The 144,179-nt window shown below is 34.0% G+C and overlaps 1 protein-coding gene across 5 annotated transcripts; it reads left to right on the forward strand.

The window, feature by feature from the left end:
• The first annotated feature begins 8,353 nt into the window (after positions 1 to 8,353).
• Positions 8,354 to 104,504, forward strand: Ube3a (ubiquitin protein ligase E3A). 5 transcript variants are annotated; one of them, XM_026402605.2, is made up of 13 exons: positions 8,354 to 8,924; positions 33,329 to 33,393; positions 35,834 to 35,953; positions 38,684 to 38,728; positions 73,864 to 74,165; positions 76,881 to 78,127; positions 84,709 to 84,853; positions 87,809 to 88,014; positions 88,837 to 89,001; positions 90,200 to 90,355; positions 90,462 to 90,535; positions 102,694 to 102,837; positions 103,820 to 104,504. In XM_026402605.2, the coding sequence occupies exons 3-13, from the start codon at positions 35,934 to 35,936 to the stop codon at positions 103,938 to 103,940; spliced, it is 2,625 nt and encodes an 874-aa protein (XP_026258390.1). In that variant the 5' UTR covers positions 8,354 to 8,924; positions 33,329 to 33,393; positions 35,834 to 35,933; the 3' UTR covers positions 103,941 to 104,504. The 5 variants fall into 5 exon arrangements, with proteins under 5 accessions (XP_026258390.1, XP_026258392.1, XP_077656081.1 ...); XM_077799955.1 differs by having other exon boundaries at positions 8,355 to 8,924; positions 74,060 to 74,165; XM_026402607.2 differs by lacking the exons at positions 33,329 to 33,393; positions 35,834 to 35,953.
• Positions 104,505 to 144,179: the final 39,675 nt, after the last annotated feature.

Consider the following 144,179-nt stretch of genomic DNA (forward strand, 5'->3'; position numbering starts at 1 on the left):
TTTCTCAGCAGAAGTAAATTCCAGTTATTTACAGTGGGCACTTGATTGGTAAGACACTTGTTTGTTGTTGTCTCTCTGCCCCAAATCACTTTTTTTACTAATTTTTTGAGGGGGGCTATTTCCCAAATAATCTTGTGTTAAAGCATTATCTCAAGATTTGTTGTGGAACATGAACAAAAGACAATCTCATTCATTTATTCATCAAAATTTATTGGGCATCTATTATGTTCCAGGCACTGAGTTAAGTCCTTAGCAATGCATTATCTCTTTAACAGTTATATTGTCTACTTAATCATCACAAAATCATCCTCTTGTTGAAGAAATCAAGGTTTAAAGAAGTCAAGCAGCTGTTCTAACATTATATGATTAAGGCAGGGTACTGGAAAGGGGTTATGGCAGATCAGGCAGGTTAGGTGTCCCAAATGCCACTGAACTGAACAGTATGAAAAAAAGAGCAATTTGAAAGTATTATTATGGTATAGTACATGAAGCAATGAAAAAGATAATATTCAATGATTAATAAAATATTTCAGTGGTGGTGTACACCTGTAATTCCATTGGCTCTGGAGATGGAGGCAGGAAAATTGTAAGTTCGAAATCAGCCTCAGCAACTTAGCAAGGCCCTAAGGAACTTAGTGAGACCCTGTCTCTAAACATATTTTAAAAAGAGCTGGGGATGTGGTTCAGTGGTTAAACATCCTTGGGTTCTATCCCCAGTATGAGAGAAGAAAGAAAAAAACATTTAATTTCATTGAAACATTTTTGAAATTAAAAAAATTATCTTAATTAAATTTATTCAAGAAACTTTTAGGTGAAGCAACATGCTACAACAAGAACACATATGTATATATGTAAACATGAGTACACATATGAACATACACAGGTATTTGTAGGCTTAAATTCTAGCCCTATTAGTTTTTAGCTGTGAGACAGGTATGTTACTTACCTATTATTCTAAGCTCAGTTTTTTTTTTTTTTTTTGAGAGAGAGAGAGAGATAGAGAGAGAGGAGGGAGAGAGGGAGGGAGGGAGGGAGGGAGGGAGAGAGGGAGGGAGAGAGAGAGAGAGAGAGAGAGAGAGAGAAAGAGAAACTTTAATATTTATTTATTTTTTTAGTTTTCGGCGGACACAACATCTTTGTTTGTATGTGGTGTTGAGGATTGAACCCGGGCCACAGGCCTGCCAGGCGAGCGTGCTACTGCTTGAGCCACATCCCCAGCCCTAAGCTCAGTTTTCTAATCCATAAAATTTATAATAGCCAAGATTGTTGTAATAATTAATTAAACTTATTCAAGAAACTGGCACTTAATGAGTACACAAATTTAATCTGTGGAAATATACTATAATTTCAGGAACTTTGTGTTAAATACTGACAGGTAGATGCAGTGATTATTATGCTTTAGCAGGAACTTAAAAACAAAGAGGTAACAAAATATTTTGTTATAAATAATATCCATATCATTATCTTTAAAGATCTTGGTCTTTAAAATTTAAAAGCAAGGTTGTTCTTAAAATTCTGTTTGAAGCAGTGTCAAAGAATCTTCATCGTAAAATTTATTCTGATAACAGAATTTTGTATTTTATATGTCATCGTCAAGCAAGACTAAAAAAATTTATTAAATAAAATGATATTCATTATTCTTCCATAGCTAGATGTCATTTTTAGTTGAGAGACCATGAAAAAATCCCAATAATAATAGTTGTTGCACTATCTTTAATACCAAGATTTTATTAAATCAGTGCCCGTCCTTAGGTTAAAAAATATTTTGTTACAATCCTGTTAGAATCAACAAATGCATTTAAAATATTATTAGACATATGGATACAGCATGAATGAATTTAAAAATCTCAAATGATGCACTTGTCAAAAGGAAAACTATTTCTAAGTGTTGCTTCATCTATTTGAGTGGAACTTTTGTATCCAGAAAGCTCAGAAAACTGTAGCAACAACTGATGTTCAATGAAATGCTTCCTTTTTCACCTTTTCTCCAGCTGACTTAAGGCAGGCACAAAGAGAGAGAGAGAGGAGGGAGAGATTTGATAGAAAGCAAATCAAAGCATGATTTGATAGAACTTCCAGGTTTTTGCTTCAATAACTTTGTATGTAGTCTGGGATGTAGGAGCAATTAGTGGTTGAATTCATTATAGGTGAATTGGTAGTTGAGTAAATCATAGATTCACAAGTACTTTATCTTAATTTTATACACGATATACTAAGGTTCCAAAAGATTATTCATTGTTGTTTACTTTGTTACTGGAATTCATGAGAATTTTTTACAGTAAATTAATTTGCCTGATTTTTCTGTCCCCAACTGAATTCCGTAAGCAAGCACCTCTTCACCTTATATAACTTGACATAAATGAAATGTGAAATATCTAAAGATACACTACTTTATCACATGGTAGCTTAGTAAAGGGTCCTTTGTTTGACATGCTGGTCTTAGTTCTTAACTTCCTCCTTTTCTTTTACCCCTTTTACATTCACAAGGGCTGATTCACTCATTCATTTGAACATTTTTTGAGGAGCTACCCACTTTCATCCATTTGCATGCAGAATGACTCAAGTGTGTAAGTACTGCTTGGGCAATGAGTTCATGTTGATATGGGGAGATGGAACTGGAAGGGAGGCAGGAGCCACATTTAATAAGCCTTGTTCTTGGATTTTAGACCATATTCAGAAGCCATGGAGAGCCATTGATAAAGAAAAGAAGTAACATAGTCATAGTTGTTTCTTTAAAAAAGATTCTGTGTTAAGAACATACAGTAGTAAAGTAGTATAATATAGACAAGAATTTGCTGAGTGTTGAGTATAAAACAGTGAATGAAATATTATGGCCTTGCCCTTGTAGATCTTACAGTCTAGTTCTGAAACATTAAGGGTCTAAATTAAGAGAGTAACAAAGCCATTATAGAGGAGAAAATGAATGTTACAATAATGGTGATAAAAATAATGATAAAATCAGGAATCGTCATGATAGTGCTTATTACCATTTACCGGATACTTCCCATTTGTCAGATATCAAACACTTTATATGCTCTATTTTTGATTCTTCACACTGTAGCTATGTAATTTCTACAGTCTATATTTTTTAAAACTTTCTCAAACTCTTCCAGAGTCTTCCCACATCATTTAGTGGCTATACCCACGTTCTTAGAATAATCAACAAAGCGCTCCAGGCTGTGACCCAAGGTGACTTCTTTAACTTCTGCTTTCTCTGCTCCAGCCATAGTGTATTCCTATGTTGTCTGAGGTGGCTCTAGGCACCTTTTTGTCTCAGTGCTCTTTATGTCCAGAATGTTATTTTTCCCATTATATTCCCCACAGCTCATTCTCTCACTTATGTCAAGCCTCTGCTTGAATGTCATATTTTCAATGACACTTTCACTGGCCACCCTTCATGATATAACTCCTATAACGGTCTCTATTCCCTTTTTATTGCTTTATGGTTGTCCTTGACATTTATCATATTCTGACACACCACATATATGTTGATTTTCTTTCTCTGTTAGATCATAAACTTCATGAAGGTAGTCTCTTTGTCCTGTTGATTGCTCTATTCTTGGCACCTAGAATAGTGTTACTACATAAGATGTGCTCAAAACTAATAATGAATGGAAGAACAAACTAATAATGAATGGAAGAACAAAGGCCTATAGTAGCCTTATGAAATCATTACTATTATTTTTTCCTACTTTATTGGTAAGGAAACATATCAATTGAAATACTAAAGATTCTGTATTTGGAAGAACTGAGATTTGGGATTTAAAAAAATTCACATTTGTTGTACTATGCGCTGGGCATTCTTCTGAGTGCTTTATGTACATTAATATCTAATCCTCAAAACAACTCTTTTTATACATGAGGAAACTAAACTGAGGGATTATAATCTTGCTTGGCATCTTGTCACTTGCAGGTAAATTGGGGGCCTGTGCTCTTAACTATTTTGCTACATTACCTGACATGAATTCTGGAAGAAATATGTGACTTTGCCTCTTGGAAGAAAGAACTCTAGAATTTCTAAGATTTATTTTGATTGGGAACTTCCACAGATGGTAGAGTAACCAAGTAAGTCAAGGATGGTAGGATGATTTGGTTTCATTCTCCCCTAACTCCAGACTCTTATATTAGGATACAAGTTCAGCTGCAGTAAAAGGGATCTAAAATAATCATGTCAGATTACAAATGTTAGCAGCTGATTCAAATCGAAGTTCAAATTGATACACAGACTTTGCCTAATGAAGGCCTCAGAACCCTCCTTATTGCTCTGTGATAATGGGAGTGCCTTCCCCATCTTAATTTGTGCTGCTATAACAAAACACCTGATATTGGGTAATTTACAAAGAATAGAAATTTATTTTCTCACAGTTCTAAAAAGTCTAAGATCAAGATACTAGCAGGTCCAGTGTCCAATGAAGGCTTCTCTCTGCTTCCAAGAGGATACCTTGTTGCATTCTCTGCAAGAGATGAATGCTATTCACATGATGGAAGTGAGGAAGGGCAAAGGAGGGTCTAAAGTAGTTTTTTCCAGGACTTTCATAGGCGCAGTAATCCACATGCATAAGGGCGGAGCTCTCATGACTTAATCACTTCTCCATAAGGTTTTACCTCTTAATACCACCATAATGGGTGGTAAGTTTCAACATAAATTTTGGTGAGAATACCATCATTCAAACCTTCCAACAAAACAGCTCACCACATTTCAATCCTCAGAAAGGGATGAAGGGAAACAGCATGTGAAATTCCTTCTTCTTCTTCTTTTTTAAACAGAGGGTTTCATTATGTTTCGAAGGCAGGCCTTGGAATCCTGGGCTCAAGTGATTCTCTTCCCTCAATTTCCTGTGTAGCTGGGATTACATGCATGCACCACTGCAGTCTAGCATCATTTCTTTCAATAGTGTAATCCAGAAGGTACAAATATCATTTTTATTCACAGTCTATTGGCCAGAATTTAGTGACATGACACACTAAGGGGTCAGTATGTGTAAACTGATATGCACATTAGGGATCAACGAGCAAGCAGTCTCTACTACAGCTGTCCAATAAGCTTTTCAAATTTATCATTGTCAAAACCGAATTCCTTTTTGTTATTCTAAAATCTACTCCTCTGCACAGATATCCCCATCTCAGTTAATGGTGGAAAATGGGACAGTGCTTGGGGTGTTATAGAAATCTAGCTCAAATTCCCTACAAAGGGTTGAAAACTTAAGTGTCTTATATTTCCAAGTGAGGTCTATGTTCAATATTCAGACTTGAACTCTGACCAAAGTGACAGAGAAAGAGTACATGTAAATTGTAATATGGAGGGCAAAGAGAACCAAGGATGGAGAGGAAGAGTGGCCCAAAACACTCGGAAAAAAAGCCAGAGAACTTAAGGTGATGGAGCCAAAGAGCAGTTTCCAGGAGGCATTGGTTAGCATGTTGAAGGTTGCAGAAAGATAAGATACTATGAAAAGTGAGAAGCAACCTTTGATTTAGCTATTATGTTATAGTGACATTGATACAAGGAATGTATAAAGTAAAATGGAGGTAGGTGCTAAATTTTAGTAGTTGAAGAAGGTTTTGGAAGGAAATGGTAATCTGAGTATAGATACCTTTTAAAACAGAAGAGACAAAGTCAATAGAGGGAGAATTTATGAACAGGAGAGGGAAAAACAGAGGGAGTTAATTTTTTTAAAGGGGTCTTGAGGTGACCCCTTTTAAAAAATGTCTGTATAAAGGAGGAAGGATGATTCATACTTGACAGGTCAGGAAGAAGGCAAATTTAGCTCTGTATGAATGAAAGCAGGGCACTAAGGAGTTCATACTGGATATATGTAACAGTAAATAACAATATTAATAATACTAATATTACTATTGCTAGTAAGCACTAACATTTATTGTGTTCTTTATTTATTGAAACTAACATTTATTGGGTACTTATCACATGCTTCTTGGAGTTAATTTTGCTTCAGAAGTACTTGTTAAATATTGGGACCTACTCATACACCAAAATCTTAGAATCTTTCAAGAGATGAGTGTGTTATATTTTGATGCAGCCTAAAAATAGCAATTGTGAATATCACCACATCTGAACTTTCTCCTTCATGCTCTCAGATTATTTCTGATTGTGGGGCATGCTGTATAATAAAAAATTGTGGTTTTGTTTTTTAATTCATCTGTTGTAATTCACATCAATAAGAAATTTTGAGCACTGAAATAGACCTGTCAAAAACTCCCACTTCACTGGCAGATTAGGGAAAAATATTTCATTTTCAAAAAGTATATTAGTATTAGTACATATTAATAGACAACTCTACTCCACAATTACACAACCAGTGTTGTGTTACTATGAAAAAGTGTTCAGTTTTTACAGGTATGATATCCTCCTGAACTGCCTTCTAGAGGGGAGGATAGAGATTGTTGATCTTTTATTGATTCCCAAGGCCTGGCACAGTTCTGGGTATACACAAGTTCAAAGTTTGCACATAGCATTGATGTATACACTTATAAAATTATACTGCTTTTTACTTTTTACCTGAAATAGGAAAATTATTAGAAACTACTGTTTCTCATTTGGACTAGAATAGTCTAAAGAATTTACTGCAGACTTAGATATGAAGTTTTTTCTGAGAAAACATACTTGTAGAGAAATAAGGGTCTGGTTTCAGATAAACATTTTCTTTTTCATCAAAACTCATATGTATGGAAATGGAACACTACTGGTAAACTGAGGACTCCTGATAATATTCATTGCTGACAATTTTTATCAATCAACAATTCTTAACTTAAAAATGGGTAAACCAAAAACTACAGAGAGTTCCTGTGTCAAGTTTAACACTGTAGTAACACACAAGAATATATATATCTAACTTGAAGAATTAAAAGGATAAGGGTAATTTTTTCAGATTCCCAGGAAGAATTAGGTTTTTGTTGGTCTTACTTAAAACCAGAATAGTCATTTCAACCTCTAAAAGTAGATTTACTTCCCTCAGTCTTGAAACTCTTTTAGAACTCATGGATTTCAGCCACATTTGAAACTTCAGTCTATTATAAAATTAATTTCACTTACTCAGACAATTCCTATTTAAGAGAAAATAAAATAGCTAAAAGTATCTTCATATGATAAATCTAGTAGTAAAATTTTGCTTTATTTATTCTAATAAAGTATTCAAAGATTTTCATTCTCAGTTGCCAATAGCTTCCAAATGTGAATCTGTAATGGGGGAGAAATGGAAAATGAATAAAGATATTTTAAAAATATCTTACAATCAGACATAGCTTAATACTTTCATTTACCATCAACTGTCCTAGAATATTACTCTTGTTTATTTTTTATAGTTAATTTAATAATTGATTATAGGTGGGAGGTGGATTATTTCTATCCATATATACACATTTATGTATAAAAATGTCAATTACCTGATTTTTTATAAAAAAGATGATGTTAAGAATTGCAATGTAAAAATTCACTGCTGATTAATGACATTAACATTTTCTGAATACTGGATGACTGGTGTATCACATAGTACTTAAAGGCTTATCCAAAAAGTGGAAAACCTTAAGACTGAATTAGTGATTTTTAAAATAACTTCGCTAGCAAAATCCCCCTTAAACAAAAAAACAACAAACAACAACAAAAAAACCCCAATCCTTTTTAAGTCGCCCTAGTACCAAGTATGACACATGGATTTAAAAAGGCTAGGCTGTTATACGGATTAAAATTACCCTCTACCCCCATGGAGTTAACTAAGAGACCACTTACTTTGACAACCCACTAAATGTCAACACTATGGGAGGTGGGCTTTTACCTTCTAATCACATCCTGTGTTGTCAAGTGGCCTAAGCAGGTGACCTTGGCCCTTGAACACTGGCCCACACTCTTCGGGACACCCCTGAAATGTTTACAAGGGCAGCTCTGGGGGAAAGGATTTCGGGTCAGAACCTAGTATCTGTCGGTTCTGCCTTGCCTCGGGCCTGGGGGCTATCAACACTGCCCAAGCTGACATACGGAATCAATTCATTCCCCAATAAAATCGGAGGCGTTTCTTGGTTGGGTAGGCCCGGGGCTCCAACCCTTCTGGGGATCGCTGGGGTTTCCAGAGTGTATCCAATTCTATTAGACGACAGAGAGCAGGGGCTTAAAAGGAAGATTATTCTTTTTGCCCAGTCTCAAGATGGCGACCAACCCTAAAGAGACTCCGCGGGACCGCGGGCCATCTCCCCTTCCCACGGGCCCCTGCGCCGGCGGCGACGGTAAGCGGGAGGTGAGGGCAGAGTCTCACGGCATTTCGCCCCGCCCTCCCGCGCTCATCCTAGCACCGCCCCGCGTCCCCGCGTCCGGCTTGGAGTCCTCGCCTGGCTGGGAGGCGCGCGCTGCCTGCCGGGATACTCGGCCCGCCCAGCCAGTCCTCCCGTCTTGCGCCGCGGTCGCGAGATCCGCGTTTCTCCCAAGATGGTGGCGCTGGGCTCGGGGTGACTACAGGAGACGACAGGGCCTTTTACCCATCGCCAGGATCCCGACGCATCACACTTCGCTCGCTCGCGCACCCTGCCACCGCGTAGTTATCTGCCGACCCGGGCGCCTGCCACCCGCTCCGACTTACGCTTCACCTCTACCGACCCCGGTCGCGGGCAGCGGCGCCACCCTCAGCTCCTCCTCTCAGTAGCTCGCGGCCTGTAGCCCCTGCCAGGAGGGCCTCGCAGCCCCCCAGTGTGGACAGACAGCGGCGGCTAGCGACGAGTGCCGGGTTTTCGGCGGCCTAGGCTCCCCGTTTCCCGGCCTCGGTTTCCAGAGAAGGAAGCGCGGGTCCCGCATGAGCCCCGGCGGTGGCGGCAGCGAAAGGGAACGAGGCGGTGGCGGGCGGAGGCGGTGGGCGAGGGCGACGACGACCAGTGAAGCGGCCGCAGCTGCGAGGGCCGCAGCCCAGGCGCGGGGGCGACGACAGGTTAGTGTTGCTGCGGACGCGGTCTGGGCCCGGAGGCGCGTTCTCCCCTCGGTCTCCTTTTTTGCTCTCGCCATCCTTCGGGACCCTTCTGGCAAGGATAGGCATCCCTTCCCCCACCCCCACCTCTGCCGGATAGAGTGTTTGGGGGCGCGTGGTGTTGAGGGGCCGGTGCCAGGAGTAGGCCCCTGGTGGCCCTGACTGCTGCAGCCTTAACTGTCAGTCCTGGATATACGCTGGTTTTGTCGTCCAAGGGGACTCGAGAGGGCCCGGGGCGGGGCGGACGTGCTGGGCGTCGAGATGGGGCCCTATTGGAGCTAGGATCGCAGAGCCGGCCAGGGCCTCTAGGCTAGCAAAGGATGCCTTTTCATTCAAAGGGGAGCTCTTTCTCGGCGTTTTCGGCTCTCTTGGGGAAGACATATTTAATCGTGTGCATAGTGGGTTGGGGTTTTGGGGGTGGATTGATAGTGAGGGAGGGCGGATGAAGTGGTATGTCAATCCCAAGGATTGTGCTCACAGATTACTCATGTCTTGTTGATCGCCAGATTTCTGGATTTGAACGTGAGTTCTTGGGTTTGTTAGAGCTGACTTAAATATAAATGCAAACCTTAAAGCGGGTGGCTTTTTTGTTTTTTTAACCTTTCTAGTTAAAGAATGAAAAGGATGTTTTCCTCATCTTGGGGTAGAGGCTTTTGTTGGTAAAGCCAGAATTAAGTGTGCCAGATATTTTTTTAATATGTAAAATATAAAATATGATTTTAATGCAGACACTGGTTAATCTTAGAATTCTAGAAAGATAATCTAGTCTATTATTTTTGGTTTCCCGTGGTCGTATTAAAATAGAAACACCGCAAAATCTGTTTGAGATTATATTTATTTACTGGCTAGGGTGCTGTTGGAAATGTAAACTGAATAGCATATGGAATTTACTGGCCAAATATAGATATGGCCCATAATTTTTGGTCATTCCATTCATGCAGTATTGGGGAAAAAAACCCAAATGGTTTATTCTATAGTGTTTTTTGTTTCTGTTTTTTTGGAAAGGGAAGGGAATTTGAAATAAAGACGACCTAAAGTTTAAGGTTTAAGAAATAAAAATATTAAAAGTTATGTCAAAGACACGTCGGTACCCAGTAAATCTTGGTGGCTAAATTGAACAAGTGGCATCAGAAGTGTTTTTCTTACACATCTGACTACACTTAAATACACTTACTTAAGAAATTATTTGGTAAATCGTGTAAAATTTAGAATTTGGGAGAGAGAAAAAAAATTTGGTCTTGGTATGTGTAGTGGGAATAGTTTTGGAATTAGATTTTAAATATAAGCTACTTATCATGTTTTTAATGAATTGAATACAGATTAATGCTGCTGTTAATAAGCTTTAAGGATGACTCCTAAACATTAAAAAGCACCACAAAAACCGACTTAAAAAAAAAAAAACACCCCAAAACAACATTCACAACAGCAAAAAAAAAAAAAAACTTCAAGAAATAATTTATAATTTTTACATATTTGTGATATGCACAGAAGGATGTAAAAATATGATAGAAATAATTTGTAATCTTTATTTATAAAAATAGAATGTATAAGCTATGAAAATAAGCTGTGAAAGTCTTATTTTGTCAATATTTAACTAGCATTAGTGTGCTAAGTAGTGTACACACCATCTTTTGGACATTGCCCTCATCCCTGAGGAGTTTAATCTATGCAGAGATACAACATACTGTGTTTTGATTTCAGAGGTTTTGTAGTCTGCTTTTGTTTTATATCTCTTAAAATATACCCTTATTATTTTTTTTTTCATAGCTTAAAAAGTAACTTTGTAAGTAAGGGTACTTATTAGACATCCCGCTTGTCCAGTACATTTAACAGGATTCTTTGGGTGCCTACAGTGTCTTTGGCATGTAACCTTTAATCACTTGTATTTCTTAAACTTTGGGTAATTTCTGTGTCAGTCTCCTTTCTCAAAAAAATTGTAATAATTTATTATTTCAATATTGGAATCAGTGGTATGACCCAAAACTATAGATGAATCATATCTCAGTTTTTCTTCCTGAGCACTTAATGTTTCCAAATTTCTATTTTTTAAAATGAATATTGGTTATATTATCCAATCATGTTGTATACTTTTTATTTAGACTTAATAAATTGTACAGGCTTAAATGCAGGTGCATTTAAGGTGCATATACAGCTATTAAAAGGTACAGTTTTCTGATGTTCATGGGTGAAGAGAAATCAAAAAGTGATCATTCAAGTAAGTAATGCATGTACCACAAGGTTGTATTTTTTTTTAAAAAAAGTCTTAAATGCTCTTTTCATCATAATTCAGGATGATAATTTTGAATAGCTTTGAAAATTCCCCTCTCAGACAAGTGTAAAGATAATGTAATCAGAGATATCTTGGTACATATAGTGGAAATAGCTTTGCCATTAGAACCTGTTTTTAGTTTTGGTGAATCACAGTTTTGTTATCTGTAAGACAGGATGGTGAAACTAACTCAGATTTGCAAGCATGTTAAATGCTTATTAATCCATGGGCACTCAATAAATGTTACCTTATAGTCTTCCTCTTCAGTTTTTTTTGAAAGGTCTGAAGTACATCGTGACCTATAGCATTTTATGCTTTATACTACTTGTTTTCTTTCACAGTGTGAACTCAACTTTTAGAGGGCAAGGACTCAGAGGATTCCTAGTGTTTACCTGAGAGTATGTTACTAGATGTCTTAGTCTCTTCAGGCTGTTATTATAAAATATTGGAGACAAACAATTATTCTTAAAAAATTTATTTTTCACAGTTTTGGAGGATGAGAAGTCCAAGATCAAGGTGCTGGCAAATTCCTGTATGTTTGGTGAGGGTTTTCTTCCTGGTTCTTAAGAGAGCTACCTTTTCACTGTAACCTTTTGTAGTGAAAATGGTAAAGTGTTTTCCTTTGGGCCTCTTCAGTATGCGCATTAATCCATTCATGGGGGCAGATCTTCCCCAAAGTCCTGCCTCCTAAGAAGTAACTTTGTAAGTAAGGGTACTTATTAGTCATCCCGCTTGTCTAGTCCATTTAACAGGATTCTTTGGGTGCCTACAGTGTCTTTGGCATGTAACCTTTAATCACTTGTATTTCTTTAGGTAATTTCTGCATCATTTAGGCTATCAGCATAGGAATTTGTAGGGGACACAAATATTGAGACTGTAGTTTTAGAGTATGCTTCAGTTAGTTACCAGTGAATTAGCAGGGGGTCCACTAACATCTCTTAGGTACCTACTGTGGCTACTATGAGCCAAGATACATTACAGAGGCCACAAAGACATTTGGAAATTGATGAGTCTAGTGATTTTCTCCATAAAACACATTAAAAAAATTTAGTAAAGCCCTGTTAAATATGGAACTTCATTCTCCATTCTCTGCCCTTTTAGCTTTAGGGCAGATTTCTATAGATTTAACACCTCCCATCCCCCACCTTCTACTCTACCTGTTTTACTTTTTACATCCCTTCGGCATGTTTTTTATTTCAGGTTTTGGTCCTAGCGCACCATTCAATTTTTGGGCATATGTGTGTTAGTGTTTCTAGATCTGTGTGTGTGTGTGTGTGTGTGTGTGTGTGTGTGTGTGTGTGTAATTTAAAGAATTTAGTACTTGCCTATCAATATTCCTTCTTTTCGGGGATAGTGATTATCATTATGTTTTCTAGTAATAGATTCTTAGATGTTGTAAACCTGAGTAGGATTATCCTACTCTGTTTCATTTTATACATAATTGAAGTGTAAAGATGGTTTTCTTAATGTCTCACAGGTGGTGGGGCCATAACCAGTATCTCTGGACTATAGTTCAGATTCTAGTTATGACTTTGCATGTAGTTAGGTCTTTGCATGCTCTTTACATGTTTTGTCTTACCGTTGTGAAGAGTAGTTAACACTTTGTAATTATCCATCAACTTGTGGAGTTATTTTCTACACCATTAATAGAAGCAAATGAAGTACCACCAGTAGACCTTTTCTTTTACTAAAGGAAACAAAATTTAATAGAAATAATTAGTACTAATCTTGTAGAAACTTATATTCTATATCCAAATGTGAGATGTTTGAAATACTTAAAAGATGCTGTATATATTTCTTTAATAAAGGGACCTATTAAAATATAGTGAATATCTTTGCCAACTTTCATTTAATTTAATCTCAAAAATGTTACTAATAGTGCTTTGATGTAAGTTATCTTTATCAAGTAAATTCCAATATGGATAATAATTTGGAAAGGTTATTAATAAGTATTAGTAACCTGAGAATGAAATAAGATTATTTTTTAATATTGCTCTTTGTGCTTGATATTTAGCTAGAAGTCAGCTATTACTGTTTGCTTCTAAGATTTAGGATTTACCCCTCCAAAATTATATAAGATTTTAAGTGCTTCAGCATTTCAACAGGTTCAATGAACAGAAGCCACCCTGGACCATTGAAATGGAGAAAGGAGCGCTTTGATATCAGAAGATCTTGGGCTCTTTTGTTTTCTCTAGCTTCTCAACTGGTTACAAGCAGGTCATTTAGTTTTCTAAAAGCCTTTGTTCCTTGAAGTTCCTTAATTGTTTTGTTTCTGAGGACTTTTATGTATGTATGTATAATATATATTATATATGTGATTGTTGAAAAGTGAATTAATAATTGACGTAGTCATTTGCCTAAGAAGATTGGTTTGTGGTAGACAGGTAGGTGACTAGAATCTTGGTACATACATTTTCATGTTTCTTTTTGTTTGTTTGTTTATTTGTTTTAAACAGTTAACCTGTATTTAGAAATATTATTTGGAGAAATATATAGTATGTCAATTTACTTTAAATATGGTAAGTACATTTGAAATGAACAATAGATCCTAGTAATACATCTATTGTAGAAAAGTTATTAATACATCATTTAGTGTGACTGATTTGAAGTCAGATTCCTTTTGTGATTTTCTCTATTTGATCTGTAGTTTTAATTTGATAAATGGCAAGTGAGTGGATTGACCTGAGAAGAAGAGAGGTTTTAGGGGACATAGAATCCTATGGAATCAGATTATTCATAAAGTTCAGTTCCAGGAAATCTGAACAGGAATCTCATGTAAGGTTTTGCCTCTAGATCATAGAACAGAATCCTATGTAAGACTTTATTATATTCAGCATCTGTATCTCAAGCAAAAGCATACAGGTGCTATATAAGTTCTGAAGACTTACTAATACAATTGGGATAAAATCTTTTCATGAAACTCTTGGCTAGTCAGTAGAGTCTAATGCTGTTAACTCTTGGCAGCTCAGAGTGTTCCAGAAGTTGGTCTTCTATACTTGTCAGGACAGTTGAGTAGTGTAGCATAGATTCCATTAAGCTACAGAAATCAAACATGAAAAATTTTTTTTGTTCTCTTTGTAGGCATCATTCACTATAGACAAACCTCATATTTGCTACTTCCTTATACACTCTAGTTCTCCCTATAAAACAGATTCTTTATTTTCTTCTTATTTATTGCCTTTATTACTGTAGCTCTTTTCTAGTTTTTAATGTGTACCCTATGTATGTATGTATGTATACATTCATACATACATATTTTGAGAAATTGATGTTCTTTTTCATGTTTGAGATAAGCATTGTTGCACAAAACTACATAAATGTGGACTAAATGAAGACAATGTCAGTGTATGCTTCCACACATATTCTGTTCATACATGACTATTTCCTTGCCTCAAAAGGGATGACTTATCCATTTCAAGCTTCTAATGGACTTCTACAATCAGCATTATCTTCTCAAATATGAAGAAGTAGTCTTAGAATTGCCCTTGTAGACTGTAGCCACCATCATGGCTTATATATTTGTATATTCTTTGTGATAATAGAATTAATTTTGAACCCCCTCTCCCAATTAAATATACAGACAACACAGAGAACAATAACAACCAGCCAGGTGTGCATCATTCACTATAGACAAACCTCATTTGTTACTTCCTTACACACTCTAGTTCTCCCTATAAAACAGATTCTTTATTTTCTTCTTATTACCTTTAGCACTGTAGATACCACTAAAGGAATTTCCTACCTATTATCAAATACTTTCCTATCTATTATCAAATGTCATGCTTTGGAAAATTAATGATGAAATGGCCAGTAGTATTTTCTATGTAAAGCTAATATATCATGGGGGGAAATATGGGTTATTTCTACCTTATTAATTATCTTAAGAATCTTAAAATATTGTTCCTCTCTCTGTGTATAGAGCAGTTTTGTTAACCATACAGTGAGCCATGAATAAGGAAGTTTAATTTTCCTTTGTTAAATATTTAAATTTTTTTTGGGTGGAATTAAACATTAGTCTTTTGAGCACCTATTGTATGCAACATTTATGCTAATAGATAAATCTTATTTCATACAAAGATTAATGGGAGTAATATTTTTCTTTCCTTGTTTTTTCAAGTGTGCTGACAGTGTTCTGTGATAGAAAATAACGCTGTTTAAGATAATCCAAATGCAGTTTATGAGAGATGAAAGTGTTCCTAATTACTTAATCTGCTTCATTCTCACTCGGTCTTAAGCATTTTGCTGTCATTGTAATATATTAAACAGATTTAAAGAACAGAGAGGGAAATTGGGGAATTAAATGGATAAAGTTGGATAACTAATGAATCCACTGGGCTCGATTGGAAGTATTTCTTAAAAGTAGACTACAGTATTGAAATAAAATTCAAATATAATAATGTATTTGAATAACTTGTTAATTTTAGTGGGTTTTTTTGGGGGGGTGGATACAGGGATTGAACTCGGGCACTCCACCACTGAGCCACATCCCCAGCCCTGTTCTGTATTTTATTTAGAAACAGGGTCTCACTGAGTTGCATGGTGCCTCTCTTGGCTTTGAACTTGGGATCCTCCTGCCTCAGTCTTCTGACCCTTGGGATCACAGGTGTGCACTGCTATGCCCAGCTAATTTTAGTTTTTTACACACAAGAAACTAGATTTCAGAATTTCAAATTATGTTGTGTAATTATTGCTCAGTGTATCATATTTCAAATTATTTTAGAAATGATGGTCTTGTTTTATTTAATTCAGTATAGGATCATCCTCATCACCAATCCTGAAAATTACATCTTTTGGCATAAATTGAAGATAAGGGATGCATCTCAGACTGGTTATATAGCTCAGTGGTAGAGCACTTACTAGCATGCATGGGGCTCTGGATTCAATCCCCAAAACCTCAAAACAAAACAGATGGATGGATCTCAACTGGAGAATAGAATCACTTATCTCAATTGACATTAAGTAATTTTTTTTTTTTTTTTACTCCTGAATGGAAGAGTCTATGAGACCAATAAATGTTTGTGCACAAACTCTTTTTTCCATATGCAGATTTAGGAATTTGTGAATGCTGGAATGAGTGAACTGCTTTTCTAGTTTGTTCAAGCTTGCTTTATTGCTATGGGCTCATGAACTATGTGTGAATGATCAGGAACAATCAGCACTCCAGGCTTGAGAAAATAAAGGAGTTTTAAGTGCAAATAGGCAAGTGATCTTATTGTACAATGTATCACTTTATTCTTGTGCCTGTGCTGAATTTCAGCACAGGCACAAGAATAAATGGAGGTGTTGATGTGTGTATGCATGTGTTCTTATTGCTAGTTAAGTCCAGATTTTCAGAAATGGGTGTATCTCTTCAGTGATGAAGATGTAAAGTATCTATACTTAATGCTAGGATGCATCTAAATTGCCATGTTTCAATAGTATTTATATTAATTATGTTTTTAGTAGTGTATCTTTTCTTAGTTATAAGAAGTTTGATGATCTCCAAGACTGTGACATTTTAAGCTAGGACATTATATACTAATGCATTTTTAAAATATATGTAGATATTTTAATTCCCAAATATTTAAAACATAGAAAATAATGAATATCCATTTACATACCACCCCCAAATGGAAATTATGTCAGATTTGATCTTTTGGAGAAAAAATGAGTAACCCTATAGTGACTCACTTGTAGCAACTCCACTCCTCCAAGTGTTAGTGCCCTCTCTTCTTACCCAGAATAACAACTGTCTTGAGATTCTTGAATACATTTTATAGTTTTGCTTTGTACATGTGTCATAAGTGATATAAGGTGTTTAAATTCTTGCAGATATGTTTTGTATATCTTTCAGTAGATTATTAGTATTAGTATTTGAGATTGAACCCAGGGCCACTTAACTACTGAGCCACATCCCTAGCCCATTTTTAATTTTGATACAGCCTCCCAAGAGGCTGAGACATTGGGATTGTAGGCAAGACCTACCACGCCTTCCTTTCATCAGGTTTTTAAAGTCAATATTGGGCTAGAGATGTAGCTTAGTGGCAGAGCACTTGTTTAGCATACACAGGTCCTGGGTTCAATCCCTAGTACTTCCCAAAAAGCGGCGGGGGGGGGGGGTGTAGGTGTCAATATTAAGTTTTGAGATAACATATGTTGGTACAGGTGGAGCTAATTTGGTTTTATTGCTTTATGGTCCTCCATTGTATACAGATATAAAATGTTTATATCTCACTATTGATGAGTATTTTTAGTTGTTTCCTATTTTGCTTTTATAAATAATGCTTATGCATTTTTTTATACATGTGTCTGCCTCTGCAGATGTTTCTCTTGGGAAGATCCATAAAAGAGATTGGTGGGAAATAGGATCTGAGTATTTTTAATTTTATGATATTGTTGAATTCTGTTAAAATGGATTATCCAAATATACTTTGTTAGCAGTGTGTGGGCATTTTTGTTTTTAGAATCCTTCCCTGGTTCTTGAGATTGTCAGATTTTAAAATATTTGCTAAAAATGATGGATATGAAATGCTATATAGTTTGCATTTACTTCATTATGTGGAGTGCTTGGTAAAAAGATGTGAATTTTATTATTTTCTGTATGTTTTAAATATTTCATAAGTTAAAAAGTACTTTTCTTCTAAGAAAAGAGACACCATTGTACATTTATATTGAAAAAGATCTTAAAGGTCATCTCATCCAACCTTTTTACTTTACAATGTAGCAAAGGAAAGTTTTCAGAAAAATATAAAATATAAAATCTGGTCCTTGTATTCTTTTTTATCCTATGGAATTTCAGCGTTTTAAAAAATATTTATTTTTTAGTTTTAGGTGGACACAGTATCTTTATTTTATCTTTATGTGGTGTTGAGGATCTAACCTTGTGCCTCCAGCATGCCAAGTGAGTGCGACCACTTGAGCCACATCCCCAGCCAGGAATTTCAGTTTTTGATGTCAAAATAAGGAGTTGTTCTTAGGATTTGTGCCTTTTGTTTTAAGGAATTACTGTAATAGGACTTTTTATTCCTAATTATTTACTTGTTTTTTTTTTGCATTTAGGTCCATCTTAAGGAAGTTAGGATTTTTTTTTTTAATGTGTGAAAAACTAGTAGTTCCAACATTATTAATTCTTCCCCCATATATTTTTTAAAATGTCACTTGAATCATCTCCCATATGCTTGGGTATGATTTTAACTTCTTCATTCTTTTTTGTTTGATTAATTATTTCCACAAAATGGTCCCACTATACTACTATTGTTTTATTTATAATAGCTTTATATAAAGCTTTGAAATTTGGGAGTTTTCTCAGCTTCCGCCTGTATTATTTTCCAAATTCTTGGCTCTTCTTGAACCTTTACTATTCCATAATAATTTAAAACTAGTTTTTCAAGTTCCTTTGTGGAATTCATACACTAGGTGTCCTTTTGTGTGGCTTCATTACTTAGCATGGGGTTATTGAGGTTCATTCTGTTGTATCATATTATTGCATTTAATTTCTTTATGAATGAGTAACATTTTGTAGATATACTCCATATTGTTTATTCCATCAGTTGGTTATTATGAATACTGTTGCTGTGAACAAGCTTTTGGGCTGTTTAATTCCCTTGAGTATACATCTCCAGTGAAACTGCTGGGTCATATGGTAACTCAAAGTTTAACACTTGAGGAATTGCTAACCAATTTTATAGTTGTACCAGCAATATGAGGATTCTGATTATTCTATTTTCTTGTCAGTCGTCTCTGTCCTTTGTTTTTGTATTCATTCTTGTAGGTTTGAAAGTGTCTTAGTGACTGTTATTTGCAGATTCTTGATGACTTAATGAGCATCATTTTATGTGCTCATTGCCTATTTCTTTTGGGGAAATATCTGTTTAAATCCTTTAGAATTTTTTTATTGATGGGTTATAAGAGTTCCTTATATATTCTGTACATAAGACTCTTATCAGAGATGTGAGATTGTAAATATTTCCCTCCATATTCTGTGGATTGCCTTTTTACTTCATGAGTTTCACTGGAAATACATATTTTTAATTTTGGTGAAGTCTAGTTAGTGTTTTTTTTTTGTTGCTTGTGCTTTTGGTGTCATTATCTGGGAAGCCACTGGCTAATTTGAGTTACAAAGGTATATACTTGCTTTCTCTAAGTTGTGTAGTTTTAATTATTATATTTAGGTCTATATCTGTTTTAAGTTAATTTGCGTATGAATGTGTGCTCCAGCTTTAGGCTTTATTCTTTTCCTTGTAGATATTCATTTGTCCCAGCACCATTTGTTGAAAAGACTATTCTGACCCCATGAATCAACCATAAATATAAGGATTTACATTTTGAATCCAAGTTATATTCCATTGGTCTGTATGGTCTTATGCCAATTTTAATTATTATATCTTTTATTATATCTTTTAGTAAGGTTTGAAATCAGAAAATGTAAACATTCAATCTATTGTTCTTATATTGTTTTGACTATGGGTTTTAAAATTTTCCTTATGAATTTTAGAGTTATTTTGCAAAATATGTCCCTGGTATTTTGATAGTTCCCCAACTTGTATTATAAATTTCTAGAGATACTTATGACATTTATTTTTACATATGCCTGGTGAAGTTGTTTTTTAAATAGCTATAAAACTATTCTTTAGTCAGAAATACCACCTTCACCATTTAAGAGAGAATTTTTTTAAAAAAATATTTTTTTAGTTGTAGATGGACACAATCCCTTTATTTATTTATTTATTTTTATGCAATTCTGAGGATCGAACCCACCCATGCCAGAACTAAAGTACCAACAAGAATACCCTACTTACTGCATGGCTTTTCTGTTAGCCCTAAAATAAATGTAATGATTTTTATTCTGTCCATAGGCTTACTTTACCAGGAAATCAGTTGTCTAATTCCTATAAACCAAAAAATTTACCATCCAGATTTTGTAGAAATATATTTTGATGAAACAAATCAGAATTAATTCTATAACTGGTATCAGTTTAAATGCAGTTCTCTTTCTCAGACTGAATCATCTTCTTTTCGATCCCTATTTTTTTTGTCTTCTAATATTGTTATTACTGGTGTGTGTGTGTGTGTGTGTGTGTGTGTATATGTGTATATATATATATATATATATATATAGAGAGAGAGAGAGAGAGAGAGAGAGAGAGAGAGAGAGAGAGAGATAGAGATAGATAGATACATATCTATACATGCCCCTGAGAAATTATTAAATACAGGTAAAATGTCAATAATGATTTCTTTTTTGGAGGAATATACTTGCAGGTTTCTTTGATAGGGTTTTTATTGTCTGTAAATCTGTTTTATGTGTATATGTATGTCTATGTGTATATAGAGCTATATAAATATGCAAATATTTATGCATTCAATATATATGATTTATATACAACATATATACATAAATGTATTTACATGAGGGGTATTGGTGGTTTACTATTATATCTTTTGATCTCTGGGTATGAGATATCTTTCCATTTATTTCTATTGATGATTTATTTTGTGGTGCTCAGGAATACATGTAGGGTTTGTGCATGCTGGGTAAGCATTTTACCACAGAGTTTATAATATATATCCCCAACCCTCTTATGTTTTGTAGTTTTCAGTGTCCAGGGTTTTCTTTTACTTATTTAGTACCTTTTTATGCTTATTCCTAAGAATTTTGTTCTTGCTGTGACTGCAGGTGGAATTGTTCTCTTAATTTCATTTTCAGATTGTTCATTACTTATACATAGATTTTTGTATACTACACCTGTGTTCTATATAACTTATTTTTTCTTTTAACAATATTATAGAAATAAACAGTTATATGTACGTCTGTTTCGTTTATTTATAGTTCATTGAACACTGGTGTGGCTGGTATTTTTCTAGATTTTGATGGTGGCAGCAGTGTCCAGAATCCATATAAACCCCTGCCAAAGGCACTTGTATGCTAGAAATGGAAAGATAATAAATAAAATATATAAAAAGTGGAAAGAAATCACAAACAAGATATGCAAAATAATGGTACATGATACATGGTCCTAAAGAGGAAAAAAAAATAAAGGAAGTGGGATATAAAGTTTTTGGAAATGGGAAGAATGAGGGGAAATTTTAGATAGGGTTATCAGGGAAAACCTCACTGGAATGGTAATTTGGGCAAAAAATTGAAGGAGATAGCCATGTGGATTTTGGGGGGAAGAACATTCAGGCAAAGGTTGTGGTGAATAGGAGACCCTAAAGTGGAAGAGTATTTATTGTGTTTGAGAACAGGGAGATGGCCAGTGTGGCTTTAGAAAAATAAATGATGGAAAATTAAGAGTCAGATAGTGGAGGGTATAGGTCCTTTGGTTATAATTAGGAGTTTGTTTTTAATCTTCGAATGATAGGGAAATTCATTGGAAGTTTTTGAATGGGAGAGAAAGATATGACTTAGGGCTTTAGTAAGATCACTTTGTTTTTTTTTAATATTTGTTTTTTAGTTGTAGTTGGACACAATACCTTTATTTATTTACTTTTATGTGGTGCTGAGGATCAAACTCAGGGCCTCACATGTGCTAGGCGAGCACTCTACCGCTGAGCCACAACTGCAGCCCCTGGTTGCTGTTTTGATCGTGGACTGAAAGAGGTCTAGGGCAGAACCAGTTAGTATGTGATTACAGTTTCATTGGACAGGTGATGCCAATGAGGGTGGTGAGAAGTGGTTGAAAATTGAGTGCATAGGATAAAAGTGAACTAAAAGATAGCACAAAGGTTTTGACCAGAAACAACCAAAGAATAGAATTGAATAATTCTTTTTAATTACTTCATTAAATATGTATATAACATCACATGCCTACATGATTGGAGGGGGGATTTAAACTGTGGGAAATCGTGTTAATGAACATTTATCCTGAAGTAAATTTGAGATGGAAAGACTTTAACCTGTGTTCCATCAATCTTGAGAACTGAACTAGGAACCCTGAGAGGTCATATATTTTGAAACACTTTCCCATTATGGAAGTTAGATTACTTTCAATTTTGCCTTTACAAATAATGGTGCCTGTTATTTCTGTAAGGTAGAGTCCCACAAACAGCATTGTTAGGCCATTAAGCTATGTCAATTTAAAGATTTGGTAGATTTTGCCAATTACAGTTACTTTTTAAAAAGCATTTTTAGCAAGTTTCATACCCTCAAATGATGCATGAAGCCACTTACTTAGCTCATTGCTGTTTTATTTTATGTGCATATAAAAGTCTTTAAAATATTTATAAGTAGCTTTATTTATTTGATATTTATAGGTAGTCCCTCTTTTGGTCCATTTTTTTATAATGATTTTATTTATTATTTTAAAGCACTCTTATTTAATCCTTTACTATTATTTGCAAGTATTGTTTCAGCATCCATCATTTACCTTTAATGGTATTTAATCAAGTGAAGCTTTAAATTCTTTATGTAAGTAAATCTGTGTTTCATGGTGTTGTTTTAGCATGCTTACAAAGATTATGTATTAAAATATTGTTATGTTTTCTTTCATACTTTTATGATTGTACTTTGTTGGTTTAGATTTATAAATGTAGATCTGAAAATTCATAATTTTGTATATGGAATGCTATGGTTTAGATAGGAATTGCAGGTGACATTTTTGGATATGGTATAAGAGCAATGTCTACCTTTTATTTTCTTTCACTTGGGTATCTGAGTGTCTTGATCACTTAAAGGATCTTTCTTTCTTTTTTTTTTTTTTTTAAAGAGAGAGTGAGAGAGGAGAGAGAGAGAGAGAATTTTTAATATTCATTTTTTAGTTCTCGGCGGACACAACATCCCCGTTGGTATGTGGTGCTGAGGATCGAACCCGGGCCGCACGCATGCCAGGCATGGCGCGCTACCGCTTGAGCCACATCCCCAGCCCCAGGATCTTTCTATAATAAGTTTTCACAAACTTTGAAAAAAATCAAAGTTTTCTTGAATAATTTATATACCCCTATTATCTGTACAGTTGGATGTATTTTGACAAATGTGAATACTAATTGCCACCATGACCATAAGATAGAATATTTGATTCCCCTTCAAAAGTTCCCTTGTGTCTTATTGAAGTTGTTCCTCTCTTGGCTCCGGGCAACTATCTAGTGTATTAGTTTAGTTTGTTCTAGAATTGCAAATAAGTGGAACAGTGCATTTTTACTCTTCTGGCATCTTTCACTTAGTTTTTGAGATTCCTCTATTTTGTGTGTATCACTAATTTTTTTTAGGATAGTGTATTTATTCATTCATTTTTTTTTGATGAAACTTTAGATTGTTTCTAGTTTTAAGCCTTTTTGAATGAAGGTATATTTTGTGTACATTGTCTTTATAACATTTTCATTTTTCTAAAGTAAATCCCTTAATTTGGAATTAATAGATCACAAGGTAGGTCACTAGTTTCGGTTTAAATGTGTAGGGAACTGTACAATTATTTTCCACATGGTTATACAAGTTTATATTTCATCCAATGGGTGAGAGTTCCATTTTCTCCAAATCCTTGTCAACATTTTTATATTCTGTGTCTTTAATTGCAGATAGGCATGTTTGATATTCCTTGGCAGTTTCTTGTTTTAATTGTGGTAAAATATGCATAACATAAAGTTTACCATTTTAACCAACTTTAAATATACAGTTAGATAGCATAAAATTCATTCATGTTAATTGTGCAACTATCACCACATAGTTGGTGATGGATAATGGTGATAGTTGCACAATTTTTCTTTCTCCCAAATTAAAACTCTGTACTCATTAAACAATAACTCCCCATTACCTCTTTTCCCTAGCCCCTGATTATTACTATTCTGATTTCTCTCTCTAAATTTCGACTATTCCAGGCACTTCCTGATATTGGAAGTAGTGATACTTGGACTGTGTCTGGCTCATTTCACATAGCACAGTACCCTCAAGGTTCATCCAGGTTGTAACGTGTCAGAATTTGACTCTTGAAGGTTGAATGAATTCCATTGTGCATACCACATTTTATCTATTCATCTGTATTTGGTTGTTTGCACTCTTTGGCAGTGTGAATAGTGCTGCTATGAACAATGTACAAATATATTTGACTCTGTCAATTCTTTGGGCTATGTATCCACATATTTTGGGTGATAATATTATACTTTTAAATTTTTTGATGGACCAACCCACTGTATTTGAAAGTGGTTGCACCATTTTAACAGGGTTCTAGTTTTTCCACAGCCTTGTTAAGACTTGTTAGTTTGTTGTTTTTAAAAAATAATTGCCATTATTGTGAGTGTGAAGTGTCATTATCATTTTAATTTATATTTTCCTAATAACTAAATTTTCTTCTTTTGTGAATGTCTGTTCACATGTTTTACACATTCTATTCTTTTTCAGAACATAAGCCCTTTGTCAAATGTATGTATGTATACTGCATCTTTACTGATTTTTCTGGCTATTTATTTTATTAATCACTAAGGGATTAGTATTGAATTTTCCCAACTGTGATTTGGAGTTTGCTGTCTTTCCTTTTGTCTGTTTTTACTTTAAATATTTTAAAGCTGTGTTAATAGCTAAATTCATATTTGGAACTATTAGATCTATTTGATGAATTGATCCCTGTTATCTTTATAAAATGTCCTAGACGTTCCTTGTCCTAAAATCACTTTTGTCTAGTATTAACATAGGCACTCCTCCTTTCTTAGGTTTGGTTTTTGTATCTTATACCTTTTGCCTATCCCTTTACTTTTAACTTATCTATCATAATTAATATGCCTTTCTTTTAGACAACATAGTTGAATCTTGCTTTTTGATTGGTTTTTAAACTCTACCTTTTGAGTGTTGTGTTCATTTACATTTATTATATTATTGTAGTTAAGACACTACTTGTTTTCTATTTGTCCTATCTAAATTTTTTTTTTAAAGAGAGAGAGTATTTTTTTTAATATTTATTTATTTTTTTTAGTTTTCGGCGGACACAACATCTTTGTTTGTATGTGGTGCTGAGGATGGAACCTGGGCCGCACGCATGCCAGGCGAGTGCGCTACCGCTTGAGCCACATCCCCAGCTCCCTATCTAAATTTTTAAAAAACAAATTTCTTCCTTTCTTTTGGATTGAGTTTTTTTTGGGGGGGATGAGGTGGGGGGTTTGTTTTGTTGTCATATGGGGAATTTAACCCAGGACCACCTCATTGTATGCTAGGCAAGTTCTCTACTACTGAACTACATCCCCAGTTCTTTTCATTTTATTCTGAGACAGGGTCTTACTGCATTACCCAGTCTGGCCTTGAACTTGTGATTTTCTTCCCTCCACCTCCTGAGTATCTTGGAATACAGGTGTGTGCTACTATGACCAGCTGGATTGAGCATTTTTTTTAAAGAATTTTGTTTTGTCTCTATTTTGAGCTTATAACTCTGCTCTTGCTGCTCTAGGGTCAACTCTAGAATTTATAAAATACATATTTAACTTATTTCTATCTATCTTGAAAAACATTATATCTCTTAGTGTATAGTATAAGAACAGTAGACTAGTATACATTTGTTAATCCTTCATGGTTTGTTTTGCTGTTGTGATTTTACTGCTTCGTTTTATAAATTCCATAGTAGAGTTTATAAATATTTCTTAAAAAGGAATTTTAAAACTAAGAATAACAATTTTTTCTTATTTGTCATTTTCATTTCTGTTGTAGATTTATGCAGATTTCTTTTTTTAAAATTTTGATCCAAGTTTCTGTTGTCACTTTCCTCCTATTTGAACAACTAACATTCTAAAGTATAGCTTTACTGGCTACAGATATTCAGATTTTTTTTCTTTTTTGGTATGGAGATAACTTTATTTCACACATAAATATCAAATTACAAAAGTTTTCAAACTTACGTAGACTTTAAAATAATTGTGGCATGTAATTGTACAATTAACATTGTTATATTTCCTTTGTTTCATATTTATTCATACCTATCCTTCTATTAGTTAGTCTTTTTTGTGCTTTTCAAGGTAAGTTACAGATGTTACACATGTTTTTGTACCACTCCCTTAATTTCATCATGTATATTAACTGGAATCAAGTGTATTGTTCCATTTATTTTCTTCTGTATAACAGATCACCTTAAGGGGACAGTTAAACATCAGCATTCATTTACTTTACCTCTGAAACTGAATTTGTGCAGGAATTGGCAAGAAGAGCTTGTCTTGGCTTTAAGCATATTAGCTGGGTAACTTGAAGACCAGAGGCTAGCATTACCTTAAGGTTTGTTCAGTCATACATCTGCAGATTGATGCAAACTGTCAGGACTTTAGCTGGAGCTCTGGTCTGGAATGCTTCATTTTGGTTTGACATGTAGCTATTTGGCTCCCTTGCAGTGTGGCTGTTTTCCTCATAGCATGTTTGACTAGATCCCAAGAGTGCAATGTAGATGTCCATGGCATTTTTATAGGTAGATGTCCATGGCATTTTTATGACTTACTATCAAAAGTCATAGAGCTCATATGTCTACTTCATTGAAAGTTTATAGGGAACTTGAGCAAATTTGTAATACTGTTTCAAAGTCCTTATTTGCTGATTCCTTCAGTCCTTTCACTTTATCTGCTGATTTTTTTTTCCTCTTAGTTATGTGTTGTATTTTCCTGTTTGTTTGTGTAGTAGCAGTTTCTTACAAATTCTGGATATAGTAATATTTTGTTGAATTTTATTTTGGCAGTCAGCTAAATAACTTGCTGGTCAGTTTGATCCCTTTAAGGCTTTATTAGGGTGTATCTAGAGGAAGCCTTTACTTTTATGAATAGTAGCTACTGCTAAGTCAGGACCTGTTTTGAATCTCTACTGAATGCTCCAGTGTCCATTTATTTTCTTTTCACTATGGTTGGAAAAAACACAGGAGTTTGCCAGTCCTTTCTAAGCACTGGGGATATTTCAGCTCATAATTCCTCTTTTTTCAGCTTCATGGAGTATTTCAATTATGCAATGATTATACTGCAACAGACTCTCAAGTGGCCCGTATTTTGTAGCTTTTTCTCTGCATAGCTCCCTTCCTCTCTATTATTCTATCATAAATTTTACCCACTTTTGGCCCCCTCAACTGTGATATCCTGCCTCTCACCTCAGATTGCTGTCTTATGATTGGACTTTCCCGATATTGACTATTGGTTGAAAAGTGCCTCCAGGTAGAATTCCAAGAATTAGATAGGTAATTTCATTCCATTTCCTTTTCTCTTGCTTGGGTTACAGTCTTGTGCTGCCTATTATCCAGGTTTGAACATTCGTGTGTGTGTGTGTGTGTGTGTGTGTGTGTGTGTGTGTGTGTGTGAGAGAGAGAGAGAGAGAGAGAGAGAGAATGTGTATTTGTAGATGGACACAATGCCTTCATTTTATTTATTTATTTGTTTTTATGCCGTTCTGAGGATTGAATGGCATAAGTGCTCTTATCACTGAGCTACAACCACAGCCCCACATTCTTATTTTTGGCAAGAAGTACCTGTAATATATTTTTGAAATTTTCTCTAGAATTAATTTCTTGTTCATGTATCTGTTTGTCTACTGCTTATGCCACCCTAGTTTTTAAAATAAACTCTTTGATTGTAGTGTAGTATACATACGGAAGAGTGAGCTTATAAGTATATATAGCTTGTTAAACTTTTATATATTAAGCATGCATATTCAGCCAGGCCAACAAGCATTAGCATATTCTCTTTACTCCGTCACTACCCATTTTCCCCCAAGGGTAACCACTGTCCTATTTCTAAAAGCATAGATCAGATTTGCCTGTTTTATTATATATATAAACTGGAATCAATCATGTTTATAGATAGTCCCCAACTGTGTTTCAACTTACAATTTTTTGCCTTGCATATGATGGTGCAGAAGCCATATGCATTCAGTAGAAACTGCTTTGAATTTTGATACCCCCCCACCCCCAGGCTGGTGATACACTTGTGATACTCTCTCATGGTCTCATGGTGCTGGGCAGTGGCATTGACACAGCTCCCTGTTGGCCATGAAATTGAAGGTAACTTATATTTTACAGTCTCTCTTGTTGAAGTTTTAGTTATCCGCAGTCAGCTGAGATCTGAAAATATTAAATAGAAAATTCTAGAAACAATTATAAGTTTTAAATTACACCTCATTCTGAGTATCGTGGCCATTGGCTCCTTGGGATGTGAATCATCTCTTTGTCCAGCATACCCACCATATCATATGTCCAGCCTACTACCCACCCCATTGGTCACTTAGTAGCAGTCCTGGTTATCACGTCAACGTTTGCAGTTTCATATTGCTTTTATTCAAATAACCCTTATTTAATTTAAAATGACCCCAAAGTGGTGATGCTGGCAATTTGGGTATTATAAAGAGGCATAAATGGTTTCTTTAAGTGTTGTTTAATATCAAAAAAGTACAATAAGATATTTTGAGAGAACTTCACATAATTTTTATTATAGCATATTGTTATAATTGTTGTTTATTAGTGTTGTTAGTTTCTCATTGTACCCAACTTATAAATTAAACTTTCTAGGTATGTGTGTAGAAAAAAAATAAAGTATATATAAAGTTTTGTATTATGTGTGGTTTCAGGGATCCAACTGGGAGTGTTGGATCCTCTGAGAATGAGGAGACTGCTGTTCTGCATTGCTTAGGCATTTTTTACTTACCATATGTTCAACTTATAGGTTTTATCCTTCATCACAAGTTGAGGAACATCTGTAGTTGTGTCTGGTTTCTTCCATTTAATATATTTTTGAGAGTTATTGTTGGTTTTAGTAATTGGTTATTGTCATTGCTGTATAGTGATTTTTTTTTTTTTTTTTTTTTTTAAGGAACGTACCTCATTTTGTTCTGCCATTGATGGACATTTTTAGTCATTTTTGATTTGGGGCTATGAAGAATAATGCTCCTGTAAACATTTCAATGGATGTCTTGTCAAAATATGTATTCATATCTCTTATACATAGTGAAATTTAGTTATTAGCTATACATATATTTAGTTTTAGTGTATACTGTTCAAGTTTTTTGAAAAAGGTGTACTGATTTAATACTATTTAAATGAATATAGTATGCTTTAATATCCAGCAAAGCAAGTTCCCTGAAAGACAGGGAACTTTTCTGTTAGGAACAAACTTTTTTTTTTTTTAAACATAATCTTTGAAATAAACTTTGGTAAATTGACATTAGATTAAAGTTATGTTAATTTGAAATGAATTGTTTATCCATGAATGCATTTGGAACTAACTTAACATATTTTTTTTTTAGTCTGTAGATCCTGTTTCCACCCCCCGCTTTTTTTTTTTTGGAGGGGGGAAGCATGGTATTAAAACATAGTTACCATAACTGTGAAAATAATATGGAAGAGATGATCCCTGCCATCAACCATATAATAACCAGAGGCACTGAGAGATGTATACAGATAACTATAGGGCATAGAATAATAAATATAGGGTAGCATTAATAAATTATTTTATGGTATTGGGAACATGTAAATAAGAATCAAAGGAGACAGTGGTTGTGTATGGAGAAAAGTTTAGAAGGCTGTATTTTTGTGCCATAAACCTTTAGAATGAGTAGGGTGTTTTATAGGGTTGGAGAAATGAATGGGAGATGGAAGTTGCAGAGCATAGGGAAATATTTCTAAGTGAAGTTTCCCTGAGAAGCAAAACCAGTGAAATCAGAAATTTAGATGGCTAATATGCGATAGCCAGTAATTCAGTGATAGGACTAAAATCTGGGAGTTGGTGATGGTGTAATATAAGGAGCAATAATGCTTAGGTGATCATGTAGGGGCCTTATGGCAATAGCTTCATATTATATGTAAAGGAGTTTGAAATTTATTCTATTGGTATTTGGAAGACAAAGAATTTTCTGAATGTGGAAGTATAGGACCAAGTTCTAATTTTGAGGAGGCTAATTCTAGCAATTGAATTGAAGGTAAAAATAAAATAAAATAGAAACCAAATAATGAGGCTATGTGGTAAGACAGTGTTAATAAGCATGGGGAAAAAAAGAAATGAGATTTTAAAGACAAAATTTATAGGGTTTGAGTATAAATTGGAATGGGGTTCAAAGGAATGAGTGTGGCCTTTAGAGACAAATTTGATTTTGAATTTTAACCTTACATTTACTGTGGACCCTAAAGCAAGTAACCTAATTTGTTCCTCCTTTGTGAGATGTTTATTCCACGAACATTTTAAAGCACTGGAATTATAAAACTGAATGATACAAATATTGTCTCAAAGCTTTGTCTAGTCTGGAAGAAGAGGCTGGACTAGTATGTTTTGGCCAAGTTGAGTATAGTGTCATGTGACATGATTTTGGGGATTTGGTTTATTCTGGATGCAGCTAAAAACCATTAAAAGAACTGGGGAGAGTTTTGGAATATGGGTAATTCCTGACATGGAATTGGTGGCACCTGGTGAGTGATTTGTTATACCAGGAGAGAACTTAGACTATGACTTTTCTAATTGGAGTGACTGTACCTATAGTGCTACCATTACCTCACAGGATTTACTTATTGTGTCTGTAAATATTGCTTATTCCTCTTGAAGGATGTCTTTTTCCCAAATTAAGTCAGGATTATAAAACAGTACTTCCTGTTGTTCTCTTGTAAAACACTTAGTTATGCATTGTATTACATAATTTACTCTAGTTTTTATTATCTGTGCCCATCTCCCCCCACCCCAATGCAGACGAGTAATTGTGTCTAGTTTTTTACCACTGCATTTTCATCTACCTCATAAGCACTCAAAATCTTGTTGACAACGAATGAATAACTTTTAAGAATTTGCATACTGACAAGTGCTGGTTAGGCTAAATAAAAATGAGAGAAAATAGGGAATGGTCCCTGATTTTTTGTCTGTAACTATGATAGTAAAATTAGGACTATATAGAATAGAATGAAATGAGTCTTGGGGAAAATAACTGAGTTTGATTTTAAAAACATTTATTTTAGATGTTAACAAGACATTTAAGTGGTTGTGTGCTTTTGGTTATTGAAAATTGTAGGCTTATAACAAGAGACGAGGGTTCAAATATATAGAGTTAGGGTTTGTAAGTATAGAGGTGTAATGGGAATAGATGGCATTGTACTGAGATTAATTTAAGTTAATTGACTATTGACAGAAATTTCCAAGAGTGGCTATGTGTGAGAAATAGGAAGATGAACTAGCAGAAGACCTAATTGCTATTCCAGGAGTACAAAACAGATGGGCAGGAGTACAGCATTAGGGAAGCCAGGGGAGTTAAGGGCTAGTTAGCAGTGTGAAATGCTGCAGATATTAAACAGGATTAAAGGGACATAGGATTTGGAATATATCATCATCATCATCATCATCATTACTGATGATGACTTTTGTGAGAAAAATTATAGTTGGTGGAAGATTTTATCCATCAGCATAGGCTAAGCTAATGTTTATTAGATCTTTCTGGTAGTTAAGGGAGAGTAAGGTAAAGATATGTTAAGGGATTAAATGGAGTTGATAGAATTGTGTTGTGAATACTATATGAAAGATATATTTAAAACTTTAATCTTAGCTGTAGATAGATAAGAATAAAAGCCTAAAGATGTTAGTAGGAAAGTTGTTGGAGCAGTCTTTGATCAGTTGTGAAATTTGTAAATGAACAAAACTTAACAAGAGTTTTGATAAGTAATTGTACCTGTAAACATGGTACAAAAGAAGGACAAGAATGGTAGATGTGAAAATAAAATGTGAAATTTTATCTGAGGATGGAGCCTAATATAACTGCATTTTGACATAGGTTTTGGATGGAGGTAAAGGAAACAGGCTTTTGGAAAAGAGATTGGGGATGTATTCTATTAATTATGTATTACATATGTGTATATATATATATATATCCATATATATCACCAGGGGAGGAGTGAGGGGTGGAGATTGTTGGCAGATGGGACTATTTTTAAATATAAAATATAAAATGAAGAAAATAGAAATGAGTAAAATGAAAAGTTTTGGAGGAGATGTTGATTGACACAGGCATTTTAAATTTAGATTACATTTATTAGTTTAATTTATAGACTGAGCTCCCTCTTGGACAGACATAGGAATAAATGAAATGAGGGCACCATGTTCCAGACTATAGGGTTCTAATGGTTACATTTGCTAAGTAAATGCACCTAACATTTCTGGTGCTTACACTTTTTGTTTCTTTTCTGGTATAATGTAGATTTTAGATTTTGTATATTTCCTCTGTGATATGTGTTCCTAATCTATAATTAGGAAGACAAGTTTTCTCACATTAGGCTCTGAGCACCACCTGAAATATATGTTAAAATACCAATTCATGAGTCCTAACCTCATAAACTGAATTAGAATCTCTGAGGGTGGAGCCTAAGTAACTGCATTTTAAAATTCTCCAGGTGATTCTGTTACAAAGTTGAAGACTGTTCTCTAAAGTTTTAAAATTGGTTAATTTGATAAAAAATATTTAATGCATTGTATTCATTTGCTGCCTTTAGCCGGTAGAACACCAAGTGGATTTCTTAAACCTTTGGGTTTGCCTTTTTTCATTATCATAAAATGACACGTATTAAAAGATTTTAATTGCAGTTCCACTAGAAATGCTCAGATTGTTTACAGAGGAGTTATGCATTTACAGAGGTCTCGCTTTAAGCTTCAGAATAAGATTTTTTAAATAAGAGTTAAATTTTGATAGATTAAATAGTTTAAGACATAATGTCACAGAATATGAAGGCCCTGTTATGTGCCAGACAGGCATTATCTTACATCCTTTTAGTACACTTTCTCTAATCAAATAGTTTGACTCTTGAGACTCAGAGGTCAAAGGACCTGCCTGTACCCTTATTTTTACATGGCAGATGCTCAGCACATAGAATTTAGTTAAAAGGAAAATTATTAAAGGTATCTGAAGGCATGTAGTCAGAAATTTTTATAAATTTCCAGCCTATTTGTAGAGAGGGTGATGAAATGGAAAGCACTAAGCTTTGTGGTTGAAAATGAGAAAGCACAGTTTTGCCAGCTGAAAGCATTCAGGCTACAAGGGCCTGCCTGACTACCCTGCCACTTGTCTTGGCAACAACAGTAGGGTAATTTGATATTTTTTGTATATTCATAAACATTACAGAAAATTGATTCACTTTTATTTTATAATTAGTTTTAGTAAATTTTTTTTGCAAGTTTATCCAGCTGTCTATATAAAAGGAATTGAGTGAGGTGTTTTATATTTTAGGTTAAAAAATCTGTAAGAGCCTGATTTTAGAATTCACCAGCTCCTCAGAAGTTTGGCAAGATATGGTATGTTTCTGTTTTATTTTTTGAAATTCATATTGCATGAATTATCTTAGTGTCATGATTAGAATGACAAATGTGTTCCACAAATTTGGGCACCTGTCATTTTTAAAGCAGTTTGCTAGGTACTACAGGTGGACTGTATGAGAGACCCAAGTGGGGTGCTGAAAGAATTTGCAAGAAATTAGATGCTGTGGGATGGAAAATAATACACACAAGAAGATTAAGGGGATAGGTTTGGCTGTTAGGCTGTGAATATTTATTAATCACTCCCTTTTGTGAGCACATTATATACAGGCACTGTTCTCAGTTGTCCAGGTGTTAGCTTGCTCATCCTCATAACAGCCCTTGATATTGAAATTCTACCTGTAAGAATTAAGCTTCAGAGGTTAAGTGACTTGCCCAAGATTTCCTACTTCTAAGTGACCAAAGGGATACCTGTTTGTGTTTTGTTGAGCATCAGAATTCACAAAAAAAGGGACTGGAGGGCTGGAGTTGTGGCTCAGCGGTAGAGTGCTCGACTAGCAGGTGCGAGGTGCTGGGTTTGGTCCTCATCACCACATAAAAATAAATAAGTAAAGGTATTGTGTCTACTAAAAAGAGTGGGGGGGGCGACTGGAAGGGAGTATTTAACTTAGTAATTTTCAAAATACATCTAGTTCGTTATTTGATTAATTGATGTTGATTAAGTCCATTAAAAAGATACTTCGCATTTTTGTGTTTACAAGTTGGAAAGTTAGACTTATTTTGGACCTTTTAAATCCATATACACTGAGAACCCAAGAAGAATTGTATCATGATCAGTCAGTGTTTTTTATTTCCAGGGCGCAATTGTCTCTTTCCATATTACATCAGCAGTACCTAGGTTCTTAACAGGAGACATATAGTTAGGATAGGGAAACTGAAAAATTGACTTATTTTCTTAAAGGAATTATAATTCCTGTTTATCGGAATCCCAGGTTACTTATGTATCTCAGGCTAACCTTAATTCTCTCCTAGATTTGAAGCTCTTTGTTTATAACTGTAGTGGTGTTCCATTGATGTTTCAGCTCTTTCCTTGGGGTTCTCGGATACTTTGCTGTTTTATATTGGATTCTGGGTCCATGCTGTTAACCACTTTCCATGCTTTTCTGTTGTTCTCCCTCTTCATTTTATCATCTTTCTTTAGTTCCCTCCTTAGATTTGACCTGGATATACAGTTCATTAGGGCATCATTGAGGGGGAAAAACTAATAGAATGAAATGATCTCTTGATACTGGATGTTTCATATGTTTGATATCTTTGCCAGAATTATAATATGGCTTAAAAAAAAGGCCTGCTAAATTTGAATTATAATAGTCAGGAAAATTTGGTTAAGACCATATATGGGAGTAAAAAGATAATAGGTTGAGGGAAGAAAGATGGACTTTCTTATCTTGCTATAATTCTTTCATGAAATTGAATCTAATGGGTTGATGACAGAGAGTAGAATACATTTTCATGTAGAAACCAAGGAGATCTGGCTAATGTTAGATGACTCAAGGAAGGAATAAGTAGAACTAGACTTTGGAGTATGTGTTTGTGTGTGTGTGTACCCGTGCATGCACATGTACGCTCACGCTTAGGCATGCATGTGTACCTGCATGCACATATATAGGTAGAGCTATTTTATTAAGTATTTGTCTACTTGGTGACTTATTTCTCCATCTGTGATTAAATTAGTCCCATTTAAACTCCTGCTATAATTGTGAGCTAATGGTCCATGTTCTAAGTCCTTGCTCCTTTATATATATTTAAATCATGAAATTCTATGACAAAAACTAACCCATCTCCCCAAAATATTCCCACCCTTGATAGAAAGTCTATAGGTCATTGTTTTAGTTCTGATTTCAACACTAATTCTAAAATCTTGGGCAAATCAATTAATTACTCTGAGGCCAATTATTATTATTATTTCTTATAGTATCTGCCTTATTTAGGTAGGTAGAGCCAAAACTGTCCTGATATTTAAGGCACCATTGTCCAAAGTACTTTATAAACTCTAATACTACATAAAAAGTACAGATAGCGTCTGTTATCCAAAATGCTTGGGACGACATATGTTTCAGATTTTTTAGAGTTTTTTTTTTAGATTTTTGGAATATTTGCATAAACTTTACTGGTTGAGCATACCTAATCTGAAAATCCAAAATCTGAAATACCCCCGAATTTAAAACTGTTTGAGTTGATGACATGAAACTTAAATTGTTTTAGATTTTAGAGCATTTTAGGTTTTTGGAGAAAGATATTTGAAGAAAAAAAAAAGTGCTGGGAAATATTCCTTGAAAACTTTCCTATAAGTATTTTTCTGATAAATTTTGTATTGAAACCTATAAATTTTGTATTGAAGCTTTGCAGATTTCTTTTAAACATTGAATTGAGTTTATATACTAAAGTGTTCTAACCAAAGGTTTGTTTAATTTGTTAGAATTATTAAACCTACGCTCAGATCAAGTTAGCAGCTAGACTGGTGTGACAACCTGTTTTTAATCAGTGACTCAAAGCTGTGATCACCCTGATGTCACCGAATGGCCACAGCTTGTAAAAGGTAATTTTAAATGTTATTTTACAGCCTTTAAGAGGCTGTCATCATAAAGTGAAATACATACTGTAAAAATGAAGAAAATGTCTAGTTGGCAGGAATACTGTTAAGAACAGAGTACCCAAGAGTTGACCTATTTCTCCATTTAATCTCCTTTCTAATGTATTTCAGTTCATTTCCTACCCGCTTTATAATGTCAATAGCCACCACCAGAGACTTATCTATATGGATAAACAAGAAAGTATTATTTCATGGTTTTAAATAAACATTTTAAAGAAATGCAGAAAGTTTTTTCATGTGCTTTTTAAAGTATGTTTTTTATGTGGTGGAAGTTTACTTTTCTAGAAGTTTTGGCAACTTTAATAAAATTAGTTTACTTTTTTGTCCTAGAGCGTTATAGTGGAGGCAAAAGAGTAGCTTACAGGATAGAGAAGCTGCACCCATTGGAAATGATCCATCATTTGAATTTGCTAAGTCTTGTTGCAGTATTTAGATTAGTGGGCATTTTTGTGTTTGTTATTTTCTGCAATTCATATCAAGACCTAAAATTGAGAATCTCCTAGGATTTATTTTTAATTTTCTAATGTTACTTGCCTATTATGTAGTTTTAAAATTATCTAATTTGTTATTCTCACAAACTTTAGGTTAACTAAAATCAGTAGTTTTAAAAGAAATTTTTTCCCCCTTGTGTTATATGTTGTGAATTAGGTAAAATTAGGAGTGTGTTCTGAATTTTGTTTCTAACATTTTGGCAGTAAAAGTGAATGAGCTTTTTAGGAGCCAAAATAATGTTGGGAACTGTTACTAGATGTTTTACACACACACACACACACACACACACACACACACACACACTATAGTTTTGAATCCTCACTTGAAGATATTTTTCGGTAACTTATTTAGAATATTATAGAAATATACTACAAGGGGGATAATAGAAATTTATTCAGATATTCATTGTTACTCAGAAACTATTCTGCTAATTCTGTATATTCACTTTTCTGTGGATTAAAAAAGTTTGCAATTTGAATGAAAAGCAAACTATTATGTTTAAGAGACCCAGCAGAGATATTTATTTTAGGATAATAATATTTCAGTCTTTTCTTACTCTCATCCTTCTGGACTGGATTATTTTAGAATTATTTGGTTTGACTTACAAATGATTTTTAGTAGCTTACTTTAATATTTGTAAATATTAAGTATGATCTTGTATATTTATAGTAACTTAGTAACATTTTGATACTAATGTTTACATATTCTTGCTAAGGGAACAGAACAGAAATTGGGAAAATAGATGTAGTTACCATTTGATGATATATTTAATTTCTATACCATTTTTAGGGTTTCAAAGCTTCTCAACATGTTATACTTCCATGTTATACTTCCAAGATTTGGTTTTGTTTTCCTTCTCCTTGTAGCTTACCTTTCTGAAGTAATTTTTTAAAAAAAATTTTGTCATCATGTTCTTGCTTTTTTCCCCTTCTTTTTTTTTTTTTTTATTCCCTGTTAATTTTTGAAAATTTTGCTGCTTAACTGTTTAAAAGCTTCTAATCTGCCTTTCTTCCTTCAGTGCCAGCAGGTTTATTTTTTTGTTTTGCAAGCCAGCTCTGTCTCTTTACAGTATGACATCTGATGTTGGAGGGTCGAAGTTTCAAAAATGAGTCAGCTGGTACATGGGGTTATCATCAGTTTTTAGCTCTTCTGTCTGGGAGACACACATTTGGAAGCATTCTTGGGGTACTTACCCACAAGGCTGGTGGAGATCAGGTGTGTCACAGATGATTTGCTTGCTCCCTGGGGGAGAGGTTGGAGAAAATTTTTGGATTTATGGTGCTGCCAAATCACTACCTCCCCCAGCATGTCCCAGTTTTTAGTTCTTAAATAATTTTGTACAAAATTGAAAGTTTAAATAAACTGCAGATGATCTGACAAATATTTGAGCTGCTGGAGTCTTTTTAAAATATTTCTTTATTTATTCTTGCATTCTTGTCTTGGAATTTGAATGAACAGCAATGTGTGTAAATTTGAAAGCCTGATAACAAAGTGAGATTTTTTTTTTTTTAAGTTAAGGAATTTAACAAACACTTTTTTCCCCCTTTCTGGTGACTCTGATTTTCAGATTTTTTGTTAGTAAATTGTTTGAAATTGGAAATTAAAGTCAATGATAAATTCACAAATCAAAGTTCTTGAATGGCAATTTGAAATTTTAACTTTTGATGTTAATTTTTTAAACTATTTTGGGAATCTGAAAGTGTTAGATATGAATGAATGTGATCATGTTCCTCTAAAACATTACATATAAAATTATGTGGTTGGCCCAAGCTTTAGTTTTGTCTGCTCAGGTTGCAGTTTGCTGAACCTTGATCCAGAATTTGAGACCATGAATACCACTTTCTTAATATGGATAAGCAATATTGAGATATAAAAAGTTTCACAGTTGTATTGTTGTATTACATGTATTTGACTTGATTTGTCTGTTGGTATCTAACTATAGTGTTTACAGTTTCCTTTCCTTAAAAACATTGTGTTGAGATTTTTATTAGTCCACCCCTTCAAATAAATGTTTTGTATGCAATCTGATTGGACTGCTTTTTTTCTCATGTTGAAATCTTGATTTTTTTAAACCCTTATTCAGTGCTTAAATCTTGTTTTCAAATCTTGCTTTCCCAAGTTAAGTTTTATTCCTTTTTTGAATATGGAATATTTTGCTAACTTTTCTTCAATTGCATTTTACAGATCACCAGGAGAACCTCAGTCTGACAACATTGAAGCTAGCCGAATGTAAGTATAATTTGGTTGAGGCTGTGGTATATTTTATGTAGTCCTAGACTGTTTTCAGTGGTATCACATTATTTGAAAATGATTTCCAGGTAAAAGTAAGTAATGATTTAAAAGTATATATGAAAATGTCTACTTTTCCCTCTACCAAACACGTGTAAACTTTTGATAAGAAATCACTAGATGTTTACTATTAAATAGATAATTGCTTATTCCTGAATTCTTTTGTCATTTGCTCTCCTAGAAGTTGTGAGAAATAGGGAGACAGGGCAGATGAGTTTGACATTCTTAATCCCTACTATGTGAAAGGCATTGGGTTTTGTCATGGATACAAAGATTCAGAGTTAGTTCCTACCCTGGAATAACTTAAATTGAAAGATGCAGAAGCAAAGTTTTCCAGTTACTGAGGTAAAATGGTACTCTGGATGCAGTGGGAACACAGAAGAGTACCAGAGTACCCAGGTGTGCAGCAGGAACCGAATCCAGATGGCAGGAAAATTGAGTGACTAAGTAAGGCTAGGATCAATCTTGAAATATGACTGGAGTTAGGCAGCTGAAAGCATGAACAGATTTCTTCTAGGTAGAAGCATAAGCAAAGTTATGAAGCAGCATATTGAGTGTAGATAACAGTAGTCAGTTAAGGACTTTCATATCATAGATTGATCAAAAGACAAGAAAGTAAACATAAGACTTGGTAAAAAGGACTAAGTCCTTGCATGCCCCATGAAAGGTCTTGATTTGTATTTCATAGATATTTGGGAATTGTAAGGAATTTGCTTAACAGGCAGTAGCATACCTGTAAGACATATTTTCAGTAACTTTAGTAGCAGAGAAACAGGTTTGAAGACAGACACGTGGACATGGTAACCAGGGATTCAGTAGTTCAGTCAATGGGAGCCTTAAAAGGAACAATGGTGTAATAATGAATTCAGAATCAGTTTTTCTGGACTTAAGACAAATACTTAAAAAGTGAAATAATGAAGTCTTCAGTGATTTGTTGTATGAATTTAAGAATTTTAAGACAGTAGAAGTGCACTATAGTAATTATCCAAGCAAGGTTTTCAAGACAGTAAATTGAAATGAAAAATGTTAGTGCATAATTTGATCTTAAATAAGAGAAAAGATCCCCATCTTCTGAAGATAGGAGGAGATAAAGATAAACATGTGATTTTAAACTTTTAAACGTGCATATGGGTAAGATTGAGAAAGTCAAGGTTTTCTTTCCTGAAAATAGAGTAAATCCTTTCACATGATATGTACACTGTGAAACTTCAAGAGGGAACTGTAAAGTGTATTTCTCAGACTTATGTGACCATGTAATTTTTCTGTTAACTTAAAACAAAACAAAAAAAACCCTCAATGTTTTCTTATTGAATGGAGGAAATCTTTTTAAATACTTGATGTATATGTGACCATGTAATTTTTCTGTTAATTATATGTATACAATATATTAACTATATTATATAACTATGTAACTATAATAAAATAATATAAAAATTGACCATCTTGGGGTTGGGGGTATAGCTCAGTGGTAGAGCGCTTTCCTAGCATGTGTGAGATGCTGGGTTTGATCCTGAGTACCACATAAAAATAAATAAAATTGATGTATTGTGTCCTTTTACAACTAGAAATGAAAAAAATCTTAATTAACCTTTTTAAAGTGTGCGTTTCAGTAGTGTTATGAGTGTTAACATCGTTACATAGTCATAATCAGAATTCTCTTCATTTTGCAAAACAAGACTCTATACCCATTAAACAGTAACTCCCCATTCCTACTGCCCCTGGCAACCACCATTTCACTTTCTGTCTGATTTTTGGCTACTCTAAATACCCCATATAAGTATAATTATACAGTTGTCTTTTGAGATTATTTTATTGTACTTTGTACAATATCCTCAGGTTCATCTATATTGTAGCATATATCAGAATTTCCTTCTTTTTTTCAGGCTGAATAATATCCCATTGCATGTATGTACTATAATTTGCTTATTCATTCATCTGAATGGGCACTTGGGTTGTATCTATATTTTAGCAATTGTGAATAATGTTGCTATGAGCATTGGTATACTTTTTCAGACCCTGCTTTAAATTTTTTCAGTATATATGGTAATTTTGTTGTTAATTTTTTGGGAAACTGCCATACTGTTTCCACACCATTTTAGATTCCAAACAAAAGTGTATAGAGGTTCCAGTTTTTCTACCTCTTTACTAGCATTTGTTTTTATTTAATTTTTTTATATTTGTCATCCTGTTGGATGTGAAATGATATTTTATTATAGTTTAGTGACCATGTAAAGTTTTTTTATTAACAGTATTTTGTGGAACATTATACTTAACACAGGTTAGTTAGGGGATTTGGAAATATTGAAAACTTAGAAAATTATTGAGGGTTATTGGTGAAGAACTAAAGATCATTGAAAATCATCAATTGAATGGCTCAAGGTTAGAAACATTATCACATTTGGAACTTAAAGACTTTTCTCCAATAGCCAGAAGATTATTCATGGTATTCACATTGAATATTAGCAGTGTAGAGGGGATAATACTAAAGCATTATAATAGTTAAATTTTTATGCTATTTATGATGGCCAATAGAACCGTGTGTTCTAAGGTTCAGATGTGATGGTGGGTTAGAATTTTGCAGCACTCATTCTACTTTAAAAACATCAATTTGAACAATTATTCATGGACAAAAATACCTTCACAAGTGCTAAGGAAACCAGGTAATGCACTGGGTGTGGCACAGAAATGAATAAATGTATTGAGGGTAGGCAAGACAGTTTTACATTATTTGTGTCAAGTCTCCATCAACCCTGGACAGGACAGTATGTAAAGAGATAATCTCCTTGCAGGAAGGAGAAGTAAGTATGCACCAGACTTCGTAGAACTCAATACTGGGCCTGCCCCGATAAAACCCAAGGCTGAGCCATGTCCTTGGTTGTAGACCCTAGGCTGGTACCAATACACTGAGTTTCCAGGTGCACCTCAATGCCAAACCACATCCAAAAGTCCCAGGTTCCAGGCTTGCCCAGTGCTAAGCTGGCAGCTAGAATCCTACCCTCCAGCTTGGCCCCTGGGGTCCCACACTCCAGCAGGTTAAGTGTTTAGGCCTTGTTCTCCCGGTTTCAGTAGACTACAGTGCTTAGCCATACCCCTTGGATTCAGGTTGCATGATCGTCCTTGTGAATCCAGGTACTAGGTTAGCCTCTGTGGCCTCAGGACCTATTGTATCTCCTGTGGACCTAGCTTTCAGGCCAGTACTCTCACACTTGGCCTCCAGACTGACTCCTCTGGACTCTGGCTACATACTTACTTCAGAACCAATCAAGCCCTAAACTTCAGATTGTTCCCTGTGACTCTAGGCTTCAATGGACTCAAGAGTGTAGACCCACCCCAGTGGACTCTGTTATCTACATACTAACGCTACACTTCCTCCCTGTAGACTTAGGCTCTAGGCATACCCACCCCAGTGGACTCTGTTACCTATATACTAAGGCTACAGTTCCTCCCCTTAGACCTAAGCTCTAGGCTAACCTTTGTGAGCTCCATCTTCAGGTTTATCCCAGTGAATGCAGATGCCAGGCCCATCCTAGCACTTGATTGTCTTCTGCAGTCAGATTCTAGGCCCAACTCAGCATCAGGTCAGCCAGTGTGGATATAGGGTCTAGATCCACCTTCACAAACCCCATCAATAGGTTTACCACAGTGGATCCAGGCTTCATGAAATTCAGCTTTACAGATACAGGCTCCAGTCCTGCTTTCTTGTTGACTTAGGGACTCCCACCACCTTGCTCGTGGACTACAGCTGCAAGTCCTCCCATGGGCTACAACAAATGGAGGCTCAAAACCTGTAGATAGGCAGACTGTTCAAGGGCTTTTAAAACAAAGCCAGTCTGAAAAGACAGGAATAAGTCCGCACTTTTTTCAAATGTGCAGATACCAACACATGGCCATTGTGGATCAAGAACAGTTAGAAGTAATTAAAACACCAATAATCAGTCCTAAAAAAGTAGAGATTTATGAGCTGCCTAACAAAGAATTCAAAGTAATTGTTCTAAGGAAACTTGGTGAATTAAAAATAAAACACAAAGAAGTAATTCAGTGAAATCAGTAAACAGTAAACAATCATAATGAGAAATTCAACCAACAGATTGAAAATATTTTCTTAAAGAAAAATTCTTTAGTTGAAAAATAAAGTGAATGAAATGAAAATGAATACAAGAGCATAAGCAGCAGAATTGATCAAGCAGAAGACTTTGAATCTGAGGACAAGTTATTTGAAAATATACAGTTAGAGGATAAAAAAGGAAAATGATTGAAAAGGAATGAAGAAATCTTGCAAGGGAAGCTCCAATAAGGTTCAGTCCATGGGTTAGGGTTGTGGCTCAGTGGTAGAGAGCTTGCCTAGCATGTGTGAAGCACTGGGTTTGATTCTCGGTACCACATATAAATAAAATAATGGTGCCTTAACAACTTATAAAAATATTTTTAAAAATTCAGTCCAGACCACATTACTTCAGGGTATGAATGAATAATCAAAGTCAAAAAGGATATAGAAAACAGGAAGTACTTTACACCTTAGGGAGTTCTAATAAGTCTAGGAACAAAAACCTTATATGCCAGGAGAGAATGTGATAGTGCATTTAACCTGTTGAAAGAAAACACAACAACAGGAATATGTCACCTGGCAAAACTATTCTTCAGAAATGAAGGGAGTTTATTACCACCAGACCTGTCTTATGAGAAATATTACAGAAAATTCTTAAAGTTAAAAGAAAATGATGCTAATTAGTAACATGAAAACATAAACACAGTCCAATTCTTCCAATTTTGTATCAATGGCATATAAATTACTTACATTAAGTATGAAAACTAAAAGACAAAACTGTTCAAAATTGTAATAGGTACAATATTTTGTTGAACTGTATGGTATGAATTGTGGCATCAAGAATGTGAAATGTGAGCTGGGTGTGGTGGTGCATGTCTGTAATACCAGTGGCTCTGGAGGCTGAGATAGGAGGATGGCGAGTTAAAAGCCAACCTCAGCAACTTAGCGAGGCACTAAGCAACTCAGTGAGACCTGTCTCTAAGTAAACTACAGTCTAGGGCTGGGATGTTGCTCAGTGCCCTGAGTTCAATTCCTGGTACCTCCACCCCTTAAAGCGTGGGGGATGATAGAGAAAAAGTGATTAAAAAAATTCGACCACAGTTGTTAATCTTAATATAGCCTGTTATAACTATAAATGTTTTGTCAGCCTCATGGTAAGCATAAAAGTGAAACCTTATAGTGGTTACACTGAAGATGAAGAGTAATAAGGAGTCAAAAGCCCAGCAGTAGAGAAAGTAATGTAATCACAAGTAAGACAATAAAAAAGGAAGAAAAGGATAAAAGGTTTATAGGACAGCTAGAAAACAATTAACAAATTATAGTAGTACCTGCTAGTTATTACTTGGAATATAAATGAATTCAGTTTCACCAGTCAAAACACATAGAGTGGTTGGATGGATAATTAAACAAGAACTAACTGTATGTTGCCTATAGGAGACTCGCTTCACTGTTAAGAACACAAATTAAAAGTGTTCTTAACTTTTAATTCCATGTGTATGGAAATCAAAAGAGATCTGGGATAGCTGTACCTATATCAGATAATACCAGATAAGTCAAAACTAAAACAAGAGAAAGAAGGTCATTGTATTATGGTAAAGTGGCCATTTCATCAGGAGGATATTATAATTGTAAATATTTATGCACTTAGCATTAGAGTATCTAAATATATAAAGCAGATAATAAGTGCCCCCCCCCTTTGTGGTGGGATTGAGCTTAGGGCCTCACATATGCTAAGTATACATTTTTTTTTGAGAGAGAGAAAGAGAATTTTTATTTATGTTTTTAGTTTTCAGTGGACACAACATCTTTGTTTATATGTGGTGCTGAGGATCGAACCCGGGCCACACGCATGCCAGGCAAGCGCGCTACCGTTTGAGCCACATCCCCAGCCCACTAAATATACATTTTAACATTGAGCTACAACCCTAGCCCCAATAGATCTTATAGACTGTGATAATGATAATAGTTGGAGACTTCAGTACCCCATTCTCAGCAATGTACAGACATCATAATTAAATTATACTTTAGTCCAGATGATATTTAACTGTACAACAGTAGTAGAATACCTTCTTTTAAATACAGGATGGGTCATGTGCAAGAATTATTAAATGTGTTGTTTGAAATTGTATCAGATATCTTTTCTGATCACAGTCGTATGAAACTAGATATCAGTAATAGCAAGAATTTTAGAAAATTCACATACATGGGAATTTAACATAATACTGTCTGAACAACTACAGGCCAAAGATAAAATTAAAACTAAAAAATACCTTTAGACAAAAATGGAAACAGAAGGTATCCAAACTCATGTAAGGCAGCAAAAATAAATTTTAAGAGGGAAATTTACAGCAATAAACACCTGCATTAAAAATAAAAAATAGCTCAAATGAATGAGCTAATGTTACATCTGAAGGAATTAGGAAAAAATAACTTAAAAGTTAGTTGATGTAAGAAGGAGTAAGATCAGAGTAGATATAAATGAAAGGGAATGACAAGATTCTTAAAACTAAGAGTTTTTTTTTGTTTGTTTTTAAAGATAATATTAAGAAAGCTTTAGGTAGATCATGAATAAGTTGGCTTAATCAAATCAGAAAAAAAGAAGAGCCATTACAACTGAAATAGGTAAATAGAAAGGATCACAAGATACTACAATGAACAGTTATGCATCAACAAATTATTCAACCTAAAATATATTTGGTTTTTCTTTAACCTAGAAGAAAAAAATAGATAAATTCTTGCATGCATACTGTCTGCCAAGACTTAATGTTGAACAATAACAACAACAAAAAAATCTGAACAGATCAATAAGGAGTGAAGACATTGAGTCAGTAGTAAAATCCTCCACCAGATAAAAGCTAAGGACCTGATGGTTTCACTGCTGAATTTATTGAATATTTGAACAGAAGTAATATCATTTTTTTCTTTTTCAAAGAACTGAAGAAGAGGGAATATCTCCAAATTTATTTTATGAGGCCAGCATTAAATTGATAACAGAGTCAGACGGAAACTCTTAAAAAAACAAAAAACTAAAGCCCAATATCTCCGATGAAGTAGATGCAAAAATTGTGAAGAAATTACTAGCAAATTGAACTAAATAGCATACTAGAACTGTTCATCATGATTACAAATTTATCTTAAGGATGCAATGAATGTGTAACATAACTAGATATATAAATGTAACATCATTAATAGAGTGAGGGGAAAACATTTAAAAAAAATTCAACATCTCTGATAAAAAGCCTCAATAAATAAGGCATACAAGGAATGTATCTCAACACAATGAAGGCATATGTGACAAACCTACTGCTGAAGTCATACTTAATGGTGAAAAGTTGAAAGCTTGAACAAGGCAAGGGAACCTGCTCTCACCATTTTTATTCAACATTGTGCTTCAAGTCCTTATCAGAGTAATTAAATGAAATAAATAGAAGGTATCCAAATAGGAAAGGAAGAAGTTTAACTCACTTAGTTTGTAGATGGCATGGTTATTAGAATTACTAAAGAGATATGGTAAAGTTGTAAGATTCAAAATCAAGGTATAACAATCGTCATTGTTTCTATACACTTAAAGAGTAGACTAACTAAAAAAAGAAATCAAGAAAATGTTTCATTTAAAATAGCTACAGAAAAATAAAAGCATTTAAGAAATTTAACCAAGGAGGTGAAAGATGTCCATAGTAAAAACAAGAAAACATTGATGAAAGAACTTGAAGAGGCTCCAAGTAAGTGAAAAGTTAGCCCATATTTATGGATTGGAAGAATCAATATTGTTACAGATTTCCATACTATTCAGAGTACTCTTAAGATTCTGTGTAATCCCTAGGAAAATGTCAATGACCTTTTTCACAGAAATTGAAAAAAATTATACTGAGATTGATATAGAACCATAAAAGACTAGTTAGCCAAAGCAGTCTTGAGTAAAAAGAACAAAGCTGAAGGTATGGTATCATACTACCTAACTTGAAAATATACCTAATCAGTAAGACATAAAAACAAACACATGTACAAATAGAACACAATAAAGAGCATAGAATCTTGACAAATTTGATGAAAGCAAATGTGATCTGACAGTCTGTTCAGTAGTTGATGTTGGGAAAACTGGATGTCCACATGCAGAAGAATGAACTTGGAACATTAGCTTATACCATATAAAGAACTCAACTGAAAATGTTTTTTGAAATCGTAAAAGTACTAAAAGAAGACAAAGGAATACATGTCGTTTGTTGTTGTTTTTTTTTTAATCCAGGGAAGGGCAACAAAAACAAAAGTAGACAAATGAGATACACCAAACTGAAAAGCTCTGCACAAAGGGTAAAGTCAACAGTAAAAAGAACACCTATGAAATGATTACAGAAAACATTTGTAAACCACACCTGAGAAGGGGTTAATAAATGAAATATATAAGGAACTTAGTAGCAAGAAAAAAATAACCCAGTTAAGAAATGAGCAAAGGACCCCAATAACCATGACATGCATGTGCATGCACACGCACCCCCACACATTCAAACACAAGCAAATACCCAAAGGTAGATGAAAAAAGTACTCAGAATTGTTATTAATCCAGGAAATGCAAATATAGACTATAATAAGATGCCCCATTAAAATAGTTAATATAAAAAATGAGATCTTTCTTGTTGGTAAGGATGTGGAAAAAAGGGAACCTCTGTATTCAAGACAATAGGAATGTAAATAAGTACAGCTATTAGGGAAAATAGGAGGACTTATTTAAAAAATAAAAAATGGGACTGCCAAGATTTAGCAATTCCACTGCTGAGTACATATTCAAAGGAAATGAAATCACTATGTCAAAGAGATAGGAAGGGCAGCAGAATAGAATAGACATTATGGTTGCTGTATGTATATAGGTGACTGTATGACCAGTGTGATTCTGCAATCTGTACAATCAGAAAAATGAGAAATTATACCCCAATTGATTCAGATGTATGAATTGCCAAGATCATTGTAATGTCATGTGTAGCTAAAAAAAAAGAGATATGTGCATTGTCATGTTCACTGTATCATTATTCACAGTAGCCAAGATTTAGCGTTAAACTGAGTATCTCATTCAATTTAATGAATAAATTAAAGAATATGGTGTATATTGCAAATGGAGTACTATTCAGCCACAATGAAGGATGAAATTCTCTTTTTGGGGCACAGGGAAACAATATGGATGACACTCAAGTCATTATTTAAGTGAAATAAGCCAGACACAGAAAAACAAATATTGCATGATGTCAGTTATATAGGAAAAGTGAAAAAGTTTATCTCATTGAAGTATGGAGTAGAATGGTTGTCACCAAGGGCTGCACACATGATACTTAGAGGATGCAAATCGTCGACATTTATTCAACTTGTTAACAGGTATTATCTTCTTGGAAATTGATCAGAAAATTTTAAGTGTTCTTACCACAAAAATTTTATGTATATGAGGTATTGCATATATTAGCTGGATCTAGCCATTCCACAATGTATTCATATTTCAAAACATGTTGTGCATGTGATAAATATATCCAATTCTCATTTGTCAACAAAATAAATGAATACAAAATTTTAAAAATGTCTCGTGTCTTTATGTCAATGATCATTCTATATGAGTGCAAATGAGGGTAGATGATAATGATCAGAGGTGGGTGTTTAACATGTCTGGAATGAAAAAAGAGTTTAAAAAAGCTGTTTCAACTTAAGGCAGATATTTTAAGGGACTATAATATTGGAATAGAACAGAGACACAGACCTTGACATTGAAGTCACTTTGCTAATGACTTAATATACATCAAATAGAACCTATCATCTGAGTTTAACAGCAGAACAGAGGAAAGTCATAAAGAATTCAGGTAGATTATATTAGTTTCAAGTTAGAAGTTTTTTGTTTTCTTTGCGGTGGGGGCATTGTTTGTTTTTAACAAGGGTATTAGAAGAATAATGGGGGACTTAGGGGCTTTAGGAGTCTTTTCAAGTTCATATAAAAGTGTTGCAGGATAAGTGCCTTTGGGAGGAAGCCAGGCTTTAGCGCGATGTAATATGTTGAAATGCCATTATATAAAGCATTTGAAGATGATGGACACCTTATAAATGGGTTTTTAGAGATCTTGGTGGAATTTAGGAGAATGAATCAAGATTAAAGAATGGAGAGTATAGATGAAACTTCATTGGTAGTAAAAATCAAGGATGATGACATTGTGAGGCATGGTAAGCTGTTTGTTACAAGTTTCTGTATAAATCTCTGGTGTAAGTCCAGATTGTGTTAAGAAAGCTCTCATGCTTTTTAACTTGACCATGTTAAAATAGAGTTAACAGAAAATTAGACCTACCATGATGTCTCAACAGAGCTATGGTCCTAGCCATAATATCATGGGAAAATAGCTCTTAAGCCTTCACATCTGCCACCATTTCTCAAGTTCCTATACCTGTAAAAACCATAACAGGCAGCACTTTAGTAAGGTGAGTAGGTCCAGTTTTGTTGTACCATAATATTGTATGTCTTAATTTACAAAATAACTAATGAAGGATTCTTGCTTCCCCCTAAGAATTAATGAGGGCAATTTATAAAAGACAACATTCCATTTATATTGAAGCATGATTTTTAAATTTTTGTGGTACTTGGGTATACAAGTTGGATTTTGGTGTAACTCAATTATGTTTTAAATATACATTTAGAGAAGACTTCGAGTACATTTTAAATAGTAATTATTATATACATAGAGACCATGCCTGTTAAGGAATTCTTAATATTTCCTTGGAAGCAGAAAAGCATAGCAAAGATTTTTAACAGCTGGATACTATTTTGTAATTCAACCTAAAATTAGAATAGTAACCGAGATCTTTTTTGATCATATGTTATTCTGAGTTTTGTTTAAACTTTGTAAGTATCTTGTGGTAGAGTCTTTTTATATGTATTTAGGCTTCTTGATATCTTAATGATTTCAAAGCAGTTTCTTAGTAACTTCAGATTTCTCATATTTGGTAATTACTCCCTATACCCCATCTCTAACATTAAGGCTATATTTTCAGGTGTATTACTATAAATGGAGCAAGGGTAAATGTATCAAGTGATTTATGGCTCATTAAAGCAAGATTGTTTAAATAAATCCTCAGTTTACTCTAAATGTTGGAATGCCCCAGACCAGTCCTAAGGCCATCTTTATCCTTTCTCTCCAGGTAAGAGATTTATTATCTGTACTCTTACAACTTGCATATTTCCATTCCAACTCTGACTTACCCTCTGAACTGTAGATTTATTTATCCAGTAATTGGATGATTACTTCTTAATGTTAACAACTAAAATACAAGTTTAGCAATCTTTTACTTAAATAGATAGAGCTCTTTATTTTCATCCTCTCAAATCTAATTCTTTTACATTCTTCTGCCATCTCATTCAGTAGCAGTCTGCCCTCCATCCCTACTCCCTTTAGTTAAAACCTTTGAAGTCTCTAGATTTCTGTCTCACATAGTTCAAAGGATTTACGAATACTGTTGTTTCTACCTTGAAGCATCTGTACTTTAACCCCTTGTTATCATTTCTACTTCTATTATCCTGATTAAAGCCCTTGTCTTTTGCCAAAAAAAAAAAAAATGCCCCTTACATTGTATTCTTAATACCCAGACTGGTCTTTTTGAAATCTTAATCTGTTAAGTTCCAAGTTTTCATTTCTATGAACATAATAAATATATAAATATTATTTCAGAGTTAACTCAAATGGTATGAATATTGATTAATTGAAGTTTTTATTGCTGTTATACATCCGGAAGAATGGGACAAAATGGGTTAAAACCCTTCAAAGTCTCCCCCCCCTTAAAGTAATACTTAGAAATCTATGTTGCTGTATTATTGGCTCCTTTTTACTTCTGTGACCTCTGTACTTCCGTTTTTCATCTCTATCTATACTAGCTTTATGCTCTTGCCCACATCTTTGTGTTCTCAAGGGTTATTTCTATTGTCTATGACCCTTCTCTTTGATGTCCACATGGTTTCCTTGTTTACTTCTTTCAGAGGTCTCTGTTTGAATGATGCTATATCAGAGAGCCCATGTTGTGGCTTCTGTAGTCCTCTTACATCTATTTTTCTTCACACAATTTAATGTCATTTGACAACTTTCATGTTGACTTTTTTGGTGTCTTTCTTCTTCATCATTAGAATGGAAGCCAAATAGACAATAAATAGGTACTCAATATTTATTACATGAAAGAATGAAGATGCTAATTTTATGTAAAAGGTTTCTGTCTTTTTAATTTCCTTGTGAAAACATAGGAAGAATTTTTTAACATCAGTTTATATGCTAATAAACTGACTTATATTTTCATAGCTGTTGAATGTGGGGAATGCCACCTGACGTCTTGAACATTTGCCACATGGCAAATTACTGTGTTCCATGCTACTCATGAATTCTCTCAAAGTAGATTTGAAGAGCTGAACCTTTTAATCGAGTTGACTGTGAAGATAGAGTGTGGATGCTTTTAGTTTTTCCATGAATTATAGGTGTATTTTCGTATATGTAAGCACTTATGGATTGGACTAACTAATATCAAAATATTTTCTGAAATAAAGATAGAAATCTCTAATCATGTACGTGGTTCTTCTGTTGCCATGATTTTTCTCATGTGGAGAAAATTTCCTGTGGAAAAAATCTCCTTGTCATATTCTTGTTCTGCAGATTGAGACTTTGTAGGTTCTTTTGTATACTTACAGTATACCACAGAAACTGGGAGATATTCTGACTTTTCTCTTCCCTTCAAGGTCATATAACTGGAAAAGATATGGTTGATACTATTATCCATCTAGACAGCATCAGAAGAGAACCTGAAGAATCTTTATTGAGGTTCTGTAATTTGCTAAGAACACAATAATAAATTACTGGGTTATGTGACTTAGGGTGCTTACGGTTTAATAAATGGCAGTTATAAGAAAAATGTAGTTTAGTGATAGAGTAAATATAGGTTGCTATGGGGAGCATACAAGAGGAATACCTAATTATCTTAGAAGTGATTATCTAAGCTGAAACCTCCAGCTTGATTGGGGATAACTAAGACTATAGTCCTCAAGGCAGGAGGAATAACTTCTAAGATCTGGAATCAAGGAAGACATCAGAAGAGGTACACTGAAAGGCCTTTTGGCAGGAGGAGGTGTGAAAAATGTAGCCATAAGTAGAAAGCCATGATTAGATTGTGAAAGATCTTGCAGCAGTAAAGTCCTTGGTTCTCTGCTGACACACAGGGAGTCACTGAAATGTACTGGGCATATTAATGACATGAGTCATAGTCTATCCACTTTTCTACTGTATAATGCATCATATTGACTGGTACCATCTGCTATAAATAAAGGAAAACACTCTTAGTAGGGATGGTTGAGGGAATGACTACCTTGCTCTATTCTCCCCAAAATAATAAGAGCAGAACTTAGGATTCATGAAGTATCTAACGGACATACATTGTTAATTAAATCTTGATGAATGTTCTTTTTGTTAGCATATAAGCTTTGAACCCTGCTGCACACACCAGAAGCCTGGGCGTTATCTTTAGTTCCCTTATTGTGGATTACCTTGTTTGGCATAGCATAATCTCTACAGACTATGTCTTTTAATTATTTCTTATGTGATTTTCTTCATCCTCATTCTTGTTGGTACTTCCTTCTTGGCCTGTAACATTTTCAGTATTCACTACCTAACTGGATTGCCTATATTCAGTTTTGTGCATTTTGGTCTTAGTTTAGATTATGGAATTATTGTAAAAGCAAATTCTTTAGACACTTATCTGCTTAAAATCTGTTAGTGACCAACTTATTCGTTCGTATATAGTGATTTATGAATCCTGGGAATTTCTGGCAATATGAAACATGCATTTTTTTTCTTATCTGTGTCCATACTTTTATTTTTGTGTTTATTTTATAACAAAGTTAATTTACATAGAGAAAACAGAAGTTATATAAGCTGTTGAAGTGTTTAGGATACCATCATGTTTTTCTCTTTTTTAAAAATTTTTTTATTAGTGTGAAACATGCCTTTTTATGGGGGGAATGTCATTAAATTTTACTCTTTTTTTTTAAGAGAGAGTGAGAGAAGAGAGAGAGAGAGAGAGAGAGAGAGAGTGTTTTTAATATTTATTTTTTAGTTCTCGGCAGACACAACATCTTTGTTGGTATGTGGTGCTGAGGATCGAACCCGGGCCACACGCATGCGAGGCAAGTGTGCTACCGCTTGAGCCACATCCCCAGCCCCTAAATTTTACTCTTGATGTTGGCTAAAATTAGAATTTTGTATCATGAATATGAGATTTTCCTTGAACTCTCTAGGTTTTTCCTGTAATACCATTTTTTTCAGGTCCCTCTTAACACATTTTTTTTTTTCTGTCTTAAGCATTCTTTGTACCTTTTAATCATGGCTTTCCAGTCACCGTTAGAATTTGTTTCTACTAAATTGCCTCTTTATATTGTCATACCTCTCTCTGTAGGCATCTTAATGATCTCTAGAACTTTCTCCTCTTATAAAGCAACTGAAACTATATCCGTTGAGTAACTACTTCCATTTTTCCCCTTCTCCTAATCCATTGGCAAATGCTATTTTACTTTCTGTAAATAAATTTCTTTGAGATACTTCATGGAGTATTTGTCTTGTTGTGGATTACCTTGTTTGGCATAGCATAATGTCCCCAAACTTCATTCAAGTTATAGAAAGAATATTACAGAATTTCCATTTTAAAAGCTGAATAAATTGCATTGTATGTATATTCTACACTTTCTTTCTAACAACCATTTATTGATAGACATTCCATTTCTTGGCCATTATAAATAATACTACAATAAATATGAGTGTACAGATATCTTTCTGGGATCCTATTTTAAATTTATTTTAAAATTATATATATAACCAGCAGTAGGACTACTGGATCATATGGTAATTCTATCTCTTTTTAAGACTTTTTTTTAAAAAAAACAGTTTTAGGTTCATAGCAAAATTGAGCAAACTTTCCCACATATCCACTTTCCCCTAAACGTGTAAGTTTCCCCACTATCCAGTTTTCCAACAGAGTGATATACATGTTAAAATGCATGAACTTCAATTGACATAGTATTCACTCAAAATCTATAATTTAGGATTTGTTCTTGATGTGCATTCTATGAGTTAGCACTAAGAGTAATGGCTCATACCCATCATTATAGTATCGTACATAATATATTTATTGTCCTAAAAATCCTGTATTCAGTTTATTAATCCCTCTCCCAAAATCCTGGCAACAACTGATTTTTTTGCTCTTTTCTTAGTTTTATCTTTCCCAGAATGTTATATACTTAGAATCTTAAATTATATGCAGCCTTTTCAGTTTTGTTTCTTTTACTTTCGTGCACTTAAGTTTCTCCTAGGACTCTCGATGACTTTTTAGTACTAGGTAATATTCTGGGTTTTGGTTGTATCACAGTTTAGTCATTGACTTAGTGAAGGACATCTCACTTGTTTCCAAGTTTTAGCAATTAAAATAAAACTCCTAGTTTCATTCAATATATGGATATCCAATTTTCCCAGCACCATTTGTTTAAAAGACTATTTTTTCACCAACTGTATCTGGGTTTGTGTCTGTGTCTTCTAGTCTATGATATTGGTCAACATGTGAGTTTATGCTAGTACCACACAGTTTTTGTTACTATAGCTCTAAAGTATAATTTGAAGATTGGAATTATGATGCTTTCGTCATTGCTTTTACAACTCAAAATTGCTTTGGCTATTCTGGTTCTTCTTTCAAATTAATTTTAGCCCCCCCCCCTTAAGAATGTTATTGGGCACTACATTGAGTCTATGTATTGCCGTTTGACAGTATTAATTCTGTCTATCCCTAATATGGGAAATATTTCTATCTTCTAGTATACTCTGTAATTCTTCTTCAATATTTTATAATTTTTATTGTAGAGTCTATCACCTTTTTTTTAGATTTATTCATTCATATATATAAATATGCAGACATTTATTCCTGCATTTATTTATTAAAACTACTGTGAAGGAGTTTTTCTGATTTTTTTTTCCAGCAGTTTCATTATTGCTGTATTTAAAAGGTGTTGTTTTTTTATGATGATTTTATGGTCTAATGCTTTGCTGTATTTATTTCCAAAATTGAGAAGTCTTCAGGTATTGGATCATAATCTATGAACAGTGCCAAACTGACTTCTTCCTTTCCTCTTTATATACGTTGTATTACTTTCTCATGTAATTGCTGTGGCAATTACATGAGACCTCCTTGTTTGTGATTTTAGAGGAAATGCTTTCAGTTTTCCCCCATTTAGTATGATGTTTATTTTGGGTTTATCGTTTATGTCCTTCAAGATGTTAAGTTCCTTCTGTCCTTAATTTCTTCAATGCTTCTAAAATGAATTGGTGCTGAATTTTGTCAAAGGCCTTTTCTGTATCTAATTAGGTGATCATGTGATTTTTGTCCTTCCTTCCATTTATGTAATGAAGTTTATTGTTTTGCCTGTGCTGACTTGATCATGAAATATAAGCTTCTTAATGTGTTTTTGAAGAAGAATTACTCCTATTTTATTGTGGACTTTTGTTCAGCAGGGATATTGTTCTGTAGTTCTCTTTCCGTCATGTGCCTTTATCTGGTTTGGGTAGAAGGTTGATATCTTCATACAATGATTTGAAAATGTTTTCCCTTATCTATTTTTGTGTCCCCTAATTTGAGGATCACTGACATTGTTTGTTCTTTAAAGGACTGGTAGAATTCAGCTAGGCATTTTTTAATATTTATATTTTACTTGTAATTGAACACAATATCTCTATTTTATTTATTTATGTGGTGCTGAGAATGGAATCCAGGGCCTGTCACATGCAAGGCGAGAGCTCTACTGCTGAGCCACAACCCCACCCCCTAGTCTCATTGTTTTTTGCTGTCCTGTTCAGGCTTTCTTTATCTTTTTGGTTCAGTTTTGATAGGACATAAGTATATAAGAATCGGTCTACTCCTTCTAGATTTTCTAGCTTTCAGAGTAGTCCTAATGATCCTCTGGAATTCAGAGATGTTTATGGTAATATCTTTTTTGCATTTCTAATGTCATTAATTTGGGTCTTTGTTTCTGGGGTTAGTTGGTTTATCATTCTTTTGAAAGAACTATTTCATTAATTTTGGCTCTGATCTTAATTATTTTCTTTATTCTACTGGTTTTGGAAAGGTTTTATTGTTGTTTTTCAAGAATCTTGAAATGTCTAATTGTTGTTGGGGATTTATTTATTTATTTATTCCTTCCTTCATTCATTCATTTTATTTTAATGTAGGCACTCATAGCTGTAAGTTTACCTGAGAGCTGCCTTCATTGTGTCCCAGAGATTCTAATATGTTATATCTCCATTATATTTTGAGTCTAAGAATTTTTAATTATCCCTTTCATTTTATTATTATCCATTCATTGTAAAAACCATATTGTTCATTCTCATTTATTTCCTATGTAATTTCTATGATTTTTCTTGATTTTAATTTCCAGTTTCATTCGAGTGTGATCTGATAAGATGGCTGAGATAATATCAGGGTTTTTATTGTTTTTGTTTTTTGTACTTACTATGATTTACTTTCTTTCCTAAAATATGATCTGTTTTAGAGATGATACCATGTGCAGTTGAGAAGAAAGTGAATTTTGGATTATTCTATAGATGTCTTTAGATCCATTTGATTTATAATATTTTTTAGGTTTGAGACTCGTTTGTGTCTAGATGACCTATCTTGGTAAGAGTTAGCAAGCAGCATATATTTGGGTCTTGTTTTTTAATCCATTCTGGTTCTTTTTTTAATTAGATTTGGGGCAGTTTATATTCAGTGTTATTATAGAGAGGTTTTTATTATCTGCCATTTTTGTTTATTTCTGAACTTAAATTTGATCTTAATTCTTATTTGGTAGCTACTCTTCTCATGAAATTGATCCATTTGTAGGCTCTGAAGTTTGTTTTTAATTTCTTATGCATGTAGTGTTCTTCTAAGTATTTTCTTTAGTGTTGACTTAATAATCATGAATTCTTTTAGTTTTTGAGTATCTTGGAAGACTTATTTTTCCTTCTAATTTGTTGAGTTTGTGGTCATGAAGGCATTTTTTTTTTGTCTTGTTTCCCAAGTAGTGGAAATATATAACCCAGGACTTCATATATGGTGAGCAAGCAGTCTACCACTGAGGTACATCCCTAGCCCTTTTAAATTTTATTTTGAGAGAGTGTCTAAGTTTTTCCCAGTCTGTCCTTGAACTTGTAGGCCTCTTGCCTCAGTCTCTCAAGTAACTGGAATTATATGCATGTGTTATTGCACCAGGCTGGAATATTGAATTTCATTGAAGCTTTTTCTGCATCTGTGGAGATGGTTTTATCCTTTTTTCTGGATATGTGGAGATGGTTTTATCCTTCATTCTGCAAATGTATTATGTTTGTTGATTTGCATATGTTGAACTTTTCATGCAGCTCTGGGGTTAATCTCATTTTATCATGATACCTTTTTGATGTGCTTTGATTCCACTGTAATTGATATTGGCCTATGATTTTTTTCTTTTAAATTGATCTTGTCTGCTATTGTTATCAGAGTAATTTTGTAGAATGAATTTGGAAGATTTCCCTGCTCATAAATTTTTTGGAATAGTTTGATTAGGATTAATTTTTAGAAAATGCATTCAGCAATAAAGCCATTTTAGTCATGGGCTTTTGTTTTTTGGTCAACTTTTTATTTCTGATTTAGTTTCTTTGCTTGTTATTGATATGTTTAGGTGTTCTGTTTTTTGTAGTTCAGACTTCATAGCTTGTGTCTGTAGAAATTTATCTATTTCTTCTTGATTTTCCAATTTGCTGATTTACATTAGTTAACAATAAGCCTAATAATCTTTCTGTGGTATTAGTTATGTCTTTTTTCTTCTGATTTATTTGATTCTTTGTTTTCACCAAACTAGCTGAAAGTTTCTTGATTTTATTTGTCTTTTGAAAAAGCTACTTTTGGTTTCCTTAATTTTTTATTGTGTTGCCTGCCTTTGTTTTATTTATTTCTGCTCTGATCCTTATTTCTTTGTTTCATGGATTTTGCTTCATTTATTTTTGCTTTTCTTGTTTTTTTAATTGATTGTCGAAGGTTTGAAATCTTCTATTCAGATGTAGGCCCTTATTATGAGAAATCCCCCTCCTAGAATTTTTTTTGCTGTATCCCATAGATTTTGGTATGATTGTTTTCATTTTTAAGAATTCTTTTATTTTCCCTTTTAATTTCTTCATTGACCCATTGGTCAGGAGTATGTTGTTTAATTTACATGTATTTTTATCATTCTCACAGTTCCTGTTGGTGATTTCTAGTTTTATTTCAATGTGGTTAGAGAAGATATATGCTTTAATTTCATTTTTTTTCATTTATTGAGATCTGTTTTGTGGACTAATGTATGGACTTATCTTGGTATATGTCTCATATGCTGATGAGAAGAATGCATATTCTGCAGCTGTTGTAGCAGTCTGTAAATTATCTTTTTTAGGATAATTTAAGTCTGATGTTTCCTTGTTGAATTTATGTGTGCATAATCTGTATGTGGATAAAAGTGTCATATGAAAATCTCTAACCGTTATGGTAGTATGGTCTGTCTTCCCCTTTAGATATGATATTTGCTTTATATATTGAGTGGTCTGAGAATTACTACATAAATGTTCATAGTAGTTATATTCTCTTGATGAGTTTATCCCCCTTATATCCTTATATAATGACTTTATCTTTTTAAAATTTTTAATTGACATGTAAAAATTGTACATATTTATGGGTATCATGTAATTTTTCAGTATATGTATACACTGTGTAATGTTCAAATCAAGGTAAATATATGTATCTCCTCAAACATTTATTATTTGTATATGGTGAAAACATTTTAAATTCTTCTTTCAAAAAGTATATCTACTGGTATCCTAAAGTGTAGTACACCACTGGAAATTATTTTTCTAACCTTTTGATCAACTTTCCTCCATTCCTCCCTCTACTCCCCCCCCCCCCCAGCCTCTGAGAACTACTATTCTATTGTCAATTTCTAGATCAACTTCTTTGTATTTCATAGGTGAGTGAGATCATGTGATATTTGTCTTTCTTTGCCTGGCTTATTCACTTCACATAATGATTCCATATATGTTGTTGGAATGACAGGATTTCATTCTTTTTGTAGTTTATAATATTCTATTTTATATATGTACTACATTTTCTTTATCTGTTCATTCATAGATGAAAACTTAGTTTAACCCCATATTCGTAGCTATTGGGAATAGCCCTGGAATAAACATGGGATGTTTCTTCAATAGTCTAATTTTGATTCCTTTGCATATATATCTAGGAATGAGATTAATGGATTGTATGATAATCCAATTTCATAGTTTGAGGAACTTCCTTAATACTTTTCATGATTCCTGTACTAATTTCCACCACTAGTATGTAAGGGTTCTCTTTCTTCCACATTCTTTCTAGCATTTGTAATCTGTTTTCTATTTGTTAGTCATAGTTCTAACTGTAGTGAGTTGATGATATCTCATTGTAGTTTTGATTTGTATTCCCTTATAATTAGTGATACTGAACAGTTTAAAAAATGTACTTATTGGCTATTTGTTTCCTTTGTCTATTATTGTGTCTAGTTTGGTCTGTTGATCATTAAAAACATTTTTAGGGGGTTATTGATTTATTTGAATTCCTTATAATGTCTGGATCTTAGCCCCTTCACAGGTACTGACTTACAAATATTTTCCACCATCATGCAGGTCATTTTTTCACACTGTTGTTTCCTTTGTTATACAGAAGATCTTCAGTTTATGTAATTCTGTTTGTGTTTGCTTTTGTTTTCTGTGCTTTTGGGTTCTTATCCAAAAAATTCTCTCCCATTCCAATGTTTGAAACTTTTTAACTTATTTTTCTTTGAGTAGTTTTATGGCTTGTAGTTGTTTTTAATTCAGTGAGTTGATTTTTATATATGATAATAAAGTTAGCATCTAATTTCATTCTTCTTTATGTGAATATCCTGTTTTCTTAGTAGTACCATTTATTATAAACAATGTCCTCTCAAATACATGTTCTTAGCACTTTAACAGAAGTTTAGTTGGCTGTAGGTGTGTGGGTTTACTTTTAGGCTCCTTTTTCCGTTCTCTTGTTCTATGTATTTGTTTTTATGCCTATATCATGCCCTTTTGATTTCTGTTGCGTTGTAGTCTTGGTAAGGACTTTCAGTACAATGTTGACTACAAGTAGTGAGAGGGCATTCTTGTATTGTTCTTGGTTCTAAAAGAAAAGCTTTCAGTTTTTCACTATTAAGTATGAAGATAAGCAGTTGATTTTTCATATAAAGTCTTTATTTTTTTGAGGTACATTCCTTAGATACTGAATTTGTTGAATTTGTATTATAAAAGGATATTGATGTTTCATAATATTTTTCTGTATCTGTTGACATGATCGCATGGTTTTTATCCTTTATTCTGTTGATATGGTATATCACATTTATTGATGGGCACATGTTAGATTATTCTTACATCCTGGGGTGAATCTCTTATATTGAATAATCTTTTAAATGTGATTTTGGATTTGGTTTGCTAGTGTGATGTTAAGGAGTTGTATGTGAAGGATATTGGCCTCTAGCCTTTTTCTTGTGTCCTTCTCTGATTTTGGCATCAAGGTAACTCTGGCTTCATAGAAGAGCTTGAATGAATTTCTTTCTCCCTCTTGCATTTTTTCTGAATAATTTCAGCATTGGTATTAATTATTTTAAAAATGATAATATTCAGCCATGGCTCTTGTTTGGTAGGAGGCTTTTTTTTTTTTTTAAACACTACTGATTGTCTCATTATTTGTCTATTTACGTATTCTGTTTCTTCATGATTCAGTCATTGTAAGATGATGTGTCCACATACTTGCCTATTCTTCATTAAAGTTTTGAAGTGCTACTCATCATAATCTAATGAATAAGCCTTTGTATTTCTGTGGTTTCAATGTTAAAGTCTCATTTTTCTGATTTTATTTACTTTAGATTTCTCTTAGTGTAACTAAAGATTTATCCTTTACATACCTATGGGTTTTTTTTTAAAAAAACAATTTTCATTATACTGATACAGTGTTTTATGTCTGGATTTCCTTTATTTATATTCTTTATATTTTTACTTCTAGTTTTGGGTTTAGAACTTGTTTTTGTCATTCTTCGAGGTGCAGTAGTATGTTATTTTATTTGAGATCTTTCCGGTTTCTTTCTCTATATCTTGTTTTAATATTAGTGCATTGTAGTTGTACATAATAAATTTTATTTTGACATAATTGTACATGCATGAAATACTTCAATAAATCCTCTTTCCCTCCCCTTCTTTCTACTTCTGTTCTTTTTCTATACTCTACTGGTCTTCCTTTTGTTTATCATTTTTTAAATTGATAGTTGATACACATAGAGACATGCACACACACACACAGAGTCTCTCTCTCTCTCTCTCTCTCTCTCTCTCTCTCTCTCTCTCTCTCTCTCACACACACACACACACACACACACACACACACACACACAGAGGCGGGAAATTCACCATGGCATATTTATATATGCTCATAGCATTCTGTAGCTCTTCCTTTTTTCTCCGCCCTTCTCAATAAGCCCCGTTTTCTACTCTCTTCTATTTTCATGAGCTATGCTCCCTTTTATTCCCTATTTCACTCTAGCTTCTGCATATGAAAGAAAACATTTAACCCTTGATTTTTCTGAGTCTGGCTTATTTCACTTCATGAAGTTCTCCAGTTGCATCCATTTATGAGAAAATGCATAATTTCAGTCTTCTTTATGGCAGAGTAAAACTTTCTTAAACCATGTATATGTTGACAGGCACCTGGGATGATTCCATAACTTGACTGTTGTGACTTGTATTACTGTAAATATTGTTACATGCCTATATCACTATGGTACCCTGATTTTTAGTTCCTTTGGATAAATATCAAGGGGTGGAATACCTGGTCATTTGGTAGTTTTATTACTAATCTTTTGAAGAATCTCCATACTGCTTTCCAAAGTGGTTGTAGTTATTTGCGGTCTTACCAATAGTGTGTGATTGTATCTTTTTCCCTACATCACTGTCTGCGTTTATTATTTGTATTCTTGATGATTGCCATTCTAGCTGAAATGAGATAAAATCTCAGTGTGGTTCTGATTTGTATTTTCCTGATTGCTTGGGATATTGAAAATTTTTTTCATATATTTGTTGGCCATTTGTATTTCAGTAAATGTCCATTTATTTCTTTTACCCATTTATTGATTGAGTTTTTTGTTTTGTTTTTTGAGTTCTTCATGTATATTCTGGGTATTAATCTTCCTATCAGAGGAGTAGCTGGCAAAGATTTTTTTCCCCACTATATAGTCACTCTCTTCACTCTCTCCTTTTTCTGTGCAGAAGCTTTTTAATTTGATGTCATCCCATTTATTTTTCTTGGTTTTATTTCTTGCACTTAGGGATCTTGTTAAGGAAGTTGTTGTTAGTGTCAATATTTTGAAGTGTTTAGCCTATGTTCTCTTCTAGCAGTTGTTAAAGTTTCTGGTTTAATTCCTAGGTCTTTGATTCACTTTGAGTTGACTTTTGTGCAGGGAGAGAGAGAGGGATCTAGTTTCATTCTTTTACATGTGGATATCCAGTTTTCCCAGTACTATTTGCTAAAAAGACAATTTTCTCCAATATACGTTTTTGACACATTTGTTGACTATCAGATGACTGTATCTATGTGGTTTTGTCTCTTTGTCATATGCTCTGTTTTGATGTCAATACCATGTTGTTTTTGTTACTACAGTTACATAGTACAATTTTAATGCCTGCAGCGTCTTGATCAGGCTTGCTCTGGCTATTCTGGGATCTTTTATTCTTTCAAATGAATTTTAGGATTCCTTTTTTCCCCCTTTCTGTAAAGGATGTCATTGGTATTTTCATGGGAATTGCATTGAATTTGAATAATGCTTATTTTAGTGTGTCCATTTTGACAGTATTAATTCTGCCTATGCAAGAACATTGGAAGTCTTTTCATCTTCTAAGATCTTCAATTTCTTTTTTCAGTTTTCATTGTAGCAGTCTTTAATCTCCTTGGTTAGGTTTATTCCTAGGTTTGGATGTGTGTGTGTGTGTGTGTGTGTGTGTATTGTGAACAGGATAATTTTCCTGGTTTCATTCTCAGTAGGTTCATTATTGGAATATAGGAAAGCTATTCTTTTTTATGTTGCTCTTGCACCCTGCTGCTTTGCTGAATTATCAGGTCTAGAAGTCTTCTGGGGTAGTCTTTTGGGTCTTTTATAAAGAATTATGTTATCAACAAATGGATCATTTTATAAAGAATCATGTCATCAGCAAATGGATCATTTGCTTCTTTTCCTACTTAATATCCCTTTAATTTTCTTCTTTTCCCTGATTGCTCTAGCTAGAATTTCAAGAACTAAATTGAATGAAAGTGGTGGGAGGGTATATCCTGTCTTGCTCCTGATTTTAGAAGAAATGCTTTCAATTGTTCTTGGTTCAGTATTATATAGTCCTTAGATTTGTCATATGTATCTTTTATAATGATGTGTTAAGTTCCTTTTATACCTACTTTCTCCAGCATTTTAAACTTGAATGGATGCTAGATTATTGTCAACTCTTTTTTCTGCATCTATTGACATGATCATGTGATTCTTGTGTTTAACTCTATGTGGTGAATTATGTTTATTAATTTGTATAACGTGAACCAACCTTACATCCCTGGATGAAACCCACTTAATCAGGATGTATTATTTTCTTTTTTTTAATGATCATATTTTTTTAATTCTAATTAGTTACACATGACAGCAGAATGCATTTTGACTCATTGAACACTAATGGAGCACAACTTTTCACACCGTTTGTGTAATCATACCCATACATAGGGTAACAATGTCCATCTCATTTCACCATCTTTCCTATACCCATTCCCTTCCTCTTCCCCTACACTGGCTCTCCTCTGTCCAAAGTTCCTTCACCCCCCCCCCCCCCATTATGGATCAGTATCCATTTATCAGAGAAAACATTTGGCCTTTGTTTTTTTGGGATTGGCTTACTTCACTTAGCATGATGTTCTTCAGCTCCATCCATTTACCTGCAAATGCCATAATTTCATTCATCTTTGAGGCTGAGTAATATTCCATTGTGTATATATGCCAGTTTCTTTTTTCCATTCATCTAATGAAGGGCATCTAGGTTGATTCCATGGTTAAGCTATTGTGAATTGAGCTGCTGTAAACATTGTTGTGGCTGTGTCACTGTAGTGTGCTGATTTTAAGTCCTTTGGGTATAGACTGAGGTGTGGGATAGCTGGGTCAAATGGGGGTTTCATTCCAAGGAATCTCCATACTGCTTTTTTTTTAAAGTATTTATTTTTTAGTTGTAGTTGGACACAACACCTTTATTTCACTTGTTTATTTATTTTTTTTATGTGTGTTTTTTTTTTTTATTTTATCAAACCCAGGGTCTTGCATGTGCGAGATGAGAACTCCACCCCTTTCCAGAGTGTTCACACCAGTTTGCTTAATGTTTTTTTTTTTTTGGGGGGGGGTGAGGGTGGGGTGGGTGGGTACCAGGGATTAAACTCAGGGACACTTGACCACTGAGCCACATGCCTAGCCCTATTTTGCTTTTTATCTAGAGACAGGGTCTCACCTAGATCTTGCTGAGGATGGATTTGAATATAAGATTCTCCAGCCCCGCCCTCTCAAGCTGCTGGGAGATGGTGTCTGCCACCGCACCTGGCCTTAATGTACTTTTGAATGTGGTTTGCCAGTACCTTATTAAGGATTTTTGCATGGGTTCATCAGGGATATTGGTATGAAATTTTCTTTCCTTGATGTGTCTGTCTGGTTTTAGTATCAGGTTGATACTGAATTCATAGAATAAATTTGACCATCTTCACTCCCTTTCTGTTTCATGTGCTAATAATGAGGAGGATTAGTATCATTTATTTAAAGGACTAGTAGAATTTGACTGAGAATCCATCTAGTTTTGAACTTTCCTTTGTTGGAAGCCTTAACTACTACTTCAGTCTCATTGCTTGATATTGGCCTGTTTAGGTTTTCTATATCCCCATGGTTCAATTTGAATAGGTCATATATAGAATTTCAAAGGAGTTTCTAATGATCCTTTGGATTTTTTAGTGTCTGTGGTGGTATCTCCTTATTTTACTGGTAATGTTTTTGATTTGGGTCTTTTATTTTTTGGATAGTTTGGGTTAGGGTCTAACAGTCTTGTTTATCTTTTCAAAAAACCAACTCTCTTGTTTCACAGATCTTTCTATTATTATTTTATTCTTGATGTCATTCGTTGTGGCTCTGTTCTTAATTATTTCCCATTTCCACTGGTCTTGGAATTACTCTTTTCTAAGGACTTGAGGTGTAACATTATATTATTTCTTTCTGCTTTTTATACTGATTAGTACACATTTCTCTCATAGTACTGCTTTTGAATAGTTTTTTTTTTCCAGAATTGATTTGTTTATTGGTTCTTTTTAGTTATACATGACAGTAGAATTCATTTTGATATATTGTATAAGCATGGAATATATCTTATTGTAGTTGGGAACCCATTCTTATGGATGTACATGATGGTGGGATTCACTATGGTGTAGTCCTATAAGTACATAGGAAAATTATTTGGGACTCATTCCAGTGTGTTTCCTTTTTCTATCTCCTTCCCTTCCCTTTATTTCCTTTAGTCTGATTACTGAACACCTATTCTTCCCCTCTCCCCACTTATTGTGGGTTAAGCTTCCACATCATCGAAAACATTTTACCTTTGGTTTTGGGGAGTGGCTTATTTGACTTAGCATGATGGTCTTCAGGTCCGTCCATTTTGTAAATGTCATAAAGTGATTCTTCTTCATGGCTGAGTGATTCCATTGTGTATGTATAGCACAGTTCTTTATCCACCATATTTATCCACTATATTTTTTCTTCATGGTTATAGTGAGACATATTTTTTAATTATAACAAGCTATTTTGAAATTATTTTAATTTAACATTCATCATATAAAAATGAGAAAAACTACTGATAAACTCTACTTACTTAATTCCTCCTTACATTTTGAAGTTTTTTTGGGGGGGGTACCAAGGATTGAACTCAGGGGCACCCTATCATTGAGCCACATCCCCAGCCCTATGTTTTCTGTATTTTATTTAGAAACAGAGTCTCGAGGAGTTACTTAGCACCTCACTTTTGCTGAGGCTGACTTTGAACTCGCAATCCCTCTGCCTCAACCTCCTGAGCCACTGGGATTATAGGCATGCACTGCCATGCCTGGCACATTTTGAATTTTTGATGTACCATTTTAGGTCTTCCTTTTTCCCATCTCTTAATATATTAATATTGTTCTTGTTTTTAATCATTTTGTTTTGTAGTATTTAATCTGAAGATTTTTGAAAGGTTTATGATTTTTTTCTGTTCAGATATTTACAAATGGGTTCTATACCTTCCAGTGTTTTCTTTCTTATTGGTTAGCATCTCTTTCAGTTTGAAGAACTCCCTTTAGCAGGGAGTAGGGCAGGTCTGCTGGTGAGAAATTCTCACAGCTTTTGTTCATCTTAGAGTACCCTTTTTTCTAATTCATTTCTGAAGTGTAGCTTTGGTCTGGATGCAGTATTCTCTGTTGGTAGTTTTAAACGGTTTTTCTTTAGCAGTGTTAAAATATCAAACAATCACAGCCACTTCATTTCCCCCACTTTGTGTAAATTTTTTTCTGAGAAATTTGTTCTCAATTAATTTTGGAATATGCTTATATGTTTCTTCTGATTTCTTGCTCCTTTGAAAATACTCTTAAACTTTATCCTTTGAGAGCTTAATTTAACATGTTAGATTTATTTTGAGTTGAATTTGGTGACTTGTGACCTTCTTGTATCTGGTTATTTGTATTTGTATCCTGTAGATTTGGGAAGTTGTCTCTTATTATCTCCTTGAATAAACTTTGTACTCCTTTGGCATTCCCAAATTCCTCTTGAATGTCAGTAAGTTTAATATTTGCTGTCTTAATGCTGCTCCAGGTTTCCCATAAACTTTCTTGATTATTCTTCATTCTTTTCCTTTTTCCTACTCTATTTTCAAATAGCCCACTTTTAAGCTTACAGATTTTTTTCTTTCTTTTGATTTCTTCTTCTATTAATGCCTTTGATCATGTTTTAAGTTTGTACTTTTTAGCTTGAGGATTTCTCTGACTTTTTTAAAAAACTGCTCAACCTCAGGTTTGTCTGATAGACTATTGAACTCTTTGTTTTGCAAAAAAAGCAATTTTAAAAAAAATGAGTCTCCTCATTATAACTTTTGAATTCTGTTAGGCATTTGCATATGTCAGCTGCTTTATGGTTGGTTCCTGTTACTTTGTTAGGTTAGGTCAAGGTCCCTTAGAGTTCTCAGGGCTTGTTGGCTTCTAATGTCATATGCTCATTGAAGGATTAAGATTACATTCCATTCTTTATAATCTGTTTTTTGTGCCTGTCCTTCTAGAAATATTAAGCAGGGCGCTTATTTTCCCTGTGCCTGTTGTTACTTTTACAATTTTAATACAAGATTACATCCAAGTCCAGGTTTGCTGCAAACCTGTTTTTCCAACCTTCCCAGCACTAGTGGGTGCTCTAAACCCAAATTTGTCCCAAATCCATAGTTGGTGTGTTATTTAGAATTAACTGGTAGAATACCCAAAAATGGTAGTCTGTCCCCTCAGGCTTCTGCCTATGGTTGGAATGGGCCCAGAATCCTCATCTATAGCCAGTGGCTTGTGGACAGGCATTACAGAATTCTGCTTGCCTCTGGACCTCACCAGGAGGAGATTGGCCTCTGCCTCCTTCTCTTGCCCCACATGGACAGTTACTCTTTCCATATTGTGCTTTCAGTTATTGGGAAAGGGATGGGGGTGGGAAATAAAATGTTAATTCTGTATCATACTGGAGCCCACAGTCCACCCAGACCAGTGCAATACACAGGCAAGACCAAGCTAGCTTTGTGCATAAATAGCTGTTTAAATTGATACTTCTGTGAGAGACAATGCTGGAGGGCCTTATATGCCTTTTCTTTATCTTCCTTTGTCTTTAGAGTTTTTTACTTAATGTCTTTTTTTTATATGAGTATGGCTACTTATGCATGCTTATGGCTTATATTTACATTGAATGTCTTTTTATCACTTCACTTTCAGTTTGTATGTATTTTCCAGTGAAGTTAATTTCTTGAAGGCAGCATGAAGTTGAGTAGTGTTTGGTTTTTTACCCATTCAGCTAGTCCATTTGTTTTGATGGAGAATTTAATCTGTTTATAGTCAAGGTTTTTATTGATGAGTAACAACCTACTCTTGTACTTTTGAGCAATATTTTTTTCATTTTTTGTGTATCCTTTGTTCTTATCTAACTCTTATTAGTCTTTGTCATTTGTTAGTTTTCTATACTGATTCTCTTTCATTTTCATATCTCTTCTAGTAGTGAGTTTTATACTTGTATGTGTGTTCATAATAAGAGCAATGGTAAGATTCTAACTCCTTAATTAGTCTCATTTTAATTTTTTTCTTCTATGTGCTGGACTATTACAAAAACTAAATTAGAAGTCAAAAAACATGATATTGGTGGGTGCCATAGATGACACTGAGGTTGTATTTCCTTTTTTTGCCACTTGTGGATGATATCATTCTGCAAATTAACGTACTTTCTTGAAAATTGGAATATGGCGACAGCATTTTCCTGTCAACATTTTATTATAAAAATTTCCAAGCATGTAGCAGAGTTGGAAGAATTTAACAGCTGTATCTACAAGTCTGTTACCCAGAAGCTGTTATTAATATTGACTTTGCTTTGCCACACATCCTTTTATTATCAGCTCATCTTAACTGTTTTTATACTTCACAGTTAATTACCGACATCAGCACACTTACCAAGAAGAAACCAGTTTTAAAAGACTTGTTGTCCAGATCTCTAGAGTAAACTCTGACCTTCCAGATATGATTTAGTCCATAGAATTTTTTATTTTTAGGACTGTCTAAATAATTCAGTCATAGAAATAAAGTATTACCTGTTTTAATTGGATAAATATTTTCAGGTGTCTGCATTAACTTTTCGAGATCTGTTACTGGAAATTCTCACTTGATCTTTATTATTGACTAAATAAGAAAGGTATACCTTTTTTTGTGGGGGTGGGGGGATGTACCAGGGATTGAATTCAGGGGCACTCGACCACTGAGCCATGTCCCCAGTTTTGTTTTGTATTTTATTTAGAAACAGGGTCTCACTGAGTTGCTTAACACCTTGGTTTTGGTGAGGCTGGCTTTGAACTCGCAATCCTCCTTGCCTCAACTTCCCAAGCCTCTGAGAGTATAGACTTGTGCCACTGTGCCTGGTGAAAGGTATACCTTTATTTAACAAATATTATTATTATTGGAGGACTCTGTCTTTTGACACAGTAAGAGCAATGTGTGAAAGCTGTAGAAAGTAAACTATAGATCCTATTTTGGCCATTTTGATTATGAACAGTAGGTGTTACTAAAGGAATCTAATCAGGGCAAATGCTTTACTCCATTTTTTTCCCTTTCTTTTCCCTTTTTCCTTTACACCCTTTTTCCTTCTGAACTTTCTTCTTCCCTTTCTCCTTTAGTAATACTGGAAGAAATTTACACATTATATATAAATATATATAATAATGGACACAATACATTTATCTATTTATTTATCTACCTATCCACTTATTTATTTCTGTGTGGTGCTGAGGATCAAACCCCAGTACTTCACAGGTGCCCTTTAAGCGCTCTGCCACTGAGCCACAACCTTAGCCCAAAGATACACATGTTATTACATTTATTTGCTCAGGAGAAAGAGAGGAAGGAAGACAAATGATTAGATGAAATTGTCAGGGGAGAGAGGATAGATCCTAAGGGTTGGCAATTTTTTGTGTGTGGTGTTTCAAGGTAGTATTTATTTTAGGCTTTGCAGGCCAACCATAAGTCTGTTCAACTCTGCTGTTGGAGTGTAAAAATAGTCATAGCTAATAGATAAATAAATGAGCTTGGGTATGTTCTAATAAACTTTATGAATACAAAAATTTGAATTTTGTATTATTTTTATGTGTCTGAACACCAAATATTCTGTTCACATTCTTTTAAACCATTTAAGAATGTAAAATATTCTAAGTTTGTAAACTCTAAAAAATAGGTGATGGGTTAGGTTTGGCCCTATGATTTGATGACTGCTGCTGTACAGATGTTAACTGTGGACAGGAAATTTATTAAAACATTATGAGTAGTATTTACCTTTATATTATTAATATGTTAGCTTTTCTGTGCTCTATAATTTGTATGCTTTTTTTTAGTCTACTGAGGAAAGTTTCTTTTTTAAAATTTTTTGCTTTTTAAAAAATTATACATGATGGTAGAATTTGTTTTGACATAGTTATAAAAACGTAAAATATATCGGTTCTAGTTCAATCCCCAATACCTCTTCCCCCCTTCTTTCTATTGATTGTTCTGCCATTTGCCCAGTTTTGTTTTTTAAATTAATTTCTTATACACAATGGTGAGATTGACCATGGTGTATTTGTATGTGTACATAGGAAAATAATGTAAGAATGATTATACTGTCTTTCCTTTTCCCATCCCCTCCTTCCCTTCATTCCCTTTACCTACTCCACTGAATTTTGGTGGTTCTCCTTTTTTTATGCCCTAAATTAGATGGGATACAAATGTACTCAGATAATTCAAGGCATTATTGGGGTGAAGAAAAAATAATGCTTAATATGGTTGATTTCACCAGTAACCTAGAGTTTTGGGGCATGACCTCTTTTTAGTCCTGTTTTATCAGTGCGCTTTGTATCTGTTACCTGGTGACAGAGAACCAGATCAATTTGAGGTAGTAACTTACTCTTTATTCTCCTCTTAGTAGGTGTAATAAAAAGCTCAAGTTCTGCAGTCAAACCTGGATTCAAATCTCTTATTAGATGTGTGATTTGTTAGATAATTCTTCAGAGCATCAGGAACATGATGGTTAAGGTAGCTAATCATCTCAATGTATACTTAGGAGGGTAATAACAATAGCACAATAATAACTGCAGCTAATGCTTATATAGTGCTTAGTATGTGCCAGATAATATTATAAGCACTTTATATACATATTAACACATTTAATTCTCACAGTCATGGTAATTCTTACACATATGACCATCTTAATAAAGAGGAAACTGAGGCAATGGAAAGGCCAAATAATTTATTCAGGTTCACACAGTCAATAAGGGGTAGAGCCAGCGTGTAAACAGGGGCAGTCTAGCCTCAGTTCTAGCTTTGAAATATTAGGGATTACTGTTTTCTAAAATGGCACTGTCTATGAAGTGCCTTAGCATGTACATCTTAAACAAATTAGCTATATTTTAGCATTAAAGAATACATTGGTACCATTTCCTCAGGAAACTCGGTCTCTATATATGGTACCAGATAACCTGCACATTCAAATAACGATGTTTTTTTCTTTTTTAAATTTTCTGTCAGTTACACATTATTAATGGGATCTTTTTTTCCCATAAGATTTTTTAGGACCATTAATGTTAGCAATTAGTTATGAGGAAATGAATCACCTTCTGTAAAATTACATTGTTCAGTGAATGACTTAGACTCTGAAGCTGGAAGACTTTTGGACTCTTTACAGTCCTGGTTATATACTTTTCCCTTGTGTGATCTTAGGAACAAGGTTCAACTCCTCATTCTTTCATTGACAGTAGACTGAAGAGGATCTTTGGATTCATAGGTTTTACATGCAATAATCTTTATAAAAGTTCCTGGCAATGTGTTGAGTTTGTTACTAGGCATTCAGTAAGTGCAAGTTTATTGCTCACTTTTCCTATTCCATAGAATAACTCAAAATTGAGAACTGAAAACACTCTTAAAAATGGGAAAATGGAGATCTAAAGAATCATCTGGTCAGTATCATACAGCTCCTGAGATAAAAGGAGCTAACACTTAATGAGGGTCTTGTGATTTCTCAGAGTTATTTCATTGTTCACATTCCTTCTTTATTCAGTACTTACAGAAGTATTATATATATGAAGAGTTTTTTGTTTTTGGTTACTTTAAGACAAAACCTGACATTTTCACTAAGAAAAAACAACTAGATCATTTTGGCATTTTGAATTTGATAAATAATTGTTAAAAAGTTTATGGATACTCTAGTATAAACTCTGGGGCTATTCAGGTCGTGTACATAAAATTTTGAAACTGCTAATGTTCTCCCCATTCATATTTATTAATTTTTAATAACAAGTAGCATACTTAATATAGAAAAGAAAATATTAGAAATAAAAAGATGGAGATATTTTAGAAAACCCATTCAGTCATATCACACAGTGAAAATTACTATTAACACTTTGAAACAAAAATGGGTTCATCCTAAACCTACTGTGTCATAGCTGACTTGTGAGTTGGTGTTGTATTAGGAAGATGGTCGCCATGTTCATATTATGGGAATTATATAAGTGGAATCTCTAATTGGTAGGATATTTTTATTTTTAAGACTTTTGATAAATGTTCATAATTGCCCTCCAGAATGGAAATACCTATTTCATGTTCTTGTTAGAGAAATCTACTTCCGTTTGAGAGAGCAGGTCTTATACCTCCCATTCTTTACTGAAGAATAGCAACATATGCTTTAAGTCTTCTGTATTCTGTTATTCCTTTTACATGTTTTAATTTTCATATTTTGAATTTTGATATCTGGAATAATAACTTTTAGTATCCAAAAGTGGGATTGTATGTACCTACATTTAAATGGTTCATGCATTTTTAAGTGTGTTCTGTGGGTTTTTCTTCTTTCTCTGTTTGCATGCCATGAATGGTAAATTTGCATGGAATATTTTGAAATTGAAAAAAGCACTAGAATGAATTGGATGTGTTGAATTATCACTCTTTTTGTCTTTCTTGATAGTTTAGAATCCTACCTTTTAAGACAAAATTAGACTTAATTAGTGTGCCTTATCTCCTTGTTTGCCACTTTTCTTGAGTCTCTCATGATGAACAAACTGTAAACTCCAGTGCCATTTGACTCTTAGTCCTACGTGTTAATAAGATAATTGCAGGAATGTTTTTAGATTTAAATTATTTGAATTCCTTTTTCTTATAGGTTTGATTCTTTATAGTTATCCCATACATAAAATTTAGGACCAGAGAGAAAAGCTTCGAATTATGTTTCTTTGGATCCAGTAGACTGTTTCTACTTAACCTCATATTATCACTGGAAGCATAGAATTGAGTTGAATAAACCATAGAAATAGATTCTATTTGCTTAATGAAATATTCCTTCCTCAACATTCTCGGTTCCTTTGCTGGAACAGCCATAATGGAAAAGTAACCTGTGTTTAAGTTTATCAAAATAGGAGGAATATAATATTTTGTCCTTATGGAACTTAAAATATTCCATGTTATTTTGATAAGGAATTAATGAGGAGGTTTAGTGATAAGTTCTGGTTTCAAGATTGTGTGCTCTGGAACCACTTTCTTGTAGAAACACTACCTTTCAATATTTTCATTTGTAAAGTTACTCTTTATTTTTTTATTCTCTCACTTAGTTGATAACTAGGGAAAATGTTTTTTAAATTTCAGATAGAGATTCTGTGAAAACTAAAAATTAAGTATTTATAAACTTGATTTGGTGATTATATAAAGGAAAACTGGGTTGATACTCTAAATAGACTCTCTTTTTAAAATTTAAAGTGATAAAATGATAAAACTCTTAGCTTTCATCCTTGTGGTTTTCCGGCTGTTGTGCTGAACAATACAGCAACAAGAGATTTTCCCCCCCCTCTTTAACCAAAAGAAAACTGTGTATTAAGATGCTTTCAGAAAGCATTGACATTTTTTATATTAGTATCTTAGAAAATATCAAATATTTCACTAGTCAAAAGCTATGGGTAAACAGTGGATTTCCTGGTTTTACATCTCATCTTAATATGCAAGTTTATTACTTCAATGCTTGACTAACTTTTGCCTTGATGATCTGTTGAGCTTTGTTCCTGAGCTGTACTAATCACTGTGCTTATTACTGTTTGAATGTTTGGTACAGGAAGCGAGCAGCTGCAAAGCATCTAATAGAACGCTACTACCACCAGTTAACTGAGGGCTGTGGAAATGAGGCCTGCACGAATGAGTTTTGTGCTTCCTGTCCAACTTTTCTCCGTATGGATAACAATGCAGCAGCTATTAAAGCCCTCGAGCTTTATAAGATTAATGCAAAACTCTGTGATCCTCATCCCTCCAAGAAAGGAGCAAGCTCAGCTTACCTTGAGAACTCGAAAGGTGCCCCTAACAACTCTGAGATAAAAATGAACAAGAAGGAAGGAAAAGGAGCTAGGATTGATTTTAAAGGTAAGATATTTTCTTTTTAATTGAGAATTGTGATTGATTACCATATTAGAGATTTAAATATATGAATTTATTATTTTGTCATATTGTGTGAGCTTAGGACATTAAGTTTCTAATAGGAAAAATGTTTTAAGTTGTAGTTAATCTCTTAAATTAGGCTACAAACTTGTAAAATTATAATATAACTGGACTAATTATCTGGTTTGAGCTCTGAAACCCCATGACCGTGTGGTAAAAGAAGCAGAAAAATGTTGGGCCTGGTGGCATATTCCTGTAATCCCAGTGGCTTGGGAGGCTGAGGCAGGATGATTGCAAGTTTGAGGCCATCCTCAACAATTTATTGAGGCCCTAAGCAACTTAGCAAGACCCTGTCTCAAAATAAAGACTAAAACTTGCTGGGGATGTTGCTCAGTAAAGCACCTCTGAGATCAATCCCCATTACCCCCCCCCCCCCCAAGAGAGAGAAATGAAGCAATGTTTTTTTTTTTTTTTTTTTTTTTTTCCCTTCTGTTTTAGAAGGGAAAGCAAATTTAGTAAAACTTGTTTCAGGAATAATTCTACTTTTCCTTCTGATGTATTCTCCCTTTATCCTATCTACTCTCCTTAGTGGCAGTTTTCACTTAAGTCTATTGTTTTTTAAATGGCTCTAAATTCTAAAGATTGTTAAAACTTTTCCCTCAGAAAAGATAATTAATATTAGCAATAAGAAAATAAAATTTTTAGATGACTGACAGGGCTTACACCAGTAGAGGCAATTATATTTTCAAAGAGAAATCTTTTTGTTTAAGGCATGTGTTAGAGAATGCTTCCAAAATTTCCAATAACTCACTTGAAACAAGTTTAAATTAATTAGTGAAATGGAGTTGTGTTGTTTTCTACAATAAAACATTTCATAACTATAAACAGTTTTGTTACTCAAAATTTATAGTTCTATATCATTAATTAGTTCACCTACGAGGAATAAATAGGTAAATGTTGTCAATATGTATAATGTGAAAACTGCAATCACTTTGTTATACACATTTCTCCAGCAAGTGTGCATTACAAAGTAGCATTCAGTGAAGTAGAGTGTGCCACCACAGTTGCATTCAACCACCTATAGGAAATATGGTGCATGATAGATACACTCATTGTGTTTTTGACCATATACTCCTTTTTAGAGGTGCTTATCCTGTGTTTGCCCCAGTCTTTAAGCACCCCTCATCCTTTTTTTTTTTGTTTTTTTTGCTGAAGTCTAAATCATGTAGCAGTTTTAATCTTTCCTTATTCTAGAATATGCCACTATCCCCTTCTTTTTCATTTTTTATTTTTGTAATGTTCTGCATTTTTCTGTTAGGGATTATAAATATTTTAATCATACCAATACTTCGATGTGTACAGACATAAATCTGAAAAAAAATCTGTTCATTTAATGTTTTCTCAGTAGAATACCTCTTTTTATTGATATCCCAGCTTAATAATTTGTATTTCTATAGTTTTACTTTTTATATATATGCATATATATGCATGTGTTTGCATATATGTTTAGAACTTACTTGAATATTTTAAGCAAAACACTAAGTGGAAAAGTATTGATACATTTCAGGTAGTTTCTGAAAACTTGGCATATCAGCAGAGGATGTGTGAGTCTAGAATGTTGCTCTTCTACAGACATATCCCCTTACTGCACACAAAGCAAGACTCTGTCAATAACCTTATAAATAGGACATTTATTTATGTTAGGTATCTTCTGTGTTTTGATTACGTTTTAGGAAATTGCATATGGGTTTGTACTGTCTTATAAGAAGGTACTATTATATTTTCCAATTAGAATAAAGAGAAATGGTCTCCCAGTTAGTGGTTTCAGACTTTTCAGGAAGAGATTGACAATATTGAGTAAAAGATACTCAATAGAACAAACCTGAGAATTATTTCTTAAATAATTTGAGTTCATAAAGGAAACTGTAGGTGTAGACATTTTTAACTGGGCCACAGATTGGTTTTGTGGTATGATAAAATTTGGTATTTTTGTGGTTTAACTTTTGGAAGCCATTTATTCTTTCAGTGATGACTTGCATTTCATAGCGTCTTTTACTATGGAGCAAATACGTTAAGGCAGAGTTAGAAATCATATCAAAGTGTTTTTTTTGTTTGTTTTTTAAACACATGTTGTACTGTCTGTGTATAAGGATGCAGTTTTAACATCAGAGTTTATGAGATATGGTATATTCTCAATCACAGAATGCCACCCTGAAACAAACTAGAAATGCCTCAAATGAACCAGTTTGGTTTTAATACATACAAAAGTAGGAAAAGAGGTGTTTCCAGAAGATTATGCTGAAGAAAACCTTTCAGAAAAATGTTTTTCTGCCCTATAGTGAGGTTGTAATAGGGTATTGTCATGAAACAGCATTGGATATGTTGGTTCATATTTACAGTTTAAGCTATTGATTGCTGAATCTGTGTATTAGATACTTTTTAAAAAAATCTAACTCATAAATGAGACTGAGTCCAAAATATTTGACAAACAAAAAGAGAAATCTTTTTGTTTAAGGCATGTGTTAGAGAATGCTTCCAAAATTTTCAATAACTCATTTGAAACAAGTTTAAATTAATTAGTGAAATAGAGTTGTGTTGTTTTCTACAATAAAACATTTCATAACTAAGTTCATGAGAACTTACTACAATAAAGTGCATGTTTTGAAATTAAATATTCTCTTTTTTCTTCTAACTTTCTAGATGTGACTTACCTAACCGAAGAAATAGTGTATGAAATTCTTGAATTATGTAGAGAGAGAGAGGATTATTCCCCTTTAATCCGTGTCATTGGAAGAGTTTTCTCTAGTGCTGAGGCATTGGTACAGAGCTTTCGGAAAATGAAACAGCACACCAAGGAAGAACTGAAATCTCTTCAAGGAAAGGATGAAGACAAAGATGAAGATGAAAAAGAAAAAGCTGCATGCTCTGCTGCTGCTATGGAAGAAGATTCAGAAGCATCTTCCTCAAGAATAGGCGATAGCTCACAGGGAGACAATAATTTACAAAAATTAGGCCCGGATGATGTGTCTGTAGATATTGATGCTATTCGAAGAGTCTATACCAGATTGCTCTCTAATGAAAAAATAGAAACTGCCTTTCTCAATGCACTTGTGTATTTGTCACCTAATGTAGAATGTGACTTGACATATCATAATGTGTACTCCCGAGATCCTAATTATCTGAATTTGTTCATTATTGTAATGGAGAATAGAAATCTCCACAGTCCTGAATATCTGGAAATGGCATTGCCATTATTTTGCAAAGCAATGAGCAAGCTACCCCTTGCAGCCCAAGGGAAACTGATTAGACTATGGTCTAAATACAGTGCAGATCAGATTCGGAGAATGATGGAAACATTTCAGCAACTTATTACTTACAAAGTCATAAGCAATGAATTTAACAGTCGAAATCTAGTGAATGATGATGATGCCATTGTTGCTGCTTCAAAGTGCTTGAAAATGGTTTACTATGCAAATGTAGTGGGAGGAGAAGTGGACACAAATCATAATGAAGAAGATGATGAAGAGCCCATCCCTGAGTCTAGTGAATTGACACTTCAGGAGCTTTTGGGAGAGGAAAGAAGAAACAAGAAAGGTCCTCGAGTGGACCCATTGGAAACTGAACTTGGTGTTAAAACTCTGGATTGTCGAAAACCACTTATCTCTTTTGAAGAGTTCATTAATGAACCACTGAATGATGTTCTGGAAATGGATAAAGATTATACTTTTTTCAAAGTAGAAACAGAGAACAAGTTCTCTTTTATGACATGTCCCTTTATATTGAATGCTGTCACAAAGAATTTGGGATTATATTATGACAATAGAATTCGCATGTACAGTGAACGAAGAATCACTGTTCTCTACAGCCTAGTTCAAGGACAGCAGTTGAATCCATATTTGAGACTGAAAGTCAGACGTGACCATATCATAGATGATGCACTTGTTCGGGTAAGTTTGCTGTTTAAAATCAGCACTAAATAAGAAACCTAATAATGGGGATATTGTAATGCAGTTCAGTGAGTTCATTTAGTATCATATAGACATTGATATTTCTGATTTTAAGTTTTAAGTATTTTTGTTATTCCTGACCAAGTTTATAAGTGTATCTACATTTTATTGTCTTACCTAATGAGTACTCTCTATTTGAAAAAGGATGGATTTTCTAAATCTTGAAAACTAATCCCAAGAGTTTCTTCATTTAGAAGAGATTATTAGGGAAAGACTGAGACATAGGAACAAGGAAAATGTGGAGATATCAATGTTAAGTATGAATATGAGTTCTTAACTGGGAGACGTAGTACAGTAAATTTATACATAAAGTTGTAATTGGTGTCCAAAAAATTCCATCATGTAAAATTTAGATTTGCATCATTGTATTATGGTAAGTTTGATAAAGTGACCAGGGCAAGTTGGTTTTTCTTGGAGTTCTATTAAGCCATCAAAATGTCCCCGTATGACACTGTGGTTGTGGTAGTTTTTCTCCCTTAAATATTTATAGGAACAACTTTGGGGCTTGAAATAATCTTGGAAAAGAGCAGCTATTCTAAGAATTTATTGATTGTACCTGTATCATCAGCCAAATTCAGAGAGATTAAGCTGGGAAAATACTGGGAGCTTGGGTACCCATCTTCTAATTCTGTTTTTTTTTTCAGATGGGATTGCCTCTAGTTACTACTACTTTTCCTCCACAGAATAAGAATTTTAGTGTCACTATTTTAATAATGTTGGCTTTGCCAGAAGATAGAAATCAATTGCCAGTCACATTTTACAAAATTACATTTGTTAGTGTGCTTTAGTATGCTTTTATTGTATTCATAGCATTTGGTATCCTTGTTGTTGATAGTTTTTTCTTTAACTTGAAGTAAAATTTAATGTCAGCTAAAATTAGTCAACCTTCTGTACTAACAGAATAAGAAACCATGATATAAACAACTACGATATAGTGATATGTATTTAAAATGTATTTTAATTTTTAGAATAGATTTGTCTAACTTTGAGAATTCATGAAACTTTCAACCACTGGAAAATTTTGTTACAACATCTCAGAATTCAACCTTAATGAACTTCAGAGTTTGTGCCTCTTTTCTGTTACTGGTTTTTAATAATGTCAAATGTTTATAGTGTTGAAGAAAGATTCTGCATTCTCAAGAAAGTCAAAACAGCTTTTTGGTGGAGACAGAAAGGGGCTTTATCTGCCTGAAGAGATTACTATTGCTTGCTTTTTGCCTCTTATTTATGTAGCTTTGAGCAACATTAATAATTAATACATTTAGTAACGAATCATCAAGCAGCCAGCAACTTATTTTGCGTAGTTCAACAGGATGGGTAGGACATTTTGTAAGAATGAAAATGAAATCTTATGAAAAGCACTTTGAGGTTTGTATGCATATTCGTTGTTGGAGCAGAGATTGAAATGCTGAAACTACACACTATATGTGACATGTCCCTTCAGCTGATTTCAGCAAAAGTTATGCCCAGCCTGAAAAAAGCAATGATTTACTGTCTCTTAAGAGTCCATTGAGGATTAAACAAAATTATCTGCCTCCCCTACTTGTCTTCTGCTCAAGTATCTACCCAGCCTTATTTTCTTCCTTATTCCCAGCGCTTTTTTCCCTTTTAGAGTAATGCTAAGATCCAGTAAAAGTTTAGGTCCTTGATACTCACTTCACTCTGTGTTTTAAATTTATCTTTAAGGATTTTGAGGAAATAGCCATTTCAGATTTTAAAGCCTTCTCCTAAGCAAGTGTCAAAATAACTATTAGCTTTGTAGTTGCACTAACAAATATATGTGTATTTTAGTGAGTTCTGCTTAGTTTATCAAACTCAATATGATTTGACTTATTATAAATTGGGATTCACTTAGATGATACCTCTACTTGATTTTTACTTGTCCATAAAACCATTTCATTTCACTAATCCTCTGTGTTGGGCACTCTGATAAGAAATAGACACAAGGAAGTAGAGCCCACTGAGACTTCTAAGGGGCTCTTGAATGCTCACACTAAGCAGATGGCACTCTTTATTTTCTTCTTCCCTTTTCTTTGTTGTTTCTTAGAATTTATTCTAATTGAAATGAAGAATTTTATGCTTGGTTTATATCCTCTAACTAATTTCTTAATGAAAGAACGAAGTAGTTATCATCATGTAATAATTTAAAAGAGTGAAACTTGACAAATTCCTTAATATTATGAGAGAAGAAAATGAAATCTAGAGACATTTTTACCTACAGAAATGAATGGCAGAATTAGAAGTAGACTCAGAAATCCAGGTCTCATGGACAAATATAATTATGTGATGTGGCTTTTACACTAACTTTTCAATTTTCTATTTAAGTGATAACAAGCTGTTCTTCATTTGCTTATAGAGAACGTGAAAAAATTAAATATATCTGAATAATCTGAGAATTGCTTTCTAATCAATAGTTTAAGGTTATTCACCACCAAACTTCTGTCCATAGAAACTAATGGGCAGAAATAGTATAAGCTAGATTCCTTAGAGAATGTAAGTATTATTAAATATTAGGCTGAGTTTATGTGAGCATTACTCCTTAAATATTCATACCATTAAGGAATCATTTTTCAGTTATGGATAAGGTTGGATTTTATTTAATAGCCCAGGCTATTAAAGTTTTTAAGTAAAGGGCTTTCCTTTTGATTATTATAAATCTGGTAATACAATATTTTTATATTGAAATGTCAATGTACCTAGGTGTTTTGGGAATGCTTTCATGTTGGGTCAGTTTTTTTAAAATGACCCCTAGAATTTAGTCATCATGCCTAGTTAAATGTTTAGAAAGTAAAACAGATTTTGTTCAACAATTGGTGAAATAAAAAGTCTTGGTAAGAAGAGGAAGTTATATAAGAAAGAGGTTCATGTTGTTCGTTATACCCAGTCTGTTTTTGTTTATCACCCGTCCCCATGGTCTCTATTATATTTAAGTGTAAAATATATCCTCTACTGTTTGGTTCTTACATAATTCTCTCATTAACTAAACAAAAGTATTCAAGGTTGTTATTTTTATGAAAGAGGAAGAATGAATGCAGCCCCTATGTAACAATGACCATTGTCAAAATGATTATTGTGAAATTTTCCTTTCTTTATCTGTACTATAAAGTTATTTTTTTAAAAAAAGGCTATCCATGCAACTTTAAATGATAAAATATTTTACAAAATGACTTATATATCTGAGAATGATACTCTAAAATTGATAATTGGAAATTTGCATCTGAGAAATTTTGTTGACAACTATTTTTTAAAGCATTCATTGTAAAACAATAGAAAATATGGAAAGCCAGAAAATAAAAGACACATTATAGAGAGGCTGTGAAGCACAATGATTCAGAGCTTGTTGCTGGATTAGAATCTCTTTCTTTATGACTTACTAACTTGTGGATCTTGATCAAGTTTTTAACCTTTCATTAAGTTAACCATCTGTAATTGAAGTTAAATAATGTTACCTACCTGATGAAGTTGTTGTGAAGATTAAATGGTTGCAATGTGTAAAGTGCTTTTAAGTTGTATATGTTGTTGTTGCAGTTATTCCTGGGATAGTTTGAAAATGACATGATGGCTGGAGTTTAACATAAACCTGGAAAAAGGTTTAGAACCAATAGAATAGTAATAATAGCAACAACATACTTTTATAAGCACTGATACTATGCAGAGAATTCATCCAAGCATTCATATATATTAACTTTCAATATGTTATTTTGCTTATTTTATAGATTGAAACTAAATCAAAGAGGTGAGGTTACATGTTTTCATTTACCATAACAAATACTGCATTAAATTCTTTTGACACCCAAGGTATACAGTCAAGATTGGTGGAACTTGACAGATAGAATGTGTCCTCATGTCTCATTTGACATATGACATTTCTTAGGTGGAGTTAAGTAAGACTCAAATATAGAGCTCTGAATCCTATAGAAACTCTCCACCAAATTCTTTAAAAGGTTTCATGTTGATAAGTAGTCAGTGCTCATTTATGAGTATTAATGGGGAAAACTCTAGGATATGGTCTGAATATCAGATTTTTTTTTTCACTTTGGAATTCATTATATTAGATTATAGCATGTTTGTCTTTGTGATAGAAAAACAAATAGAAAAATATACTTACATCCATTAACACCTAGCCATTTGAGATCTGGGAGAATAAAACTAGGAATGGGTTACATAGCAATGTGGGATATTAAATACATACTAAATGTAAATTTAGACCTCAGAATCCTATATAGTCTATAGATTGAGGCTGGATATCAACTGGAATTCCGTCATCCCCCCCCACCCCCCCACCCCCCGTTTATTTTTAAGTCTATATTTATTCGAGTCTAGATTTTTGAAACTTGTCTTTCTCCAGTTCCTTTGAGGACATAAATGTAAAGGACATAAATGTTTGAATCTTTTGTTTGGAGAACAAAGTTTTAAAAGATAACAATCTAATGTGTTAACATCTTAATAATATTGCTGCTCTGTAGAACTCTCTCATGTATTCTTTTAAGCCTTCATGACCTTGTAGTATGAAAAGTATTGCTTTTTTTTTTTTTCCTTTGTGGATAAAGAAACCGAGGCTTGAGTCACTTGCTAAATTTAAAAGTTAAAAGTTTTATTAAGTGGCTGGGGTTGTGGCTTAGAGAGAGAGCATTCACCTAGCATGCATGAGGCCACTGGGTTCCATCCTCAGCACCACATAAAATAAAATAAACACATTGTGTCCACCTATAACTAAAAATAAATATTTTTTAAAAGTTTTATTAAGTGACAGGGCTAGTATATAGAGTATTCTGAGTTTTAATATTTCCACAATGAAATGCTGTCTCAAAAATAAATCCCTGATTTTTTTTTTTAAATTTTTGAGATTGCTTTTGAACATTCTTCAAAGCTTTAGACTAAATTCACAGAATTATAAAACCTCGGAATTTAAGCTGTTCGGGAAAAAAATTTCAGTCAGTTTTTTCAAACTATCTTTTTTAAAAAATTATATCCCTTAATAAGAAATAGTTTACTTAGCTTCCCAGTACACAGTGGGTATCCATCTATATACATCTAATTGAAACAAAAAAGTTTCATGAAAAATAGGTTCTGCTACTATGTGCAGTGCATTCTTATTTTTTCCCCTTTGCTGGCTGTAAACCACTAAATGGATTTGACTACCCACTAATGAGTTGCAGTTGGCATTTTGAAAAACATGGTGCTAGAGCCATCATGAATTGAGATTTTAAAAAAATTGCTGTAAACAAACAAGCATGTCCAAATGAGTATTGTTACCTAAGTAATTACTTTAGGACTATAAGATACTTATTCCAGTGATAGTTGCATTGTTTAAAAACATTTTCTAAAATTCCATTTGGAATAATTGGAATAATTTAAACATTCTTAAATATTGTTTTGGCAAATTTTGATCTTGAAGAGTAAAAAAACAATTTTTTTTTTTTTTTTTTTTTTTTTTTTTGTGGTATCAGGGATTGAAGGGGGTACTCAACCACTGAGCCACACCCCCAGCCGTATTTTGTATTTTTCTTTACAAACACAGTTTCGCTGACTTGCTCAGTGCCTGGCCATTGCTGAGGCTGGCTTTGGTGCTCCTGCCTCAAGATCCACTGAGATTACAGGTGTGCACCACCGATCCCAGCTGAGTGAAAAAGAAAATTTTTTTATTACCATTAGATGTTTGGAAACAATTCAGCAAATAAGATGGATAATTAATCAGACATATTCTGTGTAAATTTTTGGCATAGAACAAATTATATATAAACATTTTACATTAGAATCTAGTGTTGATTTGGTGATTAATCTCACAGTGACTGAATAATCAATTTATGTACATTATTCTGTAGATAGAAAAAGTGTTTAGTAAAGGATCTATAGTTGAAGAAATGCTAGATACTAGGATTTGTTAATTACAAGTGTATGTTTTACCTGCACTCATTTCAGTACATTTTAAAAGATTAATTTATACTGAGTTCCATTGTGAGAGACCATAAACTGTTTTTCTGTTTAGCCAATTTATTTTTCTTAGTTGAAATTATTTTACTTGTGACTTAATGGGCAGTGAGACTTAATTCTTGACTTTTTATTCTAGTAAACATGAAGGACTATTAATAGATAATTTTGAAGTTCTGCTTCTTTGCTCCATTGTTTTTGAGCAGTCACATAAACATTAATCTCTCTTAACTTCTGTGTCTTTTGAGGCACAAATTTGTTAAAAACAAGTAACAGAAAAATCTAATTCTAACTTTCTACTATGTATTATTTTTATAAAACATCAGTAAAATTAGAAAGTAATCCTAAATATTATGCTGGGTTTTTTTTTTTTTTTTTCTATTCCACTTTTCCATTTTCTGTGAGACTTAATCTGTCTTTGACTTTTTTTTGGGGGGGGGGTCTGTTTGCTTCCTGTTTATATTTGAAAGGAAAAAAGGAGAAAAAAATTTTCTTTATTATTTGTTTTTGTGTTGCTTCTACTTATTTTTATTTTGCTTGTATTCTGATAGCTGACAATCATCTTTTACGTTTATCTTTTCAAAAACTAGCTAGAGATGATTGCTATGGAAAATCCTGCAGACTTGAAGAAACAGTTGTATGTGGAATTTGAAGGAGAACAAGGAGTTGATGAGGGTGGTGTTTCCAAAGAATTTTTTCAGCTGGTTGTGGAGGAAATCTTCAATCCAGATATTGGTAAATATTTTGATGATATGAATAATATACATCATATATTTTTGAATTAAGAATTTGCCTTTATAAATATTCTCAGCTCTGAAAAGCAGAAATGAAGGATGATTTTTGGTATGGATGACCTATAATCACAGATAACTGACTGCATTGTGTAAATCTGTGCTTTAGGAACAGATTTGCATCATTCATTCAAGTTCTTTAAGATTATGTAACCAGGGGGGCTGGGGACATAGCTCAGTTGGTTCATTGCTTGCCTCACATACACAAGGCCCTAGGTTCAATCCCCAGCACCATCAAAAAAAACTGGGGGTGGGGGGCAGTGTTGTTCAGCACCCATGTGTTCAATTCCCAGTACCAATAAAATAAAAAGATATAGCCAAATGTTTTAATAAAGGTAATTATCTTTTTAGTAAATTTGATTGGAAACATCTAAGAATGTTGTAATTTGGAAAAATTGAAGGAGTTTCTTTGTATAGTCTGAAATGGTCACAAACTTGTGGTGTTAATGAGAGAAGTCATTTGAAGAATGTCAAGAGAATGTCTCACAAGTGTATCATACTCAAAGTTCAGAAACTAGTAATATCAAATTAATTAAATTAGATTTTTTTTTGCGCTAAGATTTTTCTGGATATGAAAATATCCAGAAAAATATGGGCTGGGATATGACTCAGTGGTTGAGCATCTGCCTAACATGAGCAAGGCCTGAGGAAAACATTTTTTCTTAGGTTTTTGTATAGTAGCAATTCCTCCAAACCACTCCAGAATCCTTTTCTTACCTCATATTTAATAGTACTTGCCAGTCAAAAGAATTATTGTTTGAATGCTGTTTGTGAAATACTTATTACATATATTGGTCTGGAAAGTGAAGGATATGAATCTGATTGTATCTTTCTTTGTTGTGAAAGGTAGGCAAAGCAGAACAGGGAAAAGACTCCCTATTAGCATGGTCTGCTTAACAGAATAATTCTGCACTTGTTCAATTTCTACAATGTAACCACTTAGTTATTGGGCTTGCTTGCATTAAAAATTTAATAAAATTATAGGAAAAAGTTTCAACTAAAGATACCATTAGAATTGTGCGGGACATGGCATAGAATCATGCACATCATTTCCCTTTATCTTTGCGTTAAACTGTTAAAGCCTATGGATTCTTAGTACTGTAGGTAAATTGAATTGATAATGAATTAATGTTATTGTTCTTAGCCATTCATGTGTGTGTGTATAAATAGAAGCAAACATTTTAGGTTCATGACGTACAGTTAGGATAAGATTTTATCTATAATAGTCTAGCCAATATTTTGTTATTAATCAGAAGTCTAGGCTCTTTGTATGTAATTTCTTCACAGTAAACCAGAGACACAAAACTATATCCTTTTTGACAAAGGAAATTAATTTATGAACTTCATAAGGAATTGGTTTGTAGGCTTCATAAATTTGGCAGACCCTTCACTATGTAGCTTCTGATGTATCTGGAAATGTTAAACGTTAGATATAAAATATATTTGGATTATATGCAAAAATAACTTTTAAGAGAAAAAATACATTAAGCTGTTCCAGGTGATAAGATAATGAAGTGATGGCAGTAGGAATCTTAAAGAATATCTTACAAGAGGCATCCGTTATGGGACTTTTCTTCTAGCCACAGTGTTTTGATTTCATAATTGCTATTTTTTCGTATATGGAGATGAAAGTAATGTCCTGTGCAGTCTATGCTCTGGTTAATTTCTAGTTCCTTATTCTTAAGCCTAAGGACATGCATTTGTGATATTTTACCACATTTATTATTTGCCACCTGAAATTTTTAGCACTTCCATAGAAACTATAACTTGTCCTATAAATAAAACATTTTTTAAGATCTAAATTGTGAGCTGGGGATGTGGCTCAAGCTGTAGCATGCTGTCCTGGCATGTGCGGGTTTGATCCTCAGCACCACATAAAAGATAAAATAAAGATGTTGTGTCCACCGAAAACTAAAATAAATATTAAAAAATTCTCTCTCTCTCTCTCTCTCTCTCTCTCTCTCTCTCTCTCTCGCCCCCCCTTTTTTTAAAAAAGGATCTAAATTGTGAAACTTAAGTATCAATTTGATAATTTACAAAACATTATTCCATGAATTGAATTTAGAAAAATAACCTGTGTTTAATGTATGCTTTTAGTGGTCAAAGAGGCATTTTAAAATCCCTGTTATTTTTAACTTAAAGTAAAAATGAATGGCTTTTTAAAAGCTTTTGAAATTATTATTATTGATTTAAAAATACATTTTTATGCTGTTATTTCTGACTTCTGTTCTGTTGGAAATTACAGATTTTTTTCAGATCTAATTTTAAAAATATTTTTATTTAGTTTCACAGTAGTAATTGAAAAACATTTAGTAAAATAAAGAGAAATTGTAAAACCAGTTATTTTCATTCCCTATAATGCTTTTTCATGTACTAAAAATGAAAGAGTTCTGTTTTCTAAGGAATGATGCTAAAAAGTTCTCTAACTTGATTTTTTTTTAAATAACCACCACATGAAATTGAAAGATTACAAAACTACTTTTGTTATATATTGGTTCAATTAATATGTGTATTAAATGGCTTTTACATGTAAGCTTTTAAAGAAATCTCACGTTTTGGGGTCATATGACTTTGCTTTTGCACTTAATTTTCAGTGATTGAATAAATTCAATGTAAGTTCACCCTTTGAATGTTTTAATAGATTATAAAACTTGGATTTAATGAAATACTCTACGCTTTCTAGAAATGCTACCATTTCATATTACCTTTTTTCTTGTTAAAATTAACATGCCAGCATTTGCCATATTTATATCAATCAATTATATTTGGGCATTAGTTTCTCATGTTCAAATGTGAGTTTTTTATGTGTAATGATTTCAGGTTTACATTTATGCTATTGTTCTTCACCAGTCTTTCATAAAATAAAAAGTAATGTATTTAAAAAAATTATTTCTTGTAGGTATGTTCACATATGATGAATCTACAAAATTATTTTGGTTTAATCCATCCTCTTTTGAAACTGAGGGTCAGTTTACTCTGATTGGCATTGTACTGGGTCTGGCTATTTATAACAACTGTATCCTGGATGTCCATTTTCCCATGGTTGTCTACAGGAAGCTAATGGGGAAGAAAGGAACTTTTCGTGACTTGGGAGACTCTCACCCAGTAAGTTCTTTTACATTTAAATAAAACCTAAGAAAGTAAATATAAAATGACAAAGTAGTTTAATTTACATAAAATGTTACTAAAGGTTTTCAATATTTTGATCTAGTAAGATAAAGTTACCTTACTCTGAATTTAAGTATTAAGAACACTTAAAAAGTCAGAGAGGGAAATTTCTATATGTTACTGACTACAGGCAGGTTTTTTTCTTCTTTTTTTAGACTAATTCCAGAAGGAAGAGTCTATGAACATTTATTTTTTTAATGTGATCATATAAATCTGCCAGGTGAAATCACAGTTGCACTGGCTTAGGGACTTGGTGTGTTCAAGTTTGTGTGTCTGTTTCTCTCCTTCTGCTCTGTCCTCCATACTTGACACTGTGGATATTCTCATAGAGTACAATGTGAAATCTGTTGCTGAATTGGTAGTGTGAGGTTTCTTCTTAGCAAAGAATGGAACATCATCAATGACTGACAGTCTTTCTAGATTATGAACTATTTAGGGGACAGGAAGAATGGATATCGTTTATGGTGCACTTCTCTCTGACACAATTTGTATTTTTGTTTTTATTTTTCTAAAAAGAGTTATATACAGGAGCCGGGGTTGTGGCTCAGCAGTAGATGGCTTGCCTACCATGCATGAGGCACTGGGTTCATTCCCTGGCACCACATTATAAAATAAACAAACAAAAACAAATAAAATAAAGGTATTGTATCCATCTACAACTAAATGTGTGTGTATGTATACACACACACATATCTATTTTAGTTATATACAGATAATGTGTTGTATTTTGAAGTTAATTTTCCCATTTCTCATTATTAGGTTCTATATCAGAGTTTAAAAGACTTACTAGAATATGAAGGAAATGTGGAAGATGATATGATGATCACTTTCCAGATATCACAGACAGATCTTTTTGGTAACCCAATGATGTATGATCTAAAAGAAAATGGTGATAAAATTCCAATTACAAATGAAAACAGGAAGGTAATGAATGTTTTTATATTGTCATTGTTTTTGTCTCTTTGATAACAATTTCAAAACCTGTATGCTTGTAATTTTTAAAGAAGTATAATAGAGTTGGAACCAAGAACAAAGGAATTAAGTAACCAAATTCATGCAAATGGTAGAGCTACAGTTTTCTAAAACTTGGATTTAATCTGGTGTGTGAGCACACAGTTGAGTACTAAATTCCTTTATAAGAGGACATTTAGTAGGAGAGAATGAGTACCTAAACAGGGTTTTTCTACCTTAAACTTAAGAAGCAAATAGGACCTTGTGATTAAAAAAATGATAATTGCATTTAATGTTTATGTGTATTTCTCATTTGGTATGTAATTGTACTTCTAAAGCATTCTTTACATCAGATTTGAAATTTTGTTGACCAAAACGTTATTTGTCTGAAAACAAGTAGCAGGAAAATTATATACATTTTTAGTATACCTATAAGGACATGTGCTTATATTAAAATATCACACTTATTAAGTTAGGATATAAAGTTCCTTTTATGATTCAGTGTAGTAGCTTAGGCATCAAGCAAAACACCAGATTTTTTATGAACTAGATGTGTAGGCAGCTTATCAATATTCTGTAGTAGATAGCATGAGACTTTCTGGTTTGCTCAAATTCAGTACATTATACTGTATTAAAAGTTTTGACTATTATAAATGTACACACAGTTTAAATGTAAGGGAACCTAAAACATTATATTAAGGCCTTAGCTTTTTTATTTTTTGATACCAGGGATTGAACTTTAGGGGCGCTCAACCATTGAGCCACAACCTCAGTCCTATTTTGTATTTTATTTAGAGACAGGGTCTCAACTAGGTTGCTTAGCACCTTGCTTTTGCTGAGGCTGGCTTTGAACTCTCGATCCTTCTGCCTCAACCTCCAAGCCACTGGGTTTACAGGTGTGTGCCACCATGCCCATTTGAGGCCTCTGCTTTTATATTCAGTCTTGTTTAAAATACTATGAAAATTGAAACATATATAACCATTTTATGCACATGAACTTTTTACAGCTTAATATTGATTATTGTAGAGAATTATGAAATTGTAAGATATTTTCCTTTGTATAAAATTTTAATTTTGAAAAGTGTTCTTGAATGATTTGCCCACTAATTAGGTTTTTTTTTTTTTTTTTTTTAATAACATAAGACATTCTTGTGGTTACTGTTTTCGGCAGGAATTTGTCAATCTCTATTCTGACTACATTCTCAACAAATCAGTAGAAAAACAGTTCAAGGCTTTTCGCAGAGGTTTTCATATGGTGACCAATGAATCTCCCTTAAAGTATTTATTCAGACCAGAAGAAATTGAATTGCTCATATGTGGAAGCCGGGTAAGAAAGAAAATGTCTGCCCCCACAAAAATTGTTTTAAAACATCACGTATTGTTTTAATGGTGTAATGTAGAAGATATTAAGACATATTTTCTTGAATTTGCAGAATCTAGATTTCCAAGCACTAGAAGAAACTACAGAATATGATGGTGGCTATACCAGGGACTCTGTTCTGATTAGGTGAGGTACTCAATTCTTAAGAGGACTTTTGTCTCTAAATATTACTTACCAAATAAGCAAACTTGCAATTTCTCAGCTGCAAAATTCGAACTGTATTTGTAATATAATCATCAGTGTTTATAGTATGATTTATTTCCCAAATGAAATATTTATGTGCATTGTTTTCCCCTGTATTTTGGTTATAACTTACCTGTTACTCCTGGTGATGTGAAATTGTACACTTTTATTGAAATCCGTATGGCAAATACATATTAGCATGTACTTCTACTAGTATATAAGTAAGCATTTCCAGTTAATTTCAGGGTAGAGGTTTCCAGTTCTGTCTGCTTCTGGCAGATGCCTTTGCTACCATATTCTCTACCTCTCTGTAATATCCTATTCAATCCTGAAAAACACAAGACTTCCTTATTCCCGGTTGAGATTGGTAAAAGAGACAGAGATGCCTTTTGGCATCCACTGGTGGGGTGAGGTGAGAAGGTATACAAACAGGTACCTTCCTGGAAAGTTCTTGCTCTGGAATGCAAATATGTAAACACCAGAATAAATATTAACTTTTGTCTAGCAACAAATTGTATTTTTTGTTATTTTATATTAATTATTATTAATTCTTATTGTCATTTTGTTCATCTTGGTTTTATCTCCTCTTTCTGGTGCACTATTGGTCATTTCTAGCTGCTGCATTTACTGCTAGCGGTCATTATATTGGTACTTGGAGTTTAAAGGTGATTCCTATCACATGGTGATAGGAAAACCCCAGTTGCCAATCCCAAGATGTATCACATCTCTGTAATACAGATAATACTTAACAGTTGTTATGGAAAACGTAGCATCTTAGTGTTTCCTTGAAAATATTAGAAAATATCTATATTTTAAAATTTTTAATTTGTTATGTATAAAAATAGAATACATTTCAATTCATATTACACATAGAGCACAATTTTTCATATCTCTTGTTGTACACAAAGTGGAGTCACATCCTTTGTATCTTCATACATGATATGATAATGATGATTATTGATATGGTAATGATGACTATCACATTCCACCATTTCTCCTACCTTCCTTCCCCTTTTCCCCTTTGCCCTATCTAGAGTTCATTTAATACCTCCCCGCTCCAGCATAATATGAATCAGCATCCTTAAATCAGAGAAATGATTCGGCATTTGGGTTTTTTGGGATTGGAAAATTTCACTTAGCATTATATTCTCCAACTTCATCCATTTACCTGCAAATGCCATGATTTTATTCTCTTTTAATGCTGAAATACTCCATTGTGTGTATATACCACATTTTTTTTCCATTCGTTTACTGAAGGGCATCTAAAATGAGATAGATTCAAACTAAAAAGCTTGTCAGCAAAAGAAACAATCTGTGAGGTGAATAGAGAGCCTACTAATTGGGAACAAATTCTTAACACACGCATGTCAGATACAACACTAATCTCTACAATATATAAAGAACTCAAAAATCTTAACACCAAAAAACCAAATAACCCCATCAATAAATGGGCTAAGGAACTGAACAGATACTTCTCAGAAAAAATTATACAATCAGTCAACAAATATATGAAAAAATGTTCAACATCTCTAGCAATTAGAGAAATGCAAATCCAAACTACTCTAAGATTTCATCTCACTCTACTCAGAATGGCAGCTATTAGGAATACAAATAATAAGTGCTTTCAAGAATGTGGGGGAAAAGGCACACTCATACATTGCTGGTGTGACTGCAAATTGGTGCAGCCAATATGGAAAGCAGTATGGAGATTCCTTGGGCAACTGAGAATGGAACCACCATTTGACCCAGCTATCCCACTCCTCAGTCTATAACCAAAGGACTTAAAAACAGCATACTACAGGGACATAGCAACATCAATGTTTATAGCAGCACAATTCACAATATCTGTGCTGTTTTTTAATGGAAAAATTGCTTCATAGGTTTTTGAGTTGTTACTTCTATGTAGAGGTACTTAAAATTTGACTATTTCTTTAAGGAATTTTTATTATGGATCATGATTGCCTGGGTTTACTAATTCATTAAGCTTTATAATATGGTAATATTCTAATTCTTTATTTCTCCTTCGTTATTACCTGTAACATTTCTTAAGTTTTACCTATAATACTCATCTACTTTCTAGTTTCCCAGAATTATAAATCCACATATATGATCCGTGTTATTATCAGCATAAATGTTTGAGTCTTATTAGTTACTAATTTTCAAGATAACATGATTCCCTGTTTCCTAATTGTTCCCAGTATTGTGTTGATGATATTGATGTTATATGAAGTTAGATTTGAGTACAGTGAAGTATGTAAAACTTAACTGGGCCGTTCAGAGTTTTAGAAAATTATATCCATATAACAGATCTACATGTAGACTGTGTCCATTATCCCCACAGTACCCGTGCATTCTCTTCTAGTCAGTGCTCATTCATCACAGGTAACCACTTTTTGTTTGTTGTCATAAGTCTTGTCTGTTATTGAATTTCATGTAAATGAAATCCCATACTTTTTTTTGGCCTTTGTACTTAGATAAGCAGAATATTTTTGAGATGCATCCATGTTATTGCATTAATTTCTAGTTCATTGTTTTTTATGGCAGAATAAGGTTGCATTAGATGCATACACAAAATTTGTTCATCTGTTCTCCTGTTGGAGAAAAACTGGATTATTGGGGCACTTATGAATAAAACTGTATGCAGTCTTACTGTAGAAGTGTTTTCTTTTTTCTGCACACCATTCTACACCTCCACCAGAAATCTCAAAGTTCATCGTTTCATATCTTCTTCAGTATTTAGTGGAGGTAGTAGTCTTTGATTTTAGTCCTTCTGGTGAGTGTGAAGTGGTACTTCATTGTAGCATTAATTTGCATGTCTCCGATGACTAATGATGTTGAGCACTTAATATGTTATTTTGGCTAGTCATACTTTTGTAAAATTTCTCCCCCCTTTTAGTTAGTTTTTTCTTTTTGTTGTTTATAGACTTTTCCTTTTAAAATACATTCTACTGAAAGACCCATTTCTAATATGTTTTTTTGTGAATACGTTCTTCCAGTCTATAGCTCTTCTGTAGCTTTTCTGAATTACTTTGGCTCTTGAAAGTTGGTTTGTGTGTGAATTTTTTGGACTCTATTCTGATTTACTAATTTATTTGAATTTTTAATTTAAAATTTTTTTCTAGTTGTAGATGGACGTTGTACCTCTACTTTATTTATTCCTTTTTTTTTTTTTTTTAATGTGGTGCAGAATTGAACAGTGCCTCACACATGCCAGGCAAGCACTCTACCACCGAATCACATCCCCAGCCCTGATTTATTTGTTCTTTTACCAAAATCAGACTGTGTTCATTCTTTCAGCTTTATAGAGCAGGTAAAGCTTTACAGGGACTTCTTTTTGATTATACTAGATTGCTTTGGTTATTTTATTTCCATATAAATATGAGTCAGTTTGTTAATTTCTACAAAGAAAAAAGCCTGCTGAGATTGTTATTTGGTTTGCTTTCACTGGTGTAGGTCAGTTTGGAAAGAATTGTAATTTTAACAGCATGGAATCTTGCAAACCTAGAACATATTATATCTCTCTATGTAGATTTTTATTAGTTTCTATTAGGATGTTTTGTAGTTTCTGAAATTATGCACGTTAGGAATATGTTTGAGTATTTCACGTGTTTGATACAGTTGTTAGTGCTTTTTATTAATTTCATTTTTCCTTTGCTTTTCTAGCATATGGGGAAAATTGGATTTTTATGTATTGACTTTGTATCCTGTGATCTTTGTAAAATCACTAATTCCAGTATTTTTAAAATAGATGTCTTAGGGTTCTCTTTGTAAATAGGTCATCCACAGATCAAGTCATATTTACTTCTTTCTTTATGAACTTTGTGCCTTTTATTACCATTTCTCTATAAAACTGACTAGCTGGAATCTTTGGTAAACAGTATTCTTAACTTATTCCTGATCTTACTAAGCAGAAAGAATACAGACATATCTTAGAAAGATTGTTGGTAAGTACTGACAATTATTTGAGCCATCAAGTCCTAACTTTTTTTCCGGTGAAAGATTTTTTTTCAATGTTGACATTGACAGCTCCTGTGACTGATCACGGTTGCTAAAGGCTAGGGTGGCTGTGGCAATTTCTTAAAATAAGACCACAGGGAAACTTACCACATCTCTTCCCATTCACAAAAGATTTCTCTGAAACATATGATGCTGTTTGTTTTAGTCCTCTCAAACCTTGCCTTTAACTTATCAACTAAATTTGTATAATATTCTAAATCTTATGTTGTCATCTCAACACAGTTTTTAGCATCTTAAACAGAGTTGATATCATCTCAAGAAAATGCTTTCTTTGCTCATCTGTAAGAAACAATGTCACATTCATTACAGTTTTATCATGATATTACAACAGTTAAGTCATATCTTTAGGTTTCACTTCTAATTCTAGTATCTCTTGCTTTTGTCCCCTAGAACTTTTTTTTTTTTTTTTTTTTTTTTTGCCTCCACTGAAGTTTTGAACCCCTTGAAGTCATCTATGAGATTTGGAATCAGCTTCTTCTCAACTCCTGTTGAGGTTCATATTTTGACTTTTTCCCATGAATCACAAAAGTTCTTAATTTCATCTATCAACAATTGTGAATTCTCTCTGGAAGATTTTCAACTTTTCCCCCCACTCTGGTGGTGATAGGAATCAAAATCAGGGCTTCCCACCTGCGTGGCAAACATTCTACCACTGAGTTATACCCACTGCCCATCTTTGAAGATTTTCAGTTTACTCTGTGCAGATCCATCCAGAGGAATCATTGTCTGGCAGCCATGGTATAATGAAGTATATGTCTAAATAAGACTTTGAAAGTACTCCTTGGTCCATGGGCTCTAGAATGGATGTTGTATTAACAGACATGAAAACAACATTAATCTTATTGCACCTCAGAGCTTTTGGGTAACCATTTGCCCTTTGCAGTTAATCTTTTCAAGGGACATTTCTTTTACTGAGCAATAATGAACTTAAAATATTTAGTAAGCCATGTTGTGATAACAGATGTGTTATCATCTGGGCCTGGTTTTTCCATTTGTAGAACACAGGTATCATAGTTTTAAGGTTATTCTTAAGGGTCCTAGAATTTTTGGAATGATAAATGAGCAGTGGCTTCAACTTAAGTTACCAGCTGCATCAGTCTCCCAAGTTTTGGAGCCAGACACTCTGTTCTCTTTAGCTATGAAAGTTCTAGTTGGGATATTCTTCCAATATAAATAAGGCTGTTTTGTCCATATTGAAAATGTGTTGTTTAGTGTAGCTAACTTCCTTAGTTAGATCTTCTGTATAACTTGCTGTGGCTTCTACATCAGCACTTGGCTGCTTCACTTTGCATTTTGAGTTTTGGAGATGGCTTCTTTCCTTAAACCTCATGAACCCGTCTTTGCTAGCTTTAATTATTCTTCTGTAGCTTCCTGATTCTTTCTACCTTCACAGAATTAAAGAGGGTTAAGTCTTTGTTTAAGAAAATGTGGCTGATTTATTCTATCTACACCATTAAGAATTTCTCCTATTTCACTTTTTTGACATTTATGTTCATTTGAGTAGCAATTGTAATTTCCTTCAAGAACTTTTCCTTTGCATTCACAACTTGTGTAACTTGTACTAGAGGGTTAGTTTTCAGCTTATCTCAGCTTTCAATGTTCCTTTCTTTTTAAACTTAATCATTTCTAGTTTTTAATGTGGAGATATGAGACTCTTCATCTGAACACTAGAGGCCTTTGTAGGCTTATTAGTTGGCCTAATTTCAATATTGCATCTCAGGTAATAGGGAGGTTCAAGGAGAGAGGGGAGAGGTGGGGGAATGACTGGCCAGTAGAACAGTCAGAACATTAAGTTCACTGTCTTATATAGGCATGGTTTGTGATTCCCCCAAATAGTTACAATACATGAAAGATCACAAATTACCATAACAGACACAGTAGTAAGGAGATAATAGTAAGGGGAAAATTCAGAATATTTTGAGTACTACCAAAATGTTATACAGAGATACAAAGGGGGCCAAAATCAAAGCAGTTGCAAAAATGACATCCCTAGGGGCTGGGGTTGTGGCTCGTGGTAGAACATTTGCCTAGCACCTGTGAGGCACTGGGTTCAATTCTCAGCACTACATAAAAAAATAAATAAAGGTATCTTGTCCATCTACAACAAAATATTTTTTAAAAAATGACATCCCTAGGTTGCTTGACTGAGGGTTGTTTTAAAAAAGAAAAATGTAGTATTAAAACACAGTAAAGCAAAACTCAATAAAATTGGTTATGCTTGGGCTGGGATTGTGGCTCAGCGGTAGAGCGTTCGCCTAGGACAGGCGGGACCCAGGTTCGATCCTCAGCACCACATAAAAATAAAGGCATTATGTTGTGTCCATCTACACCTAAAAAATAAATATTTTTTTAAAAAATTGGTTATGCTTATATTTGTTATACCATTAAAGTTTTTGTTTCTCTGGGATAAATACCAACTGTGCACTTGGTTTTTACTGTTGAGTTTTGAGAGTACTTTATGAATATACCACTTCTCTCCTTCCTCCATTGAATTGGTTTTTCTTATAAGTCATAAATCAATTGGGCATATATGTATTGGTCTGTTTCTGAGATTTGTATCTCTTCATTGGATTTTGCTTCATGCATATTTGAGGCTTTGTCACTTGGTAATTAACCATTTAGAATCAGTATGTCATCTTGGTATACTTGTTCTTTATCATTATTTAAGATCTTATGTCTTATAATTTTCTTTGCTCTAAATCTGATGTAACTATAACCATTCCTTTTTTAAAACAAATGTTTGTTTGATGTTTTCCCATCATTTTCTTTCGATCTGTGTTGCTGCACTTGGAATCAATTTCTTATAAATAGCATATATTGAGGTCATTTTTTAAAAAACCTATTCTATCAGTCTCTGCCTTTTAATTGGTATACTTAGACTATTTATATTTAAGGCAATTATTGATATGTTAGAGCGTTATTTTGTTACTTCATTATTTGTTTTTAGTTTCTTTTTCTTTCATTCATTTGTTATTGTTATCCATGGTTACTTGGTTATTTGAACTTTTTTATTTTGGGGGGGGGTTTGTCTTGATGTATTTATAATGTTCTTTTTTAATGTGTTTTGCCCTGTGTCATTTTCTTCATGGTTACTGTGGATAGCACTTTATACATATGTGACTTACTGTTGTTCACTGATATCAACGTTACTTTGGATAAAATGCAAAACCTTGCTTTCATTTTTGGTCTTTTTCTTCACTAATATTTTTATGTTGAGTGTTAATACCATCATAATTTTTATATCAGTTGTCAAAAATCCATTATAGAACTTGTAAGAGTGGTAATCTGTTTCATTATTTTTTCCAAGATTCTACCTTTTAACAGTTCCCCTAGCTGATCTTAAAAGTCAGTTTGGTAATGACAGAGTCTTTTAATTTCATGTATCTGAATGTGACTTTATTTTCCCCTGTATTCCTGAGGAATAGTTTCATTGATGCTATGGTCCTGTGTCTTTGCCAAACATGGAAGGTTTTCAGCCATTATTTCTTCAAATACTCTTTCAGCCTCACTCTCTTTTCTCTTTCGGGGCTTCTAATGATACAAATGTTGAATCATTTGTTATTGCTCTACATGTACCTGAATCTTGGTTCATTTTTCATTCTATTTTTTCTCTATTGTTCTGTTCTTCTGTCATCTTCATTTACTGTTGAGTCCATCCAGTGATTATTTTTCTCCTAGTATATTTTTTAGGCCTGTAATTTCCATTTAGCTCTTTTTATTGTAATTTGTATTTCTTTCCTGACATTGTCTATTGTTTCATTTTTGAAACAGAACTTGTAATTGCTTGTCAAATCATTTTTATCATGATGGTATTAAAAGTCTTGTCAGATAATTTCAACATCTTATTCATCTCTGTGTTGGCGTTAGTTGATTTTCTTTCTTTGTGATTATTCTGGTTTCTTATGAAAGATTTTTTCTTTGTGAAGGTATGACAGGTGAATTTTTATTGCATCGTGATAATTTTGGCTCTATATTAAGAGACTTGGGATTTTTTACTTTAGCAGGCAGTCATCCTGTTTAGGTTTAACACATGTAGATCCTGGTATGCTTTTTGAGTTGTGGTTCCAATGACAATTTTAGTGTTCAGAGGTTTTGTGGTGCTCTTATGGTTTAATTCATTTATTTCATTCCACTGGGGGCTTCCACACACTGGTCCCTGATGGTGCTACTTGAGGGGCTTCTCTGGGCTAAGCTTCCAAAAAGCATTCCATAATGTTTTTTGAGTGAGGGAGGAGCACCCCACTAGCTCTCTCTGGGCTAGAGAATGCTTCATAAACTGTGGTCGGGCAGTGCTCCTGACCATGTGGTACTTTGGGGCTGCAAGGAACTCTTGAGGCTCACAGCATAAAGTAGCACTTCCAGGGCCAGAACCCATCATAGAGCAAAATTCCTCCTGTTAGTGCCAACAAACTGTCTCTAAATAAAGAAGGAATGCAAGGCATTGTTTCATTGCTTCCCCCGTCCCTAATTCTTAAGATTTTCTTATTTCTATTTTGTTTGAGGGGTATTGCTTTTATCTTTATTTCTTCCTTTTTTAGTTTTAATTTTAGTTTCTTTGTATTTGGCATAATTTTTCCCCCATTTTTTCCTAATTCCTCCTTAGTTTAATCATATCTTTTGAGACTTTTTCTTCAGTCTGCTTTTCTAAAGTTTTTAAGTTTTGATATGGTTCTTCAATAACTTCCATTATTTTAAAATTTGTTTTAGCTCAGTTTGAAATTTGTTTTCGTTTTTCATCTGTTTTATTGAGATCTTTTGTTATACTTTCATTCCCTAAGGACATTGTTTCATGAACATACTCTAATAATAACTTGGGGCAATTTCCACTGTGATCCTTTTGTTTTCTGTTCATTTTCATTTTAAGTGAAATGACTTTCCCATACTTTCAAGAGAGAGAGACGGGCCAATATAGCTTCCCCCACCCCACCACTTCAGAAGGGCTCTATGTTTGTGTAAACTGATAAAAAGTAATGGTGTTCTGCTTTTTCAAATTGTCATCTTTACTACCTCATCCTGTATATATTTCAACTTTCCTTTATCTGTTTTATCCTTGACCTGATCCATTTGGATGTTGTTCCCAGCAATATCTCCTCAGCCTGGGTTTGTTTTTGAAAGGTGTTTTGATTATTCAAGAGTTTTAAGGGCCCTGACCCATCATTAATCATCTACAAACTGAATTTTGTAGAACTCCCTTCAGCTTTTAACTGCTGTTCTCAGATTGACTTGTGCTTTTAAGTGGGTGTCAATTTTGAGAGTCTCTTCCTCTCAGTGCTATCAGAAACCCAGAAGTTAACTTCTCTTCTATTGATGTATAGATGTTGATACCAACCAGATCTTCCAGCTTGTTCATGTCCACTTACGTGCAGGAATTCGTGGAGAATACCTTATTGCCTAATTTTGTGATGGGTCTTTGGTTTTTTCATTCAATTTGTACTTTTGTGTGTGTGGGGCCCTATTTTGAAAAAAATGAAAATTAAAGATGTTATTGCTACCATCATCTTCCTACAATAACTTATTTTTCACTTGAAGTCCCTGGTCTTATCAGTCTTCCCTTTAATCGGTTACTTCAGTGGAGGTTCAAAATGATGATTTGGAATTTTTTTTTCATCTCTTTTTGTATACATATACCATTATGTCATCTTTTTTCTTTATCAGTGGGTGCTATTTGTTTACCGAAAAAAACAGTTCTAGTGAAAAGGAAGCATGATAAAATATACTTAAATATTTTCAAGTTTATGTGGTCCAGTGCCTTCTGATTCTTGAATTCCATCTTGTTTAGGTAAAGCCCCCTTATTACCAGTCATTTCCATCTGTTTGTGGCCAGAAGCTACTTTCAAGGGACACCTTTGTTCCCCTTCCCTTCAGGCACAGTGTCATTTTCTGGTCTAGGTATTTTCTTGTTGCCTGTTCTGATTTGTTTTTTCTTTTCCTTTTCTTCTTGCAGTACTGGGAATTGAAGCTCAGGGCTCTGCCACTGAGCTACGCCCAACCCTTTTTAATTTTAATTTTGAGACATGGTGTTGCAAAGTTGCCCTAGCTGGCCTCAAACTTGTGACCCTCCTGCCTCAGCCTCCCAAGTGGCTTAGATTACGGTTTAGTGTACCTAGTTCTGTGGCCTTTGCTTTTAACCAACCTGTTATCAGTGCTCTAACCTGCCCTCAGTAGTTCTCTCTTAGGGTGGGGGTAAAGCTCATCAGTGTTAATCTATACACCCTGCTTTTCCACATAGCACTTTGCTAGTGTTGAGTTCATGTGCTAACTGCTGATCAGGAGTGTTCATTATCCCACTCAATTGACATTTGGATTTCTTTGCTCCATTTCCTTTTTTTACTCTAGATATTCGTTGTTTATTCTGTTTTCTGTCCTTTTTGATCTGTGTAGATTTTCAGAGATGTGAGTAGAGTCTGATCCAGGTAACTACCACTTTTATGTAGAAACCTGGAAGCTTCATCTTCAGTTTTCTAAATAGAGGCATTCTTATTTAATTAGAGGTTTAACATTGCACATCACATAGGAAGTGAATTTTATTGAATAAGTGTTTCCATTATGTTGAGTTGATAGTAGTCTGTTTTTTTTAACTTCTTAATTAAAAAATATAACCAAAGAAATAACTTTTTAATTATAAAGCTTGACTTGGTCACTGTCACCACTGCCTATCTTCCACTTCAGTGTCTGTCTTCCTCGCTGGCAGCTGATACTCTAGCTCCTTAAGAGTAACTGATTACAGTGTGGGAAGCTTTATTATCACCCACTGCAGGGCAGCCCCCCCCCTACACACACACACACACACCCTGCTGGAAGAAGGCTCAGTGCTTTAGTAGACATGTTTTTCTCTTGCCAGCCCCCCAAAAGTACGTAAACTGGGGTGTGATTCCTTTACTTTTTAACTGAGAGATGGTTCTGCAAGTTACATGTCCAGTTTCCTTTACTTTGTATATCTTTATTATTTCATTTAGGCAAGTGATAGGTTTGCAGAAACTGAGAATGGGAAGGTCATTAATGGTGGCAAAGAAAGGAAGTGGAAGGAAATTGAATAAAGTGATGAAATCTCATAAGGCTTTTGAAAAAAGCCTTGGAAACAGTGTGTTTTGTCAGAAGAATGGTATTGTAACAATAAAATCACCAGTATTTAGTAGTAAAAAAGAATATAAAAAAAGTAGAATTGTAATTACTGATTTGGGTAGTTTGGCATTCTCTGCCAGAATTCTGGAAAGAACTTTTAAAGTGAATTTTACAATGCCTTCTGTACCCAAGTAAAAATACTCAATTTTTTCTTTTGAAGTCTTAAGTTTTTAAGTTGTGAATTAATGTGTATATTAGTTTTATTGATATAGCTGATTATTTAAACAAGCATGCCAAGATTGCTTTTATGAGCTTTCATTTTCAGAATAACCTAAGTGTCATGCGACATTGCACTTATTACATAGGTTTTAGAAATACGATAAAATAATTTTCTTAAAGTAACTGCATATGACATAAATACCATGATAATATATTCTCTCCCTTCTTATACAATACATGCTACTTGATCAAGTATTCTAGTTCATATAAAAATTGTTTATGTTTCTATTACTGTTAATAAGTAGGTGGTTGTTCTGTTGGTTTATTTGTATCATTTTGTGGTTTTTCACCCTTGTTCTCCCTTACAAAATTGAGTAAGGAGTGAATGAATGGACAAGGGAAATAAGAGAGGAAGGATAGATAATATACTTGAAAGCATCTGAAGTTAGTATATTACAATCTAAATCTTTTTCAATTCTGACAATTTTGCTTTTTGCTTTTTACTAAACATATATTATGATTATACCATTGTATTCAGCCATTTCCTTGTGCTAGGACATGTTTTGCTGTTTTTTTACTATTGCAGATTATATAGTCATGAACTTAAATTTTATGTATTTAGAATTGTTTACTTAAAATAAATTTGCCTAAGTAGACTTACTAAATAACCAGGAATGAATATTTAGAATTTCTAATGTTACTTTAAACTTGTCCCTTAACATTGTTTTTATATACAATATAAGCTTATATTGTTGGTAAAGTGAATGTCAAACTAAAATCAGTCCTGTATGTTTTCTCATTAGGGAGTTCTGGGAAATCGTTCATTCATTTACAGATGAACAGAAAAGACTCTTCTTGCAATTTACCACGGGCACAGACAGAGCACCTGTGGGAGGACTAGGAAAATTAAAGATGATTATAGCCAAAAATGGCCCAGACACAGAAAGGTAATTATTAAATTATCACTACATGGCTACTGAAAACCTTGCATTACATATCACACACATGTGACCTATTGTAGCTTTTGAACACTTCTGATTTTTATATAGGAATTTCCAAATCACATGAAGCATTAGATGAGGGAATATTTTGCTGTTATTGTTAGGAAATTTTTGAAAAAGTGCCTCATTAAAAATTAGTAGGGGCTTGCATTGGTTTAGAATTTTTTCAAATTAGTATGTTTCATTCCATTTTGGTTCACTGTTAATTGAAAACCATACTATATAATAATCTATTTAGAATGGTTAAATTAAGGTTTGGAAGATTATCTGTACAGCATTAGAATATGCTTGAAACCTCAGTTTTGGCATTTAATTGTTTTCTTTCCCCATTGTATAGCTTCACATTTTTGTGGGATAAAGACCATTCATGAACTAGCATATTTAGTGTTTTAAATGTATACAAACATTTCCATTAGGATTTATTCTACATTATTTGATACATCATGGTGTTAATGTAAATAAATTTGTTTGTTATAAAACATTTTCATAGTTATATTGCCAACACTGCTTCTAATAAACATTAAAGAACACAGACTTTTTAAATCTTAAAACCAGTTCTGAATATTTTCTTCACCTTAGAGTAAGTTGTCTAACATCTCAGTGAATTCAACTCTTAAGGGTTTAGTGTTAATCCACTATATATTTCTTATGAGAGATTTAGTTAATTAACTACCTAAAAACTCGTTATGTTGTAATAATATAACCAATACAAATATTGTCATCATCACCATCATATTATCATTAATTTATAAGGTAAAGACAAACTGATTCTGTGGTTGCAGAACAAAAAGTTATATTTACTTTGATGTATAGCCTTCATTGCAAACCATCTCACCTGTATATACCATCTAAAAATAGGAGCATTTAATACTGAGCATATTTCCCATGACTTATTATTTTCCTGTTTTTCTCCTTTCTCTCTATTTAGGTTACCTACATCTCATACTTGCTTTAATGTCCTTTTACTTCCGGAATATTCAAGCAAAGAAAAACTTAAAGAGAGATTGTTGAAGGCCATCACGTATGCCAAAGGATTTGGCATGCTGTAAAACAAAATAAAAAAAAAAAAAAAAAAAAGGAAGGAAGAAAAAAATGAAAAAAAGAAAAACATTTTAATAAATATAATGAGGGATAAATTTGGTGGTGATAGTGTCCCGGTACAAAAAGGCTGTAAGATAGTGAACCACAGTAGTCATCTATGTCTGTGCCTCCCTTCTTTATTGGGGACATGTGGGCTGGAACAGCAGATTTCAGCTACATATATGAACAAATCCTTTATTATTATTATAATTATTTTTTTGCGTGAAAGTGTTACATATTCTTTCACTTGTATGTACAGAGAGGTTTTTCTGAATATTTATTTTAAGGGTTAAATCACTTTTGCTTGTGTTTATTACTGCTTGAGGTTGAGCCTTTTTTGAGTATTTAAAATATATATACCAACAAAACTACTCCCCCAAGGAAAACATTGCCACCATTTGTAGACCATGTAACCTTCAAGTATGTGCTCTTTTTTGTCCCTGTATCTAACTCAAATCAGGAACTGTATTTTTTCTTTTTTAAACGATTTGCTTTTTAAACTTGAAGTCTTGGAAACAGTGTGATGCAAGTACTGCTGTTCTAGCCCCCAAAGAGTTTTCTGTGCAAAATCTTGGGAATCAATAAAGACGGAAGGGAGAACTCGTAATGTTTTAACTGCAGCCCTCAGAACTTGACTTTAGTAACAGCACAACAAATTAAAAACAACTCATGCCACAGTATGTTGTCTTCACGTGTCTTGCAATGAATTGTTTAAGTAGCCAATCCTCTTTCTTAGTATATGAAAGGACAGGGATTTTTTTTGTTGTTGTTGTTGTTGTTGTTCTTGTTGTTTTAAGTTTACTGGGGAAAGTGCATTTGGCCAAATGATATGGTAGTCAGTTAGTAAGTTTGTTTTATTATAAACGAAAGCATGTGAAAGTGCACTTAAAATAAACTTTTTATTAATTATTACCTAGATTTTAAATAGACAATCCAAAGTTTCCCCTTCATGTTGCCATCATTTTGTTTAATCAGCTATTTTATCAAGGCACACGATCAGTGTTGCAGCGTAATGGAAAGGATGGCTGCTGTGCCTTGTGTTACTTAGTCATATAGTAAGAAGGCCTGGGAATGAATGGAAATATTACTCCTAAGAATTACATTGTATATCCCCAAAGATTAAATTTTACTTTAAAAAGTAAGCGTTAAAGATTAATTTCATGTACTACAGAAAAGTACAGGTAGGTTTAAGTTTCTGGATATTTAATGTAGTAGTTTCCCTTTTCCTAGTATTCTGCGTCTGTGATGTTAATTTCTTTTATTACATTATAAAATAAAAGGATTATGTATTTTTAACTAAGGAGAGACATATCGATATATCATTTTACTGCAAGTTACAGCTAATGTGCTGAGCTTGTGCCTTGATGATTGTTTTAACTGATTACTGGAGATCAACCTGATGATTTGCTTGAAATTGGCAGGAAAAATACAGCTTTCAAATCATTGGAGGGGAAAAAGGATGTCTTTCAGGATTATTTTAATTCTTTTAGTAATTGAGACAGAATTGTTATGTATTGTAATGCTAAATAAAACAGTGGCATTTTTCACCATAGTTTAGTGGGAAAAAGAAAATGCTTTCCATATTGTGATAAGGTAACATGGGGTTCTTCTGGGCCAGCTTATGAGTACCCTGTTAAGGTATTTGTACATTACCTTGATGCAAGGGGACCCTCATGTGACTATAGTCATTTTAAAGGCCCTCTCATCCACTGTGCTTCTTATGTATTGTGAAAGTGAGGAGAAATTAAATGCTTTGGGGACATTTTATATAATAAATTCATGAAGAAATTTGTGCTCTTTAGTTCTCAAGTTTTATTATCACAACAGTATTGAACTTCTACAATTGTAATAGCACGTCTGTATGAAAAGTTTTAAAATGATAATCATATATAGGTTATCAGATTCATAATTCACATCAAATAGACTTAACAAGGAGTCAAAAACCAACCTATCCTTAAAAAATTTTTAACTAAAAAAATGATTGTAGAAATTAACTGCTCTTATTACTTAGTAATCAATTATTCTGTGCATATTATCACTTCTGTTATTATTTCCTTTTCACTATTGATTATTAGAACATCACTGAACAATATGTTAAGAAAGAGGAAAACAATATAAACTTTTAGTGTAAAAGCTACTCCCTACACCCCAGATGTTAAATTATTATAAAAGTACTTTTCTTTGAATTGGCCCCCAATCTCCAGGATGCTCTTGGGTGTGTTAAATTGTAAACTAGTTGGTTTTTAAAATAAAATGCAAACTTCTTTTACCTTTTAGTATTATTGTAGAATATTTCAAACATAAAGCATGAAAACACAGCCTTCAGCCAGACTTTTGTGGAGTCTGGAAGTTCCAGCAAATGAAATGGGTATCCTGACCCTGTATACTACATTCCTGGGCTGTGGTTAATTGTTTGATGAAATCCAGTTACAGTTTCTTTAACTTTAGTTTGGGATATAAGAGTATAGAGGGAGATACATACCAAAAAGAAACTTGAAATTGAGGCTTTAAATAAACAAAATTTGCTACAAGTGGTTGTTATGGGCAGCATCACTTCCTTTTCCCACAGGAACTTGGCTGTGTTGAGATTCTAAACCCCTTTTAAGGATCTTCCCAAGAATCTATACAAACTGTCAGAGGAAGAAGTGTCTCCCCAAAACTATTCTTTCTGTTATCTTGATCCCCCTTTAACTGCTTACCTCAAAAATATTTTTCTGTCCTTCCATCAACCTCTAAGACTATCTGTACTTTTCCCACCCCTCCCTAAGGGCACCAAAGAATAAAAATACACAACTTTCACTGGTTCCTTTTCTTGTCTTGCATCATTTTATCCACAGTGTTAAGTGTGTAAGAATTGTCTGGGGAGGGTGGGTTTATAAGTATAGAAAGTTTCAAGCCTTTTCTCCTTTCCCTGTTCCAAGATGGTGGATTGATGCTTGTAGCAATCACTGCAAGAAGATTCTGATGAATATATGGGCTGGATTTAATTATGAGAAAGACTTAATCCAGTGCTGTTTCATGAAAATGCACTGCTTGAGGATATTCATAACTTAATTTCCAAAATCAAGAACTCTTATCTTTAAACACTGGCAACACCCTGTACTTGAGCTGCTGCTTCTCTAACTGCAGCATGAGTTGCAGTTCCATAGCAACTTATCCAAATCTTGAGTTCTTATCTGAATCTTTTCCATTCTCTTTGGTCAGCCTCAGCCCTTCCTAAAGATTCTTCTCTACTTCCCTGTCTTCTGCTCAGACTTCTAGCTCTAGGTTATATTTTTGGTGTTCAAAGTCAGTATGCCTAAAAATGAAACTCTTAAATTAGCATCTCTTCCAGCCACTTTCTGTTGCTTTCTTAAAAGTGTTACCTTTGTACAAGTCATCAAAATCATTTCTCATTGTTACTCAATTAGGCTTCCTTTCAGGCCTTGCTCCTCTAACCCACCTCGATGTTCTTATTTCCTTCCTAACTTATCTGACTCTAACTTCTTATTGTAAACCTTTTCTTTCTGCCAATACCCTCCACCCAGAAACCTGTTCTTTGAATAAATTCCCAGGTCAGGCATCCTCTGATCTCCACAAACTGAGCCCAACCTACCTTTTCAGTTCTTCTATTACAGGCACCTCTCTCCACGTGCACATTTCCTACACAGCATCTTCACTTGTCATAGACCTAATGATTTTATATTTCTCAAATATCCTTCAAAACCAAATTTTAAAAGCATCTTGTCCATAAAGACTTTATTGATCACCCCCCTGCCCCGCCCAAGTGCCTCAGTAACCTCATAGCAGCCCACACATCTCACAGCACAGCATGGTGGAGTAGTATTTGAACAGCGAGGAGTTACAATTGTTAAAGGAGTGTTTCAGGCTAATCTTGATACGATCCTTTCCATGTTTTCGCTTTGTTTCTGAAGCTTCTGTTAAATTGGAATATATATTCCTGGTGAGGATTGTCTTTTTAAAGTCTTTGTCTTTCACATATAGTAGGTGCTTACTTTGTTAAAGATTTGAATCCATCTTTCCACCATCTTGACAAAACTTTTTATTTAAAAAATTTAAAATATTTTAATATTTAGTGGTTAAAGATTTGTTCCCCAGTGAGGAGGCTCCTTGAAATTATTGGCTCTGTCATTTTGGCCCATGGAAAGGAAGATAAAGAGGAGGTATGAAAATGCCCTTAAAAGCAAGATTTTTGTGTAACATTTCCCATCTTCCGGTATACTGGCAACTAGAAGTTTCTGCAGCTACCCTCTCTGTATCCACATTCTTCCCTTCTCTCTCAGTGGAAATAGAGGCTGACAGTCATCTTACACCATTGTGCTGTTGCCAGCCACTCATGCTTATCAAGGAGCGATTCTCAGATCCTCAACCTCTCAGCCAAACACTGCTCTCTATACTAAATGAAGCATTCACCATGGTGAGCGCCTTTTGTATGAGAGTCATATTTAGCATTTTCTTACACTCATCTAAGTTGAATTCCTTTAGATTATGGAGGGAGTTAACTTCTAGTGCACAGTCTTGTATATATGATCTTTCATTTCACCTGCCCAAAGCCCTACGCCCAGTAAATAGAGAAACAGGGCCTGGGCCAACATGAATCTAAAATCTGTCATTTTCCCATTGACAAAAATTAAACATCAAATCAAGATTCTTAGACAACTGAGCAGTACCTGGGATAATTATTTTAATTACCTTCTCACCCTAGGAAACCATACAAAGTGGGATTGGATGTATCTGGGAAACAGTACACAGTGGTTGAGGGAGCAGCCTTCAGAGTTAGATGACTCTGGTTTTCGGTCCTGGCCCTGCCATTCCCTTGGCTTGGATTATACCCAATCCTACCTTATCACTGGTTGTCAGGATTCAATGAAATTGAGATATGTATTGCTGTTTAACATCTTGCAAGACATCCTGAGAGACAGATGGGTTCTCCCAATGTTTGCCAGAAAATAAGAGAAAGGGAAGTCTTAAGTGAGAGGTTGAAAATGTTTGTAATAAAAATTTGTTGAGCAAGAATTGACCTTCCCTCATCCATCTGAAAAATGGAAGAGGAGTGCTTTTCCTCATCATTGTTTAATTAAGATATAATTCATACACCGTAAAATTCACCCTTTTCAAATTGTAAAATATGTGGTTCTTAGTATATTCACAGAATTGTGCAATTGTCATCATGATATAATTCCAGAGCATTTTCATCACTGTTCTTAATCCCCAGCCCCTGGCAACCACTAATCTACTTTCTGCCTATGGATTTGCCTGTTGTGGACATTTCATATCAATGGAATTATACAATATGTGGCCTTTGTGTCTTTTTTTTTCTTCCTCCCGCTTGGAGTAATGTTTTCAGAGTGCATCCATGTTGTAGCATGTTTATCAGTACCTTGTTTCTTTTTGTGGCTGAATAATGTCATTGTATTGATATACTGTATTTTTTGTTTATCTACTCAGTTGATGGATACTTGCGTTGTTTCTGCTTCTTGGCTATTATGAATATTACTACTATGAAAATTTGTGTACAAGTTTTTATGTGGACCTAAATTTTCATTTCTCTTGGTTGTATCTTTTAAGCATCTTATGGTTTTAATTCTTATATTTAGGTCTTTGACCCATTTTTGCATGTGGTGCATTGTAGGGATCCAGTTTCATCCTTTTGGTATGTGGATATCTAGTCATATAAGCAACAACTGTTGAAAAGACTATTATTTCCTCATGAATGGTCTTGGCACCCTTGTCAAAAAACAATTGACCGTAAATATAAGATTTTTGGACTCTCAATTTTATTCCATTGTTCTGTATGTCTATCCTTATGCCAGTTACCACAGTGTTTGGATTACTATAGCTTTATAGTAAGTTTTGAATTTGGGATGTATGAGTTCTCTGTTCTATTTCAAGATCATTTTGTCTTATTCTGGGTCCCTTGTATTCCACATGAATTTTAGGATCAACATGTTAATTTCTGCAAAACAAGCACCTGGGATTTTGGTAGTGATTGTGTTGAATATATAGATCAGTTTGAGGAATGTTGTTATTTTAACAGTATTAAATTTTTCAATTCATGAATGTGGAGTGTCTTTCCATTTGTTTAGGTCTTTAGTTTCTTTCAATGATGTTTTATAGATTTCAGTGTATACGTCTTGACCTCTTTGGTTAAAATATTTCCAAGTATTTTATTCTTTTTAATGCTATTACAGAATTGTTTTCTAAATTTTGATTTTTGGATTATTCATTGCTAGTGTCTAGAAATATAATTGATTTTTAAGTATTGATCCTGTATGCTGTAGCTATTCTGAACTCATTTATTCTTTTTTTAATTCCTTAGAATTTTCTATACACAAGATCATGTATCTGTGAATAGAAATACTTTTACTTCCTTTCTAATCTGGATTCTTTTTATTTCATTTTCTTGCCTAAGTGCCCTGGCTAGCACCTCTGTACAAGATTGAATAGAAGTGGCAAGAGTGGAAATCTTTTTCTTGTTCCTGATTTTAGGGGGAAAGCGTTCAGTCTTTCACCATTAAGTATGATGTTAGCTGTGGGTTTTTCATAGATGCTTCAAGTTAACGAAATTCCCATCTATTCCTAGTTTATTGAGTGTTTTTATCAAAAAAAAAAAAGATATTGGATTTTGTCAAATGCTTCTTCTGTATCTATTAAGGTTGTCATGTAGTTTTTGTCCTTTATTCTATTGATATGTTGTATTACATTGATGGATTTTTGTATATTGAACCAATCTTGCATTCCTGGAATAATCCCACTTGTCTATGCTACATAAACCATTTTCTATGCTGCTGGATTTGGTTTGCTAGTATTTTGTTTAGAATATTTGCATCTATATTCATAAAGGATATTGGTCTGTAGTTTTCTTGTTAAATCTTCGTGTCTGGTTTTGGTATAAGAGTAATACTGGTCTCAAATTGAATTGGGAGTTTCCGCTCTTTTTAAGCCCAGCAGCATGTTTCAAAATAACTACTTCAGCACCTTGACCTGGAGATCTTTAGATGTTGGGGAACATAGGAATGGTACTTGACTCTGAAAGGGTCCCAAGGTAAGACATGTCTGAAGTGGCGTGTGGGAGCTGAATAAAGGGCACTTTCACCAATGATGAGGTTAAGGTGGGTGTTTCCCATAGGTCACACATGATTGCTGTAAGAAATGAGCCATAAGCCATCTTGAAAATAACCCTGTGCAAGTGGCCTTCCTGCCTGAAGCCAGGCACACAGCAGATGAGTGCCATCCAGTGTAGAACTGCCAGGGGAGGAGAGTTTGGAAGCTAGTATCCAAGCCAGGGAATCTCAGTGGGGGTTCCCAGAAGGCTGTATTCCAGGAAAGAAAGTCATTACCCCACCACCACCACCCCAACAAAATGTCATACTACAACAGCCTGATGAGGCAGATCCTCTTCTCTAATTCCCTCCCCTGTAGAAGGGCCAGAAACACCTGTTGAGTGGGAAAAAAGTGGTAGGAAGAAGAGAAAAGAAGCAGGTTGCACAGACTCCTTAGTTTTTCTACCCACAATAAGGCTTGAGAGCAAGAGGCAGAACTTTGCCTTCAATTTAGAGAGTTTGACATTTTGATAATTCATTACTATGGACTTCACAGTACCTCCCCCTAAAGTTGGTTTGTTTATTTCCTGAATATGACCAGAAGAGTTATATGGCTTAAAGTTTCATCACTAGAAAAATTTAAAAGCAGGTTTGGAAAAAGTAGAAAATTGTGTTCTGCACCTACCTCTCTCACTACCACTACACAGATATCAGTTCTTCATGATTCAATAAATCAGACCTAAAAAGGACTTGGGACATTTAGGATGGTATTTATGATGAGGAATTATGGGATATTTCCAAATTGGCTTGGATCCTATTCCAAGTGAAGTGTAATGCCTATTGAATACTAGCAATTTTGCAGGGTCCTGGAGGTTTCAGGTTCATTCGTTCAGAGGTGCTTTGTTGAACTAAGGAGTTATGGGAGATGATTTAATTAGGGCAGACATAAACACAAAGGGAATATGTAAAAGTACAATTTGGGCTGAAAATTCAGATCCAGAAACTTTTCATACAGATGAATGTTTAGTTAAATCTTAGATGGGTAGTTGTACACTAGACAGATGGGTAAAGTAATGTTCACTACACCTGAGTGTAGGGCTCAAAGGGATCATGGTGGGATTAGAAAGGTCAGATCATGGAGGGCCTCATAGACCATACCAAGGACTTTTGGACTTGACACTGTAGACACAAGAGAAGCTAAGGCATAATCAGGCTGGCGTTTTTGTTATTATTTTACAATATGATCTATAAGAACATAAGTGCCCACATGGTATTTGCATTTAGATTATTAGATTATTGCTATAATTCTAGAATGGCAAATAGCCTAAGGGTAGAAGGAAGGGGACAATTTCAGGCAAGTTCAGAATTAGGACTGGGTGACTGATTAGATGTTTTTGCAAGGGAGAGTAAAGTCAAAGACAACTGCATGTCTGATTTTAGCAACTGGATGGAGAGTGGTGGTACTGGATCTACAGAGAAGAGGAGCAGATCTTAGAGGAAAAATTGGTACACTTGGGGCATGTTTTAATTGCAGTGTCACAGGGAATGGGATCTGTCCCTATGCAAATAAAAACAGGAAGAAGCAGCCTCCAGAGAAGATATGTATGACTCCAGCCTGTAGAAATGCCTATTGAAATGCTAGCAGTTTTGCTAGCATTTACACCATTTCCCTGGAGTATTGTCACCAGCAAAAAGGAATACAGGAGAGAAAGTCAAGAACACACTTTTTGGCAGTGCTGAAATTTTGAGGGTTACACAAGTTACCCTAATGTAGCTTTTAAAAGAAGGGTGAATACATACCTGTCATCACATGAAGACAAATCTTTGAAACATAAACTTCAAAATAATTATATCAGTTATCCCCTTTTTGATTCCATTCCTATGCCTAACTTTGCTGTGTTTGACTCACTTCTCATTTGATCTAAAAGAGGACAATAATGAGGTCAAATCTGTTTCCTGAGACAAATAAGGTATCCTTGTCCCAGAGTTAATCACCTAGGCAGAAGATAACTTGTAGGTACTTTGAGCTGAGAATACGTAGGAGGATCCCAGTTCACAACTTGATGTTGTATATGTGGGCCCTTGTAAAATGGAAGTTGTTCCATTTCCTAAGAATGCATTTCAGAAGTTGCCCCCAATATGAGTGCATCCAGCACTCATACCCAATGAAAATGCCATTCTTCAACACTTAGAACTGATATATTGCCAAATTTAAATTATGTTCCCCCAAAATGTACTATAATTTTTGTAACCTCTAACAGTCTTTACTTCATTATTGCCTAACTTCTTCCTTAAATTATAAGCTCTATTAGAATAGGAATGCATTTGTTTTCTTTACCCCAATTTCCAGCACAGATTTGTTGAATGAATGTATGAATGAAATTATTGCTAAGTCAAAGAGTCTGATTTGTCAACCAGAGTTCCAGGTTTCTACAAATCTACCAGTAAAAGGTAGTAGGAGTCTTGTTCCTGCATGTGAAGAGCCATCTGGAAAGAAGATTTTATGGCATTGAGAGGTTCCTTACACCTTCCCACTGTGCATGGATAATACAACCACACATTGCTCTTAGGAGCACATCTGGTTTCGGCAAAGCAGTAAAAGGAAAACCAGCTTGTGTTTCAGTATATTCCTAAGATGGTGGTGAGTAAACCAGACATGTTTTCCTAAGTCACTACTTTCATGAGTGCTTCTGCATTTGCTCCCACTCCTTTATCCCAGTCTCTTACTCCCCATTTCACACTTGTAGTCCCATTATTCACTTAATAGTGGCTCTTTGTTTCATCATAACAATCTGTGTGTTTTCATACAACCAATCCCTATAGGAAATAAATATAATGAATACTGAATTCATATGAAGTAGAGTTAGACATGAGGGCCTGCACATGCCTTCTCAAGGGGACAGGAGTAGCCTCTGCCTGCAGGTTGGCCTCACTTCGGTAATCTAATTCCACATACAATACTTGAAACCTGCAGTTTTTGGCTGTTTCTTTACAACGTGAATTCTACTTTCTTACGTTACTTTTATTGTCATCATGGAACTTTTATATATCAGATAAAAAAGTACTACCATTATTCTATTAAAATGTCAGTGCCACTGTGCACACGTGCATTTATACATATATATATTATATATATCACTTTTATGACAAGTTATGGATTTTATGACAATAATTGGATTGTGTAAGGTGGTTAGGGGTTAAAAGTAAAATCATTTTGCCCAATGCACATTTTAGAGGATTTAGTGCCAAGCTGTGTATCAATTTGCCCAAGATCACCCTGGCCATTGCATTTATATAAATAAAGCTAAAAACCAGAGCCTCTGCCTCCCACTCAGCTCATTCCACAATAGCATGCCAATTTAGCCTCAGCTTCCTTCAGTGGGCATTGTCTTGACTTAATTAGATGTGAAGAACTTACCTTAAAGGTTTGACTTGGGAAGGGGAGGCTCTTTATTCTCTAGTCAATCAGGTTTGATTTGTTAGATTGTTTTTATTATGAAACACTGAGAAATTAGAGCCAAACTCCCATTTCTGTTCCCTCCCAGCCCATTTGAAGAAACAAAATTTGCTAACATTCCCAAATTATTATCTTTTACTCTCTTTTTTTACAGTAAGCAATACTGCCAAAAAGCTTCCCAGAGTCATGTTCCTCTTAGATATTTCTCCTTGAAAACTGTTGTGTGGTATGAAGATGAAGCCTTTTCAAGATGTGCCCTGCAGGGTCCCAACCCAGACTGCCCTTTGCTGTCCATTTTTGCCACTTGTCTCCACGTGTCCATTTGAAAGGCTACGGGGCCAGCCTCAACCTGGGTCCACTGTCTTAACTGTTTAAGTCCTGCCTTGATTGCTGTGATTTTATAGAAGAGGAGGAAAGCATTTTTCTCCCCGAGTTCAGGGACAATCTTGAGATCGGGGGTAAGAGTTTTCATTGGTAAGTATTAAGAAACAGTTGCTAAATAAATGATAAGTCGGTGCACAGGGGAGGGATACCTTAGGAAAACAAGTGTCCATTCTTTGTGGTGATAGAATTGCTTCCAGTCTCTTCAAGAACTATTTTCTGTCTTCTTCCTGCAGCATAACTTCTGATTCCTGGAGCATTCAGTGCTCCCTCACTTCCTTTCTTGGAGGGGCTCTTGGAAAGGGAATCTGAAAAGAGAAAATATGCAGGATGTGGGGGACTTGTGACTCTATCCACCAAATTGGTTGTTTTATTCAGGAGATAGTCTTGCCCTAACATGACTTGGATCTCAGTCAGCACAGCTGCATCTATTTGCACATCCTCTGGGCCATAGAGATTATTCATTGGCCTTTTCTTTTGGGGGTGCTCCACATTTCTGTTTCCATGGACTGTGTATTTAAGAAGCTTACCTTTTGATTCCCTGTCAGTGACTGGATCTCTAAAGTCACTAAGCACAATGTTTGAGTGCCTGCTGAAATTGCTCAGGATCCCTTCTTCCCCCTGTAGTGGTAGACTCTTTTCCATAGGAAGCTTTCTCTGTTGTGCTCCTTGTTCTGGACTCTTTAGAGACTCTAAAGATAAAACCAGAGCTGCTGACTTGCTCGCCTGTCTGACAGGGAATGTTCTTTTCATAGTTGCTTTTGGGTCCTCTTCTTTGGAGTCTGCCTTTAGGGTCACCCTGGGAACTTCCTGGGCCTCTGCCTTCTTAATTAGACCATTCCTGCAAGCTGGGCAGTGTCTCTCTTTGTCCAGACAAGATTGAAAGATCATGTTGTTCTCACTCCTTCTCCTGTTCTTGATTATCGCCTTCACTGCTGCCTCACTTTCATCTTCCAAGATGGTGCAGTAGTTGGAAAACATGCTTTTGGAGGTGAGCTGTTTGACCAGCTCCTTGTTGCCCAGCAGTCGGGCATGTGCCAATTCTGACTTTTGGAGCTTTGAGTAACATCGCTTATAAAAGGTTTTCTGCTCCATTAGCCAAGCATTGGCTTCATGTTTCTTCATGGACTCCAGAAAACTTAGTTTCTTTCTTAGCAAGTTCTCTTCTTTCCAGTTGAAGGACAGAGTTGAGTAGTACTTCTCCATTTCTATAACTTTGTGCCTTTTCCAAATACAGAAGAGTGCTTTTTTTCCTGGTTCCCAGAACTGTCCCTAAAACCCTGACAGTTACTTTGCTGGTGACTTCTCCATGAGATGTTCGGTTGGGCCTCTGAATCTAACATATCTCTGCTCACCTCAGGACCTGGCAGACAGTGTTCTGTTAGACCTGTGAGGATGCTTAGTGAACTGTGAGAACTATGAACACAGGATTCTATTCTGGTTTCCATTGTTTGTTTAGAATCTTTTGAGTTGCTGTGGACTTAACAGTATGATGGCCAAGTATTTCTCCCAAAGGCAGGGGTCCTGGGAGACTTGTTCATTGGCCTGTTTACTGTAAGTGTGGCTTCCACCTGAAAACCGTCCCCTTCCTACAGGAAAGGGGGCTGGAAGGCAGTCTACCGTGTCTCTGTGATATGAGCTGTTATTAAAAGCTAGAAGATTTAGAGTTTTAATCTAATAATCTATATGCTCATTGGAAGTGATAACTTTATATAGTTTTATTATATGAAACCTCCCAAGGACAGAACTGGTTAAGTTATTGAAGTTGGGCCCTTTTTGTAATTGGGATATTTAAGAACTTTAGTCAAAGATGAGATTGCCCAGAAGTTAGGGAGGAAAAAAGCTAAAGAAAGTGAATAAAGAAAAAAGAAAATGAGGACACCCTTGCTGAGGTCATGGCATACTTGCTGACAGTGGATGTCAGGTTCCAAATATGGCTCTGGTTAGATGTTAGACCTTCTCTAAACATCCTCTGACACAGTGACAGCAAGATGGGCACAGATTCCCTAGAAGGTGCAGGTATCAGCTTGGAGACACCTACACCTTCTATCCCTGTTATATGTATTCCTTCAGATCAGAGCTCCATTGACATGAGCACCTTCATATAACTTATTGTATTTGTTCTACCAAGAATTTAGGTTATTATGTGATTCCAGCCATGTAGCAAATCAAGACTGTAACTTGTTAAGATTTCTTTCTTTCCTTTTTTTTTTTTTTTTTTTAATGACTGACCTTTTAGCTGCTATAATCATCCTCTCCTAGGGTCCATTGATGTTTTTCTATACAATATGTAACTCATCCATGCTATCTTCTCCTTCTACTATCTGACTTATTCCTATTTACCAGACTATCCCCAATTCTCCTCAGGTCTAGCATACCTAGCCCTTTTTTGCCTAATCATTGTATACCTGAAATAGAACTGCCCCTTCTTCAGCCCATCAAACCTTCTTGAAGCCTTCTTTCTCTTCTAGTGTTTCACAACACAGTCTCCACCTATGTTCTACTTCCTTAAGGGTTACTTCTTTGCCTATCTCTGCTGTTTAAAAACCCAAAGCTTTGATAGTTTCTTTTTCTTAACAAGGGGACTTACCCTTGGTATGCATTCGGGGTAAAGGGAGTATTTTTTAGTGAAATTAAATGATATAAAAGTTATTTCCAAATAGAAAATGTTACATAAATCTAAATGAGTTTTCAAGAATTCAGGATGCCCCAAATATCCAGACCAGTCTTATTCCACTGAATGCCTATCAAGCAGTTTGTTGGGCTGACCCCCAAGTATATCCCCAGCTGTATCCCCAGGGTAGTATCATCTGCCTTGTCACAGATTGACTTGAATTGTGCTGGCCATAACCCCTTTAGGTTATGAGATGTCATACAGTGTGTACTGTGAGCCTGTTTTCATGTGAGAGTTTAGGAAGTGGCGCTCTGCCCAAGCAAGGAAACCTGTGGTTCTAGTTGCTAATGTCAGCCTTCCAAGGAAACCCAGCCTTGAGGTGACACTTATGGATAATTGTGTAGAGGGACAGAAAAGCCCAGTTTTTAAAATCACATCTCAAGTTTTCAACTAATATTCTTTTTACTGATAAATGACTGTAATTTACATAGGGAAATTTTATTTCTTAGCAAAATATCAGATTTCTTGGTTTGAGGAGCAGACTTTGAAAATCAAGTTGGCTTTCCACACAACTGTACAGGAGGATCACTTTATGACACAACCAACCTTAAATGGCAGGCAAACCATCTCAGTTGGTTGGGCTGTTTGATTGTTTAATTATAATTGGTGAAGGGACTGAATTTATCCAGTTGTGCCTTTATTGATTGTCTTTCCCTTCCCCTCAGGATTGTAGCTGCTATTCCAAGCACCTACAGATCAAAAATCCTAGTTTGTTTTACAGTTAACATAGTCCAGCACTGTGCTTTGGATAATCTTCAAATATTAATCAGAACAAGATATATGTAGCCTATATAATTAGATGTTATTATTTAAATCTGTTTAAAAGATAACAGTTTTGCTGGGTGTGGTGGCAACATGACTGTAATCTCAGCAGCTCAGGAGGCTGAGGCAGGAGGATCACAAGTTCAAAGCCAGCCTCAGTGAGGCACTGAGCAACTGAGAGGGACCCTTTCTCTAGATAAAATACAAAATAAGGCTGTGGATGTGTCTCTCACTCACCCCTGAGTTCAATCCCCATTACCTAAAAAAAGATAAAAATTTTCAAGTTCAATTGAAAGTTATATAAATGTGGGATTTATAACTTAGGAGTAAATAAAATTATGCAAACAATAGACCAAAGGCTAGAGAAGAGATTCTAAGGTTCTTATACACAAAGGAGTATAATGTCCCTTGAAGATTGATAAAGATATACATGGTAAGCCTTATTTAATTATATAATTAAAATAATTATAGTTAATACAAAACACTTTTTAGGTATTCAATTCTATTCCCCCAAAATATGTTGAAGTCTTCACCTCTGATACCTGTGACAGTGGAAATAGAACCTCTGCAGATGTAATCAATTTAGGATGAGGTTATTAGAATGGGCTCTAATTCAGTATGAGTGATATCCTTATTAGTTGAGAACAGACAGACACATAGGAAGAAGATGGTTTGTAGGTATACTCCAATCTCTGCCTCCATTGTCACACAACCAAGGATTACTGATGAAAAATATTAAAAACTAGAATAGGCAAAGTAGGATTCTCCCCTTAAGGTTTTAGAGAAGACATGGCCCTCATGATTTCAGATGACTGGCCTACAATTTCTATTGTTTTGCCAAGATAGACCATATTCTCGGTCATATAAATATCAGTATATTCAAAAGTGAATACAGTATAGTGAGAGAAATGGTATTCTATACACTTCATTCCTATGAAGCTATCCGAAAAGAATAAGAAACTACTGAAACTGGCTAAAATAACCTTATCAGAAAAGCTCTGGAAAAAAATCAAAGGTCTCTAGTAATCAAGCAAGTTCCCAGTGAAGAAGTCACATTCAGAAGGTAGGAAAGATTTTTTTCCCGCTTTTCACTTGCATCTTTCCCTTACTTTCCTGGCATGGATTAAATCTTGGTGACATTCCAGTTCTCAATTCCTTACCTCAAGCCAGACTGAGCCAAAAAGGTCTGATTTGAAACATTCTAACCTGCCTATCTCACGTAACCTGTAGAAAGGAGAAAGTGGCAGCCACTGTTGGTGAAAGTTGCAGTGGTACTATATAACAGATGCTTAGGTCAAGAGATTGTGGATGAAGATGCTAGAGAGAAACTAGGTTGAGACTGGAAAGTTAAGATATAGAAAGTACTATTTATGAAGAGGAAGTGAGAAAGTCATACATAGACTTAAAAGATGTATGTTCACAAGAGTCATGAGAAGCCTTTTTTAAACATTTTCTTCCTCTGATCCCTAACCTGATCTCTTATCCCCCTATACTGTACTAAATCAGTAAAGGATGTCTCTGGAAGGGAGTAAGTCTTCAAAAGGGAAACCTGACTGTGTTTTCAAATACTCAAGTTTTCAACCAAAATTTGAGGTGATTATATGGCCCATCCAAGAGAACAAAGTAAATTGGCAGAAAATATCTCTGAAGAAATAGACACTGGACTTAAAGTAAGTCTCTAACACAACTATCTTAAATGCTGAAAGGACTAAAGGAAAACATATACAAAGAATTAAAATCAGAAAAATTATGTGTGAGCAAAGAATATCAACAAAAACAGGAATTACAAAAAGGAATCAAATAGAAACTTTGAAGCTGAAATACAATAACTGAGTTTTTAAAATGTACTAGGTTTCAACAGCAAATCTGAACTGGTAAAAGAAAAGATGGGCAAATTTGAAGACAAGACACTGAGATATATTGAGTCTGAGGAACATAAAACATGGGAGAAAAGTGAACAGAGTCTAAGTGATTGTGTTACATCACCAAGGGAAACACTATGGGATCTTTTGAAGGAGAGAGATTATTTGAAGAAATAGTGGCTGAAAACTATCCAGATTTCTTAAAAGATGAAGTTAAACCTAAAATGCCCAGCAAATTCTAGGATAAGATCACCACAGATACACTATAAGCAAAAGTCAAAAACATAGAATCTTAAAAGCAAGAGAGAGCAACACATGTACATAGGCTCTTCAATAAGATTCTCATCTGAATTCTCTCAAGAGGGACCTTGGAGGCTAGAACAAAGTAGGAAATATATTCATAAGGGCTAAAGCGGGGGATTTATTGTCAATATCCAGGGGAAATATTCTTTTAAAAATTAGGATAAAATTTATACATTATTTGCCTGTAATCCTAGTGACTCAGTAGGTTGAGGCAGGATGTCCAGAGCCAGCCTCAGCAACTTACCCTAAGCAACTTGATGAGATGCTGTCTCAGAATAAAAAAGGCTAAGGATGCCACTTAATGGTCAAGTGTTCCTGGGTTTAATCTCTTACAAGAGCTATGAGAAGCCTTTTAAAACATTTTCAATTAAAGAATTACACTTTCAGCAATTTAGCAATAATTCTCTGTTATTCTTACAAAGAAAAAAAAAGATTATACATTCCCAAATAAAACCTAAGAGAGTTCATTACCATGAGGCTTTCCCTACAAGGAATTCTAAAGGGATCTTTCAGGTTGAAATGAATAGACACAAAACAGTAACTCAAACCTATATGAAGATGTAAAGATTGTAACACATTGCAAAGGTTAACATATTGACAATTATACTTAAGACCAAGTAGTATTATTTTGGTTTGTAGCACCATTTTATACTTTCTACAGGTTTTAAGAAACAAATACATAAAACTTATAAATCTATGTTAATTTAGTATGTACACAAGGTATAAAGATGTAATTTGTGACAACAAAATTGGGGACAGAACTATGTAAGAGGAAAAGCTTTGTATGCAACAAATTTAAACTGGTATCAATTAAAATTAAATTATAAATATGAGAAGAGAGAAACTCAACTGATATATAAGTTAAAAATGAACATATTGTTGTTAGAGTATCAGGGCAGAAAGTCCCATATATCCTACAAGAGAAAACAGAAGAAAAAAAAGAAAAGAAAATGGAAGAATTGCATATTTCTTTTGTATAGTTTATATAGTTTTGTATGATAGAATCACATACATCAGGTAGAAATCATTGAAAAAAAGAAAAATCCTAGGGATACCATCAGTGGGATAGACTTATTTCATTAATTCCGTCCCCTTTACATCAATTCTATTTTGAATACTTGTGTTCTCTACATTTATCTATAAATTTTGATCTTTTACATTTATACTTTCTTAATTATACTTCTTCACTATTGTATGCTTATGTTGCTACAATTTAATTTTTTTAAAGGATCATTTCCAATAATTAAAGGGCCCAGCAAATGTACCTGATTGTGTCATCCTTTGCATATCAGCGTAGTGGGTACAGATGAAACACGGGTTGGAACTTGAGCTAATAATGACTGAGATACTAAATTGTACTAGGGTTTTAGTCATGTTATTTAATCTTCAATGGGAGATACTGTTTTAAAAATCTGTAATAACTTAGAGCTGGACACAGTGGCACATACCTGTAGTGCCAGCAACCCAAGAGGCTGAGAGAAAAGGATTGCAAATTTGAGGCCAACCTCCACAATTTAGCAAAAACCTGTCTCTAATAAAAGAGCTGAGGCTGTAGGTAAGTGGTAAGGTATCCCTGGGTTCAGTCACCAGTGTGCGGGAAAAAAAAGTAATAACTTTAGAAATTGATATGGTTTTCCCATTGTAACCACAAAGAAAATATTTGTAGAACATACACAAAAGTGAATGAAAAGAGAATCAAGATCTAACACTACGAAAAATCAGCTAAACACCATTGCCTGTATTGGAAGAAGGACAGTGGGGACAGTGTTTTCTAAGAAAACATCAAAAGTTATTTCTTATCATTGATTACTTCAAAGGTAAATGGATTAACCTCATATTTAAAGGCAAAAAATGGATTTTTTAAATGCTATCAATAAGAGATTCACTTTTTAAAAAAGATATTGCACACAAATGTAACAAAAAAGCTCAGGCAGGGAGTGGATTATCCATGCTAAGAACACAAAAAATAGACTTTTATTAAAAAAAAAAAAAACTTGGAAAAGTCAAAGGGCAAGGATATTATATATTTTAATTAAAGTGTTCAGTTTCTCAAGAAAATAAAACAGGAATATGCAGTAAATAAAGTACAAAATGTGTGTAAACACTGACAAAATTGAAGGAAGAAATGGTTTTATAATAATAGTTGAGTTTAATATCCCACTTTTGATAATGGATAGAAAAAGATGATTCCATTCCATAGACAGTTAGATCTAATAGACATCAAGAACACTCTTTCAAATAGCCACAGAATATACATTTTTTTTCAATTGCATATGGAAAAATCTCCTGGATAGACAACTCAGCAAGTCATAATAAATTTTAAAAGATGGATCATACAGAATATCTTTTCTGATTGTAATGACAGAAATCAGTAAGAGAAAACTGAGAAATGGACAAATATTTGGAAATTAAACTACCCAACAATGCATAAAAGCAGATATTGCAAGGGAATTTGGAAATGAAAAATGAACTGAGGAGGTTCATACAAATTTGAACAAGGAGAGAAAGATTATCAAACTTGAAGTTCAGTTGAGAAATATGCAGTCTAAGGAGCAGAAAGAGAAGATAAATAAGCAGACCCAAAGACAAATGGGAGATCAAGTGTACAAACACAGAAGTCTCAGAAGAATAAATAGGGTAGAATGAATATTTGAAGAAATAATAACTGGAAAATTTGATAAAAATATGCATTAGCACATTCAACTAGCTTCAAACAGGAAAAAGAAAGATCCATTTTGAGCCACACTTGTAGTCTATTGATAACTGTAAATAATCTTGAAAATAGGCAAAGGAGCTACTTGTTGTATTCAAGAGATCCTAAATAATATTAACAGGTGATTTCTGTTTAGAAATGCAGAGGACCAGAAAGCAGCAGTAGGATAACATTTAAAATGGTGAAAGAAGAAAAAATACCAGATATGAATTCTGTATCTGGAAAGACTTTTCCCAGATAAACAAACCTATAAGAGTTGTAAAAGAAATGCTAACAAGGGTGCTTCATGCTGAAATGAAATGACTGTCAACCATATCTCAAAGCTGTGTGAAGAAAGAACAGCATTAAAGGTAGCTGGTTCAGTAAACATAAAAGGCAATTTTATTGCATGTTTTGGTTGATGATTCCTTTTTTCTTTGATTTTTAGAAAACAAAAATCTGTATCACCATATAATCTATAAAGATGCAACTTTTTACAATAATGATAAATTATTGTAGAGAGAGAAGGTGAGGAGCTGTAAAGTAGCCAAAATTTTTGTGCTATCAAAACTGTTGAGGGCTGGGATTGTAGCTTAGTGGTAGGGTAGTTGCCTTTCACATGTGAGATACTGGGTTTGATCCGCAGCACCACATAAAAATAAATAAAGGTATTATGTCCATCTACAACTGAAAAAAAAACTGTTGGTATTCAAGCTTAATGATTATATAATTAAGATATTGTAACCCATGGGGTAAGCGTGGAAAAAAAACCTAAAAAGCTTAAAGAAAAAAAATACTAGAAGGGAATTATATTACCTTACTAATAATATCGACATAATGGATTTTAAGATTTCCTATAAGAGAAACAATTATTACATATTGGCAAATAATAAACTGATGAAGGAGATACATGGGAACAAGAATGATGAAATTGAAGGGAGAAATAGGCATTTCTTCAATAATAGTTGGACAGAGAATATCTAGACAGTAAATCAGTAAGGAAAATGAGGACTTTGATAATATTATAGGATAAATCTAAGAGAATATATATATATATAGACAATTTCACCCAGCAACAGTAGCATATAATTTTTTCAAGTACTGACCATAAACAATATTATAGACCACTCAAGGTGCTACAAATTTTGAAAAAAATTAAAATGTCTCTTCTCTAGCCAGATGGAATGAAATTTAAAAACCATTAAAAAGGCAATGTGGAGAGTTGAAAAATATGTAGAAATTTCACAGCACATAAATTGAAGTTTTAAAATAAGTTTTCAAGATATGAATATTTAGAATATATGAATGTAAAGAAAATTTATTTATATAGCATGTGATGCAATGAAAAACTGTTCAGAAATGTCTAAAGGAAGAAATTGGGCCTGGGGTTGTGGCTCAGTGGTAAGAGTGCCTGCCTAGTGTGTGTGAGGCACTGGTTTTATCCCTGGCACCACATAAAAATAAATAAAGGTATTGTGTCCATCCACAACTAAAAAAAGAAGAAATTTCCTAAATAAGCTAACTTGTACTTGAAATGAAGGAAGAAGATCAAGCTAAACTCAGCCATTAGCATAAAGAATATAACAAAGATTTGAAGTTAATGATATAGAAATTAGAAAATTAATGAAGAACCAACAAAACCAAAAATTAATAAATTTGAGAAAACTTTTTCTAGACTACTAACCAAGAAACAAAGGGGAAAGAATATCCATAACTCAATCAGAAATAGTGTTGACATGACAGTAGGTCTTACAAAGTTAAAGGATTATAGAACAATACAAATTCCAACAAATTGGATAATTTTGATGAACAAATTTTAATACAAAAATTTTAAAACTTTCCCCCAAACAAATAGAACACTGAACAGCTTGTTGAAAAAAAAAAAAAAAAGTAACCAGTTCAAATCAGTAGCAAAACAACAAACAGCAAGACTCCCAAACTAAGAAAGGCCTAGGACCAACTAGATAATTTCAGTGGTGAATTCTGTTAAACAAAGAATTACGCCGAGTCCTTTACAAACTCCTGTAAAAAAACGGATCAAGAGCAAGACAAGAATACCTTCCTTCACCAATTTCATTTAGCATTATACTATAAGTTCTAGCCAAAATTAGGCAAAATGAAGCAATAAGATGTATCCAAATTGAAAAGCAGGAGACGGATTATTTTTTTCATTTCACACATGATGTGAATGGAGAGAATATATCAAATATAAAAAACTTCAAAGAATTCATAAAAAAAGAACTATTAAGCTCATGGATAAATTCAGCCAAGTTCCAGGAGATACATACAATAATCACATGTCTGTACACTAGCAATAATCCGAAAGTGAAGTAAACTACTGCATTTATGATATCAACAGAAAGGTTAAATGACTTAGGAATAAATTTAATCAAGGTTGTGCAAGTCTTTTATATTGAATATTACTAAATATTGTTGTAATTATATAAAGGAGACCTAAGTGAGCATATAGATATCCCATGTTCATGGATTGGAAGACTTGATCTTGGAACTACGCAAATTGATCTGTAGATTCAATGGTATTCTTATCAGAATCTCAAATGACATTTTTTTTTCTCCAAAAGTGAAAAATTCAATCCTAAAAATCTGCATGAAATTGAAAGGATCTTCAAATTGGGGTGGTGGTGGGGGAAATGGTGAACTTGGGGAAATAACATTTCTTCAAAAACTTTTAACACCTATAAAAATATAGTAACCAAAACGTGGCACTGGAATAAACATACACCTGTATATCAGTAGTATACAATTGAAAATCCAGAAACAACCCTATATATCTGTGGTTAATTGATCTTCAACATGGATGCCAAGGCCATTTAAAAGGAAAGCTTGGTATTGTCAACAAATAGTATTGAGAAAGATGGATACATACAAAAGAATAAAATAAGATCTCTACTTTGTTTCATATAGAAAAACTAATTCAAAATGGATAAAAGCACTAATTTTCATACCTAAAATGTTTTTACCTTGGGGTAAATACTCATCACGTTAGAGTTTATAATGTGACACTAAGAGCACAAGCAACAAAAGAGGATATTTTGTACTTCACCAAAATTAAAAATTATTTGCACATCTAGATCTATTAAAGATCTAGTACTCATAATATCTTAATGACTCCATAATTGTATGGTAAAGACAACTGGAGTTAATAATGCACAAAATAAGCTATTTCTCTGAAGAGTATGTACAAACGCCTAATAACCACAAGAAATTACACTCAGCCTCACTATTCATTAGAAAAATCAAATTACAATGAAAATCAGTTCCTACTTCATGCTCACTAGTTGGCTATAACATAAAAATGGGAATTAAGTAGTGTTGGTGAGGATGTATGGAAATTGAAGTCCTTATCCATTGTTGGGAAATGTAAAATTCTGCAGCCATGGTAAACGATTTGTCAGTTCCTCAATAAACAGAATTTCATGACTGGATGATTTCACTTACAGGGTATAGCCAGAAGAATTGGGAGCATTCAAAGACATGTACACCAATTTTCTCAGTAGCTTTGTTCATAATAGTAAAAATGTAGAAAAATCCCAAATGTGTGTGTGTGTGTGTGTGTGTATGCATTGGGATTTTTTGAAGTAATCATCTGAAGTAGAGAGAGAGGTAAACATGACTTTTCCTTGGACCCCAGAGCAAACCAGGACTGCCACAGTTAAACCCAGCATTGGAAAGAACACTGCAGTCTCAGACATTAGGTTTGTACCTGGGGACCAATCCTCCATGTCCCAGTGCCTGTCAGGAAACTTTAGCCCTCACTATACACAATTGATCAGCAGTTTATATTAACATTAACTAACAGTTGCCTTGGACTCTGTACAAACCTTATTGGCAGGTGCAGGCCTCTGTGGCCATTGGGATCAGGCATGCCCTAGTTCCGTGGTAACTTTGCTGGGTATGCAATTTAAGTGCACTTTAAGGCTGCACCAACCTCAGAAGCCACAGGATACTTGTATGGCACTATGCCAAACACTGTAGTCTTGGAATTAGGGAAGCCCCTTGTACTGCAATGGCTGCAATAGATATGGGCTTAGGGAATATACCAGTCAATTTTCTCAGAATTTCTGGAGAAGCTTACTGCTGAAGAACATTTCCAAACTTAGATACTAACTTGATGCACAGGTAGCAATGCCTAACCACAAAGATCAAGAACAATCAGGAAACATGACACCAAATGGACAAAACAAGGTATGAATGACCCTAAGGAGATGGAAAGGTAGGAACTGCCTGACAAGAAATTCAAAATAACTTTTAAGGATTATCAAATTTCAAGAAAATACAAAATGGGGGAAAGTGAGACTAGAATTATGGCTTTAACAAATTGATTGAAATAATAACTTCAAATAAATTCCGGAGCTGAAAAATATAATCAATGAAATGAAAAATGCAATAGAGATTCAATAGCAGAATTCATTATACAAAGAACTGTGAATGTGAAGATAAGTTATTTGAAATTACATAGACAGGAGAAAAATGAGAAGGAATAAAGAGTCATAGCATTGATGGGACAGCATTAAAAGCAAATATTTGGAGTGGTTATGTTGTTCAGTGGGAAAGTGAACAACATGCATGCATGAGGTCTTGGGTTCAATCTTCAGCACAAAAGAAAATGAGCAGATGTTTCTGTGATTGGTGTTGAGGAAGTAGAGAGAAAGGGGTACACTTAATGAGATAATAGAAAACTTTCCAAAACAGGAAAAATATAAATATCCAGGTAAAAGAAGTTTGAAGGTCACCAGTCATATTCAATCTAAATATGACTACCCCAGGATATATTATAATCAAACTTAGATCAACAAAAGGATCCTGAATGCCTCAAGTTTTTTTAAAATGTAAATAACAGAAGAGAGTTTTAATAAACATAGCAGCAGACTTTTAAACAGAAACAGTTTAAAAGAGAGGGTGCTAAAGGTAAAAAAATAAATAAAATCCAAGAATACTGTCCTTCAGAAATAGAGAAGCAAAGACATTCCCAGACCAACATTTATATATACAAGTTTATTATGTACAGAATTCCCTTGTAAAAAATGCTAAAAGGGACTATTAAGTCAGTCGTAGAGTACTTCTCTAGTTATGTGTGAAGCCTTGGATTTGATCCACAGCACCACCAAAACCAAAAACATACACATTAAAACATGGGAGTTCTTCAAGCTGAAATAAATGAATACTAATAAGTAACATGGAAACAACCAAAAGTAGAAATCCACTGGGCAAAGTAACTATGTTGTCAAATTTAAAATACTCTAATACTGTAATGATTGTATGTAAATTACATTTTAGTAAGAAGATTAATAGAAAAGACTAATAATTTGTTAAGGGATATGTTATATAAAAGAATGTAAGAGTGACTTTAAGATTTAAAATGGTGGAGTAAAAGTGTAGAGTCTTGTGTAATTAAAGTTGTATTTAGCTTAATTGAAGCTTTTTTTAAACAGATTTTTTTAAGTTCATGGTAATTACAAAACCTCATAAGTGAGATACAAAAAACAAAGGGACAAAATAAACTCCTAGAGTAAATTATTTAACTACAAAGGGAGATAGTAAGAGAAGAAGAAAGAAATGATGGACAAAACCACTAGAAGACAATAGAAATAAGTCCTTACCTATTAATAGTTACCCTGAAAGTAATTCTCCAAGAGACATAGAATAGCGGCATGGATTAAAAGGCAAAAAAAAAAAAATCCAATGATACGCTTTCTAAGAGATGAATTTTACTCAGAGGGGGACACAGACTGAAGGTGAAGGGATAAAGAAAGATATTCCATGCAAATGGAAACCAGACAAAAGAAGTAGCTATATTCATATCAAGTAAGATACTGGTCAAAAAAAATGTGAAGAGACAAGAAAATCTATATAAAGTAGTCAATTCTACAAAAGAATGTAACAATTATAAATACTTACCCAACATTCAGCATGAAAATAAAGCAACTATTAATAGATCTGAAAGGAGAGAGAAGTTACAATACAGTAACAATAGAGAATTTGAACACCCCACTTCACAATGGACAAGGAAGAAAATCTACAAAGATGCATGGGGCTTAAACTATAAGTCAAAAGGATTATTCACAGAATAGAATGCTTTGCAACTGCACATGGAATTCTCCAGTATAGATTACATGTTGGGCCACAAAACAATTCTTGGAAAATTGAAGTATATTGAAATCATATCAAGTTTCTGGGGCATAGTGTATAAGTAATAGTGACCAATAACAAGAGGAAACAATTTACAAATACATGAAAATTATACAACATGCTCCTGACAAATGAAGTAATTAGAAGGGAAATGAAAATAATTTCTTGAGGCAAATGAAAATGGAAATATAACATACAAAACTTATAGGATTCAGGAAAAGCATTCTAAGTGGGAAGATAATATCAATAAGTGTACATATTGAAAAAGAAGAAAGCCCTCAAACATGGCACCTCAAGGAAATAAAGTAGAGCAAACAAAGGCCAAAATTAGTAGAAAGAAGGAAAATAATATTGAAAGATAATAAATATCAGAATGAAATAAATGAAAAATAGCTTAGAAAAAAATGAAAATATTAATTTGAAAAAATAAAATCAAACCTGCAGGCAGACTTAGTTAAGAGAAAACACTGAAAAATCACAGGTGAAAAGTGGAGGGATTACAAGTATTAGAAATGGAAATAACAGGATCATTAGGGACCATTATGATCCATTATGTGCCAACAAACCAGATAAGCTGGAAGAAATAGATAAATTCTAATGCACATTTAATCTGCCAATATTGAATTATGAAGAAATAAGCAATATAAACAAACCAATGACAAGGAAATTGAATCAGTAATAAAATATTTTCATCAATGAAAAGCCCAGGCCTGATGGCTTCACTGCTGAATTCCACTAAACATTTAAAGAAAAACTAATACCAATTTTTCTCAAACTATTTTGAATAATTGAAGAGTGAATGCTTTCAAACCCATCTTATGAGGCCAGCATTATCCAAAAAAAAAAACTAAAACCAAACAAGGAAACAGAAAAAGATGTGAAGGGAGGGAGAGAAAGACAGAATGAGCAAAGAAAAAAAAAGGAAGAGAGAAAATTTCAGGCCAGTATTTGCTGAACATAGATGCAAAAGTTCTCAAAAATACTACCAAACAGAATTAAACAATACATTGAAAAGATTCACCATGATCAAAGGACACATCTCAGATTTAAGAATGGTCAGCATATGTAAACCAATAGGCATAATGTATCATATTAAAAGAATGAAGGACAAGGTCATGTTCAAGCTTCTGGGTAAATCAGGTCAAGGTTGAGAACAGTATTCATAGTCATGTCCTAGGTTATGATACAGTATCCATATTTGAGATCCTGGAGTTCATATTCTAAGATTGGAAGTCCAAGTTGAAGGACTGGGTTTAAGATACAGTGTCCATAGAAAATGTCAAGCCCAGTATAAGTGAACCTGATATTTTAAAATCTGGTTGAAATGTAGAAATCCAGATTGAGGTCAAGGGTTGAGACAAAAATTTTAGTTCTAAGATCTAGGTCCAGGTTTAAGGCCCAAGTTTCTGATTGTAAGATCCAGTGTGCAGGTTCAGGTTCCTTTCAATTTTCAAGGTCTGGGTCCATGAAAATGAATTAGATACAATTTCAAGTTCAAAAGCATGGAAAAACCAAGTTCCAAAGTTGGAGTTCAGTATCAATATCTAAGACCCAGGAAAACATGCCCAGTGCTGAGTTCAGGTTTGAGTTTCCATTCTAAATCTGAAACCTCATTCTAATGTACATTCTCAAGATTCAACTTCATAGGTGCAGGGTCTGCTTATAGGGTCTAGGTATAAGTTAAAGTTCTAGGTTTAGATCTAATGTCCAAATCTAGGTCCATGTTTCAGGTCTAAGGTCAGGTTTAAGGAATCAGAAGGAGGAAAAGGACAGTACACTGCTTCAGATAACTGTACACCACCACACTGTATCAAATTTTTGTCAAATCATTGCCATTCTAAGAAAGCGTCAATACTCAAGAAACATTTATTTGTAAAAAAAATAACCTGTTTTTCTCAGCTATGATATGAACTAAACCTTTAACATTTTCTTCCTTACATAATTATATATACTTATGATTTTATATTGAATGCCTGCCAAGCTACAGTGTCTCCAACGTGTCACAGTTTATAGGTTTAAGATACAGTGTCCATAGAGGAATGGACTTTCTGAAGGTATAAAATATTGTCCTGTTGGATGATTTGATTCATTAGAAACTTTTCATTGGTGATATTCTGATTTTCTACAGGATGCTATTAGCAAGCTAACCTTTCATCCCTTATCTGATGGAAACTGGGAGAATTTACTGGTTACTGAGCAGGGAGGTGAATTTCTGTCACCTGCTAGTAATAACAAGTAGTGAAATAATGCTCATTTGCCACTAGAAAATGTAGTGGCTTTTTAGGGAAAGTTGAGCTTCTGTCCCGACACTGAAGCAGTAAGAATTAATGATAATATAAGGTAAGGCTAGTCACCATTCTCTTCATCCTATCTGGAGCACACTTTGGTGACAGTTGGATCTAGTGGGGACCTGATCCTGTAATCCCTCTTGGCTCAAATGAAAATGAATAAGGGGATGGGGAGAGGACTTCTCCCTTCTGTGTCAGTGAATCCCATGAAAACTTGAAATAACATCTTCACTTGGAGGCAACAAAGTGGTATGATTTGCTGCCCTCTTTTACTGGGAAGGTGTCAGTGGGACAAAGAGGAAAGCTGAACTTCTATCTAATCCTTACAACAAAGGAATATGAATCTAAATTTCATTTTTGCTGGGGAGTTGAGGGGGATGGGGCAGAAGGAAGCAGAACATACAGAATCACTGGGGCCTTAAACTACACCTAAATAGGAAGACTGCCTGAAGTTTATGTTGGATCCAGAGCTACAAAATATATCCAGAATGTTTAGGACAGAACTGAAAATCACTCATCACAGCAAGAACTAAGAAAATCACAACTTAAAAAAATAGAAAATCTATAAGTGCCAACATCAACATAAATCAGATACTGGACTTGTTAAGAATTTTAAAGAAGGTATCATTAAAATGCTACCAAAAAACAATATGAATTCTCTTGAACCAAATGGAAAGAAATAGAAAATTTCAGCAATGCAATAGACATTATAAAAAAAACCAAAGGCCAATTACAAATATGAAAAATAAATTACTCAAATAAAAACCTTGATGAATGAACTCAAATAGTAGAGGGGAGATGACAAATCAAAGAACTGATGAACATGAGGACAGATCAAAATAATTTACCCATCTTAGCAACAGACATAAGCCTGAAAATAAATGAACAAGTTTTGGGGGATCTGTTAGACACATCAGTGCAACAGAAGAGGGAAGAGGTGAAACTGAAAAAAAAGTTTGAAGGATTAATGGCTTAAAGTGTCTCTAATTTGTAAATAGATTTAAATCTATAGATTAATTTATAGATTTAAGAAGATGAGCAAAACCAAATAGGATAGACCTTTAGAAATATATGCCAAAATACATAATAATTGAACTCTAAAAACTAAAAACAGAAAACATCTTAAAAGAAGCTAGGAAGAAATGATACATTACTTAAGATTTAAATGATCATGTATTTCTTATCTGTAAACATGAAGTCCAGAAGGAAACAGAAAAACATTTTTCAGGCAATGTATCAATCACAAACTCTACATCCAGAAAAACTATTTTTCAGGAATAAAGAAATAAATTTTCAGATGAAGGAAAACAGAGTTTCCAACGTAACTACCATTGAAGAATGGCTAAAGGAAATTATCTAAACAGAAAAGAAAGGATAAAAAATATCCTGTGATTTCAAAAACAAAAACTTGGAAGGTTAACTGTAGAGGTAAAGATATAATAATAATCCTTAAAATTTCCCTTAGATACTTAAATCATATTTGAAGGCAGAACCAAAAATTATACACAATCTGATATGATTCTCAAAGTATGTAGAAGAAATACTTAAGACATGAATGCTTTTAAAATGTAGAAGGCAAAGGGACCTAAATCAAAGTAAGGTATAAATATCGGTAGAATATGGTAAGGTATATATGAATAATACTTAGAGACAAGAAAAATATAAAAAGCAATACACTTAAAAACATAAATGAATTAACATGGAATCTTTTTTTTAAAAAAAAAAAAAAGTTCAGGTGATTCATGGGGAAGCAGTATTTTAGTTAGTTTTTTCATTACTATGACCAAAAGACCTGACCAGAACAATTTTAGGAAGAAAGGTTTATTTGGGGGCTCATGGTTTCAGAAGTTTCAATTTAAAGACAGCTGGCTCCATTCCTTAGGGCTCAAGGTGAGGCAGAACATCATGGTGGAATATTGTGGCAAAGAAAGTAGGTCAGGATATGGCCACCAAGAAGCACAGAGAAAACTCCACACTTCAGAGACAAACATATCTAAAAGGCATGCATTCCAATGACCCACCTCCTCCAGCCACACCCTACTTGCTTCTTTAATCCCTATCAGGGGATTAATGCACCTGATTAGGTTAAAGTTCTTATAATCCAATTGTTTGACCTCTAAACTTCCTTGCATTCTCCCATGATTTTGGCAGGGGGATACCTAATATCTAAACCCTAACAGGCAAAGAGAGAGAAAGGAAGGAAGGAAACGAGGGAGGGAGGGAGGGAGTGAAAGAAACAGAGGTATAAGAACCAGAAGGAACAAACAGGAAACAAATAATAAAAAGGTGAACATGAGTTCTAACATGTCAATTTTCAATGTGATTGGCTTTCATATACTAACTAAAAGACAAAGGACTGGCATCACTAAAATGGCAGAATAAGAAACTACACAATTTTATCCCTTTAAAGAAACAACTGATGAACTAGCAAAAGCTGGCGGATCCAGACTTCCATTTCTGATTCAGCATATAAATTGCTTAAAAGCTGCCACCTAATTCTAACAACAAGTAAAAACTGAAAAATCAATGACTCTTTATGTCCATCAGAAAATTGAGGTCAGAGGGAAAACCATTGCCCCCAAAATTAGGCAGGAAAAATACTGAAAATTACTACTTACTGGAATAGAAACCTATAAACAGGAACCTCCTGAGAACCAGTGCTGCTGTAGGAAAACCTGAGCTGCAATTGAGGAATTGCTGGATTTTTACCTCCTATCACTGGGAGACCTGTTGAGAATTTAACCTCCTGGAGCACTACCAGGTCCTTATAGTAAATGCCAGAGAAAAATCTTCTCATAGTTCCAAAAGGGGCAAGAGAACACAAAGCATTCTGAAATACACCAGTACATTCTGTTGTTTTTAACAAGGCCTACCCTCAGAGGAAACCATTTTACCAGATCCTTAACTGGGCTTTTATCAGAGCCTATCCCACCTGGGGAAAGGAAACAACCAGCTCCACCTGGCTCTGGCTAAAAGGACTCCCACTCAAAAGGAAAAATGAGAACCACTAACTGGTAAAATTTAGAGTCCAGGGACACAGTCTCACAAAAATGTTGACAGCTAATTATAGAATTATAGAACACTTAATTTCAACCAAACTTGACTTCACCATCACATTAGTAAAGACCTTTCTGACACAGTTCCTTTGACCCAGCACATAACATCTTTCCAAAAGAAATCACAATTCGTACTAAAAGGCAAAAAATATATTTTGAAGGAACTAATTAACCATTAGAATCAGAATTGGATATGGCAGGAACATTGGAATAAATGAAGGCAAAAAAAGAAAACCTTCATTTTTCTTAATTTACCTAACAGATGACAGTTTTTTTCAGAATAATAACAATGTACTAACAATTTATAAGCATATATAAATGTGCTTGTTTACAAGTGAACTGAATAAGAATAAAAATATTAGGAATAAGAAGAAAGAATGATAGCTGGGCACAGTGGCGCACGCCTGTAATCCCAAAGGCTTGGGAGGTTGAGACAGGAGAATTGTGAGTTCAAAGCCAGCCTCTGCAATGGCGAGGCACCAAGCAACTCAATGAGACCTTGTCTCTAAATAAAATACAAAATAGGGCTTGGGATGTAGCTCAGTGGTCAAGTGCGCTTGAGTTCAATCCCCAATACTGAAGGGGAAAAAAAAAAGAAGGAATTATGATTGCTTTTTATTGCCTGTGAAGCGGTGTGGTGTTATTTGAAAGTGAACTTAGATTAGTTGTGTTGTATTTTACAAACTCTAGGGCAATCACTAAAAAAAAGTGGAAAAACAAGTATAGCTCTTACATTAAGAAAGGAGAGAAAAATGTAATCATAAAATTCTTAATTAAAGCCATAAAAGGCAGAAAAATATGACAGAGGAATAAAGAGTACTACAGATAGAAGATACTAAACCAATTATATTAACAATTATTTTTGATGCCAACTTTCTAAAACACTGTTTAATAACTAGAGATTGACATAGTAGATAAAAAATGCACAGCATGTTGCCTATGAGAACCCACTTTAAATACCAAGAAACATGGATCAAAATTAATAGAATGGAGAAATATATACCATGCTAACACTAATAAAGGGAAGTGGGAATAAGTATACTATTTTCATACAGAGTAAACTTCAAAGTGAGGAAAGTTGTAGAGGATAAAGAGGAATATTACATAATGATAAAGAAATCAATATTCCAAGAAAACAGAATCTTTAATTTATACACCTAAAAATAACATCAAAATATGTAAAGCAGAAACTAATAGAACTTTAAGGAAAAACAGATGAATTCACTGTTGTCACTAGAGACTTTAACACCTTCTATCAGAAATAGATCTAGCAGATAGTCCACAAGGACATAGTTAAACTCAATATCAATCAACTAGATATAATTGAAAACCATAAACTTCTTTATCTAACAACAGTAGAATACACATTAGTCTCAAATGTAACAGTGAACATTCACCAACTGTTATTAGTCTATTTTCTATAGTTATAACACAATAGCTGAGGTTGAGTACTTTAGAAACAAAAGAAGTTTATTTAACTCACAGTTTTGGAGGGTGAAATTTCAAGATTGGGTGGCCCCATCAATTAGGCCTCATGGTGGATGGCAACATGTGGGAGGGCATGTGAGAGGAAGAGATCATGTAACAAGACAGGATGCAGAGTATAGGGAAGGATGCTTCTCACTCATTGGTAATAACCATCTTCACAGGAACTAATCCTAAATGGATGGAGTTGGAGAATATCCTGCTAAGCAAAATAAGCCAGTCCCAAAAAACGAAAGGCTGAAATGTTCTCTCCGATGCTGATCCATAATGGCAGGGGGGCATGGAAAAAAATGGAGGAATCTTGAATGGACAAAGGGGAGTGATGGAAGGGGGCATGGGGACAGGAAAGATGGTAGAATGAGTCATACATTATTACCATAGGTACATGTATGACTGCACATATGGTGTGATGCTACATTGTGTACAACTAGAGAAATGAAAAGTTGTGCTGCAATTATGCACAATGAATTAAAATGCATTCTGCTGTCATATATACCTAATTAGAATTAATTAATTAGTTAATTAAAAAAAGAATTATGCTAATCCCTTCCAAGGCCAGCACTCTCAATGACCTAACTGCTTCTACTAGGCTCTACCTGTTAAAGGTTTACCATTTCCCAACACTGCAACACTAAGGACCAAGCTTTCAATCCATGAATCCTTGGTAGATATACTCAATCAATTGCACCAAATAGACCACATTCTGCTACACAAAACACATCTTAACAATTAAAAAAATCAATCATGCAATGCTTATTCTATGTAATTAAACTAGAAATCAGTAACAGAAAATTAGATGAAAATCCCCAAATAATTGGAGATTTTAAAAGATTTTTTTTATGTATTTATTGTGATACTTGGAATCAAAGGACCTCACACAAACTAGACTACTTATCTACTCATGAGCTACAATCAATATTCCAAGAAAACAGAATCTTCAATGTTTATACACCTAAAAATAGCATCAAAATATGTAAAGCAGAAACTAATAGAACTGTAAGGAGAAACAGATGAATTCACTGTTGTCACTAGAGACTTTAACACTATCAAAACGGTCAGATCTAACAGATGGTCAATAAAGACATAGTTGAACTCAATATCAATCACACTTTATTTTTAGTTTATTATTTATTTCAAAATATATATAGTTTCATTGACAAAAAATAAAAATCATAAATTTAGGAATATAATGTGATGTTTTGATATGAGTATGCATTGTGAAATGATTATCATAATTAAACCAATTAACATATTCATAACCTTACATGGTTATAATTTGCATGTGTGTGTTCAAAACAAACTTCTAAATAGTGCATTGGTCAAAGGAGAAATCTCAAAAAATTGAAAAATATTTTAAATAAATGAAAATGAAAACACAACTTTTCAAACTTTGTGGGATGCACTGAAATAAATTTAGAAATTGATGCATATGTTGGAAAATAAGAAAGATCCAAAATCAATAATATAATTATTTATCTTAAAAATCTAGAAAAGAAGGGAAAAGTACATACAGAGTAAGCTGGGGACAAAATAATAATAAAAATATTAAATAATAATAATAAATAATAAAATAATAATAAAAATATTAAATCAATGAAATGAACACAGGAAGTCAATAGAAAAACATCAACAAAACCAAAAAGCTTGTTCAGCTTTAGTCAAATTAACTTCAAAAAGGAAAATATGCAAATTGTTATCATCAGAAATAAAAGAGGGGACATTACTATCTATATCAGGGAATTAAAATGATAACCATAGAATATTATAAATTTCTCTGCCTATAATTTGATAACTTAGATGAAATTGACCAACTCTTTGAAAGACACAATCTGTCAAAACTCACATTAGAAGAAACGGAAATTTCAATAAATTCTCATTTATTAAATGTATTTAAAAAATGATTACTAACATGCCATTCCAAAACAAAAGGCACTGGATTCATAAGGCTCACTGGCAAATTCTACCAAGCATGTAAGATAAAAATTATACCAATTCTCTACAATCTTTTTCAGAAGATAAAAGCAGAGGAAACATTTTAACTCATTTTATGAAGCCAGTATTACTGTAACACCAAAACCAGATATTAAAGAAAGAAAACTTCAGACCTATATCTCCCATAAACATAAATGCAAGAATTCTCAACAAAATATTAGCATATAACGTCAACCAACAAAAAGAATTATGCACCACAACTATATGGGATTTTACCTAAGTATGGAAGACTGGTCAATATTAGAAAGTCAATTAATGCAATCACATGAAAAGGCTAAGGGATAAAATCATATGATCATATAAATAGATTCAGGAAAAACAATTGATAAAAGACCACATACATTCATAACAAAAACTAGAAGATTTTCTATAAGACAGGAAGGATGTCACCTTTCACCAATCCTTTTCATCACCATACTGGAAGTCTTAGATAATTTAATCCAAGAAGAAGGAAAATGTATACTGTTTGGAAAGGAAGAAATAAATTTGTCTTTATTCACAGATAACATGATCGTCACATCAAACATCTCAAAAAATTGAGAAAAACAAACTCCTGGAACTAAAAGAAAGTAAATCACCATTTCAGCATATAAAGCTAGTGTTCAAAAGTCAATCAATTTCATGTATACCAACGCTGAGAAAACAGAATTTGAAAATAAGACATGAGCACTCTTATTAGCATTCTCAAATATTCGTGTATAAATTTAACAAAATATATACAAGATATATCTGAAGAAAACTACAAACCTTTGATAAAATATGGGAACTAAATAAATTGAAAGATATTTCATGTTCTTGAGTAGGAAGATTTAATATTGTCAAGATGTCAGTTTTTCCTAAATTGATCCATAGAATCAAAGCAATCCCAATAAAAATCAAGTTAGTTATTTTGCAAATACCAAAAACCTGATTCTAAAGTTTATATGGAGAGTAAAAAGACCTAGAATAGACAACATAAAATTGAAAGAGAATAACAAAGTTGGAGGACTGACACCCATGTCTTCAAGACTTGATATCAAGTTATAGTAATCAAGGCATTGTAGTAGTGGTGAAAGAAAAGATAGACCAAAATAAATATAGTCAACTAACATTTGACAAAGAAGCAAAGACTAAATGGCACAAAGATAATTCTTTAAACAAATGGTGCTAGAACAACTGGATATACACTTACTAAAAATACTGCATATCCATATGTAGAAGAATGAGACGAGATCTCTTCCTCTCACCCTATACAAGATTCAACTCAAAATGGATCAAAGACCATGAGGAATTAGACCAGAAACTGTGGGGAGCCACCCATCACCCCTGAGCCGAGCTGGCTCCCCCTGCCTTGAGTGATGGGGGTATGGACCTGACAGGCACGCGAAAGCTGTGCAAGGCAAGTGGTTGGCAACCGGAGCCTGCTTCAAGCCCTACCTGGCGTTACTTAATTGGGATGGGCAGCTCCCTGAAGCCCAATTCCTTGCCTTATTTGGGTGGAACTTTCTCGATGTCTTTTCCCCAATAAATAGAAGGTTTGGAGTGTGCTCCCTCTCTCTTGCTCCTTCCAGCGCTGCAGCTGACCCTTGGGTCAAAGAGCCATCTTGCCTTAGAAACTTATGTTCATGTGCTGCATGGTTTCCTTGCCGTTTTCTTAGTTACTGATACAGCCTGCTCCTTTGAACCCAGTTCATATCACCAGTCTGTCCAGCAAGTGATAAGAAACTTTGCAGGAAGAAAACATAGGCTCAACACTCCAACATTGTTGACACAGGCACCAACTTCCTTAAGAAGACTCCAAAAGTTTAAGAAATATAACCAAGAATCAATAAGTGGGATAACATCAAAGTAAAAAGCTTCCACACACTAAGGGAAACAATGAAGAGTGTAAAGAGAATCTACAGAATGGAAGAAGATCTTTGCCAGGGGATTAATATTCCAGAATATAGAAAGGATTAGGAAAAAACACCAAAAAACCTCCAATAACCCAATCAACAAATGGGCAAAAGAATTAAACAGACACTTCTCAAAATTAAGAAATACAGGGGTGGGGTTGTGGCTCAGCAGTGGAGCATTCACCTAGCATGTGTGAGGCCTTGGGTTCGATCCTCAGCACCACATAAAAATAAATAAAATAAAGGTATTGTGTCCAACTACAATTAAAAAATAAATATTTGAGAAAAAATTTAAAAATACAAATAGTTCACAAATATATGAAAAAATTTTCAACATACCTATACTTGAGACTTAATCTCACTCCAGTCAGAATGGAAATCATCAAGAATACAATAGTAATAAAAACTGGTGAGGATGTGACAGAAAAGGTATATTCATACATTGTTGGTGAGACAGGAAACTAATACAACCACTCTTGAAAACAGCATGGAGATTTCTCAAAAGACTAGAAATAGACAATATGACCCAGCTATCGCACTTAATCTAAAAGAAAGAACTAAAGTCAGCATATTATAGTGATACATACATATCAATATTTGTAGGTGCACAATTCACAGTAACCAAGTTATGGAACCAGCCTAGGTGCCCATCCACAAAAGAATGTATAAAGAAAATGTGGTGTGTACACTTCATGTTTTACTCAGCCAGAAAGAAGAATGTAATTATGGTATTTGCTGGTAAATGGATGGAACTGGAGATCATCACATTAAGTGAAATAAGCCTGACCAGAAAATCAAGGATTAAGTGTTTTCTCTCATATGGAGAAGCTAGACCAAAATAATGGGGGAAAAGGCTTGGGAGGAATTCCATGAAGATAGAAGAGAAATCAATGGAGTAGAGGAAGGGAATCGAGGGAGAGTGAGGAAGGACAGGAAAAGGAAGGAACAATGTGATTAAATTGACTAAATTGTGCCATGTACATCTATGAATATGTCAGAGTTAATTTCACTTTTATGTTTATCTATAAATTATTAATATAAGAAACTATAAATATGTAAGATGAAGACCAGTAGTGTATAGAAAGGGGAACAGAAGTACAAATGAGGGGAGGGAAAGAGTTAAGTATTTGGGGATTGAGGTGAAGACAATTATATTCGATGCATTATGATTGTGTCAAAATGAACCACAATATTTTATGTATAAGTATAATGCACTAATAAAAACATTAACAAGTAAAAAAAGACAATCTAACTTTTAAATATTAAGGAACTTGAATAGACATTTCTTGGAAGAAGACTTACAAATGGCCAATAACTACATCAAAAGATTCACAACATTTTTTTTTTTTTTAGGAAAATGCGAACCACAATGAGATACCACTTAATACCCCTAGGATGACTCTAATCATAAAAACACAAAATAACAAGTGTTGGTGTGGATTCGGATAAATTGGAACCCATAGCACTTGCTGATGAAGATATTGTATAAGGTGTTCAATAGTGGGAAATACTTTAAAAATATCTATCAAGATTATCATTTGTCTTTTATCCTTCTATTAATGTGATGTGACATTTGTTGATTACATATGTTGAAACATTGTTGCATGTAGGGTTAAATCCATTTGATTATGACATAATCTTTTCAATGTGTTCTTGAACTATGTTTGCTACTTTTTTGTTGAGTTTTGCATCAACATCCATTAAAGATATTGGCTTGTGATTTTTTTTTCTCACAGTGTCTTTTTTTGGCTTTGGTATTTAGGTTACCCCTGGCCTTGTAAAATGATTTTGGTCAAGGTGCAGTGGCTCACACCTGTAATCCCAGATGTTCAGGAGGCTGAGGCAGGAGGATCTTGAGTTCAAAGCCAGCCTTAGCAAAAGCGAGGCACTAAGCAACTCATAGCTGGTTCATACTGTGACAGAGTCTCTAAATAAAATACAAAACAGGGCTGGGATGTGGTTCAGTGGTCGAGTGTCCCTGAGTTCAATCCCTGGCACCCCAAAAAATAAAAAAAATAAAATGAGTTTGGAAGTGTTCCTCTTCAATTGCTTTGAAGAGTTTGAGAAGGCATCCATTTCTGAGTTTTTCTTTGGGAGATTTTGATTGTTTATTCAATATCACTCATTATTGTTCTGTTCACATTTTCCATTTCTTCATGCTTCAATTTTGGTAGTTGAACGTTTCTAGGGATTTACCCATTATTCAATTTGTTGGCATAAAATTATCTATTAAGATCCTTTTTATTTCTATGATATCAGTTATAATGACTCCTATTTCACTTTTAAATATTTTTTCTAGTTGTAGATGGACACAATGCCTTTATTTCATTTATTTATCTTTTTGTGGTGCTGAGGATCAAGCCTAGGGCATCACACATGCTAGGCAAGACCTGTCCCACTGAGCTACAGCCCCACTTCTCTCATTTCACTTTTATCTTATTAGAATCATCTTTTTTATTAATTATCCTAGTTGAAATTTTGTTTATTTTTTTCAATAAAACTACTCAGTTCTTTTGATATTTATTATTTTTCTAGTGTATATTCTATTTAATTCTGCTATGATTTTTGTTATTTCTTTCCTTTTAATAACATTTAGCTTTATTTGTTGTTCTTTTTTTTACATAATAAACATGTCAAAGACTTTATTGAACTCAGAAATTAATGAGAGAGCCAGTAAGATGTTACCACTTGTTCAAAGACCATATGAGAACATAGATATTTATAGGTAAGTTAGAAAAGGAACATCAGGATAAGACGATTCATTCAACACAAAACCAGTTAGCACTACACCTCTGAGAACTTTCTCGTTACTTTTTCCACCAGACAATAACTATTTGTATCTATACCAGACAAAAATCTATGTGTTAATCATCAGTGAGAAATCGAAGTTGCAAACCCAGTATTACACTGAAAGAATATTCTTTCATGTCTTTTTCCTATTTCAAAGCTTCAGATAATTTTTCTGACAAAAAAAAAAAAGGGAAATTGCATGGAAATGGAAGGAGACCCTCATTGTTATATAAAATTACATATAAGAGGAAGTGAGGGGAAAGGGAAAAAAATCAAGGGAGAGAAATGAATTACAGTAGTGGGGGTAGAGAGAGAAGATGGGAGGGGAGGGAAGGGGGAATAGTAGAGGATAGGAAAGGCAGCAGAATACAACAGACACTAGTATGGCAATATGTAAAACAGTGGATGTGTAACCGATATGATTCTGCAATCTGTATACGGGGAAAAATTGGGAGTTCATAACCCACTTGAATCAAATGTATGAAATATGATATGTCAAGAGCTTTGTAATGTTTTGAACAACCAATAAAAAAATATATTTTTTTGCCTACATGAGTACATTTGTAGTTTTTTTCAGATGTGAAGTTATGCTATTTTATTTTATATTTTATTTATATTTATTTTTATATTTATTTTATTTATGCTATTTTATTTTATATAGTTAAGCTATTTATCTTATTCCTTTTTTCTTAATGTAGGAGTTTATTACTAAAAAATTCCCTTCTATAACTGCTTTTACTTGGTCTCATAATTTTGCTGTATTTTGCTGCCATTAATTCCTCTCAAGATATTTTTATTTCCCTTTTGATTTTTCCTTGGGTCCATTGGTTGTTCATAGTTATGAATTTCCCAGTTTTTCTCCTGTTATTTATTGCTAGTTTCATAATGTTGAGATAAGAAAATTGATACTTGATAGATTTTGATCTTCTTAAATTTGTAAAGATTATTTAGTCTTCTCTATCATGGAGAATGTTCTATGTGTGCTTGAGAAAAATATGTATTCTCATACTGTTGGTTGGAATGTTCTTATGTCTGTTCTATATGATCTATATTACATTCATTTGGTCTAAAGTAAAAATTTAGGGCCAATGTTTTTTATTGGTTTTCTGTGTGGATTATCTATCAATTATCAAAAGCAGTGTATTAAAATTCCTTACTATTATTCTATTGCTAGGCTGCAATTTCTCTTTCAATATATATTAATATTTGCCTTGTACAGTAAATTCAATGTTGGGTGCATAAAGATTTATCATTGTTGTATTCTCTTGATAAATTAACTCCTTCATCATTATATAATTACTTTCTTTGTCTTACAGTTAACTTGAAGCCTATTCATATACTAACATAGCTACCCAGGCTCTCTTTTCCATTTGAATGAATAACTTTTCCATTCCTTCAG

This window comes from Urocitellus parryii, chromosome 6 (assembly GCF_045843805.1).
Source record: "Urocitellus parryii isolate mUroPar1 chromosome 6, mUroPar1.hap1, whole genome shotgun sequence".
NCBI classification, from domain to species: Eukaryota; Metazoa; Chordata; class Mammalia; order Rodentia; family Sciuridae; genus Urocitellus; species Urocitellus parryii.

Coding starts and splice junctions, on each gene's coding strand:
- Ube3a (XM_026402605.2), top strand. CDS start 35,934: ATGGCCACAGCTTGTAAAAG. Junction 38,729..73,863: donor AACATTGAAGCTAGCCGAAT/GTAAGTATAATT, acceptor TGTTTGGTACAG/GAAGCGAGCAGCTGCAAAGC. Junction 90,536..102,693: donor AGGGACTCTGTTCTGATTAG/GTGAGGTACTCA, acceptor TTTTCTCATTAG/GGAGTTCTGGGAAATCGTTC.